Here is a 121,896-nt window from a genome sequence, read left to right as displayed (position 1 = left end):
GGTTTGACAGAAGGCGGAGCTTGGGGGGTGGGCGGGACAGGAGGCGGAGCTCAGGCCAGCTCCCCTTGCAGCCGGGTACCAAACAGGCCGCGGACCTGTGTTGGGGAACCAAACTCTGCTCTAAGGGCAACAAAGGTGTTTGAGACTTGGGCTCACAGGGTGATTTACAATGGTGCTATGTGCCTGGATTTATTTACCTTCTTCATTTTCAAAATATTTCAAACCCAAATATTTGTATTACATTTTATCTTTCTACATATCTTATATTTTAAGAAATGCACTCTGTTAAATTTATTTAGAATTGGGAGTAACAGAAAGGCCTGGCTGGCTAAGGATATCACCCTGATTCTTAAGGAGATCCATTTTACAACTAGTATTAATTTTTCTTAAACCTGTATGCTCCCAGCTGAGAAGATGTTTAAGCACTTTCTATACTTTGTAGTTCAAAAACAATAGTTTAAAAAAGTAAATACGAAATACATTATTTAATATATTCTCCAACTACCCTCTCATTTGGGGCCTTCCTCCCATGGAGAGCCAGTGACGTTGTTCTAATTTTGAACTAGTGTAAGTGCAGTATAAAACCCCAGCTTTACAACAAACACCTCAACACCTCCTGAAATGCAAACCATCTGTGTTTTACATTTATCTTCAATAACCTGAGAAATAAACACCATGCTCTGGGGGAAGGGGCTGGGGGGATGGAGACGTTTCCTGTTGGATTGTTTCAGTGCATACCAGGCCTGAGTGCCGCAGGAAAAAACAAAATTCCAAGAAAGTGTTGTGGGGGCTGTTCTTCATGTGACTAGCTCCTGATAGGGCTGTCCCTCCCTGAACCTAATTATAAGTGGGTGAAAGGATATTAGGAACTCACAGGACAAGGGGGAGTGTGTTGCCTGCCTTCTCTGTCACAGCACTGCTTGGCGGAATGACAAGTGTGCAGCTGAGCGCTAACAAAGTTTGAACATCTCAAGGATAACAGACAACCAGAAACAATTATTTATTGAATATACATGCATCTTCCTCAGTGTGGGAGTATTTATTCCACTTATTAATGCAGCCACTTTGTGACATAGTTACATCTCTGTTACAGATAAGCAGACAGACCCTCATTTGTAGGGGAAAGGAGTTGAGAAAGTACATTTGATACTGTATCCTGGGGACCAGGGTGAGGAGGTCATCCCCTGGAAAATAGCTTTTCGGAATCTAGTTTGAAATTGCTGCTTAAGGCCAGCTCTGCATTGGAAATGGAAGCTTTAGAAATGGAAGTGGGATTTTGGAGACTTCCCTTAGAGGGAAATCTTTAGAAGTAAAAAGGCCCAGTGACTTGGGGTGAGAGCCTCTAGGACTAGCATCATGCTTTGGGACGTCCACATCTCGTCTCCGGGACCGGGAGTTGGTAGGCGCGTGCAGGAGCTCAGTGCTTTGTCTTCTTTCTTACTGCTGGAGGCCACGAGGCAGCGATGCATCTCAGCCTGGTTAAATGATGCCAAGGACAGGCGCTGGCAAAGAGCCTTATTAAGGAGGGTGGGGGTAGGGGTGTCTTAGAGTCCTCTTAGGCTAGGCTTGGGCTCCGTTGCTCTCGCACCGAAAATCTGCCTACCGTGCTTAGCGTCCGCCAAGTCTTGGAGCTCTTCGGAAGGCTGGGCGACGCCTATGGTCGCCGGATGCTTTGCCCACGGGAGCCCGCGTCCTTCTTGTAACTCGAGCAGGTCCCGGTGGGCCCGTTGCTATGGTAACGTTGCTCGCCCGGCTCCTATAGGCCGGGAGGAGGGAGGCGGGCCTTGGCGGACGTCACCCACACTCGGTTTAGGGGTGCTGTCCCCACCTGTAAATAACTGTTTGCCTGGAAGAAAGCCGTGAGGTAGATGCTTTGTAAGTGAGGGGTTCAGGGGGGCGCATTAGTACAGAGTGAAGCATCAGAATCACGCCTCACCAACCTCCCCCCAAGTCCTCTCGTACCAAAGATTTTAAGGTCCTTCAAAGCAGGGGGGAGAAGGAGTAGTAACTTGGAATTTGGTCTGACCGGCCACTTCCCGTAGCCCATCCAGGCCACGCCCACGCAGGAGGGGCTAATTCTAGACCACGCCCCTTCCCCGGCGCCGGGGAGAGAACCAAAATGGAGGAATAGGGGTCAAGATTAAATTGAGTCAGCGCGACTAATCTCGCGAAGGCCTAGGGCGGGCCGTGTTCCGCATGCGTCCTTTGAGGCCACCCCGCCATTTGTGCGGCGCCCTCTTAGATGTGCGCCTGCGCGTTAGCTCCCGCGAGCTCACCGGTTGGGCGAACCCGCACGGAATCGCTGGGGCGCGCAGAAGGGGAGGAGCAGGCATGATCAGGCGCGCGCGCGTCGGGAGTGACGTAGAAGCAGGCGAGTTGGGAGGATCGGCTGGGTAGAGTGGTGCAGCCGTGTTGTTTGGTGAGCGGTGCGTAAGGCCGCTCTGGGCACGAGGGCGCCCGTCTCACTGGCCCGCTCGATCCTAGGAGCAGATCCGGGGCAGAGGGAAGAGAGCGCAGGGTCAGGGGCCGAAGCTCCTGCTCCGCGGAGTCCGCCAGCCAGCCCGCCCGCTCTCGCGGGCCCCGCCTGTCAGGGTAAGCGGGCTCGCGCTTACCAGAGAGGACGTGAGACGAGAGAGTGTGGGAGGCCATCTGGGCCTGTGGGAGGAAGGGGAGTGGGGCGTGTTGGGAGCCACGGTGTGTGAGACGAGAAAGACCGATGGAATAGTGGTAACATAACAACCAACTACCACAGGGTAATAGTATCCTAGTGCTGTGTGCCAAGATTTTACATAATACTTAAATATTCTTTATTCTGTTTAACTTCTACTGCAGTCTTCCGGGGTGTATACTGTTATTAAACCCATTTTATACGGTAGGAAAACTGAGGCATGAGAGAGGTTAAGTAATTTATACAAAGCCCCACAGCTAGTCGCTGGTTTGGCTTCGAACTTAGGTCCCTCTGGCCTCAGGGCCTGTAATTTTCATTGTTTTGCACGAAAGGTGGGTGGGTGGGCGGTTGAGGAGGGATGAGTGAGAAGGGAGTGGGTAATCCAGAACGCGAAGAGAATGGTGACGTGAGTTTGGAACCTTGCAGGCTTCCCCCTTCTTAGTTCTGGTGGCCCCCGCAACTTTTCCCTGCTGTTCTGCGGCTTTATGAACTTGAGCTGTTGCTCTGGAGCAGCCGACTCACAGGCCTGGGCCCGAGGGGTGGTTTTACTGCGGGTCAATCCGTGAGGTTCAGTGCGGAGTAGTAAGTAGTGTCTTCCAACAATGTGTGTTTTGGGGTACCCGGGAAGACGGCGGCGGCGACTGCGGTCCGTGGTTGTTTGTAGAGCGGCCCCTCTACCAATTTGCTGCCATTTCTTCTGATGTGCTTCTACTTCCTTTTCCATCTTGTGCATGCGCTGCAAAGCCTTTGTTCAGCGCTCTAGAAGGGGGACGTGATGTTTTCTGTTTTCTTGCACACTTAGGTTTAAAACAGGATCGGAAAAACCAAACATTTCATTTCCCAAGCTTGCTCAGGATTGCTTGCGGAGAAAGCTTTCACGTGGCTGTATCATTAGTTGCTCTTTTAGAGATTTGTTGGGTAAGCAAGGAGCTTTGTTTTGAAGTTGTTTTACAGTAGATGTAATCGGGAACGATCGTAACAGACTGTACTGGAGTTCAGCACAAGGCAGGGACTTCAATAATTCCTAGGGTGTGTGTGTGTGAGAGAGAGAGGGACCTTTCCTTCTGGCATAGTTTAGTACTGGGAAACAACAGGTATCAATTAGTACTTGTCTTTTGCTTTCATATGGAGCGAAGTAGCTCATGTGGAGTCGTTTTAAAGTCAGCCTGTGAGGCAAACATTGCATGTGATCAAATTCACCCTTAAAAATTCCTTAGGATATGACAGATCTGTTTGTCGGTGGATCCAGCAGGCTCAGTTTTTCCTTCATCTTGGAAACTCCTTACTGTCTCTTTGTTTATAACCCAGATAAAGCACTTAGGTTACCTTTAGGGACTGGGTTGCACAAACACACATATTCGAAGGGCGTAGTCGTTCTGCACGGTGAGGTGCTCTGAGATGCAGACACTGAGAGACTTGAAAAGAGGAAGACTAACCAAGGGGAACAGTGTGTGTGTGAGTCCCACCTCAGGCTTATTCTGGAGCATGTGCTCACTGAATGGAGAGTGGCAGGCAGAATTGCTGGTATTATTATTGTTATTTCACTTTTTGGCTAGCATATTCAGTAATTTATGCTAAGGTAAATGTGTATCCTATGACTCCTCTTCAGTTTTTGAGTGGCACTACATTACGGGCTTGCAAGCTATTGTCTGTTTCCTAACAGTTTTCCTAGATAAGAGTTTGGTGCAGGAATGTCATACATATTTTTGCCAATAGTTTGCTTTTGTGTTCCCCATTTGTCAGATATGTATAAGTATGGTTAGCTTTTTAAAAAAGAGACATTCTTTTTGAAATGGAAGTCATGATGCTACCTTTTTAAATGTCTCTGAATTTCAGTTTTTTTGCCTGTAAAACGTAGAGGAAGACAGCATTGTACCGTTTTACAAAGTTGTGAGTTTTCTCCACTGTTAATTTGAAGCAAAACCCCACATTGCATACCAGTCACATAATTTGCATTACCTCTAAATGATAAAGACTTTTAAAAACCATAACCACAATATAAAATAATACTCAAAACGGGGGGAGTGAGGAAAACCCTCACAAAAACCCAAAACAAAAAAGTAAAACCAGTAGTCATTGTTCATACTTCTAGTGGACTCAAAAATTAATCGCTTTTTTGCCCCCGCTAACCGTTTGTATAAAGCAGAACCCAAGTAAAGTCTATACATTTTGATTGGTTGATATGTCTCCTAAGAGTCTTTTAGTTTCATTTCTCACAATTTGTTGAAAAAGCTGGGTGGTTCTGTAGTTTCTGGGTTTTGCTAATTGTATCACTGTGCTATCATTTAACATGTCCCTCGGTCCTCTACATTTCCTGTAAGTTGATAGTTAAATTTGGAGGTGTGGTCAGATTCAAATTACATTTTTGGTGGTGAGGGGGGCAAAACTCCAGTCAAAATGTGCAGGGAAACATCTTGGCCAGCAGTGGAGCACACGTGCCGCAGTGGTCCCATGGGTGGTGAGGGAGCTGAGAATGCCTTCCGCCAGTGCTGTCATGGCTGTCCTTACGTCGTGTTTGAGGTGGTGCTGGTGTAAAACCTCCTGCACTGCCTGTCGTGTAAAGTGTAACATACACATTTACATACAGTACATAGTACTTGATAATGACAATAATTGATTAGGCTACTTGTTTGTGTACTTATGTACTATATAGACTATATTTCTATTGTTACTTAGAGGGAACTCTTTCAACTTATAAAAAAGTCTTGCTCTAAAACAGTACCCCGTGTTATACCTGCAGCAGCCTCGTACGTCTGGTGTTTACAGACTCTCTTGATTGTCAGTTTTTCTTGTGCTTGACTCAATCTTGTGGTGTTTTGTAGTTTCACATATGCACAGGTTTGTAGCCTGGGAACGGTAGGCTCTACTATATATAGCCAGGTGTGAAGTGGGCTGTGCCTTTTAGGTTTGTTTAAGTGTGTTCCATGATGTTTGCACAACTGTGAAATTGCCTAATGATGCATTTGTATTTCTCAGAATGTATTCTCTTAAGTGGTGCACAGTACCTGGTTGTCTCTTTTTTGTGATGATAACAGCTGTTGTGATTATTTTAACAGCTTTATTGAAGTATAATTTGAATATTATAAAACTTGCCTATTTTAATGTAGAGTTCAGTGATTTCTGGTAAATTTAATGCGTTTTGCAGTTACTATAATTGAGTTTGGGAACATTTCCATCACTTCAGGAAGATGACTCGTGCCCATTTTCTGCTAATCCCCATCCTGTCCCCATCCCACCTCTGTAGTCTACTTTCTGTCTTTATAGATTTGCCTTTTTTGCTTATTCCATATAAATGCCATTATGATTATTCATTAGGAATCACAAAATGGTGATATTCTATCATTGCATATTCATTTTCATTTATTAGCTGTATAACTTCTGAAGAAAAAACCTCAGCTCTTTGATTACTTCAAGGTAATCAAATAGGAAAGACAAGATACGATTTTAAAAAATACTAAGTTGATTCACTGGCATTCTCTCCAGTGGTGACCAATTAAGTTTATTTTCTTAGTTCACTATGAACTCATGGACTTAAACCTATCTGAGAAGTTAAAAAAATTTTTTAATCCTCACCCAACATTTTTTTCATTGCTTTTATTAGAGAGAGGAAGGGAGAGAGAGAAAGAGAGAGAAAGAAGTAATTAGTCGGTTGTCTTCCATAAGCACTTGACTGGGAATCGAATCTAAAACCTAGCTAAGTGCTGTGACCAGGAATCAAACCCGCAACCTTTCAGTTATGGGACAATGCTCCAACTGGCTGAGCCACACTGTCCAAGGCCTATCTGAGAAGTTCTTTTTTCTTCTTTTTTTAAGATTTTATTTATTTATTTTAAACAGAGGGGAAGGAAGGGGAGAGAGGGAGAGAAATATCAATGTGTGGTTGCCTGTCACGAGCCTTGCATTGGGGACCTGGCCTACAACCCAGACATGTGCCCTAATTGGGAATCAAACCAGCGACCATCTGGTTTGCAGGCAGGTGCTCAGTCCACTGAGCCACACCAGCCAGGGCATGAGAAGTTTTAATGCACTGTAGTAATTATCCATTATGGTTGTTCATGTTGTCTTTGACCAGACTGTAAGATTGTCTTAGCTGGGGAATCTGTTTGTAAAGGTTTAGTGTAAATACCTAATTGTCCCCTGTTTAAGCTGTTCTTTGCTGCTTGGAGGCCAAAGGCAATTTTTTGCCTGGGTCACTGTTGTTGCTTTTGCTTTTATGGAAACATCTCCAGGAGTGGTACTCACTTCCCCTGAAGTAATTTATGGTTGTGTTTTAAATGACCCTAAAAAAGAAGTACATTGTTTCGGTTAGGGAAATAAGGAAGCTAAGTGCTACCAATTTAACATTAATGGGCACAGGAATGGTTTAAAGCCCTTTTGCTGATTTAGGTTTAGAACCTAACAATTCTGAGTCCCAACCTTTTCTTAATTATGGTCAGATAGTAGAGTCCACACGCAGTCTGAAGTTCTGCCCCTTTTCTGATGTTCTTTATTTGTTCATTTGTAAGCCTTTCATTCATGCCTGTTGTGTACGGAGGATTGAGCAAACGGACTCTGCCTTTAAGGAGTGCCCACCTACACGTTAGGAAGAGACCACAGTCTACTTAAATTTCAGAGTAATCGTAGAAAGTCTGTGATTTCAGAGAAACATATGTTGAAGTGTAGAGTGCCTTAAATAAATGGAATCTTCAAAGGTTGCTTACAAACTGACAGATTGGTTTCTTAGAAGTTTTTCAGCGAAGCTGCTCTCTGGGAAGTGCGCTTTCGCCTTTCCCCCACGCCCTCCCCCGACGCGTTTTCCTGCCTCTCTCTTTCTGGAAAGTTCCAAAGGCCCTTCTTTTGCCTCAGTAGTTTCCTGAACCCATTTCTTTCACAGCTCACTTCTACTCCTGTGACTTTCTAAATAAACTTTTCCTTGTAGTTGAGTCTTGGCTCTGAATTCTTTCTTAGCCAGAACTCAAGTGCAGAGGCTGCTGGACCAAGGTCTGGTCTGACTCCACCTGTCTAACACAGTGGTGACTTTTTGCCCTCAACAGTTGTATCTTCGCGCTTAAAATGGTAGTCATTGCCCACTTTTGTCTGTTTAGCTGCTCAGTGATCTCTGAACAAAGAGGTCAATAGGGATGGTGTCAAAGCATCAACAGGGAGATCTTATCAGAGCTTAATTAGGGCTCCCAGTTAGGGAACCAAACTAAGGATCTTTTTAGCATTCAACTATACTCCCCTTGATTTAGAAGAACCAAACTGCACCCACATCTCATCTACCTAACAAAAATAATTTTTTTACCTTAATACTGACCTCTTGGTGGACTGAGGTCAACAAAGACAAGTGACATGAGAAATCGTGAATCTCAGAACCACACCAAGAGAGCCACTGGGAGCTCAGGCACACTTTTTGCACGTCTCCACGTTACCATCACAGTAATTTTTTAACACTCGGACAGTTTGAACAGTGCATGGCTTGTTTGTTGCTCTTGATAAATAGAAATTATTAAATAAGTCCATGGCCACACTTAAAAAATTATTTATTTATTTATTTATATTTAGAGATGGGAAGGGAAGGAGAAAGAGAGGGAGGGAAACATCATTGAGTGGTTGCCTGTCATGTGCCTCCTACTGATGACCTGGCCTGCAACCCAGGCATGTGCCCTGACTGGGAATTGAACTGGCGACCCTTTGGTTTTCAGGCCAGCATTCAATACACTGAGCCACACTAGCCAGGGCTCATGACGACTTTTTTTTTTTTAAGATTTTATTTATTTGTTTTTTAGAGAGGGAAGGGAGGGAGATAGAGAGAGAGAGAAACATCAATGTGTGGTTGCTGGGGGTTATGGCCTGGAACCCAGGCATGTACCCTGGCTGGGAATTGAACCTGCGACACTTTGGTTCGCAGCCTGCGCTCAATCCACTGAGCTACGCCAGTCAGGGCTATGACCGCTTTTAAGGGTAAAACAAACAGCGAGTCACAGGAGGAAATTTTCTATCTAATAATGGGAATTACTCAATTTTTATGAAGTTTTATAAAATACCATATTGACTTGTATATTTCATCTGTAGCATAAATGCAGCACCTTGCTTGTCTCTGTTTTGAAGGGGAAATAGTCCTTTCCTCCTCTTCAAATTATTTCATGGTCAGACTGCTTTAAAAACTGCAAATGGTCCTCCTAGTCAGTAAGAAAAAGTACACAGTGCTGAAATAGTATTTGCTGTTCTCTACAAACTTAAAGACTCTAGCAATGATTAAACAAAATTTTCAAAGCAAAGTAACATCCACAAGAACATAATTCTGACTAGAAAACTTATAAAAGAGGAGCAAAACTTAAATTAGTCCCAACAATAAAAAGATCAAAAGTTCCTGAGAGAAATGATGACACTTGGAAATGCCAATTTTGTTTTCTTGATTGTTACTGAAAAGTGGAAAGCAAAGATTTTCCTTGTTCTGTCCTTTGGAAGGGCATTTTAAACATTCATTTTACTGTTTCTAGGAATTTCCCTGAGTATGTACATTGGTACCCGCTCTCATACTTTATTGAGGATGCGTGTGGTGGGGTTGCCTTTTAGGTAAATGCCCTTATGGTGACTTCCTTTTAGTGTTTTTATGACTAAGCATTTCATGTTGAGTTTGCTAAAATAACAGCATTACTCCGAGGCTAAACCAGGTTGAGTTTTTATCCTGCAGAATACTGTCTTCTCCTGCTTCCTCCCAGAATATATACCATCAGTTAATTTTGTTTAAAAAAATTTTTTTTCAAAGATTTTGTTTATTTATTTTTAGGCAGGGGGAGGGAGAAAGAGATGGAGAGAAACATCAATGTTTGGCTGCCTCCTGGGGGTGCACCCCATGCTGGGGACCTGGCCCGCAACCCAGGCATGTGGTTGCATATGTACAACTCCCAACCCACTGAGCCACACCAGTCAGGGCAGTCATTCTGCTTTTGATTGATTTATTTATACCTGCTATCTTCTGTATCTTGATTGTTGAATTGCTGCTTGGTTTCTTTACAATATTATGTGTTTAAAAGTAGATATTAATAACTTAAATTCACATATTTCTTTTTTTTTAAGATTTTATTTATTTATTATTAGAGAGGGAAGGGGGGGAGAGAGAGAGAGAGAGAGAGAGAGAGAGAGAGAAAGAGAGAGAGAGAGAGAGAGAAAAACATCAACCTGCAGTTGCTGGGGGCCGTGGCCTGCAACCCAGGCATGTGCCCTGACTGGGAATCGAACCTGCAATACTTTGGTTCGCCGCAGCCCGTGGGCAATCCACTGAGCTACGCCAGCCAGGGCAAATTCACATATTTCTTGTGGCTGTTAAAGTTGAAATTAGTGTTTACCACTTAAATCCCTATTTGCACTAATCTAAGGAGATACTATATTAACTTTGCTAATTGCCTCTACTTCAATTTGACTTTTGAATTGTAGGGAAAAAGAATTTCTCTTATTTGTAGAATGGAGAGGGGCGTCCCATACCCATATCCATGGTATAGGTGCAAAGACTTAAGTGTAAGAGTTTAGATCCACATTCTTTCAGGCTTTCAGAGAACCTGGTAAATTTAAACTGGCTACAATGATTCCTTTAGAAACATTTCCATGTTGTAGTCTCTGAGCAAAGTTCTGTGAAGCTGTGAAAGTGACAGATAAGGGCATATTTGTGGTCACAGGGGACTCTTAGTCTTCAGGTGTTCTGGAGAGGGCAGGAAACTGGCTTAGGGTGGTGATTTTACTCCGGTGCTAAAGGGAAGCTTGGGCAAAAGTTTCTCCAGTTTTCTTAATAATTTTAGTTTCTTTAGGTTAAAGAACTGTGAGTGTGTGTGTGGAGAATAAATACTGTAATAGTCTTAATATTTTAGTTTAAATTGGTGACATGATAAAATATTGTTTTGATGCCTTTGTTTTGTTAATATAATAATATGTAAATTTATGTGATTACAAAATGTGTTTTTGAATCTAGATCAGATCAACCATTGGCTTGCCCTCTGTCATAGTCAGCTGAAGGTGCCTTCCGAAGCTTCTTCAGGATGCCTGCAGCACTTGTGGAGAATAGCCAGGTTATCTGTGAAGTCTGGGCCAGCAACCTAGAAGAGGAGATGAGGAAGATCCGAGAGATTGTGCTCAGTTACAGTTATATTGCGATGGTAAAGAGCTCTACTCTATTTGACCCACCTTCTGGTATGGACTTAGGGAATATTGAATGTGAGATTTTGAAATAAATGATTACATTAAAGTGATGGTAAATTAAACACGATGGAAGGTTATATTGCTTTCATGAAACATGGTGGTAGCCAGTATATATGAGAAGGATGTAATCTCTAGATATTTTTATAATGTTACTGTGTGTTTGAAAGTCTTCAAGGCAGAAGTATGTCAGCAGCAGAGCACATCTGTCCCTTAGATATGGCAAATTTGTATAGTATTTAAAATAATTTAAAAAAATTATTTGCCAACATTTAAAAATCAAGAGACCTTACTTAAATTCCAGATTTTTGCCATCTCTGGGAAAATTGGGAAGATGCAGCAATGTAGGGGCCACATTCCTGCCTGACATTGTGTGGCTGTGTATTATGTGGTGTCAAGGGCCAGCCCTTTTAGAGGAGACATGTAGTCTAGTTTGCTCCAGCACCCATTACATGCAACCATTTTTGTACCTAGTTTGCTTTATTCCTTTACACGAGCTGCTTGGAGTTTGTGACTTCTGCTGTAGAGCTTATAGAATGAAGTCTTAGGTTGGTATTTAGTATTCTCCATGATCTTGTTCTTTTTACTCAAGCTAAGTAAGGCTGTTGTTTTTTTCTGAATGGCATTTTCACCTCCCTATTTTTGTATTTTTATTCATATACTGTTCTCAACCTAGAATATTAATTTTTTTTTTATTGATTCTAGAGAGGGGCAGGGAAGGAGAAAGAGGGAGAGAATCATCAGTGTGAGAGAGATAGATTGGTTGCTTCTTGCATATGCCCCAACTGGGGACCATACCCACAACCCAGACATGTGCCCCGATTGGGAATCCAACTAGTGACCTTTGGGTTTGTAGGACGACACCCAACCAACTGAGCCAACCAGCGAGGGCTAGAGTATTCTTAATTGCCTATATATCTACCTGTTGTTAGTCACCTACTTCCATTCCTGTCCTGCGCAGGATCTGCAAGTTGTTGTGCAAAGCTTCATGATTTTAGTGCTTCTATAGGTGTCAACAGGATCAGTATTTAAAAAAAAATATTTTATTTATTTTTAGAGAGAGGGGAGGAGAGGGAGAAAGGGAGAGAAACATTGATGGGTTGCGTCTCACATGTCCCCAGCTGGGGACCTGGCCCACAACCCAAGCATGTGCCTTGACTGGGAACTGAACCAGCAACCTTTCAGCTCGCAGGCCGATGCTCAGTCCACTGAGCGACATCAGCCAGGGCCAGATCAATATTTGTATTTTAAGATATATTTTTCTGCCCAACCTTGGGACTTGTCACCTAACTTTTATAAATTGAGGTAAAAATTTTGTTTATGAATGACCAATTCAGCATCCAGTATTTTGTGAAACCTGATGATGAGAGACTTTTTCCTTTTCCAGGACACAGAATTTCCAGGTGTTGTGGTACGACCAATTGGTGAATTTCGTAGTTCCATAGATTACCAGTATCAGCTTTTACGGTGCAATGTTGACCTTTTAAAAATTATCCAGCTGGGCCTTACATTCACAAATGAGAAGGGAGAATATCCTTCTGGAATCAACACTTGGCAGTTCAACTTCAAATTCAACCTTACGTAAGTGTCTGAGACACTTTTGGGTGTTGTTCCTAGAACTGCTACATTTGTGTAGACTGATTTCTAACTGAATTTAATTTTAAGTTTTGTTTCCACCGAACTCAGGTAAGGGTTCAATGAAGCAGTGAAGCAGAGAATGGAATAGAGAATCTGAGAAAGTAAAGTTCCTCTTAAAGAACTGTTACAAGCTAACAATAAAAAGACAATCCAATTAAAAATGGGTAAAAGATCTGAATAGACTTATCTCCAAAGAAAATATGCAGATGGCCAGTAAGCCCATGAAAAGATGCTCAATCATGTCATTAGAGAAATGCAAATCAAAACCACAGTGAGATACCACTTCACACCCCTATGTGGCTATAATAAAAAAGTAACAAATGCTGATGAGGATGTGGAGAAATTAGAATACTCATACATTGTTACTGGAAATGTAAAATGGTACAGCCTCTTTGGAAAACAGTTTGGCTGTTCCTCAACAGGTTAAATGTAGAGTTACCATATGACCCAGCAATTTCACTCATGTCCAAGAGAAATGAAAACATGTCTGTGTAAAAACTTGGGTGCGAATATTCATAGCAGCATTATCCATAAGGACCCAAAAGTTGAAGCAACCCAAAGATGTGTGAACTGACAAATGAATAAATTAAACAGCGTATGCATGGAATTGAATGTTACGGGGCAGTAAAAAGGGAATGAAGTACTGATGTATGCTGTACATGGATGAACTTCAAAAACATGCTGAAGGAAAGAAGCCAGATGCAAAGGGACCCCATATATGATTCTGTTCATTTAAACTGTCCAAAGTAGGCACATCTACAGAGACAGGAAACAGATTAGTGGTTTCTAGAGCAGGGGTTGGGAAGGTTATGGGATAATGGGGAGTGATTGCTTAATGGCAACAGTGTTTCTTTTCGAGGTGATGAAATAATTTATAATTGGTGGTGGTGGTGGTGGTGGTGGTTGCATATCTGTGCTTTACTAAAAACTATTGAATTGTATACTTTAAATGAGTGAATTGTTTAGTATGTGAATTATATCTCAAAAAGACTTTAAAATTAAGTCAATTTTCTAGTTGAGAGATTAGTGTTTGAATTGAAGTTCTGCCATTTCTTTTTTTCTCTTTTTAAGATTTCATTTATTTAGTTTTTAGAGAGCGGAAGGGAGGGAGAAAGAGAGGGAGAGAAACATCAATGTGTGGTTGCCTCTCGCACGCCCCCTACTGGGGACCTGACCTGGCCTGCAACCCAGGCATGTAGCCTGCCTAGGAATTGAACCAAGGACCCTTTGGGTAGCAGGCTGGCACTCAGTCCACTGAGCCACACGAGCCAGGGCCAGCTGTTTCTTCACTGGTTGACTTTGGGTCAGTTTTTTCCCCTTTTGTGATTTAGTTTCCTTATCTGTAAAAGAGGGTTGTTAGTATCTTTCATAGTAAAAATAAGGTATAGAGTGGGTGCTAATCAAAGGTAGTTGAAACTGAAGACTGATAGTGGGAAAAATTGATGCAATTTTTTAAAAAGTTGTGATAAAAAAATAAAATCTACTGTCTTTGCACTGTTGTGAAACAGACCTTCAGAATTTTTTTATCTTGCAAATCTTAAACTTTATACCCATTGAATAACAAGTCCCTTTTTCTTCTCCCCCAAGCTCTTGGTAACTACCATTCTACTTTGTTTAGGTGGAATCTTACAGCATCTGTTGTTTTATGAATGACTTATTTCACTCAGTATGAAGTCATCAGGGTTCATCCATGTCGTAACACACGACAAAATTTCCTTCCTAAAATCGAATTGTGTGTTTAAGCTACATTCTGTGTCCTTCATCTGTTGATGGACATTTGGGTTGTTTCTACCTCTTACCTGTCAGAAATAGTGCTGCCATGTACATGGATGTGCCTGTACCTCTCTGAGACCCTGTTTGCAGTTCTTTTGGTTGTGTGCCCAGAAATGAGATTGCTGGATCATATGGTAATTCTGTTTTTAAGTTTTTGAGGGTGATATAATTTTTAAGGGAAAAATTGAGGGGAGACTATTATTTTGCTGATTGTTTGAGGTACTATTAGTGTATTTGTTATTGGGCTCCAGTTCTTTAATACTGCTTTGTTTAACTAGGCACCAGGGGCATTTGATAGCTCAGGGATAATTTTTTGATTATTGTCCATGTGTTTTAGAGAATTCTGAGTTTCAAAGAATAATTCTGGTAGATAATCTGGATCTTTAACTACATTATTTCAGTCCATTGCCAAAGCCTGATATTTGTAACAAAGCCTGATGATAACATAATATGCAAAATAATGTAATATTTTTATTGCAGAGTTTTTATTTAAAATAATGTTAAAAAAGGTTTTATTTATTTTTAGAGAGGGGGAACGGGAATGAGAAAGAGGGGAAGAGAAAGGTCAGTGTGTGGTTGCCTCTCACACGCCCCCTACTGGGGACCTGGCCTGCAGCCCAGGCATGTTCCCTGACTGGGAATCAGTCTAGTGACCCTTTGGTTCGCAGGCCTGCACTCAATCCACTGAGTTACACCAGCCAGGACAAAATAATGTTTATTTGAGGTGGAATAGAAGACTGTTCTTAATTAGTGGAAAAATTAAAATTGTGGTGGTTTTCTTTCTAGTTGTCTCACCCAAGTTTACATGAAAAAATGGAAACAGTGAATCCTAGTGGAAAAGGAGTTACTTCCCTACTTTTGTGTTATTTTAAATATTCCCTGTTTAAATTAAGTGACACATCTTTACAGTGAACTATTATGCCCGAGTTAGAAATGCCCACTACTTCTGTTACATTTCCCATCCGCTAAGAAGCGAATACCTTCTTTTTCAGGGAGGACATGTACTCCCAGGATTCCATCGATCTCCTTGCTAACTCAGGACTGCAGTTCCAGAAGCACGAAGAGGAAGGGATTGACACGTTGCACTTTGCAGAGCTGCTTATGACATCAGGGGTGGTTCTCTGTGACAACGTCAAATGGCTTTCATTTCACAGGTCAGCCCCAGAGAGTGTGTATCTCTTGATCTGGGAGCAGGAAATTGAATTATGATATTTTGGAAGTCTTACTGGCTCTGTCCTGTTGGTCACTAGCAGTTATGAAGTTGGAATGGTAACTGTTAACCCATGTTTGTTTTTCCAGAAACACTTTGGAGCTCATACTGGTTCATGTCACACAGTATTGGGCTCTATCACGTGGCTGTCAGCGGGTGTATTCCAAGTGGGAAGATGGAGGATGGGGAGGGTTGAAGCACTTGGTTGTCTTTTTCTTATCTTTTAAGTGGCTGGCCTGGAGTTGCCTATGTACTTGAAAGCCAGACTCTCCTTAGATGTTATTTATCCTTTGCAGTATTTTTTAAAAAGTTTTGTTGAATAAAAACTCACATTTATAAACCCTTACGTATTCTTATATATCTTCCATCTTAGTGTATATTTTATTTTTTAATGGAAAGTTCTGATTATAGTAGGACAAAGATCTTTGAAAGACTGAAAGGTCATGTCATAATCTGTGAGAAATAAAGTAGTTGAACACTGGGGCCTAATAACTGCTGCTTTTTCACCTTCGTGCCTCCTCCTTTCCTTGCAGTGGCTATGATTTCGGCTACATGGTAAAGTTACTTACAGATTCTCGCTTGCCAGAAGAGGAACATGAATTTTTTCATATTCTGAACCTTTTCTTCCCATCTATTTATGATGTGAAATACCTGATGAAGAGTTGCAAAAATCTTAAGGTACAATATTTTTCTTAATACTAGTAACAATAACAAAAAAACCCAAAAAAAGCAAACTTACATTTTGCTTTGTTATTTGTTCAGCATATATTCTTGTGCTCCTGCTAGGTGCCAGCATGGTGCTAGACAGGTTGTGTATAGAGCTGATTGGCACAGGAATTTGTGTGGTTACTGGCTTTAACCTGGGCATGAAGGGAGCCCCTCTGCTTCTCTCATCTTAAAGCTTTCTTTACTTAAGGTCCACGAAGCACATGAAACTTCGTAACGTGTGGAGTATGTGCTTTTTGTCAGGAATGGGGTCTGTCGTATACTAGACTCTCAGATCAGAGGAGTTCTCCAGCCTAGACCAACAATTTTCAACCACTGTGCCATAAGAATTTTTAGAGCGTGAAATACCTGATTAATTAGTCGGGCACTGACCTCTTTCCCCTTAGATTGTCAAATAAAAAAAAATTATGCCCTGGCTGGGTAGCTCATTTGAATAGAGCATTGTCCTGATACAGTAAGGTTGTAGATTCTGTCCCTAGTCAGGGCACATACAAGAAGCAACCAATGAAGGTATAAATAAGTGGGACACAAATCAATGTTTCTCTTTCTCTCTCCTCCCTCCCCCCCTTCTAAAATCAGTAAATTAAAAAAAAAATTGCATTAGCCAACACAGCAATAGCCAACACAGTAGTAGCTATGCAGTGTGAATTCCTTGTTCTTGAACCATAAATATATGTCATATAATAAGAGTTATATCTTATTGGTCATATTGCATAGTTAGGCTTTGTCTGATTGGTTTATTCTTAGTACCAGGTATCCTTATATAGAAGTATAGTGCCTGATTTTTTTTAAAAGTCACTTTGGAGCAAAAAGGTAGGTCATTTTATTATTAATATTTTTTGGTGTGTCACAGAATTTTATTTAGTAATTGTGTGTGTCATGAGATGAAAAAGGTTGAAAGTTGCTCCCCTAAACAGCGAAATAACTCACTACCCTAATAAATTATTGACATAAAAGGTTTGCTGTCTTGAATTAGATTGGCATTTACTGTTTCTTAAGCCTTGTTTTACAGCAGTTAGGACTTTATGGGGTAGAAATCTGGCAAAATTAATAATGAAGAAAGGAATGAAAAGTGGAATATAATACAGTGTATTATTTGGAGGGCTGGGGAAAGGCCTGATAGGCAAAAGGCCTGTTCCCACTTCTCATCAGCAAAAGAAACTCCAGAATGGACTTAGTTGATTCCAGTAGAGGAGTGCTAGGTCTGTAACATTGTCTTTGCTTTCCTTACATCTGTCTCCAGGGAGGTCTTCAGGAAGTTGCTGATCAGCTGGATTTGCAGAGAATCGGAAGGCAGCATCAGGCAGGATCAGACTCACTGCTGACGGGAATGGCGTTCTTCAGAATGAAGGAGGTAAGGCTAGGAGCTGGATGACCTTTGTGGGCTGAGGTTTGTTGAAGCCTTACAGTTTCTGTTGGAAGTTGATCACCTTGGAAGCAGTTGTTTTTCTGTTCGTTTTTTGGTTTGTAAGGATATTTAATATATTAAATGTAGTTTGGGAAGCAAAGAAGAATACTGAAATGGAGACCACTCAGCATGTCCAATCTAGAAGTGTATTTGGTGTCCTAGCCACTCTGAATGTTGCAATTATGTGTTTCTCTTCTAATTTCTATAATGCGAACACATTTGCTAGACCACCCACTTATCCCACGGCTAAGATCATATTCAACAGCTTTTCCTCTAAGGTTAGGAATAAGACAAGGATGTCCACTCTCACCAGTTTTATTCAACTTGGTATTGGAAGTTCTAGCCAGAACTTGTAGGCAAGAAAAAGAAACTAAAAGGCATCCAGAGCAAAAAAAGAGGAAGTAAAACTGTTGCTATTTTCAGATGACATATTGTTATATATGGAAACCTTAAAGACTCCGACAAAAAACCATTAGAACTAATAAATTCAGTAAAGTTTCAAGATACAAAATCAATATACAGAATTCTGTTGTGTTTCTTTATACTAATAATGAACTTTGAGAAAGAAATTAAGAAAACCCATTTATAATTGCATCAAAATGAATAAAATACCTTGGAATACATTTAACCAAAGACCTGTACGTTGAGCACTATAAGACATGGATGAAAGAAGTGAAGACGACACAAATGAGTGGAAAAATACTCTGCGATCGTGGATTAGAAGAACTGCTACTGTTAAAATGTCCATATTGCCCAAAGCAATCTTCAGATTCAGTGCAATCCCTATAGAATTCCAGTGGCATTTTTCACAGAAATAGAGCAATCCTAAAATTTGTGTGGAACCACAAAAGACTCCAAATAGAGCAATCTTGAGAAAGAACAAAGCTGGAGGCACCATTCTTCCTGAGTTTGCCGCCTGGAGTACAGTACTTTTGGCAGTGTCTGGAGGCACTTTTGGTTGTCACATCCTGTGGGGGCTTTGGGGGACAGTATGCTACTACTGTCCAAGGATCCTGCGAAACACCCTGCAGTACTACAATACACTGGACAAGCTATGCCCCACCCCTTCCAAGACTTATCCTGCCCAGTAGTCCCAGGGCTGAGATAACACCCTGTTATACGTGCTTAATGTCCACAATCTCACTCATGACAGACTGGCAGACGTGTTATAGTACTCTGTTCTAAAGACAGGGAACAGTGGCTTAGGGAGAGTTGAAGTGATTTTTGTAAGGTTACATGATGAGTCAGTCTGTAGAGCCCAAGCTCTTAACCATTGCACTGAGTTAAAAAGAGAAGGGGCATGCCCAGGCTGGTATAGCAAAGGGTTGCCAGTTCAATTCCTGGTCAAGGCACATGCTTAGGTTGCCGGCCAGGTCTCTGGCTGGGGGCGTGTGAGAGGCAACCAGTTAATGTGTCTCTGCCACATTGATGTTTCTCTCCCTCTCTTTCCGTCTCTCTAAAAATACAACCTTTACATTCCCCCCGCCCCCCAACCAATATGAAGGGACAAAATGGGACATTTATACTAAACAGCTGCAGCTGCAGCATGGGGATCCTGACAGTAAAAGAACTCACGGAGAAATAGACGTCTGTTCGGAAAGGAGCATGAAGAGGTTTGGCACCTTTCTTTATGGAATAGTTTCTGGTTGGCTAGATTTTTCAGGACTCCAAGAGAGCTGGGAGGTGTTGATGTCATAGTGTTGAGATTTGACATGATTCTTGGCATGACTCTTGGCGTGATTCTTACCATGGGTTCTCTGTCCCGTTCTGCAGTTGTTTTTTGAGGACAGTATTGATGATGCCAAGTACTGTGGGCGGCTCTATGGCCTGGGCACGGGAGTGGCCCAGAAGCAGAGTGAGGATGTGGACTCTGCCCAGGAGAAGATGAGCATTCTGGCGATCATCAACAACATGCAGCAGTGATGGCCCGAGGCCCTGCGGCGTGGGCCCGACCCCAGAGTGGTGCTTACTGAGTACTTACCTCCCTCCCCGAGAGAAACGCTTCTTTTGAGCAAACTGCCATCTGCATTGAGCAGAAAGACAATTTTGTTTTACCGAAGACAGAAGAGGTCTTTTAGATCCAGAAGAGGGGAGTTTGCTCTGCACTTGTAAACAGGTCTGACTTACTCCTCATCCCCAGGCCTCTTCTCCAGGTGCCTCCTGCCACCAGCATCCATGGCTCATGTGACACCTTTTAAAATATCCAGGATAAGTGAGAACCAAACTAGTAAAATGTATATAACTCTAACCTGTTGTCATTCTTTTTCTTTTAAATTTGTTGCTAATCTCTGAGGATAAAGACTTCTTGCTGTGATTCTCAGCTGAGCTGAGGGTTTCCAGGAAAAGTGGAACAAAATGGTATTCTTGCTAAGTGTGGGTGATAGGTATTGTCTTTTTTTTTCCTGAGACTTCTTGAGGACACTTGCTTTCCTCATACTGTTAGTCTTTTTTTTTTTTTTTTACATACTATTATATGGAAATAAATTACACACTCAGTGCTGAAATTTGAAGACTAGATAATGAAAACTTTCCTTAAAATTCTACTGAATCTGTCTACTCTTTATTCACGAGAGTGGGTATTAAATTAACCACTTAAGTGTCTGTGTGCTGTTGTGCCACTGAGATTTGCTGTCACATGTGCATCACTTGAAATCATTTTATGTTTTCATATAATAAAATCATGGGTTTGATCCTGAAGGAAATCAGTTAAGATCCGATTTTTGGATTATCAATCTGTTGTGATTTCAGACGGCTGTTTGTATTCCCCCACCTCTCCTCTCTGTTTTCCCTGCTTTTCCTGCCAGCAAACCTGATGAGACGCTAGGGAGATGGACTAATGTGGGTTCCAGGGACCGGAGTCTTTACAAAGTTTTAGTGGTTCATATAAACAGGGCAGTAAGGAATTTGGGTTATAGAGTTCTCTTGGAGTAATATCACACAACTGGGGTAGAAAGCTCAGGACTGTAATTTTTCCGGCCTAGTCATTTAAAAAGTACACTGTTTTCTTTTGAATGACTACAGTATGGACAATTTCGAAAAACCAAAAAAAAAAACCCATTTGCAATGGTGATGGAAATGAAAACTGGTAACTCATTGAAGTGGATGTCTTGCATTTTAAAAGCTTATAGAAAACTCAATTTGAAATGATTCAAAAATGTCAAGTATTATAAGCTGATATTTAAGATGCTTGTAAATATATTTATGTTTTTAATTTTGTATAATAAAGATTTCTTTTTAACCATTGGCATGAAGGTTTGGTTTTTCATAGCTGTGAGTTTCTGGCTTTAGAAATAGACGTTTGCTGTCAGTAACAGAAGCGTTTTGTCTGTCCCCAAACTCTTGCTTCCAGTTATCAAAGGGAAGCTTTTAATGAGCAGCTGTGTAAATGGAATCATCACGTCACACTTGTCGCTCATTATTGGGCCTTCTTAGAAACCAGTTTCAACTATTTTGGGGGACCAGCCCATTATATATGGTGATTTATCTTGTTAATTAGTGGAATTCTTGTATACAAATTGAACTTCTGATATCCTCAGAACTTAGTTTCTAGCCCTTTCTGTTGTCACCAAAAAATGTGGGGCTGTAAAGTGAGGTACAGGATATCTAGAGTTTTGACTGGCATGTTCACATACAGGATGTGAGATATTTATTACCAAGATTTGCAGTAAAAGCAGCATAGGTCAGTGGCTTCCAGCCAGGGTGCTTTGGTATGTGGGTGACTATGAGTTCTGCGCAGATGTCTTTCCAGATGGGAATTAAAATAGGAATCATCTTTGCCACAATTGAGGGCAGACTTGCTGACTTGTCAGGAGAAATGTTCAGATGAAGTGCTGAGTAATCCAGTGTTGAGTGGGGGTCTGGTCCTTTATTGCACGGGAGAGAGAAGAGCTTATTCAAGTGCTAAGGAAAGGGCACAAGTACAGTGGAATGGCAGGAACTCCGCCTTGTGTACGTACGAGTGTGTGCAGGGCTGTGTAGTGGTTATACGCAGGGAAGGATGCCCCTGAAGATGAGCCAGGAGAACGCTAACTGGGGGTGTAACTACTCCTCCACATGCACTGCCACATGTTCTCGAATTCAAGTTCTGCTAACCCAATCAAGGTGAATACCAAGCCTAGTTGTCAGCTAGTGCTGGTATGAATGAGCTCAGTTTAGAGACCTCTAAGTACAGGCTATTAATGAGTATTCTTTCAATTTCATAATTTACTCATTCAATAAGTTTCCACTAGGCATTGTAAGTAGGTGCTAGGGATAAAACAGCACAGAGAAAACAGTCTCTATCCTCACTGGAGTTTGCAGTCTGTGCTCCCAGACAGTAAATAGTTACCAAAACTACAGTTTGTGAACTGTGAAATATAGGACACTGATGTCCTTGAGTTTGAAGTTCAGGGACAGTCTTTTTGGAGAAAGGCCATTGAAGCTGAGACCGAAGAGATCAGCAAGGGTGGGTCAGGGGCAAAACCCTAGATGACAAGAGAACTTACTTGGTGGGTCCCAGCAATCAGGAGGCCAGTGTGGCTATAACTTACAGCAAGGATGAGAAATATCTTGAGAGATGACCAAAAGGTAAAGGCTGGTATCCAGCAGGACCTTGTAAGCCACATTCAAGGTGACCTTTTTTCCCCAGGAGCAGTGGGAAACTACTCCCCCCCCAAAATGGTATTGGCAAGATTTGGTGTGCACTTTAGAAGAGTCATTGATATATAAAAAAATGGAGAATTATTAGGCAAGTGCAGATATAGCATATTGGGAGGTGAATGTAGTCATCTGGGTAAGATGATGGTGGTTTGTATTAGACACCTTTAAAACTACTTTAGATGGCCTTGGCTGGTGTGGCTCAGTGGATTGGATGCCGGCCTGTGAACAGAGGGGTCGCCAGTTCAATTCCCTGTCTGGGCACATGCCTGGGTTGTGGGCTGGGGCAACTGGTCGGTGTTTCTCTCCCTCCCTTCTCCTCTCTCTGAAAATTAACATCTTTAAAAGAAAATTTACTTTGGATGGGGTGAAGGACCAAAACTTATTCTTTAGTTGTTTAACAATACATTTTATCCACTCAGAAAGTTTGAGTGAACTCAGTACTTTGGCTTTTTGGGGTTCTGATAATTAGAGATAGAAATAAAAACCATTTATTTAAACTAGAGTAGCCTGAGTACATTATATAGTGTTGGAAAGAGAGGAGTTTGAAAGGAAATAGAATTGCGAGATTTGTTATTTTTTGCTATTGGGTAGTTTTATTGCTTAGTTGTCCAATATTAATTCTTGTTCTCACCGAGGCAATAATAGCCAAGGATAAAACTGACAGGTGGTGGTTTTGGTAAACCACAAAGGTTTGAATTTCTGCTTGAATACATACATACTGCTCTTTACTCAAGTGGAAGGGAATATTTTTCCATCTCTGCAAGGGAAGCATTTGTCCATTTTAGCAAAGACTGGAGAACTGGAAGCTAGCTGTCTGCTTAGTCATGTCTATATCTTTGCAACCAAGAAGGTTCTCCAACCCCTACTAATAACCATCTTCTTCCTAAAGTGGATTTAACTGCGTAAAGACCTATGAGGATCAGTATTTCCACTTTTGAGTTTAGCATTTTTAAGTTCTAAAGCTAGGTCTAAACCAAACAAACAACCAACCAGTAAGTCACATTCTTTAAAACCGCCCCTTAAACCTTTTCCTTCGTAGAGAGTTCCTGTTAGTGAATTTCGTTAGTGCTGTCCACAAATAATCCCAGCCCTAGGAAAAAACTGAAAAATACACTGGACACTGAAGCAGAAAAGCCTTCACAATGAATTCCAAAAGAAAATAGTTCCAATCATTGGGAAAGTGTGCTCCCTCTCAACCCCATCAAACTAACTGGTAAGTCTTAGCAACTGGGTTATTATGGGAACATCTGTTTCTGACTTTGTTCCACTATTTACATAACCAAAGAGAAGAACGGACCTCAAAAGAGTGCTTATTAGCCAAAAAACAAAACAAAACCCCACCAAAACAAGGACTTGTAATTAAATAGTATGTAGGGTCCCACTGCACAATGATCCAAAAGTCCGAGTCCAATGATCCAAAACTTACATGTACAAAATTAGGAAGCAATATACATTTTTCTTCAAAGATCATCTGTGGCTTCAATCCGATCCCAAAAAGATTAAGAATGACTGCAACAGTCATTTCTTCCTGAGCTATTGTGATCACCAGTAAAACCGAAGGGATAAGACACATTTGAGTTATCTGTTCTTCTAACACTTTAGAGTAAGTGATACATGAAACAAGAAAACCAAACTTTTGACCTCAAGTTCAGACAGAGGGTGAAGCGTCCACATGATGGATAGGGCCCGTTTCACAATCAGCAGAAGTAGTAGCGAGCAGGAGGGGAGAGCCCACATTAACAAACACAATTTGAAAGATACCAACAGTCATAAACTGCAGCAATTCTGTCTCGAAGAATGACATGTTTACGATCAGAGGAAGCATTTATAAAGGTAGCTTGTGTATAAGAACATAACACTTTGGGTGATTACAAGTTTCTCCTCTTTGGGTGAAACCTACATAAGGCTTTAGAGATGATCAACAATCACTCTTGCAGGTATTAGTCCAAATAACTGCTGCTGGCTTTTAATGTCCTTCAGTAGGAAACCGTAAGTGAGTCCAAAGTCAGATTCTACTGTGTCTTAAGTGTACAGCTGATTCAAACTTGACCCTCATCTTGTATTATTTGGGTCATTACAAAAACATCTAGGGATCAGAGCAAATGTCTGGCAGAGGGGGAAGGTATCAGACATTTTGAATTTGGCACAGTTTATCTTAAAGGTCCTCGAAAGTTCACGTGCAGAAGGCCTGGCAGTGTCTTTGGTAAACTTGAGTGTTGCCGTATTTCTGAAGGAGCTCTCGGGCCTGTTGTTGCATTTCCTGGGTCACGTGGCCGGGACACTGGGACCCGATGTGCAGCAGGACGAGGCAGCACTCCAGCACATCTGGGAAGGGCCAGGTCTGAAAGATGACACGAAGTGAAACAAGGAAGCATTTGCAGAAGAGCCACAGACACCTGCCCAGCAGGCACTTGTAACTCAACATCTCATCTGCTGCCACTTTTCAGGCATAGCTGGACGATTTCTCGCACATTTCTCGCAATGTCTTATTCTCTATGGGGAGAGGGCACTCAAACCTGGGACGGCTGCGGGTACGCCCTTCTCCAACAGATACGACCTAACCTCCTAGAGCTCTACGCCAATTCATTTAAAATGTCCTGCTTCTATTGCTACTAGGGCTGCATCCAAGTACACCCACCCATCTGAAAACTATCAAATACATGGCAGCAACTTTATTTTTATTTATCTCCCAATTACAGAATTTGTTACATTTCTCAAAATTGCTTGTGTTGTCAATAATTCTACTCACAAGACATTTTAGCTGACCAACGACAACAGGGCCCTAACATTTCGAGCACACACAAACGCGTAAAGATTTCAGAAAATGAACAGAAGAGTAGATGACCTTCAAGAATTTGGTCTAGTCGCTGATAACACACAAAGTAATGTTTCACCAAATGAATCTTATCATCTTGCTGTAGATCTTACCTTGACACTCTCAGGAAACTTAGCTATTCTCTCATTCGCCTCCGTAAGCCTTTTGGTTAATTCAGGCAGAGAAACTGGCTCATTCTTCGCTTCTTTACTAGTAAATAATAATAAAAAGTGTAATAAGTGACTGTTATCTTGCCTTGGGTAACTTTTAACTATTATCTATAAATAAAACTCCTTTGTCACCTGGGTCTTTATCTCCCCATCTTTAAGTACAAAGTTCAACAGAAGGAACTTCAATGTGAAATGACATGAAGCTTTCAAAATGCAGTATTATTACCTATCATCTTCAAAATCCCCACTTCTTAGAAACAGAGTTCCAGTGAAAATATAGGACCCTGGGGATTCACCCCGAAGCCAAGAGCAGAGGGCCTGGGCGGCCCGGATTTATGTGGGGAATGGTCCGACAGAGCCGGGGCTCTTCCCCGGGGAGTGGACAGATGCGTGCTTTTCTGGGAAGAGTGTGTTAACCTTCTCAGGTTCTGTGATCCAAAGGTTAAGAGCTGCTGGGTGAGAGAACTTTCCAGTGTTTTTCTTGTTAAAACCAAACTTAAAGCTGCTTAGGGTGTGGACGCTTATTGGAGAAGTAACTCAAAACTCTGACTCAAAATTCCAGTGGGAGTATTTTTAGAACAAGAAATGTATGGGCTTCAAAACTTAAAATTTTGATTCTTTGAAGTTAGTAATAACAGCTGTAAGTTTATTGACTGTTTTGGTGACTATATTTTAGGCCCTGTGATGGGGGACATAAGGTAAAAGGCTCTCATCATAATAGCCAATCAATAGCCGCCAGTCACTGCAAACACCACGGCAGAGTGCCTTGTGATAATGAAAGCTCTAGAGCGCCCGGGCATGGGCTCCTGTCATCCATTGGTCCCTGTTTCCGGGGGAAGTGGTTAGGGTTCTACAACATTCCAGCCACTTGGAATTCTCACCTGAGCGAGGTGTACTGTACACCACTCTTTGTGTATTTTTTGTGATAGTACAGAACAACGGAAAACCGGTGGTTTTCATTAATGATGCAATAATACAACTCATTTTACATGGCTTTTTGGGAATCTACTAACTGCACAAAGGTAGGATTTTACTGTATTATCATTATTAATAACATTTGTGATTTTGTTTAACTCTCAAAACAAGCAAGGCAGAAGCGGGTTCTCCACTTGCAGGCGAGGGAACTGCAGCGCAGAGACACTGAGTTTTGCCTGAGGTGACTGAGAGGCAAGGACTAGAACCCCCATTTGGCTCCAAAGCCCGTGCGTTTGTCACTGTATGAGTTGCTTCCACGTGTCCTGGCCAAACTCTTCACGCACGGACTTCCACCTCGTTGGTTCTATGAGAACCCAGCAGGGTACTGTCATCCCATCTCGTATGGACTCAGTACTCACCCTTGGCTCTGAGGACTAGAGAGGGACCGTTCTGCTTCCTGTTCAGGGTCATTTTTATCGGGACCGTTCACTGTGGATTTACAGAGTTGACTCTTCTGGTGTTGTCGGATCATTTCTGCCAGGGTCTCCTGAACTTCAGCAACAGTTCTCCGTGAGTTCTGGAGGCTGGCATGCGTTTCTGAAAAGAGCTCCTTGCAAGCGCCCAGCACCCGCTCGCTCTCTTCCGTGAGTCCCATGTCTAGTTCTGGAGGCCTGCTGGGCTCTGGCGGAGAAGCCGGGGGGCCACCTGCCTCAGGGCCAGCGTCGCCCAGCGGCTGGTGGTGTTCAGTAGAGCTCGTCCTTCTGTGAGCCGCCCTCACCCAGACACTGGACTCGGGGCGAGGCCGGGAGAGAGACCACCAGAGCTCATACAGACGTCCATAAATAAAAAAGGCCTCCAGACTCTTCAACGCTGGCATGGCAGGAGACTGACAGTCACCCAGCTTGTCTCTTAGGTGGTCACAGCCTGGGAGAAGAAGAAAAGGACTTAGGGCTGTGCATTTCTGTCCCTGCTGGAATCTGCCTTCCTACCTGCATGCTGGTTCCTTCCCCCCACAAGAGGCAGACTCCAAGGGAAGGGACTGCCATGACCCATGGGACCACGTGCCATCCGCCGGAAGCCGGCCAAAGCATGACAGGAGAAGTATTCGATCTGTCCTCCCGAAGGCTCTGGGATCCTAATGTGTTTGTGAAAAAACCCGCAGTGATTTAGTTCCGTGACTGATCTGTGGCGCTCCTCCAGTCGTAGTGACTTGTGAGCACAGTGCTACTCTCTTGCTCTTACACTGTGCGTGGGAAAGTAAGTAGGAGGCAGTAAGGCAGGGAGGGCCAGGTAAAGGCCAACAGTGCAGCCATTCTGGCTACCTCTTAGGTGCCTAGGGAAAGGAATTCAAACTTTCTGCTAAATGACACAACTGGCCAGTAAATGGGTGCCTTCCCTTCACTGGTGTGGGGTCCTTTACCTTCAGGAAGAAAGGCAGAGTGCACGTCCTGCATGACAGTGAAGTTCCCCGAGTCGTAGCTCCGCACCACGGCCCGGAGCAGTGCTTCCACAGCCTTGTCCCAGGAGGCCATCTGCTGGCTCAGCACCGCCAAGGTCAGGTCGTGGCAGATGTGAAACAGGAGCTGGAGGGAGAAGCGAGAGTCTCAGTTAGGCCGCCTCCCACAGGAAGCACCAGGACACCACCAGAAACGTTTCTGTTGGCTGCACTTAGACGTGCACACAGTCCACAGTTCAGAAAGGGCTCCTCCCACCATCCATTTTTGCTTCCCCGTCTGCCACTTTCATGTCTGAGTGCACAGCGGCACACTGAGTTCAAGTCCGCTCGTGTAAGAAACACCTTGACATCTGCACTTAACTAAAAAAATGAGCTTCTCGAACTAAAAGCCGTAATTTAAAACCACAAGAAGCAAACCTGGAGTATAACTTAAAAATTTTATCGATTTTAGTGAGGAACTTGACAAGTTTTCACAATTACACACTAGATCAATATATATGCTGTACTACAACCAAAATCAAGACACAGGACATCTTCACCATTCCCATCTGCTGTAAAACATTCCCATCTGCTCCCTGTAGTCACGGCACCCTCTTCTCCCCAGGCCCTGATCTGATTTTTGCCATGGTAACTTTGTCTTTTCTAGAATGCACAGAAATGTAGAGAGTAGGTAGTCTTTTTGCATTGGTTCTTTCCCTTACAATGCTTTCAAGATTCACCAATACCTGTGCACCTGGAATTTGTTCCTTGTCATTGCTGCACAGTACAGTGGCCCACTGCACGGCTAGGCCGCAGCCTGCGTGCCCACTCACCAGCTGGTGGACACCTGGGTTGTTCCTAGTTTTTGGCTGTTGTGAACTAAGCTGTAATAATGAACATTTGTGCACAAGTCTGTGTGGACCCTGATTTTGTTTCTTTTGGGATTGCCGGGTCATTGGGTACATGAATGTTTAACTTGATAAGAAACTGCCGAACTGTTTTCCTAAGTGGTATACTGTTTGATGAAGTCTCATTCATCAATATAACGTTCCTTCATTTTCAGAGAGAAAGTAGATAAATTGAGGTATATTCATAGGATGGGTAGAGTAGTTATTATGAATCAATTCGATCTGTTTGCATCAACACGCATAGATTTTACAGAGAACGGTCACCACAACCAGCCAGGCGCAAACTCACACGTACTGTCTGACTCGGGCTGCTTCTGGTGCGGGACGGCATGGGGCAGTCCACTGGGCTGTACTTCTTTTACCAGAAAACAAAAGAAAATACAAAACCAACCCCGAAATACTACGAAGCAAAAGCGACAAAATGTGAACATTTGTTAAGTCTAGTTGATGCGTACTGACGTTGTTCTCTGCTTTTCTCTGTTTTTAGACTTCTTTTTCACTTTTAAGAGGGAATGCTGATTTAAATCTAACTCAAAGCTAAAGGGCTTTGGTTAGTCTAAAAGGGATTTTTTCCAGGTTGCCTGGGCCTGCCTTAGTCTTTTCTGAAACGCACGCTGGCATTGATCTTCTTTCCTTGTTATACTAGACATGGATTAAGGAATTCTTACAAGTGGTGGCTGGTGTCAAAAGCTCATGCCGATGGGTACCTGTTTGGAGGGAGTGTTATTTGTAGCAGACGGGTACTGGATACTCTGCAGCTGCTGCAGTGCGGCCTGATGCTGCTCTGGGGTGTCCAGGCCGAAGGCGCTCCTCCACACGGCAGTCACCCGCTCTGTGAGGGGCCCCTCGGTGTCTGTGGACCAGGCGTTGTAGGAAGAAGAGCTTTTGCCCTCTGATGGCTGCCTTTCCTCCTGGAGCTTAGAGAGTAGCTCAAGAAGGCAAAACACCAGTCTCTGACCCTGGAATCCAACAACAAAGGAGAGGAACCATTATGCAGAGAAAGTGCTCGATCATCTAGACGGTTTCCCTAAGTTTCTCACAGTGTGCCCCTTCACATCTGTAGCAGCCAAACGCCCTCAGGGGAGTCAAGCGTAAGGAGGAAAAGAGGTGCTCTAGCAGACGGTTTTTCCAGATATCTTTTAGAAGAATTCCTCTCCATACCCTTGGAGCCCAAACAACTGTTTTTATAACATGCACCCTCAATGATACCTCTACCCACTGCAACAGAAGCCACATGCAGATCAACCAAGATTTGTGCTGGGATTTGTCCTCCCCTTGCCTGAACTTGAGATCAAGGAATACAGAGAAGAGCCCCATGGGCAGAAGGCACTGGAGCAGACAGACTATGTATCTCTGAGCTGGGGCAGTAGTTAGGGGCCATGTCCAAACAGGTTTAACAGAGGGAGCTGGCCGGAAGAGAAGAGAAACACAGTGCAAGGCCTGGAAAAATCTTTATTTTTGCTGGGTTTTCATTGGCCATGAGATTCCTTGTGTACCCCTATAAATACTATTTTCTCAGTTAAGCTTGGGAAAGTCTCCATTCCATACCACCAAAATAGCCCTTATCAGAACATTTAGCATAAACTTACATGTTCAGTTGGTTTGTTAAGGATGCCGTTTAGGAGAAAAATAAGAAGTGGCCATTCTGGAAACTTTTTGTTGTGGATAAATTAAAATTTCTCCAGAAAACTGGTCATTTTGTAAGTAATATACCAAGTGACACTATCTTTGAGGGTGTGTTACTTCTGCTTCCTTTTTAATTTTGCAGTTCCCAGGAGGCTACTTCCTCACCTAGCATTTTTCTTGGGCTTGGGATATTCAGCTAGGAACTATTTTTAGGCTCCGTTACTCCATGAGGGAGAGAGGAACTGAAAAAAGTCTGTGTTAGTATCTGACGAAGCAAAGCCATCTAACACGGACCAGATGTTTGTGTGTGTGCTGGAGACGAGGTGAGTGTGCTGCAGCTTCGAAAGCAACCTCAATCCTGATGTGTCAGACAGGCGGTGGAAGTTACTCATTTTCCACCAAGTGGGAACAACACATTGAACGCAATGTTTTGATTTCACCACGCTTCAGGGCATACAGCTGAAGAGGGGCGCGGCAGGCAGAGCGCCGTGACTGCTGTCAGAGGCCCGTCCCTCCCCCTCCAGCGACGTGGCGGTGGCACCAGGGAATGAACACACACTAGACTGCCGGCCCAGGGAGGGGCCGAGCTGGCTAGTCTGTTCATGGACGTTGTACACAAGCTGATAAGCAATGGGAATTCATGGGAGTGACCACATCATCTCCTACTCTGCATCCAGCAACGGGCAAGCCACGATACCTCAGTGGGACAGTACGTCCAGGACACCTGCCAAATTGGTACCGCTTGTGCAACTGGGTTATTCATGGGGAGTTCAGGGAGAAAAGGATCTGGGGCCCTTCCTAAATATCAGGAGATGCAATAACAGACTGACCTTCAGACTTTCATGGAGCTGCAGGGCTTCCTGGGCTCGCACCCAGTTCCTGGCCAGAAGCAGCTCCTGGGCGCATCTGAGAGCCAGGGAAGCAGACAACTCATCCTCTCCCACGATTGAAGCCAACTCTGCGGCCGTTCTGAGTGATGCTGCATCCCCCTTTTTGGCCAACACTTTGGCTGCATCGTAAGCAGAAGCGGCTCCTAAATAGCTACAATACAAAAGAAAATTCAAACAAAGTGTCATGAACAGATCTCCTGCTCCTCCCCCGAGGGTCAAATTATTTCTTTCTGTCGGCTTTTCCTCAACTCGTATGCCTTCCCATGGTCCCAGGTGTGTCTGCCTTCGACCAGAGAGCGGCGCAACAGAGAATGAAAGACGGCGTGATGTGGGTTAGGCACATAAGGGGATCTCAATGCTTGCTGAACTGGACCCAAGCAAATGAGTCACTCTCCCCCATTTTTCTTGATTGTACAAGACATCCCTAAAGAAAGGTTTAATTTCTTACCGCTACTGGGGTTTCTTGAAGAGTAATGGTGGTCTATCTCAATGAGTCTTACAAAATTGGGTTTAGTACACATATGCTTTTTAATTTTCTAGTCACTCTACGTCCACCTCTAAGCTGATCCCTTTTATTCTCATCCTGCTCTTCTGTGCCATAGCTCTTCGGGGTCTGGGGGCACTCCCGTCTCTCTGAGGCTTACCATTTAGCTGCCACGGCATAATGGCCGTCTTTTTCAAGGACAGCTCCCCAGCAGAGGTACAGGTCCTTCAGGACTGGGTCCTCCGGGCGCAGGCGGGCCTTGGCAACTGCAATGGCCTCTCTAGAGGCAAGAACACATAATCAGCTGAACTGAAAAGGCTCTTCTGTAAGGGGCTCCTAGGAGGGGCTGCAGGATAGGACAAGCTGTCCCTTTTGTGTTGTTCCAACTTCTTATAAAAAACTCTGTTCCTGCATACACGGGAAGCTAAAACCACATGCTGTGCTCAATTCTTCTCCCAGGTCAGCAGTTCTGTGGACCCCAAGACCCCTTCAGAGAGTTAAGATCAAAACTATCTTAGCCCTGACTGGTGTGCCTCAGTGGATTGGGTGTCATCTCGAAAAACCAAAAGGTCGCTAGTTTGATTCCTGGTCAGGGCACACGCCTGGGTTGCGGGCCAGATCCCCAGTTGGGGATGTGTGGGAGGCAACTGATGGATGTTTCTCTTGCACATTGATCTTTCTCTCCCTCTTTCTCATTCCCTTCCCCTCTCTCTAAAAATAAACAAAATATTTTAAAACTTTAATAACAATGCTAAGGGATTATTTGCCTTTTCTCGCTGTGCTGACATTTGTACCGACTGTGCAAGTGCAGTGGTGGGTACCCATTGGCATCTGCACAAGAATCAAGGCAGCAGCCCTTTGTAGCTTTAAAAAAGAAAGGTCAAGGTCCTTGATGAAGCAGTAAAAATGATTCATTTTACTAAACCCATCAAGCCCATGCCTTCTTTTTAAACATTTAAAAAAAATCCTCACTGAGGATATTTATTGATTTTAGAGAGAGGGGAAGAAGGGTAGAGAGAAGAAAGAAAACCATCCAAGTAAGAGAGAAACATTGATCAGCTGCCTCCTGTATGTGTCCTGACCAGGGATCGAACCCCCAACATTTTTGGTGCACGGACGATGCTCCAACCAGCTGAGCTGCACGGCCAGGGCAAGCCCGTGCCTTTTTGATATTCTGTGTGACAAAGCGGGAAGGGCATTTTGTATTCTTCCCTGCGTTCCAAAGTATGATGGCCGACTGTGGGAAAAACTCGTCTGAATGAACTGGAAGCTGAACTACCTGCTTTTTTTTTCATGGAACTTCACTTCTTGAAAGAATCACTACTCAACAAAGGATAGTTATTCAGTGTTGGACATTTAGCAGCGTTTTTCTCAAAAATGAACGGAATAAGCCTGTCCCTTCACAGAGAACAACCAAAAGTATTGCTGCCAATGATAAAATTTGAGCTTTCAAGTGAAAATTAGAATTTTAAAAACTCGCACCTGCCACCGTGGGCTTGACAGCTTCTTAAAATTTAAAGACGTTTCTGACGAGATTGAGGGTGATATTAAGGAATGTGATCTTTTTTTGATATTTTATAATGAAACATGTTAACATTTGGAGGACTGTGTAACTTGTGAACTAATATTTTCCAAATGATTCATAAAACTTCTGCGTTGCAGGTATTTTAGATTAAGGTGATATAGTCAGAGTGACATTTAAGAAGTCTGTTGAGGCCTCAACTTCTAGCCCCGATGGAGTAACAGGGACCAGGCTAACCCTCCTGCTATGAAACAAAAAATTGGACAAAATATGTAAGAAATGACTGTTTTCAGATGTTGGGCACCCGGCAGTGCGGGACCGTCATCTGGCGAGAAGGGAGCCAACGGCACGAGCACTGTCGTGGCTTCTCAAAGCCCCTGACCTACGGGCCGCCCCTGCAGAGCCTCAGGGGTCTCACTGCTCAGAGAAGAGAAGCAGCAACGGGAATCTGGGGGGAAGGATGAAGCTGTCCAGAGAAAGAGCTCCAGAACCCCTCTGTTTAGGGATGCCGTCTCTGCACATGTAGGAGACTCCTTAAGGCTGGATAAGGAACAGTCAGGGAATAATTCCCAGAGCTCACTCAGGACTTGGGGACTTCTGAGTTTTCGCCAGCCAGCCCAGCACACAAGACACACAGGAAAGACACCAGAAGGCAGAAGGGCGAATTCACCCGAGTATGGACTCCTCTGAACCTGTCCCGAGAAAGCTTCTGAACGAGCCAGGAAAAGATCAACAACACTCTAAAGGAAGTCAGACGACAAGAGGATAAACAAGAGTCTCACCATGCTGTCATACCAAGTGGCTAAAATGGCTAAACATCAGCGAGGGAGAAAGTACTAAAAACAGAGAAAAAAGACATAGTTCCTATGTCGCAAAGATGAGGGAGGGTGAAGAGGGCAAAGTGGGTCAAATATGCGGTAATGCACGAAACCAGACCACACAGTGTTGTGTGACTGACTATACAGACTGTACAGACGTTGTACTAGAAAGCTGTACAACTGAAATTTATGTCACAGTATTAACCAACAAATCCAACTGAAAAAAGAATAAGCGCAGTCAAGTAAAAACTGGTGCACACCAAGAGGAAACGACAGCTGTGAAGTGCTGAAAGACAAAAACTGCTGGTGGCATCTGTCACCGCAGAACTAGACTGCAGAAGAACCGCTGACGTTCTTCAGGTGAAGGAGGAGTCGAGAGCAGCCGGAAACTTGGATGTACACAAGGGAATGAGAGGTGCTGGAAACAGGTGTGCGGGCAAATAGAAGAACGTTTTAGAATGCCTAAAAAGCTTCTCCACAGCAGAAAGCACAGCAGGAAGGGAGAAAACGGTGTGCACGAGAAGTGGCACGCCCCTCTCTGAAGGGAGGCTGTGCTACCTTTACAGTTAAGAGGAGGAGGAGACTCTACGACCGGGTGAAAAACAAGATCCAACTGTATGCGGTGTACAGGGGACATTTTACCCCTCTTAATTGCTGGTACTTACATATAGAAAATCTTGTGCCATATAACGATGTTTCAGTCAAGGACAGACCACATACATGATGGTGGTCTCATAAGATTGTAAAGGAGCTGAAAAAATTCTTATTGCCTAGTGACACTGTAGCCATTACAAAGTCCGAGTGCAATGCATTCCTCACATGTTTGAGGTGCTGCTGGGGTAAAGAAACCCGCGGCACTGCCAGCTGCATAGAAGTACAGCACATGCAGTTATGTACGGGACACACGAGTTGACAGTGATAGTAAATGACTATGTTACTGGCTTAGGTATTTACTATGTGATACTTATTATCACTTTAAAATGTGCTCTTTCTACTTAAAACAGTATGCCATGTTACACCTGCAGTCCCCGACATCTGGTGCTTACCTTGCACCATTTTTTCTTGTGCTTGATCTAATCTTGTGTTTTGTACAGTGATGTGCGACACAGGTTTGTAGCCTAGGAGCAACAGGTTGAACCCCACAGCCTAGTCGATGTGTAGTAGGCCACACCATCTAGGTTTGTGTACATGCACTTGTGACGTTCCCACAACGATGAGCTTGCCTAATGACACATTTCTTAGAATATTCCCCCTGTTGTTAAGCAGTACATGACTGCACTGTCGTGGAAGAATAGTAACTTGGACAGGAAGGATTATATCAATCTTAGGAGAGTGGTTACCTCTAGAAAAGGGAAGAGGACAGAACCGGGTAAAGCAATTTAACTAAATCGGGAGTGTTATATTTAAAAAACCAACAGTTGGGGCATATGGAGAACTTTCAGGGTACCTGGGAAATTCTGTCTCTTCATATGTGCAGCTTAAAACAGGAGTTCCTCTTTTAATAATTCATTAAGCTTTCCATTTGTTTCACACTGTCTTCTCTGTTTGTGTTGAAGTAACACACACAGTAAAGATATTTACTGCTGGGACCCGCCCTGCCTGGTTTCAGAAACTGGAACCCCTCGTGGCTAAGGCTGAGTAAAAAGACCTTGTGACCATATGCTATTAAGGAGACAAAGCTTATCTTCCTTGTAGGGGCACTGCCTCTGCCCCCTTTCACTTCACTTCACCCTGCTTGGCCCCAGGCAGATGCCTGGTTAGTGAATGACGGGTAAGATTCCTCAGGAGGGACAACCTAAGACAGGCATGGTCACAAAGGGATCCTCAGGGAAGGACTTGGGGGGGCAATAGAAAAAGGGGGTGATGGACCCTTGCCCCTCAGCTTCGACATGGCCCAAGTCCTCCTTCTGTCTGCAAGAAGTCTCCTAATCTCTTGGCTGCCTTACTTCCCCTACCCAATTTAAGCCTGAAACAATGCTGGAGGTGGGTGCAGCCCTGTGCTGGAAAGGGCGGGTTCCTTGGGGCAATCAAGCCTAAGAAAGAATGCATAAAATCTGGTGAAACATACTTTGTTAATACCCTCAATTTAAATGATAAGGGTTCAAGCATGCAATAAGTTTGTTCCCCAAAGTTTTATGGCCCTTTAGCCATCTGACTCTGACTCAGAATAAGCCCTCAGAGTTCTTTGAATGTTATCTATCATTTGATCATTACTGCCTGATAGTGACTGATGAGCTTTACACATACGCCCTGTATTCCTATGCAAATTAAATCCAGTGAAAGCCCATTGAGGAACAGGCTGTTGGCCCTTCTCCTTTGAGAGACTGGCCACCTTTCCTCCCCAAGCAGAACATATCTTGGTAGACTTATTCTCACCTGTGGCTGACGGGGGTGGGATGGGGTGGGGGCTGCACCTAAAGCCCCCCCTCCCGTTTACAAAAGTAAACTTTAAATTAAAAAAAAAAAAAAAGATGTGGCACATATTGATTACAGTTAACATTTGGTAAGCAGAGGTGGTGGGTGCACTGTTTGTTAAGCTAGCACACCTGTGCTTCTGTATGTTTCGCATGTTTACTGACCACAAGGTTTTACGTTAGACCTGTTAAGGAGATTCATCTCACATTATGTTCACATTATATTGGCTCAGCTTGTGCAGGGGTTCACAGACCTGTAGAAATGGTTTGACTTGAGTAGCTCCACGGCTTCGTACACTTTGTGGATAGACAGCAGGTGAGAGGCAGCCTTGACATGCTGATCCTGGAAACACAACTGTTTGGCAAAAGCTTCCACAGCCCACAGCCACACGTGGTAGCCAGCTTTAAATAAAAAAGGAAAGGAAAATGGTGGTAAAATAAGAGCAGGTTTAAGGGGAAAAAAAACCCCATGCATATGTGCATTTGGGTTGAAAACACCTTTTTAGTCACTGTATTAAGCGGAAAATTTAGATACCTCAACTGCCATTACAGATCATTTGCTTCACCTACCCTTCCCCACACCAACATTTTGAAACATAAATTCTTTTATTATGCAACACACACAAAACTCAAAAGGGATAAAAAGTGTGGACGTCAGGAGAGGTGGGGTGTGTGGACGCTGGCTGAAGTGGTGCAGGAGGGAAGCCACCCGGGTGCTGGCGATGCTGTTTCTCGGGAAGGCTCCTGGTTAGACGGGTGTGTTCAGCTCGCGAGTTTCTACTGTGTAGATGTAACCGGCATCTCACTGATGGACACAGAAGATGTTGTGATCTTTGCTGTCACAAATAATGCTGCAACAGTAGTCTATAAGTATGTCACTTTCCATGTGTGAATGCAGTTAAATCCCTACAATTGGAATGGCTGAGTCAAGGCGGATGTGCATTTTAATATATTAGATGTGGCCAAATCACCCTTCGAGACATCGTCCACCACTGGTGGGCATATGCTGGAGATGACAGGGCTTTTGTTGAAAAGAACATACCGACTGGGGCCATGGCCACGAGGCTGTCTGTCAGCTCCCCTCTTTCTGCCGCAGTCTGGAGAACACCTTTCAGGTCTCCTTTCCAAAGCATGAGCTGGTGAAATAACTCAGGGTGGCCGTTTTCCAGGTGACCCTTTCCTGTTTGGAGGAGAGATAATGTTTGGAAGGTGCTTCAGAAACATCTGTCTATACTAACTTCTGCAAAAAGGCAGGATGAAAGAGAGGACCAGACTCCTATAATATGTAGCCACTCACTGCTGGGCAAGTTGCTTCCCAGAGTGTTCATAATGGGGCCTGAAGCCCACGCAGTCACTTTCACTCGGTCACTCAGCGTGGACGCTGTATGGTTAGGGTCCTGTGACAGACACAAGGGATCTGGGAGTATCAGACAGGGGAGCTCAAAACCTAGTTAGTGGACGTGCACAACTAACCATTACAAGGCCACTGGATGGCAGCCATAAAGGACGTACGTACAAAGCTTCAGGGAGTGGGGACAGCTGAAATAATGACAACTAAAATAAAGGAACACATCAGGGAAGCGTAAAGATGGAGGGGCTGGGTAGCCGGGACTTGCCTCACCTTCAGCCTCCATCATCCTGTACAGGGCAGCCCTGTCTGTGAACAGCCCCAGGTGGACTCTTTCCTCCAGATCGGCAGACACACCCTCATTTAGTTCTGCTAGTTTGAAAACACAGAGTAATTAGATGAATGATTACACAGGTTACTGTCTTCTAATTACTTCCCAAGGTTCCACCCAGAACCGCAACTTCAGACCTTGAGAAGGAGTCCTGCGCCTTTGCTTGCTCTAACAGAGACCCCTGCTGGCTGTGAAGGCAGCGGAATGGGAAAATATTCCGTTTGTCAAGCTTAGCTTGGGCCAGCCCACTGAGACAATTTAGTTTATAGTTTGCTCAAGGCAAGATATTTTTAGGGAATAAAAAAAGGAATGTAAAAAGTTAACCCCAAATTTAACATGCATTTACATGCAGTAAAATCCCAAACAAACAAAAAACAAAAACCTAGCAAGTAAAGAAGTGTCCTTAACGTTCACTAGGATCCACCACAAAGGGATTCAAACTCATTCTCTGTTTAAAAATGAATGTCTACTACGTAATTTTCCAATAAGGGACACAATGTAAAACTGTGTGGTTAACTGTGTAAGTTATAAAAACTCATCACAAAGTTCCGAAACGAGGGCTGTGTATGTGAGGGCGTGGAATGTCCCTGGGGGAGGACAGGAAGCCGCCGGTGGTGCGGCCTCGGGGGAGAAATGGGAGAGCGGGCGTTAGGGGCAGGAGGGGGTTTTACTTCCTCTTCATACTGTTTGCGTTTCATTTCATCATGCATATGCCTTTCAATATCCATTAAAAATTAAAAAAATATAATTGCTCCAATATCAAAATAACAGGCATTAGATGAGAGCTTTGAAAAATTAAAATAAAAAAACCTTCTGTATATTAAAACTTCATTAATTTTTCTTAAAGAAACTGCCATATTATGGTATATTTCTGGTAAGCAAGTAAGTTTGTTTCTCCATGAAGATCCTGTTGAGTCTCGTTGAGACAGTGAGCCCTTATGCCAACCCCAGGGCGCACATGGCTGCTAGAGCTCGGCCTGCAACAGCAGCGGCGCAGTGTTAGATACCCAAGGCTCGAGGTGGGGGTGGGGGGTGGGGGGGGGGTGCTGCTGCAGGCCAGGAGGGGGAGTCTGGCTTGGGACGTGGGGAAGGGAAGGCTGGAAAAGAACGGAGGAATACACGCAAGTCTGGATATTTGTTTGCACATTCCTTCAACAAATAAACAAGCACCTCTTGTGTGCTGGTTCCCAGAAGACTACGGATGGGCCAAGGAAGTGCCTTTTTGTACCTTGGGAGTATTTTGCAGTTGCTAACACCAAACAGTCCTGATGGAGCTCCTCCTTGGACCTGTGGTCCAGGCTCGTACTCAGTGGCAGTATGAGACGGGCTTTCCGCTTCTTGACCAAGGCTTCTGAAAAGAAACAGAAGTACAGACCATCTGAAGACAGCGGATCAGAAACATGCACCGGAACACCCAGTGTGTGACGGTAGCCTGCTGGAGGGGCGCTGCTACGCACAGAAGTCTTTAGTGCTGTAAAGACGCTTCCGAATTCAATCAGCTCGAGGCGGTGTTCACGACACACACATACACGACCCTGCGAACACTCGTGAAGCAACACCAACAGCCTCAGACACCACTTCATCAAATACTAAAAAATGTTTATAAAACATGACCCACAATGGAGATATAATCAAAACACAGATATTTAACTTAAAAAAATCCCCACACACTTTTGAGTTTGAGTTGCACGTAACATTTGAAGATGCTTTAGTAAAGTACTTTCATCATTAGATACCAACCTGGCCTGTCTTTAGGTGGCTCCTTTTTCAGTAAAGTGACTTTATTATTCACGATGACTCTTGGCTTTTCTAAGCCTAAGGAAACTGGAGGGCAGATAACTGGTTCTCTAGAAACTACATCACAGAGGAAAAAAAAGAGAAAGTTTGGGTAAGAACAATGTAGAATCTAATTCCTTTTAAAAATTAAAAACCATACCAGGCTTAATGGTACAATTTTATCTATTATCCAAAATATGAGATAAAGTGCTTTGGAAGAAAGCATGGGTGGCCTCTCCTTCCCACCTCACAAACTGTCTTCCAGGATTCTGTAAAAGTTTATGGCGTATAACTTTGACTAACTGACCTAAGGAAAAGTGATAAGCTTCTGGCCTCCACAACTTTACACCAGAGGCCCAGGAGCTCCCAAACGTTGCTCAGGAGACAAAGGACTTTTAACATACTTAGATGACAAAGTACTGACTGCATGTTTAATTACACAAACAAGGGACACACACACACAAAGATTGAGGGTGTGTGATACAGAGTCACAATCCTGACCACACCACAACCATGAACTTCAAAACAAAACAAAACAAGCTGTGATCTACAAGGTAAAGGATGTTTTTTTATGGAGCTATTTTGTGATAAAAAGGTATTTTGATGAACCTAAAAAATGAATCCATCAAGCTTTTAGCTTTTTATTTATCCAAACCATAGGCCCAACAGCCCGGCCTTGGGGTGGAGGGGTCTGGGATGGCTCTGTGCCACACACTTTGGCCACTTTAATTCTGTCTCATCAACATACGGTTTGAGAATTAAACATGAGTCACTGCTTCTATTTATATTGTTTGCTATTTAGTCATTCATTTCAAAGGTAACAGGCACTAGAGCTTTAAGGTAAATATATAAAAGAACTAAAGTGCTAAAATTTTATCCATTGACATTTTTTCCCTTCAAATTAGTAGACTGCTTTATTAGAAGTTAGTGATGGAGTACTGCAAAAGAGTTTTTAAAATTTTTTAAATTATTTTTTTAAATTTTATTAATTTTTAGAGAGAGAGGGGAAAGGGGCCGGGGGGGAGACACACACACACACACACACCCCAATTCATTGTTCCACTCTCTCCTGTATGAGCCTTAACTGGGGATCAGACCGCAGCCTTGGCTGACCAGGACCAACTGAGCTACCGGCCAGTGAAAAACAGTTTTGTGAGAAATCTGAGAACTATCACTATAGCTTAACAACTGTAGCTTAACAGACTGAAAGAACTGAATCGTAATTAGTAAATCTTTCCAGGAGAAAAGAACAGGCATAAAGCTAAGTGGGCAGGTGAAAACCTGCCAGCTCCCGGAGCGGCAGTAGCTTCCAGGCCGGACGATCGTCGGGGACAGCGGTTTCGTCCTGTAAACGTGGGTGATGATGTCAAAGTGTTCGCGTTTTCCCACGGAAGTTTCTGTGCAAACAGTCCCCAGCTCTGCTCTGTCCCACAGGCTTACCCTGCCCAAACCGATCAGAAGTTCCCCTACAGAACTCCACTATTTCTATCCCAATCGTCCACTAAATCCCTTTTAATACCTTAAAGGTATTTAGAGGCTTAAAGGAGCCCTTGGAAAAAACCTGATGTAGTTTCCAAGGGCACTAAAAATGCCCCTTAAGTTAAGGAACTGGGGAACCAGGTAGGTCAGAGGCAGAAGTTTCGCACTGTTAAATAAGGACCTCTGTTTACTGGTCACGACTGTCCAGCCCCGGAGAGCTAGTGACACGCACGTACCCACGGCGGCGGCGGCGGCGGCGGCGGCGGCGGCGGGGACACCGCAGGGTAGCTCCGGCTCCGGGGCATCCTCCTCGCCCTCCTGGTCGGACACACTGCCGTTCTCCACGGGCCCCCCGCTCCCCCGCAGGCCCTCCTCTTCATTCCCGTCATACAGGTCCGGCTTCACGGGCACTCTCGCCGTGGGCCTCTTCTTCTTCTTGGGCTTTGGTTTGGGCTGAGAGAGCCTCTTCTTCTCCAGTTCAATATTCTTCTTGCCTGTGGGAATCGCAAGGAAAGAGAAAAAAAAAAGGACAGACTAACATACATATTCTTGGTTCAAGCCATAATCTGGGAGACAACCTCCAAACCCCCATTTCTCTCTTTGGAGGGCAGTCTTACCCTTTCCCTTCCTTCACAGTTTTTACTTATGTTATCAGAATTGTTAACCGAACAAAGCCAAACCCTTTGGGGATTTTATTAAATCATAAATACCATACCCAATTACCCCTGAATACTTGAGTGTGGGCCCTACAAATGGATATTCTCCGCCATCATCACAGCACAACCATTCACATCAGGAAATCAACACTGACGCATGACTACTGTCTACTCCACACGCTTCTTTCAAGTCTCATCCCTTTTAACCAAGAAAGTCTCCGAGCGACAGGAATCACAGGCAGCACCCGCTCGTGATGTCTCCCCAGCTTCCTTCCGCTCAGGACAAGCCCAGTTTTCCTTTAATTTCTTTTCTTTTTTTTTTATTGGTGTAATGTATTTTTGTTTTAGTTGTTGTTCAAGCACAGTTTTCTGTCTTCTACTCCTGCCCCAGCCCAGCCCCCCAACCCTCTCCACCTCCCTCCAATTTCCACTCCCCCCTAGTTTTTGTCCATGTGCCTGTTATGCTTGTTTCTGTAAATCCTTCTCCTTTTCTCCTGAAAGTCCCTACCCTCCCCCTACTCCCCACTGGTCACTTAAACAACAAAACAAACAAACAAGCAAAATATAACCAAAGACACTGGAATAGAGAACAGGCTGACAGTGTCCTTTAATTTCTTGCCTTGAAACTTTTGAGGCCTGCCCTGTGTTTTCATGAGCAGATTAAGGACTTGCATGACCGTCTTCCTTGCTCGACCCTGGTCAGCGCAGTTACTGAGGAAGGGAAGTTGGGAAGTGGGCAAGTACTTATGGGCTCCGAGTTCTGACTGACCTTGAGGAGGCCGGGAGTGTTCTTGCATGGAAGCGAGCCATTTGTGCACACAGAAGTCATCTGCCCCCGAGTAGATGCAGTCTGGATCCACGGGGGACCACGCCACGCAGAGCAGGCGCCCCCGATGTCCTCGGAAGTTGCACAGAGGCTCTCCCCGGAGAGTGTCCCACACCTGAAACCAAAGCCACAGACGGTTTACGGTTATTCTGTTGTCCTGTGGGATAAGTGAAAAAAAATCTAAAAGAGAAAAAATCTGTGCACACTTCTTTCCTCTTGCGATTTGTAATTTTCTCTCAGGAGTTCAATTCCAGAGAGTGCTATTTCCGTGGGGGTGGCTTTGAGTGAGCTTCTAACGGTGGCCTGTGGATTTCGGTGTCCTGAAGTAGTGCTTCGTTATTTATGAAGAGGATTCTGACTCAGCCCGCCCCTGCACGTGTGGTGTGTGCTGAGGGCTCTATCTTCTCGTTGGTGATTCTTCTGTCCCCCGGTAAAGCCTGGGCAGCTGACCGGTGCCCCTGCTGTTCCCTGGACCACACCAGTCCTCATTTGGCAGAGGGCAGCGCTCCCTGGCTCTCAGCTCTGTGCAGACGGCTCAGCTACAACTCAATGCTGGGAGAGACAACTCCCACCCCAGGTGTCTGCCCTCCAGGTCCTGAGGTCTCTTCTGGTCAGATCCTCGACACTCCCACCTCAGTTCTGGTGCAGCAGCTTGTCTTTATTTTTTAGGGCTTGGAGATTCCTGACTTACCAACTTCTGATTAAAAACCGTTTTATGATTTATTAGCCACCACTTCTGTGTTTGAACAGCAACAAGTACTTTTCATGTCAATTTATAAGTCCCTCAGGTTGACAGCAAGTCAGAATGAAATCTTAACAAAATGTATTAGAACGTAGCTAGTTTTTGTTAATACTTTCTTTTTCATCTAAGTAAATAAAAACAAAAAACACCCAATCTTTGCCTGTCAAGGGCCCAGGTATGTGGAACAAAAGTGAAATGCCTCTTGCCACTCAGAAAATCCCTTTCTGCAGGAGGTGGCAGCAAGGGAAGGAACACGGACACATGGGGGGAGGAGGGCGAGCTCCGGGCAGCGCACTCTGCAGACGGAGGGAGGGCCCCTCACTGCAGCCGTACCTGAGCGGTTCCGTCGTAGGAGGCGGACACCAGCCTCCCGTCGTGATGCGGACTCCAGGCCAGACTGGTGATCTTGGCTGTGTGCCCGGAGAGGGTCCGGAAGGGCTCTGTGATGGTCACTGGAGATTCCGGGTTACTCTCTGAAAGACAAGGGGGAGCGAGGATAACCAAACCCACCACACAGACGGTGAGAGCTGGCTGCAGTCAGACGTGTGGACGGGATGTGGGGCGTGTGTGGAAATACTCCAACACTAAGGGAAGAGGGTCTAAGCTGGAACAGTGTTTTTGGAGGGCCACTAGGCAATAACCATTCTTTAAAAAACCTAGAGAAAACATGCAGCAAACTGATAACACTGGTTATTACTGAGGGATGAGATTATGGGAGGAACTTGACTTTCTTTTTTTTTAAAACCATTCTTGGAATTCTTATTCATATATTTATTTAATTTTATTTATTTTTAGAGAGGGGGAAGGGAGGGAGAAAGAGGGGGAAAGAAACATCGATGTGCAAGAGATACATCAATCTGTTGCTCTTGTACTCCCCCACCCCCTGCACTGGGGACTTGGCCTGCAACCCAGGCATGTGCCCTGACTGGGAATTGAACCGGAGACCTTTCCGTTCGCAGGCCAGCACTCAATCCATTGAGCCACACCAGCCAAGGTGGAACTTTACTTTCTCAGTTACCATTTCTGTCATAGTTGAAATTTTTCTTATTTTAAATAAGATGAATATATTACTTTTGAAAACAAAAAAATAAGAGTAAGAATAACATTTATTTTAGTGGCCAAAAGAAAGTCATAGGGTACAGAGGTCAGAATGGAAAGTAGCTAAAGGCATGAGAGCACACCAGGCAGAGAAGAAACTGAAGTTACCTATGACCGCCTTCAGGTCGTGCACATAAATGACGGCGTTGTTGGACCCAGAGGCCACCAGACAGCTCAGCTCGGGCTGGCTGCCGTGCTCGTGATGCCAGCGGATCGCGTTCACGAGCTTGTGGTGCTGCTGGATGGTGCAGATCAGCTTCAGGTTGGGAACCTGGAATATTTCTATTGATCTACGACAGGAAAGACACCAAGACAAGAAAGACAGATAATCAATTTACACCCACTGCCAACAGGTATCTTCTTCATCCCATCAGTCAAGGAAAGGTGAAAGGTGAAAAGGCATAGGATAACCCTATCTATCATTGCAAAGGTCAGTCTCTTTCAAAGAACCAGGTACAAAAGGTTGTCTCTCAAACAAACATTTTCAGCTTTAAAAAATCCCCCACCTCTCTGGGAAGTTGTGTTTATCAGGCTCTTGTAATAAGCAGTACTAGGGAGAAGCTAAAAGAAGAATGAATGAACCAATGACTGGATGAGGACTATGTCACCATGAATGACGTGGGGAGGGCACAGGGAGGCCTTGAGTGAGAACTTGTGCCTGGACTCAAGGAAATGAAGGGAGATGTAGGCAGTTCACGGTAGGAGACGCTGGTGAGCATAAAACAGCCACACACAGAGTAGGCAAAGGCTCTCTTTGGAATGAAAACATCCAACTTATTTTGTAATTCTCAAAGACGCAGAGAGCTCTTGGATCATTCACAGATATCAAGGATAAATCAGAATATCAACTACAACTGGGCTTCCCCAACTAAAATCATACATGGCATTAACTGGCTTGTGACCGAATATATGTACAGTTACGAAGTCGTTTTTTTAAAGAAACAAACACATACCCATCTTCATTGCCAAGAGCCATGATTTTGCCATCTGCTTTCCAACTGATCTCTGTGTGGACAGGCAACTTGTACTAGAAAGCAAAATAAACCGATCTTGACTGAAAACATTGTTCTTTCCATGTATCTTACAAATCAATAATGGCAGCATGAAAATAAATCCCTAGAGTTTAAAAATGTTCAAATTATACAACAGCCATTCTTGTAAATAATCTGCATAATTAACCAAAGAATAATGTTCTAATTATAATTTCCTAACTGGAACAAAAAGAGGCCAGTAAATACTAAATGTCTACAGTGTCTGACTTCGTGAAATGAACTATGTTAGTATGATTTTTGTCTCACGACGAAGAATGAAACATTTTGCTGGCTTTGACAACATTGGGGTCATGGTTTCCTTAGCAAAAACCATACACAATGCCCTTTTTTCTTCCCATCCTGTTTGTTTCTTTTCCTTTTCCTGAACTCTCTGTGTTGGTGTTCCCCAAGGCTGCCTGGGCCCTCCTCTTGTCTCTTTAGATCACCTTGAACATGCCCACAGCTGCTTCAACTACCGTTCATGTAAAGGGATTCTAAACTTCTGTTTCTAGCCCAAACTCCCTGCATGAGCTTCTGATCACATACTTAACTGCCACAAAGCTCAAAGCTCATTAGGAACAGGAATTTGGTCTCTTTTATTCATTGCTGAATGTTAGTGTTCAGATAATATTTAACACAATGGAGGACCCCGGCTGGTGTGGATTGAGCACAGGCCTGTGAACCATAAAGTCACTGGTTCAATTCCCGGTCAGGGAACATGCCTGGGTTGCAGGCCAGGTCTCCATTTGGGGGTGTCGAGAGGTAACTGATGGAGACTTCTCTCCCTTTCTTAACTGATTGATGTTTCCTTCCCTCTCTTTCTCCCTCTCTAAAAATAAATAAATAAAATCTTAAAAATAAAAGACAACAGAGGAATGTAGTCAATAAAAACTCAGTTTATGACTAAATGTTATTTATATGCTAGCAAAACAAAAATAATGAGCAACAGTAAAAAACACTCTTTTGAAAGACTAAGGAAATAGCAGCATTTATGATTTCACTTCAAAAGATAGTTCTGGCGTACAGATATATTGATAGGCTGGTAAAGCAAATGTGATTAAACGCAGGAATTTGGGCCAAGGATAACAGGGAATTACTTGTGTTATTTTTGTAGCTTTTGTGTAAATCTGTAATTACTTCACTAAAAAATGAAAAACAAATGACAGTTCTTTCTTGAGCCACACCCGGACACCACGTTATCAGGTTATTGTTGCCAAGGCCTCACTGTGGAGGAAGTGGCTGGCCTGAAAAAGATGCTTTTATATCCAAGATCTGAAAGTTTATATTAAATCACCATTGCAATTGAAACATTTTTTAAATTAAGTCCCTTCCTTTACTCAAGGATAAAGAATTCTAAGATATGTGTTATAACTTATACATTCACTGAGCTTTTAAAGAACATCTAAGAAATCTGACTAAGCATAATGGATAGCTCTAATGATGGCATTTATTATGTAAGATGGGTAAACAAGACACAGAGATCAAGAGAAGACTTCAGACCACAAGAACGTACTTTGATTGAGTTGGTGTCCCGGATGAGTTTGTTGATGTCGAAGGCCTCTCCGTTCAGCTTCCAAGGGTTGTGCTGCAGGACAAGCCCTTCCCCTCCACAGCTGTACAGGGTGAGGGAAGGCCTGTCTCCTTCTCCTGTGCGAGATAAGAGAGCTAGTCTGTTCTGCACTCTACCAGCTATATAGTACAACCATATCATACTATCGATTGTTTTCATAGAATTATATTAATACGTTGTGATAAAGCCACAGTTCTTTACATCTGAACCTAGTTGTTGGGAGTAGGAGTACAATCGGTATACTAATAATTCTATATTAATATTTATAAAGCAGCATGTTTGTTTTAAACATTCTTCTGCCATTCATAGCAGGGCTGCTAAAGCTGGAACCAGAAGAGTTCTCAGCAGTTTTAAGAATTTACCTTTTCTTTCAGGAATAAGTACTCTGCTGTTGGGCAATTAAATAGACGAAGCTGCAGGACTTCCTATGACTAGCTAGGAGGAGCTGTCCTTAAAGCAGTAATTTCTTTGGTGTTACAGCAACCCTGTTGTTGAGTTTTAGGAAGCAAATGGCGGTTCTGCTGGTTTTCTGTTTGGGCAAATTTTATTTTCACCGCTGTTAGAATTCTGCCCGGCACAGATCAGGGATCCGGTCCACACTTGTTGAGTGAACGAATGAACTACAACCGCAGTGCTGCTTGAGTTCTGAGGGTTCACACTATCATCCCCATGTGACACAATTACTATGGAAATTTACAGGAGGGGAAGAAAAGTTTACCAAAGATTTTTGCTGAACACACTCATTCTAAAAGATACTTTGAAAAACCCATCACTTTAGGAATAAGAAAGATAAGGCTGAGGGGCTACAAGAGGGAAAGGGTCAGAATACAACGAAAGGCAACAAAGTCATTTGAGAAGTTCTCAGTTTGCTTTAGAGCTTAGGGAAGTTTATTATGGTTTATGAATGGTTATGAACCATTATGTATGGTTTCTGACTTATCACCAGCATGACTGCCCGCGTGGTTCCCTGGGGACGGGGCAGACAGCATAAGCAGTCACCACACTAGAATATGTATGACTCCTGAAGACCTTAGGGTTAAGTGAAAGAAGAGAATACTAAGAGAATGGCGCAGACACTTACCAAGCAACATGGAGGGTATTGGTGGCCCCCAGGCTAAACTGTACACAGTCTTCTTATGATATGTGCTGGAAATCTGTGGCGGCCTGGGGAGAAGGGGGGTTACAAACAGAAAGATTTAAAACAAAAAGGCATACTGGGAAAAACACCTTTTTTTCCCCTGCATAAAAGGTCCCCATTACTTGCTGATATTGGAGAAAAACAATTTAATAGTATCTTTCTCCAAACAGCTGAATGTAAAGAAGCAAACACTTAAATCACATGCCCTGTAATGATATCGACTAACAAAATGAGTAAGTCTCAAACACATTTTACCCAGAAAAAAGTGTTATCTTCCTTCCTCTTTCCAACCCACTCATCTGGCCAATTTGTAATCCTTTTCCCTGTCTCGCCCTCTGAGTTGCCCACTTTATTTAAATGTCATATATTCTACTATCACTGTTACTATCACTAGTTACTACATAGCAGTGCAAAGGCTATTGCAATGAGAGAAAAATAGACAGAAAATGCAAACTGCTCAGCCCAGAGGTAAGGTTACTGCTAAGCATCACCATGCAAATGTGCCCACCGCATGTTCCAGTAGAAGACTCTGAAGTTATTTTTAGTTTACCCTGTCATTAACATCACATTCTTAAACCAAGACAGGATTTTTAAATAGACTTTGAAGTTTCTGATTGTTTTTTTTTAAAAGAAATCTTCCTCTGAAGGGTATTTTTTTAAGATTGCTGATGTGATGTGTCAGCAGAACTGACTAGTGTGGTTATTACCGTTAGTGTATACTGTCTTTGTATGATTTCAGAACTTCAGGATTCCAGAACCTACGACAGAACTAGCTGTTGATTCACTGACTTCCGTGTGTCTATGTACTGTTACAATTCCAGACAATACACCGGAATTTCTCTGGCTAAAAGAAACACGACAGCTGTTCTAGCTGAATGCCCGAGAGTATGTCTGCGGCAACATCCTTCCTCCACCTCAGACCTTCTCTGGTGTTAGTCTGAATATACAGCTTTTAATAGCCGGAAGATAGGAATTCAATGGAATTTGTAGGCAATTTTGTGATGACACAGAGCTATTTAAATTAATATAGTTTTAACATTATGCTAAGTGAAATAAGACAGTCAGAGAAAGACAAATACCATATGATCTCACTCATATATGGAATCTAATGAACTAACTGAACTAACAGGAAAAATGGGGACAGACTCAGAGGGAGAGCAGGATGACAGCATGGGGTGGGGGTAGTTTAGGGGGTGGAGGGACTGAGCAGAAAGGAAAAAGGACTCATGGGCATGGACAATAGTGTGGTGGTTGCTTGGGGGGAAGGGTATAAGGGGATTAAAAAGTAATATAAAAAATTACAATAAAGATTAAATTTAAAAATAAGTAATATAGTTTTATTTTTTAAATGCTTCTTTGAAATAGTTTTTTTTGAGAATTAAAAATGGAGAAAAATAGTTAGCTACATGTAGACTATACATAAGTACTTCAATAACTGCAGAAAGGTTAGCTCTGCAGTATGATTTTCACGTGAGGAGCGCGATCTACAGCAGGGGTAGGCAAGCTCATCTCGCAAAGGCCCAGACGGCCAACACTTCTGGCCTCTGCGCCACGTGGCTGGCGCCACGTGTAGCCCACTCTGCTGTGGAACTCTGAACGCAGCCCCAGACAAGTCATAAAACAGGCGAGTGTGGCAGGGTCCCAACAAAACTCTATTTGATTTGTTTATGGCTGGAATATGAAATCCTATTATGGAATTACTGTTAATTTTATTAAGTTACATAGAAGTGTAACTTAAAAAGCAAGTATAGCAAAACTGTGAACTGGTGAATCTCCCTCGAAGGAAAAGAGGTGTTCTTTGTGCTAGAAGTTTTTGTGGATGCCCAAAAACTTCTGTAAAGAAAAGCTGAGGGAAAAGAAACGCAAGTAGCTTATATTCCTGCAGGTCAGATGGGCTGAACCACCATCACCTGAAAAATATTTTTTAAAATTAAATTCCGAGTTTTAAGCCTTAGCCTCAGAGCCAAAATCTTAAAGGTACTTCCCAGGCCAGTTCTGATGAGGTCCAGGTCTCTGAACTCAGACCCCATCACGGACACTGCGGTCCGCGGCCTAACCGCCTAACCCAAGAGCCGCCTTTCTCTTACTTGCTGGAGTAGGTGTCGTACAGCCCCACTTTCCCGTCATCCGTCCCGAAAGCCAGGCAGCCTTCCTTGGTCGGGTGCCAGCACAGCTGCAGAGGGCGGGAGGGGGGGCAGACTGTTAAGGGGGCTCTCGAGTTATCCTGCAGGTGTTCAAATGGACAACTTCCTTGCTCTTAGTGCCTTCTAATTTCACAAATTCTCAGCATTATTGAAGAGAGGAACAAAGACATATTAAATGCAAAGAAAGGGTTACCTGTAAATCACCATCCAAAGCTCCCCACTGCCAGTATTATATTTTTCCAGAATATTTTTTTGTGGATAAACTTAAGATACATACAATTGAAAAAAATAGGTTCCAACATGTGAATGATGGATACGATACACTGTTGAGTGGGGATAAAAGATGCCAGAACAATTCAGAGAACATGATTCTATTAGCAATTAACAGCATTTGGAAGGACACATCACAAACTGTCCACAGTAATTCTCTGGATTATGGAAGTAGGGAATGGACTGGAGGGCAGAGCAGGAAAAAGTTTTTGTTTTCTAAACTCCTATACTATTTGGTTTTCTTTTTAAACCAAAGAGATTGCTTTTAGACTAAATGGCTACAACAGATGTCTCACTTTGGAGAAAAACAAAAAAAATTATACATACAGTTTTATAATGTGCTTTTTCTTTTGTAATTTGCATTCTTCATGTGTCATTAACAGCTTTTAACAGATCAAAAACAGATCTGCATTATCATTTCTAAAAGTTTGATACCATTCCAACGTGTGGCTATATTTTAACTTAATGCATCTTCCATGAATGCAAATCCGGGTTATTTCTCATTTCTTCCTATTAGAAAACATGGTGACTTGAACAAAGCTTTAATTTTAAATCTTAAGTTTGGAGATAATGGGTTTGGTTAGAGAGGGTCCTCCTCTTTTCCTAGCTTCAAACTTTATTGGAATTGCCACTGAACCACCTGCGATTCTCAGTAGAGTTCACTTAAGTGAAAAGGTATTTTCTAAAAGAGAATAACTTACTTGAAAAAAAAGTTCACAGCAAGCTTAAAGAAAGCATCCTTACCGCTGTAACCTTGGACTTGACACCCTGCCAGAAACTTTTCACGTCATAGTTGTTCTTTATGGAGAGTGTGTTCCACACGCGGATCATGCCGTCCCCAACGCCGATGGCCAGGCAGCCCGTGTCCACGGGAGAGAAGGCCAGACTGTAGGCGAAGCCGCCGAGGGAGGGCAGGGTCCAGCAGCACTCGAGGGTCGCCATGTCCCAACACTTTACCTGAAAGGATCAAGGAATAGGGCCTAAATATAAAAAGGATCAGAGAAATGGGGAAAAAAAATCAACATTTCAAACAAGATGGGTTCAGAGAGTATATAAGTATAACGCAATTTAACTATTCTAATAGGAATTGGAAAAGCATCTCTTAGGAAAAAAAAAACAGCTAGTAAATTGTAGAGCTCGAAGATATCTTAACATGCATTTATTCCCAGAGATGCCAAGTGAATTCAGGGCCGTACAATTAATAAACCAGAACCCAGGCCTGCGATTCACAAGTGCAGTGGCCTTTCCACTCTCCTGTATTAGAGCAGTGGTAACTTCCTCTTTCTGCAGACTCTAAGCAATAAAGATGGCCTCTGGGTAGTGGAAAAATCAGAGCTGTTATCTCAAAAACCAAAATATCTTTTCATGCCAAGGGGAAGAGCAGTGCTAAGTTTTTAATCGTCACTTGTTTAACAGAGGGACTTGGGACAAAAAGCCTACCAAATGAGCCTAACTTAACTGCAAGAGTAAGGCCAGAGACTCTTAAAGCCAGGTCGCCCTTAAAGAGATTCCACCACGAGCAGACGGTAACCCTAACCCTAACCCTACAGACAAGGATACATTATAGCCAAAGCACGACGACCTCACACATCCTCCCAGGCACATCTACTCTTCTTTATTGTATCTGCTTCCACAAAAAGGCATTTCGGTGGCTCCCTGCTTCCCCCTGCCTCTCTGCCGTTATTGTGTTTAGCGCCCATCAGTAACACTAACTCTGAAATTGGGACTGGGGGCAAGGTGCGGCACGAGAACTGGCAGTTGGTTGGAAAAAAACCCTCTAATCCCACCTAAGTCACAAATCACTGCTTTTCAGTGCCGAGCGTGGAGTAAGCTGTTCTTACATCTCTGTCCATTGATGTGGAGAGCAGCAGCTGCTTGTCATCCTCAGTTTGCAGCGGACACAGATTGAACACGATTCTCGAATGATTCTGCCCTTCCGACGAAGCACTGAAAAGTGTGTATTTCCGCCGCCAAGACTGAGTGAGGTCCCACAGCAGCAGTTCGCCTCTGCGAAGGAACAACACGCGTCGGCTCTCTTTCACAAGCAGTCTGGAAAGAAGATGCTCTGGGCCAAGGAGTGTGGGCCCTCAGTCACAAAATAATTTCTGTGCATTGTTCCTTTAAGGACAGAAAAACTGTGTATTTTGAAACACACACAGAGTATCTCCGGAAGCACACACAAAAACAAAGAGTCACTCCCGTGGGGAGGGAAACCAGGTGGCTCAGGGAGTCGGAGGTCAAAGGGCACTGTACTGTATCTTTCCTTCTTCTGGGACCGTGTGACTGTGCCAGACTACCCCTTGAACAAATTTTCCTAACAGCTTTAATGAGAAAATGTCACATAGTCCCAGAAGCTTTAAGACATAGCATCTCTTTTATGAGTCATGCTGGGGGTGGTGAAGGGCCATGGCCATTGTTTTGGTGGGGTTTTATATGCTTTACCTGTATGACTTCATTTAAAAGCAGGGGCCTTCTCTGTTAAATTCACTTTTTTAAAGAGATTTTATTTATTTTCAGAGAGCGGGGACAGGAGGGAGAGAGGGAAAGAAACATCAATGTGTCATTGCCTTTCATGCACCCTCCACTGGGGACCCCCAACCCAGGCATGTGCCCTAACCAGGAATCGAACTGGCAACCGTCTGGTATGCAGGCCAGCACTCAGTCCACTGAGCCACACCAGCCAGGGCTAAATTCACTTATTATCTCAAGCAACTGGAAGCTGGTGCTGAAATTTATTTAGTGAATGGCTATAAACATCCTAAGAGACAGGAAATACTGTCACCTCCCCTTTTTATATGTGAAGTAACTGAAGCTCAGAAAAGTGAAGGGTCTTGCTCATCCACACAGCCGGTAAGTCACAGACTGATTCTGAAAATCAGTTCCGCCTGACTTCAGAGGTTTCCCTCTTAACCACCAGGCTGTGCTTATTTGATCATCATACAATTCTGTTATTAGATAACACAGATACTGGTCCCATGATTTTCCCGTTACGAAAGGCCTATCGTACCATCAGCCTCAGCCATTGCTTTCTCCATCTTTCTCCGTGCCTAGGAAAAGAAGTCTAGGAATTCCTGAGCCTATAGAAGAAAAAAATATATCAAAGAGCATGAACCAAAAAAAGACTTACCCAAAACAGCTAGATACCAGCTGTGTCGGCTGATCCTTGGGCCAATGGAGTGTCAACCAAAGGCGCTCTTTAACAGTTGGGTCTACACCTCCTCGTCGCTTTAGGAAGGGCAATTTCAAAGTCATCACACCTGCAGTTTAAAGAAGGTCCATGGGTGCTCAAGATAATGAAACTACTATATTTTGCTGTGTATAATGCACGCTTTTGCCCAAAGTTTTGAGTGAAAAATAAGGATGTGCATTATACGTGGGTATAATGACTACATGCCGTGGGCACAGTAATGCTGTGTATAACGTGCACAGAAACGTGGTGCGCATCGCACACGGCAAGATAACAGACACGTGCATGAGTCGTTAGCAGTTCACAATAGAGTAGCCCCCCGTTGTCTGTGGTTTCAGTTACCGGTGGTCAGTCAGGGTCCAAAAATATTAAATGGAAAATCCCAGAAATAACAATTCATGAGTTGTGAATTGCACACTGTACTGAGTAGCGTGGTGAAACCTGGTGCTATCCTGCTCCTCTGTCCTGCTCTGGACATGGTCATCCCTCCGTCTAATGTGTCCACGTTGTACACGCTCCCCACCCGTTTGTTGCTTAGTAGCCGTCTAGGTCATCAGCTAGACTATTGTGGTCTCCAGTGCTTGTATTCAAGTGTAATAACCCCCAAGTCACTCACATAACTTGTTACAGTATATCATTATCACGGCTCTATTTTATTATTAACATTGTTATTAATCTCTCACCGCACCTAATTTATAAACTAAACTTTATCATAGGTAGGTACACATAGGAAAGACATAATATATATACAGGGTTCGGTGCTATCTGTAGTTTCAGGCATCCACTGGGGCTCTTGGAACGTATTACTGTCAGATAAGAGGGGACTACTGTACAGTTTGTGGTTTCCAAGTTTGTTACTTTGGTTACTGAGAATTCAGGCCTCATTTTCTCATGGTGACATTATTATGCACAGTGGTTAATACAGGCCTAGCTACGTTAAGTCAAGTAAGCTTTTACAGGCTGTCTTGGCAACTTAAACACATCAGGAATACTGTTTGGGAAAATAAGTTACCCAGGTGGTTACACAATCCGATTCCCCAAAGCTGGAAGGACAGAAGGCGGGGTTCCTTCTAGCTGACGAGAAGTGTAACCAAGGGCAGAAATGTGGCAGCCGACATGCAGTAACAGGGACGCCCCTCCTGTCCTGACGAGCTGCTTAACCAGTTTCTTAGTTCCTATGGTGTATCAGAACCCTGGTGGAGCTTCTAAAAATATACGTGCCAGGGCCCAGCTCCTGGAGATTCTGATTTAGTAAACTTGAAGACTGCTGTCTGTAAGTTTAGAGGTTATCCTTCTAGACGGATTCTTAACCCCATTGTTGTACCCACTCGGGAGAGTCAGCCAAAGTACATCTAAAAGCTTTCTACAAACCTTAAAATATTCTGTATCCCCAAATTATGCTACTAGTTACTACTGGCTAAGCCCTAAATGTGCTACTTGCTTTACATGTACTAACTCATTTGGACAAAGATGACAGGATTTCTATAGTTTTAAATAAAGGGGAGAAAGAAGACTGCTATAAAGAGAAGGGCTAGATTTTTGACTATATAGGTAACATCCACTGCATGGAGTTTCTCTCAATCTTAAGGCATAAGTTCTGTTCCAAGAAATGCCTGGGAAGGCTAAATGCCTGAGGATCTCGTGATTTGCATAACTGAACTTTCACATTTAAACACGCACTTTTCTATTGGGTGTGTATTATTTATTCTGCATTTGTGCATTCAAAGCTCCAGCTCTAGTGATCTCTGCCATTCCTCTGATCCGGGCCCTGCCAAATTCCAGTATGTCCAGTCTCATGGTAAACATCTTATCCTCTATGCCAAATAGAGATCCTTCTATGAATGCATCAGAAACCTTCATCTCCAACACCAAAGCCAGATATTAAGCACAGACAGACAGTTCTAGTCGAGGCTAGGCTGGGAAACAACTCTGTGGATAGTAAAGTGAATGAATTGCTTTTGATAGGCAGTATACTCTTAGTACAACAAGGCAGAATAAAAAACCTTCTGCTTCTACCAGATCAATATAGGCTGTATTGCAAAAGAAGTATCGAACATCCGTCTTACCTCGGCCTCTAGAACAGCTCCAGATTCTAATGGTCTGATCTTTGCTTCCAGTGGCTAAGTAGCAGTCTTTTGTCACTGGAGTTTGTGCCCTAACTTTCCCATTAGGAACTTCAGGTTCTTCTAGGAGAGAAATAGAAATTTTGTTTTTAATTTGCATGGAACTGGCACTTATCTCCGAGGAAAAATAGTTTGCAAGGGTTCCCGAAACTTAGCTCTCCTTTCATAGACCTCATCTGTAAAACCTAATGTTTTGAATATAATTCATGGGATACAGTTCCACCCACTGTGTTCTTTAGCTCTACAGATCCCTCCCTTAAACGACTTCTACCTGAATTTTCCTCTTGGTTTATGGATAAACAGTCTTCACCAGGCAGGGGACACCAAGCTATGGAGTGGATCTCGTCGTCATGGCCCCGAAGCCTGTGAATAACTTCTCCTTTCTTGCTGATGTCAATGATAACCACTATGCCATCCTTGTAGCTGAAAAACAGGAGTTAAAAAACATTTTGTTTTCTAGTAAAAATTTTGGCTCAGGAGTTACTGTGCATTTCTAAAAGTTAAGTGCACTAGGGGTTGGGGAGAAGGGAAGAAGAAAGCATGAATTAATTTTGTCCTTTTCCCAAAGTGTTCATTTCATGCTCCCTGATTTTTTAAACCCTCTTCCATGACCCACTCTTGTAACAGTAACAGTGTGCATGCTCAAACTGGAGCACGCTGAAGTTCTAAGTTCTTATAGGGGCCCGGCAACTCCTCTAATTAGAGATGAACTTTCCTAGTACACTCAAAAAACACCTCCTTTCTTACCAATGATCCTGCCTTTCTAATGATAAAGTTAACAAAAGGGGCAGAACTCTACATTCTACATCTGGATGCTCCAAGGCTCTCCTTTATTGCATTCCGAAGAAACTAAGAAATTCTAATGGCTTTTTTTTTTTAAGTGATAAAGTATTTTAGACACGAAGTATCTACCACCCAGCCTAAGAAAAATAACTGCCAGTACAGTTGATGTGCTCTGTACATCTCACCCTAACCAGACTCTGAGCCTCTCTTCCCCAGAGGGAAAATGGTAATTGAGAACTTTGTGTCACGCCATTCCTAGCCTTTCTTTGTTTATACTCCTAAATAAGATACGGAATTATTTTGTGTCCTTTTAAACTTCATACAAATGGTATCACACGGTCTGTTTTTCTGCAGCTTGCTTTCTTCACTCATGCTGTTGGCCAGTCAGCCATGCTGACAATGTAACTGACCCCAGTTCCTGGCCCGCCCTTCACACTGCTGTGCAGTGCTCCACTGTGTGAATGAATGCACTCCGTCTCTTTCTTTGTTCATTTCCCTTCCGAAGGGCTTACATTTTTAGCTATCATAAACAAAAAGTGCTGCTATTAATGTTCTTGCACACACATAAGACAATTTCAGGTTTGATGCCTAGTAATGGAGCCACCAGGATGGAGGGCACACACCTCTTCGCTTTCCTGAAAAATGCAAAACTGCTCTCCATTTTTTTGTATTTGTATTTCCTACACACTACATTGTTCTGCAGGGGACAATGCCATCAGCAGCTTTACTTACTTAGTTTTCTCCTTTTGTAAGTATTTTTTTCCATTATAGTTTTATTAAAAAAATAAAATAATAGAATATATCAATCTTTGAAGACATGGACTTTGAAAATCACCAAGTTACGTAGCGTAAGAGTCAGGCCTTTGAGCTTTCAGGGAATAATCACCATTTTGAAGATTCTTGGAATAGCAATCATCCTCATTTAACCCTGTGTCTGAGTGTACCTGAAAGACTCTTCTCTTCTTGTGAACTACAGCTCATCTTTCAAGGTCAACTGGATTTAACGTTCTCTGACCCCTACTCGGCACCCTTCCTGCTCCCTCTCTCCAGACCCCTGACTGCAGCAGTGCTCCCGCTGCACAGAGATGCCCGGCCACAGGCCCCTTGCGTTTTCACCATTGCTCATCCACATCTGTCTTCCGACCCTTCCCCTAGTACAGCTCAGATTTCATGACCCATCAGCATAATTGCTCCTTTAAAAATAACTTTATCTCCTTGTCCCCTCTCCCTCAGGGCTGTGTATACCACAAAATCTCAAACCTGGTTGAATTCAACAATCTCCTCTCTCAACCAGTTTGGATAAAGTCATGACCATCGTCCTTAGCTTGGCCCTCAACAGGGGCCACTGGACATACGATTTTCCTCAGTATGTTCACTTTCCTATGCTCTAAGGTGACTGTCGTCATACCTTATTCCTGCATCCAGGCCCTTCCCCACCCTGAACTTGACTCCGTCTCCTGACTTATGCCTCGGAGAAAATCTGAAGCCATCATAACGAAGCACCCTCCTCCCAACCAGATCTACACGCCTACCCGCACCCATTTCCACAGTCTCAGCTGTTCTTTCTACTTGTGATCTGGGTCCAGTCCCCTCCTGACTGCTCCACGTCACTCCTGTACTCACCATGGGTTCCCCCACAAGGAGCTCTCCCTCTTCCGCCTCATTTCCTTCAGCATAAAAACACGCCCTATTATCTTCTGTTTAATACTCTTTTATCCTCCCAGATACCGCCTGGCTTCATGTCTATGCATATTTTTTTGGTAACACACTTTGTGAGAAAGTTGTCTCCATATATACTTTATTACCTTATCCCCCACATCCCATCTCCTAAATCCTCTCCAGTCAGACTTCTCTTATCCAGTGTTCAAACTGGATGGAGTAGACATCTTTGGGAGAGAAGTAAATAGAGTGGTGAGAGAAGGGGGAGGCCCACTCAAGCAGCTTGTGTGAAACGACCTTGGTGATCCATAAGGAAACAGATCCCAACATCAGGTTCCGTTCCCAATCTAGAGCTGAGAACCAGAGAGACAGAGCTGGGTCATTTGACTCTCCAGTTACATCCAGGGGCAAGTGAAGGGGGAGAAAAGGGTGAAAGAGGAAGGTTCCTACGTTTGGAGGCTGACTGAGAAATCAGATGTGAAAAATGAGGAAACTACAATATAACGGAAACCTAGGAATTAAAAACAGAGTGGGAGAGACAGTAGGGCCTGGAGGTCACAGGAATAAGTAAATGATCGATCCCAAGGGCTCAGGGGGAGTGGTTAACACCTGCAAATGGTTTCCTTTGAGGAATAAAGGCACAGGAGAAGGTAAAGCAAATGCAAAATACGATCCTAAGCAAAAATAAATGGTCAACACAGATAGTATGGTACTTACCCAATGGCTACTAAATCTTCATGATGAGGTGAGCAAGTAAGACAGAAAATCGTCCTGGGTTCTATAAAGAGGTGCTGGCTGTCACTTCTGTTCAGCCAGTAACAGAAAACTACTCCTTTTTCGTCTCCAGATACTATTAAATCCTTTACTCGAGGAGACCAATGCAATGCCGATATTGTGTGCTTTAAAACAAAACAAAAATGTATTTGCTTCTCATTTGTCAATGCTGAATTTTTACTTAAGTTTTTAACCAGTATAATACTAGGAACATTATAGATACCTACTAAATACTGTTAGTACCGTTGTATAGAAAATGGTAGGAGAATTTAGGCTACTGAGCATCAAAGAACCATTTACAATATTTTTTCCTTTAATAGTTTAATGGAAAAGTTCCTACTAAGTAAATAAATCTTTTCCTTTACTACATTCTCTCAAAAGGCAGGTTTATCAAGTAATCTGGTTTAGAAGCAAGTTGCTTTTACTGATTTATAGTTTATATCAGGAGTCTATTTCATGTAAGGAACCAGACAATAAATATTTTAGATTTTGTGGGCCACATTGTCTCAGTTGCAACTATTCAGCTCTGTGGACGTAGCATGCAAGCAACCAGTACTTAAATTATGGACAATACTTAAATGAATTACTGGCTATACTACATTAAAACAGTTTGCAAAAAAAAGAGGCAACAGTGTAGTTTGCTGAACTTTGGTTTATAAGTGTTGCCTTCCAAAAATGTTTCCTAAAATATAGAGCTTCTTAACTAATTAATGAACCCAATTACAAAAGTTACCTTGCACACTTGAGCTAGCAAAACTATATTCGAAGCAAAAAAAACCTCGGCACAGATCTATAACAAGAGTCCAGGAAACCAGTAAACCATGGATGGTACCTGATGAAGTGCGTGTTCTGTCACAACTGTTTTTGTCTCTACGTCCCAGATTTTCACAGTTCCATCGTCGGAGCTGGTGGCACAAAGGTTGTACTGATCCGGGTGATGAGAAAACGTGAAGCCAGAGACTCTTTCGGTGTGTCCCACCAACTCCCCTATGACTGCAAGCAAAACCAGACTCCAGGTTAAAGGGCTACCTAAGGTTTCTGGCCAAATCATACTAATGTTAAATGATGAATGGGATCTCTCTTATCCCGTGGTATAACAAAAATGTCCAGGGACTCCCAGTCAGCAACCCCAAATGCTCCTACTGGTTCTCCCAGCTAAGTCATTTTATGTCCTTGAGCCTCAGTCGTCTCAAGTGTAAAAAATGCTGTTGATATTCCCTGATGTGCCTAGTTCACACGGAGGAGCAGCCCAAATGAAGACTGTGATTCTTATTTAGATCTGGCCAGAGATGGCTTGGAATAGAACATCTGCCATGCCGCATCCCAAGGTATAATCAAAACTTTGTTTGGAGCCTAAAAGCACTTGGCTCAATTCATTCATCTTATAGAAGTAAGTGTCACATAGGATCTTGCTTAGGGCCTGGTGCTGTAGGCAGCTCCCAGACGCAAGAAAGGGTCTGCGCGCAATGGGTGGGGAAGGAAGGCCATAGATGTTGAAAATATTTGGGTTTAGACAGGGATACTTTCTAATAAGCGAGGAGTCCCCACGTGGGAGCGCCAGGAGGCGGGACAGCTCATCCACAGCGTTGTGTAGTTCAGTACTGGAGATCGGAATGCGACACATCTTAGGGGTTGTGAGCAGACTCTTCCCCCTGCCTGGGCCTCAGTTTCTCCATCTGTAGAGGGATCTTACTTAGGGTATACCAAAAATATCCAGGGACTACAATCAGAAACCTCCAATGCTGGTACTAGCTTTGCCATGTGCTTTCAGATAAGTCATTTTATCTCCTGGAGCCTCAGCACGTCTGAAGACGTACACTCGGTACCTCCAGGGAAAGCAAGAAGTGCAGGAAAAGTGGGGGCAGGGAGAGGGAGTTACCTCGAAATGGGGGCGTCCCAGGGATCGCACCCGCGCCTGGGCCCACGCGGACTAGGAAGACGGAGGTACGCGCCGCGAACCCGAAGAAGCCCCCAGGCACGGCATCGCTGCATCGGGTGCAGTACCAGTTAGGAGAGGGCGGCAGCGTGCGCGGTTCCAGGCTCATGATCACGGTTCAGTAGAGAAGTGGAAAGGACCACTGGGGCAGACCGTTCGCAGCCCCACGCTGTAGCGGGGAAGGGGGCGGGGCTTAACGTGGAGCCCCGCCTCCCCGGGCCCGCTGCTACGGCGCGCGCCGAGGCCCAGGCCGCACCGCGCGCTTTGCTCCAGCCCCCCCCAGAGCTTCGAAGAACCGGACCGCCTTGGGAGCAGGCTACTCCCGACCTCGCCCGGGGGCAGCAGGGTCCGTTGCTGCCTGAGCCCAGCCCCGGGTTCAGGCGTTCTCGCTTCCTACAGTCAAGGTACAAAATGACTGGTGGAGTCATCTTCCCGCACTGCCGGTATATTCTTTGGCCCTGTTTAACGCTGTCCCATCAAGTATGTTTTGAACGCTGTGTGCCGGGACACTTCGCTAGCTCTGGAGATTCTTTAAAGCAGCAATTTTCAACCGGTGTGCTGGGGCACACTGAGGTGCAGCGAGAATTTTTAAAATGTACAAAACCCGACTGTATCATCAGGGGCACTGACCTCTTTTCCCTAAGGTTGTCAGATAAAATAAATGACAACAGCCAACACGATAATATTCGTCCAATGTGAATGAATTAAAATTATACCCAATTTTCGTCAGAGTGGCAAAAATATATATTCTTTTGGCGTGTCACAGCATTTTAGTAGTTTGTGTGCCACAAGATGGAAAAAGTTGAAAGTCTCTGCTTTTAAGATATCTACAAGAAGCGAGTTAACAAAAACGATAAAAGTTCAAATCAGAACTCCGAAAAGAAAGAGTTTGTGCAATTGGGTGGAAATCCTGGCTGTGGTTCTTGGTAACTGCAGGAGAAGAGGAGAGGGACTCATTCGATTGAGTGCCAGCTCTGTGAAACTATGTGGTAAGCGCTGTGGAGGAAAAAGAACGGAAGTTTCCTTTCAATTCACGCTAAGATGCTCAGATTTCTGCTCTTACACTCTCCTACGCCTGTAACGCTTGTTTGCGTGGGCATCCGGCACTCCTGCAATGTAGCAGATGACACCTGAGCTATCTATCCATCCTGATCCAGAGATGTCAAACGTATAGTTGGCAGTACATTTGGTGGTGTCTAGCCTTAGATTGACTACTGGTTTTAACCTATTTTAAGTCTTCGTTTGAAGAAGGAAGATGATGATCCATGCCTTGTTGGATTGCTGCGAGGAATACTGAGATTTAGTGAAACACCGGCTGGACGGACATGGTAGCCAGTGCCAGATGATTAACTTTTTATCTCTTTTAGGTCAACTTGGAGCTTAGTAGGGATTAGGACCCCATACTTTATATTTGAACTCTTTGTTTTATAAAAGAGCTTTCCACATGATCTCTAGTGATATTAAAACAAAACTGGTCTAGGGATAATGATTGTATTTTACTGGCTAGAAAACTGAGGCCCCCCCCAGCCAGGTTCGGTGGCTTGTTCACGGTCGCTCTCGTCCTAATTCTTTCAGACCATTTGTGAGGTAAGGCTTAGCAATTTTTCTGGATCCCGATGAATTTCCAGAAAGCCACAGTTTTCAGCCTTTGTTAAGTCATTCATTCCCAAACTAGGCCAGGCTGACCACAACTGAAGCGCCGGCCGCGTGTTCGTGGTCTCCATGACAACACCGCGGGTGTTTCTGCCGGGGAGAAAAGCAGAAAATTGCGCATGCGTCTTGTCCCGATGGTAATTGAGCTCGGAGGCTTCCGTAGAGGGTGGGAGAAAGATGGCGGCAGCGACTCTAGAACGCTTGGGTGAGCATTTCTTAGTGGTTCAGGGGCACTGGGAAGGAGTGCAGGTGGGAGTTTGAGTTGATGCCTGTGTTGCTCTTGCAGGTGCGTTATGGATGCAGAATCTGCAGGGGAAGCTGGCCTTGGGGTAAGTTGCCTCAGAGTTGCGGAAGGGCTCAAGGTTTCCTTACAGTCTGTCCATTACTAAGAGCCTCCTTGCCGGGCTCTGGTTTAGGCTCTGGGGCTGTGGAGGTGACAGCAACTCCACTGTCACCTCATCATCCTGCTGCCTAATTGCATAGCCCTCAGGGCGTCAGGATTACCTGTTCCCCAAGGGATGTCGTAAATATGTGTTCTAAACAGTCTCTTCTGATTTTTCTGGACGCGGATAGAGTCTCCCAGCCCTGTCGCTGCGTTCAGCTTCCCTAGTTACCGCTGCAGTACCGTTTCCACACGAGCAGGGACTGTGTTGTAGACAGCCGCAGCTTCCAGCGTGCCTGGTATTGTGTCAATCGCTTTCGAAGCGTTATCATTCTCATAACACCCTGTGTAGTGTTCGAACCGCTGTACCCCCTTTTCAGATACGGAGCTTGGAGCTCTCAAAAGTAAAATAAGTTGCCTAAGGTTCCCCAGTTAGGAAGTTTTGAAGCTTTATACTGTACTCTCTAGACTGTTCTTTGACCTCAGGACAAAAGCATTGTTTAAGGTTATGGGGTGCAGTTGGGTGAGGACTGGAGAGAAGCCTTTCCCGCTCCCTTATTCTCCTCCTTTTGCAGCACAGTGACTGATATTTGGAAGTTGATAATCGATTGTAAATTTTCTGATTGGTGCATTTCTTAGCCTTATTTTGGTTTATATAGGCTTTGGAGACAGGTAAGTTGTGTGCAAGTCTACTTTTTAACTTTTGGGGGAAAAGTTACCCTTTTTAAGTTTTAGTTGTAATAGGCGATGAAAGAAGTATTAGAACCTACCTAATAGGTTTTTTTAAAGTGAGGATTAATGTGATGACGCATGTGAAATGTTTAGTACAGTGCATGGCATATAATAATCCCACACTAGGTCCTAGTTGCTATTACTGTTTTTTTCATTATAAGTTATTATTGAGCCCTTGCCAGTGTGGCTCAGTTGGTTGGAGCGTCACCCTGCACACCAAAAATTGGGAGTTTGATTCCCAGTCAGGCACATACCTAGGTAACAGTTTCTGTCCCTAGTTGGGGCACTTGTGGGAGGCAACCAATCAATGTGGCTTTCTCACATTGATGTCTCTTTCTCCTTCCATTTCCTCTCTCTCTCGAAAATCAATAAACATTTATTCAGTTCCCATTTTTTAGCTTTGTCCTAGGTCGTTTGTTAAAAGGGATGAAGAGGTATGCTAATGAAGAAGATAGGAAGTACAGCCCTAAGGATCTGTCTGCACTTTGCCATCTTAGGCTGCCTTCCATCACTTCACCCCAGCATGCTGCTGAGCTTACTTTCTTCTGCTTGTGTTGTGCAGTTATTTGCCTTTTGGCTTTTCATGCTGTGCCCCCACTTCCTGTCTGTAACAGCAGTCCTGCCCCTTATTTAAATCCCTATTCAAATGTTTCACCTTCAGGAGTTTTTCTCAGGTCTCACTAAAAATGAATGAGATTGATTTCTCCTTCCTTTTGCCATGTGTGCTTTGAAGAGTCACTTCCTGTGTGTGTGTCAGTGCCCTTGACTAGCTGTGAACCCTGGACAGGTAGGGTCAGTTCTTGGTTCTCTTTGTAGCTCCAGCATAGGGTCCTGAATAAAGATTTTGTTAATGTTTGTTGATTTAAATTGTCGTGACTGATTTAAACTGGGGAGCTCTGAGCTAAGTTTTCATCTGTGTCCTAAAGGATGGTTGGGTTTCTCTAGATAATCTCTTAAGTCCCTTTCTAGTTCCAAAATTATGTAACTTTATGAATCCTTGTTCTGGGCCTTCTAACAGGGAGATGATCACATGAAACTAAGTAGAAAGGTATGCTCATGATAACTGTAAAATCTTAGAGATCGTCTGATTCAGTAACTGGAAACTAATTGCATGCAGGTGCTAGAAGTGAATGAACTAGGAGAAGTGGGCTATGTAAAATGAGAGTGTGGTAGGGCCTGTAGCAATTGAAATTTAGAGTGCGTTCCTCATGTAAAGGGTTTGAACTGGGTTAAGAAAATGCTGCTGACCAGATAAAACTTTTCTGTAGGCTATATTTGGTAGCAGACTGATAGTTTCTAACCTTTGGATTTCAACTCTCCCATTTTACTGATGGATGCATTGAGAAATGTGCCTTACTAAAGGTTCCATAGTTAATACGTAGCAAGTCTAGGATCTAAACAAAAAAGTTCTCTGGCTTTAAACAGTGTTCTCTCACACCATGGGAGGACAGAGTGAATGGCCCAGTAGAGGTTTCTCTGGGGAGTTCTTTGGGAAGAGGGGACTTGAGTTCAAATAGAGTAAAAAGTACGTTTCTGTGGTTTGTAAATGAAGGGCTAGTGTAAAAGCTTGAAGGCACTAGTGACTGTGATGTCCATAGCTTAAAAATCTCCACAAGAAAAATCAAGTTGGAAATGTCATGAATTAGCAGTTTGGTGGGAAAAGTATGACGGCCATATGATCTCCATATTCAAATAAACACTGGGCTGGAGAAGTCAGAGGTGGTCTCTGCCAAGGACAGATGTCCCTAAACATTTTGCTTAATGTCTCCGAGACTCAGTGTCCTCATCTCACAAAGTGAGGGTGATGTCTACGCTAGAGGGTGGTTGTGAGAAGAGAACTAGTAGTGAGATGTCTAGTACAGTGCCTGGCACGGTGGAGGTGCAGTGGGGATGATGGTGCCACGAAGCTCTTCCCGAGGAATCACATTTTTATGTTGGAACCAATCTCATTAACCACCTGAAACTCTTAGATGAGGTTATATATTTTACCTATTGCCCCACTTTCTTTTTCAAAAGACTTTATTTTTTTGGAAGGGGAAGGGAGGGAGAGAGGGAGAGAAGCATGAATGTGTGATTGCCTCTCATTCAGTCCCCTAGTAGGAACTCAGCCCACAACCCAGACATGTGTCCTGACTAGGAATTGAACCGGCGACCTTTTAGTTTGCAGGCCGGTGCTAAATCCACTGAGCCACGCCAGCCAGGGCTCTATTGCCCCACTTTTATGTAACAGTTGGCAAGAAGGTAAGAAACAGAAACATAAATTAGCCTACTTTTCTATTTAGTTAAATCACTCTTAAGAGACTTTTCCAAAGTAAAGGGTAAAAATTATCTCCAGTCTTTATTCATCTTTGCTTTCAGTGCTCTGATTGCCATGACCAACAAGATTTGACAACCACTTTGATTTTGTGCTCTCTTAATTAAATCTTACTCTGTGATAGGAGGGGTTGTGATTTCTTGCTTTTTAAGACAGTGGTTCTTACATCTGAATCACAGACCCCTTTGAGAATATAAGAAAAGCCACAGGGCATCTTCCCAGAAAAATGCACATTACAGTCATAATGGTGTGTGTGATCCTCAGTCCAGGAGTTGCTGCACTGGGACATGCCAGCAAAATGTAAGCATCCGTTTGTGATGAGTGAGGTACTGCAATGCCTGCCGTGCAGTGAGTGCACACTAATGGTTAGTACAGCACACAGTAGAGTTTCATGGCAGTAGCTAGAGGACCTGGTTAGGGGAGGGTTGGTATTAAGTTGGGAGACGTTGGAGTATATTTGTTTGCCAGTGGGCGTGAGCCAGTAGAGAGGAAACATTGCTGATGGTGAGAGGGAAGGAAGAATTGCCAGAGCAATATACTTGAGTAGGTGGGTGGGGACGGGATCTAGAGAACAAGGGGTGAGAGTGGTCCTAGCCGGGGCATAAACTGTTCACGCACTGTAACAGACGGTAGTAAGGAAGTACGGGCATGGATGCAGGTAGGTGTACAGATTAGGTGGTGGGAGCTTAGCTAAATAAACTTGGTTCTCCATTGAGACTGAGGGTGAGGGAGGTGGTACGGAGGTTTGACTAGCAAGAAGAGGTATGATATTTGTTTGTAGGGGCAAGTAGAGGAAATGGATACAGGAAGTGTAATAGGAATGCCAGGCAGGGTTTATGAATGAAAGTGTAAAATTTAGCCATTGAGTTAACCTTGGTTTACACAGTGAGAAAATCTGGCTTCCTACCCACCCACACATGTATGGCCCAGTACGGGAACCTTTTGGAGCAGAGAGCTCAGGCTTCCTGCTCTGTTAACACTAGTGCTGATTTTTGTTCTTTTTTTTTTTTTTAACTGTCACTTTGGCTAAGAACTGGTGGCAATTTTGCCACCCAGGCAACATTTGGCAGTGTCTGGAGATAGTTTTATTTTTTACAACTGATGTGGCGTGTGTTACTAGCATCTGGTTGGTAGAGGTGAGGGATGCTACTAAACACCCTAGAAAGCACAGGGCAGCCTTCCACCACAAAGAGGGATCTGGCCCCAAATGTCAGCAGTGCAGAGGTTGAGACACGGAGCATATCATTGTCCAAACTTGCTGGAACTGAACTTTTTTTTGTTTGCAAAACTGTTTCTTGTTTGATTGTCCTTGACTTTCACAAAATAACTCCCATATTGAGTTATCAGAATATGCATATCACATCAGCCCGCTGTTTTCAATTTTAAATGAGGCAAGAGAGAGGCTGTTCTTTTATTCAGTCTCAAGTGTAGGATTAACTTAATGTTATCAGAAGTAAATTTGGAACAAAGAGTTTTTTACCTTGATGAATATAATAGCACGATATTCTCAAGACTGAGCCTGAGGCCAGTATTATCTTCACTTGGGACTTGAGTATACTTTGTTCTGAATTTCAAACTGAACTTTGAGTAGTAAATAGGAAGTATTAGTTCTTTCAATTGTGACTTTATGAAGTTTCAGAGTCTCTATCTTACCTGAATTAACTCTTGGCTTATATCTACTCTTCAATGCCTGTAGACTATGGGTACAATGCAAAAAGTGATACTTGACACTTAATTCTCAAGTATTGGGAGGTAGGGAACACAGGAATAATGAGAGCAAGGAAACGCTGCATACGTTAGTTTCAGTCTACCACCTGCTTTGTGCTTGAGCTCTGGGGCGTCTCCTTACTGCAGGCTACCTGCGTGTACGTTGGTGCACAAGTGCTCTGGAAAGTACACAGCTCCTCACCCTCACCCACTTTACCAAGATGCAGTCAAATTCAAAGGATTTGAGATTCCTAGCAAATGAAAGGCTATTATTAGGGATGAGACTTGAATTTCAAAATGATAAAAATTGATCGTAGGTGTCTTTCAGTGCCTTTTTTTAAAAAAAAAAGATTTAACTTGTTTTGGTTCTTTAGAATGCTAACAGTAAACTGGAGCTCTAAGCAGACTTAAAACCTGGTTTTTGTTGGGGAACAATGGCAATAACCCATGCCACATTTTTTTAATTCCACCAACTTCCCTTTCTTGAGTTTTTCTCAAGTGACCCCTTCATAAGCTTTCTCACATAAAAAGATGTGAGAAAAGATAAAAGCCTCAAGTTTTGAATTACTTTTATTTTCCATTTTACCTTAGGATTGCTGCATTTTGTATTTTTAAATTTAGTGCTATTCTAAGAGCTGGCCAGGAGAGGGCACATAAGAACTTTGAATTTAATATACTTTTTAAAATTGTTTATTCTATTACAGTTGTCCCAATTTTTTTTTCCTTTTTGCCCCCCTCCACCCACCCCACCCCTCTTTCCCACAGCCAGTCCTCTGAATTAAGTACCCAGTTTGGAATAATAATTTAATTTGATTATAGTAGTTTTGTGTTTACTTGATAATTCATTTTGTGAACAATTTGAGTCCTGAAAGTGTTGTAGGTAATCATAAAGCGTTGTCATTATTAATACAAAGTGTGTTTAATTTATTAAGCATTATAATCAATTCATCCAATGTATTGAGGATTGAGTGCAAGACACTGCGCTAGATGTGGGGGATTATGATACAGGGATTTATAAGAAATACATACTTGGTCATTCAGGTGACCAAAATACCTTTCTCATGTCCACTGGAGTGGAGACAGAGGTGGGTCGGGAGAGACCCTGGAGACGATGTCGTCCAGTTCCTCTTTTCAGAGATGAAGAAACTGAGTCCTAGAGAGGTAACGGACTTAGTGTACCCGAAGTTAATTACTGCTTTGTAGAACGTAAGTGATCATGACTGTGAACATGAGAAGATTTGAAATTGTGTAATACAATTTCAGTTCACAGGATTTTTTCTTTTTTTGAGAACAGGAGAGATTAACTATTCAGAGGGCCTAATTTAAAATTAATATTAGTGCCCTGGCCAGTGTGGCTCAGTTGCTTGGAGCACCATCCCATACACTGAAAGGTTGGGGGTTTGGCTCCGGTCAGGGCACACACCTAGGTTGCGGGTTTGGTCCCCGGCTGGGGAGTGTGTGGGAGGCTACCAGTCGTCGATGTCTCTCTCTCACATCGAGGTTTCTCTCTCTTTCTCTCTCACTGCCTTGTTCTCTCTCTCAAATCAGTAAACATATTTTTAAAAAATAAATAAAATTAATACTACCCATCAGTGTTTATCATCTTTCAGACACTGTAGGATATGGCACATTAATTATTCATCTACCAACAACAAAATAAAGTATTATTCTCCACATTCTAAATATGTAAAATTTATTGAACCCTAGTAAGTGTCAGATTAAGTATTTAACTTCCAGCATCTCATTTGAGCTTCTGAAGAAATCTGTCATGTGATTACTATTATTACTCCTTTTACAGTTGAGAAAACGGAGATCTGGAAAGTCATGTGACTTCCCCAAGATCATTCACTTGGTAAATTAGAGTTAGAATTCGGATCCAGGTCTGCTCAACTCCATGGTCTCTGCCGTCATCACCTGGCTTATAGTTTCTTTAGGAAACCCTGCCCTTTGACGTCATGTGTTCTAGTTTTGTGCTTTTCATTTAAACACCGGAATTTAAATGCAGATGGGAAAGGTACAGATTTTGTCAGGTACTTAGATGGCACCGATCTTACTATTACGATGTAAAATGGTTACTTGAGGTCGAGAAGGAGAAGTGAGCCAGTAGGAGAAGATTCGATTTAAAAAATCCTGTAGTCTGCACGGTGTGAGGGTGGCAAACAAAGGCCTTGCCAAGCATGTCGTCCAGTCGCGGATGTCGTGTGAGAACCTGCCCACACACAGCAACTTCGAACTCTGACGTCTGGGTTAGGCATTCACTCATTGTCCACTGCCAGATGTTGACCCTGGTGCTGGAACACGAAGGGTGTCAGACTTGCCCTTAGGTGCTCGGATCTGTACCCTTACTGTAGCACTCACCGGACTGCAGCCAGTTCATTACAGCACGCGGTCCAACTCGCTGCTGGGGGGCTGGCAAGAACATGGGGCCGAGACAGTTGAGGGAATGGTGGTCTGGGAGGAGGACTAGGTGAGGTTTCCCAGTGAGGTGACATCTGAGGTGGAGCTTTAAACAGGATAAGCATTTCATTCAGGAGACAATGAGGGAGGAGAAAACAGTGTTAGCAGAAGTGTAAAGGTACGGAAGTATTGCCTTATTCAGGGAACAAATGGTGTCTGTGTGTCTAGGTCGTAAAGTGAATAGGCAGAAAGGCCTGGTTGGGGCTGGATTGGGAAAGGCCCTCTGTGTCTCGTTCAGGAGTTCGGGTTCTGTATTGTGGGCAGTTGGGAAACTCGGAAGGTTGTTGCGTTACTTGGGTATATCCAGACGTGTACAAAGCAAACAATATGGTGAACCCCCACTAACCCAACGCTCAACTTCAACAATTATTAACACATGGCTAATCTTGTTGTATCCATAGCCTCTACTCTCCCCCCATCTTATTTTGAAACAAATTCCAGCCCCTGTGTTATTTCATCCATAAATATGTCACTGCGTATCTCATGAAGAGGAATCAGATGTCCATTTAACATTCAAATTTCCAATAGTTAAGTGGTTACTTAACCAATGATAATAGTTTACACATTGAAATGAATGATTTCTCTTAAGTCCCTTAATCTGTAGGTTCTTTGTTCAGCTCTCTCCCCCTACCCCTCTGCTCTCCTTTTGATTCCAATATTTATCTGCTTATAGTTTGTTGAAGAAAATGGATTTTTGTCTTGTAGAGTTTGTAAATCTTGTATTTTGCTGAGTGCATTCTCTTGGTGTTGTTTGATATGTTCCCCTGCCTCTGTATTTCCTGTATTGAATGTAGAGGCTTGATCGGTTCAGGTTCATTTTTTGTGGAAGGACTGTTTCATGGATGGTGGGTGGTATGTTCTTCCATTGGGAGACACATCATGGTGGCTATCCATTAATTTCTTAGGGATTACGAAATGATGCTTTGTCTTCTTACCCAACAAAGTTGAGGAAATCTACACGTCAGGTCAGGGATCCATTATGTTCTCTTTAAATCTGCTTTCGAGCTGGGCTGACTTATAATATAGTCAATATTTATTGGCTAGTGAGAGCAAGAGATCTCAGGTGAGTATTTATTATTTGACTTATACAAGTTGTTAACGTTTTACTTTTCTTAGCCTTCAATAAACTAGCTCTTTGTGCTATTTTATGTAAAAGCAGCCTCTATTAGTGAATATTATCTAGAATGTTTCCACTTGAGATCCTTAAGTAGTTTCTGTCAAAATGAAGCTGAGATGGTTCAGAAGATACTAAGCTCTGCAAAAAGATTCAAAGTGTCTGTTGTTTTACAGGCTTTTTTCATCTCAGAGTGTTTTACCCCAGTCACACATCCACACAAGTGCTTCTCTGGATGTTTCTCGAAGATGGGAGAAGAAGAATAAAATTGTTTATCCTCCACAACTGCCTGGAGAACCTCGGAGACCAGCAGTGAGTTTGGGGTAGAACTAATTTCTAAAGTAAAACATATTTTTTTCTTGATTCCAGAGATGGGGGAAGGGAGGGAGAAAAAGAGGGTTGCCTTCTGCATATGCCCTGACTGGGGATTGAACCTGCAACCCAGGCAAGTGTCCTGATTGGGAATCAAACCTGTGACCTTTTGCTTTGCAGGATGACACCCAACCAACTGAGCCACGTTGGCCAGGGCCAATTTATAAATTCTGATGAAGAATTCTCACTCTTATGTGGCTAGCAATGGTTTATTATTCCATGTTAAAGAAAGAAAAAAATGTACAGCAATTGTCATGATTCTTCAATGGATAAAGAAAATATACTCGATTTATCTCTTTGGAAGTTTAAAAAGATTGTATTTGTCTGCCTTCCTTGACTTCCTGAATTCAGGCCTTGACTCGAAAACTGAGCTAATAGTTTGAGACTTGCTGGTTTTTGATTCTAAGAGGCTTCCTAATGAAATTTTTTTAAAGATTCTATTTATTTATTTATTTATTTATTTATTGGGAAGGATAGGAAGAAAGAGAGGGAAAGAAGCATCATTGCATGAGAGAAACATCAGTTGGTCGCCATGCGCACGCCTCTGGCTGGGGGCCTGGCCTGCAACCCAGGCATGTGTTCTGACTGGAACCCAGCCAGCGACCTTTTGGTTTGCCGGGCGATGCCCAAATCACTGAGCCACACCAGCCAGGGCTTCCTAATGAATTCTGGAGAATGAAGCATGAGGAGTTGGCAAGAATGACTTAAACCATTGGCCAATATTGAAATCATATATGGTTTTCCAATGTTTTATATTTGAATATAGACACACTTGGTCGTTTTATAGTTCACAAACCTTTGAACCTAAGGTTTGAATTTAATCAAGCTTTATCTTATTTTTAGTTGCTCAGAATACTTTTACCCTCTTCAATTGCTTGTGATTGCTCTTGTTTGAGATATGCCTAATTTCCAGCTTAATGTGAATTTTCTGTTGAATATATTTACATCTGCTAAAAAGTTTAAGCAAGTGGTAATAGCATAAACAAGATGGGAATGTTTGAATCCTTAAGAAAATAAACTGCTAAGTACTTTAGAAATATAATTACTGTGTTGATTATAAATCATACAGTTCAGAACACATCTTTTAAAGGCCTTTGGGATTGAAGTCTCTGCTAATCAGTATCATCCAAGTATTTTCATTTGCTTTGTTTTTATATGAGCTTGACAGAATAAATTTTATTAAGATTCAATTGCTGTCTAGGTATTGGTCTGAATTAGTACAGTTTTATGTTTTATTTTTCTTTTCTCATTTAATTAATTATTTTTTGGGCAGCGATTGTGTTCTTTTTAAAAAATATATTTTATTGATTATGCTATTACAGTTGTCCCATTTCCCCCCCTTCACTCCCCTCCATCCTGCACACCCCCTCTTTAGTTCATGTCCATGTGTCATATATATAAAAAGCTTCTACTTTTCCCATACTATTCTTACCCTCCCCCCTGTCTATTTTCTACCTACCATCTGTGCTACTTATTTTCTGTACCTTCCCCCCTCCCCCTCCCATTCCCCTCTTGCTAACCCTCCATGTGATCTCCATTTCTGTGGGTCTGTTCCTGTTCTAGTTGTTTGTTTAGGTTGTTTTTGTTTTTATTTTAGGTGTGGTTATTAATAATTGTGAGTTTGCTGTCATTTTACTGTACATGTTTTTTATCTTCTTTTTCTTAGATAAGTCTCTTTAACATTTCATAAAATAAGGGCTTGGTAATGACGAACTCCTTTAACTTGACCTTATCTGGGAAGCACTGTATCTGCCCTTCCATTCTAAATGAAAGCTTTGCTGGATAGAACAATCTTGGATGTAGGTCCTTGCCTTTCATGACTTGGAATACTTCTTTCCAGCCCTTTCTTGCCTGTAAGGTGTCTTTTGAGAAATCAGCTGACAGTCTGATGGGAACTCCTTTGTAGGGAACTCTCTCCTTTTGTCTTGCTGCTTTTAAGATTCTCTACTTATCTTTAATCTTGGCTAAGCTAATTATGATGTGCCTTGGTATGTTCCTCCTTGGGTCCAACTTCTTTGGGACTCTGTGAGCTTCCTGGACTTCCTGGAAGTCTATTTCCTTTTCCAGATTGGGGAAGTTCTCCTTCATTATTTGTTCAAATAACGTTTCCATTTGTTGCTCTTCCTCTTCCCCTTCTGGTACCCCTATAATTCAGATGTTGGAACGTTTAAAGATGTCCTGGAGGTTCCTAAGCCTCTCCTCATTGTTTTGAATTCTTGTTTCTTCATTCTTTTCTGGTTGGATGTTTCTTTCTTCCTTCTGGTCCACACCATTGATTTGAGTCCCAGTTTTCTTCCTATCACTAATTGTTCCCTGTCCATTTTCCTTCATTTCACTTAGCATAGACTTCATTTTTTCATCTAATTTGAAACCAAATTCAACCAATTCTGTAAGCATCCTGGTTATCAGTGTTTTGAACTGTGCATCTGATAGGTTGGCTATCTCTTCATCACTTAGTTATATTTTTTCTGGAGTTTTGATTTGTTCTTTCAGTTGGGCCATTTATTTTTTTTTGTCTTGGCACACCTATTTGTAGTGAGGGGCAGAGCCTTAGGTGTTCACCAGGGCGGGGCAACCCACCTTGCTGTGTTGTGATGCTGTATGTAGGGGAGGGGTCTCAGAGAGACCAATAGTGCTTGCTTCACTATCTGCTGGATTTCAGTCACTTCCCCCGCTTCCCACGAGCAAATCGGGCCCTTCTGGTGCTGATTCCCTAGTAGGTGGGATTGTGTATGTTCCAGGGCCCCATGGGTCTCTCCAACTAACTCTCCTGTGAGGCTGGGAGTCTCTCCTGGCACCTCAACACCCACAGGTGTTTTCAATCGGTGTTTTGAGGCTTTATTTCCCCTCGTTGGGACCCTGGGTTGCATGGTCTGTCTTGCTTCCTAGTTTCACTTGGTTTATCTGCCCACGAATGTGGGACCACCCGGTCAACCACCTTGCCGAGAGTCCTCTCCACCCGACTGCCCAACTCTGCCCTTCCTGCTGGTCTGGATGAATGTGTCTTCTTTAACTCCTTGGTTGTCGGACTTCCATACAGTTCAGTTTTCTGTCAATACTGGTTTTTTGTTTTTAAATTGTTGTTGCCCTTATTTTGGTTGTGCGAGGAGGCACAGTGTGTCTACCTACGCCTCCATCTTGGCCGGAAGTCCCTGGGTAACTTTTTTTGTATCGTTTCTCCTCATTATTATGCAAGTGCCTGTATGAAGACTTTTGGCTTGATTTTATATAGGCACTTTTATTTTATATAGGTAATTTGATTTTCTATTTTGCACAGATTTTGTTTTAGTGGGTAATCCTTTCGGGGACTTTTGGAAAATACCTTAACATTTTCTGACTTTATACTTATAGTATTTGGTAAATTGACACTGGTGTATCACTAATACCTATTATGACTAAAATATTAGTGCCCTTCACAAATACCCACATTATCAACAGAAAATAATTTACTCATCTAGCCACACAGTTCATACACTGGGCCATCATGTGCATTGCCCTTGGATTTGCCAATCTGCTCGCTGCAGACATCTTAAAAATGGGCTTTATTTCTATCTTAGCAGAGGGCCAGATAGTGTTTCCCGTTCTGCCTCCTCCTGACCTGCAGCATCAGTATACGTAGTTGAACAAATGATAGTGGATGGGCACCGAGTACGCCGTAGGAGCATAAGTTAAAGCAAACGTCAGTTTAGGCATGTTTTAGGCCACTCTCCTTATTTTTAAGACCACCTGTCTAATTTAGCTAGCACAAATTACCAAATAATATAGTTTCCTGTGTAGACTTAACTTACATGCGGTTTCATCATGGTAAAGAAAATAAGACAGAAATTAATACAGTTTCTTTATAGATAGTCATACTTTTTAATTTGGGCTTGAGTTTGCTTTTGCAGTGTCTGAGGGCAAGGCTATGTTAAGTCAGTTAAAAGTGTGGTGAGACTGCAGCGTGAGGCAAAAATAGGTTTACAGCTGAGTATGTGGAACAGTTTATTTTTGTATTGTTATTTATTATTGTTTTATTTTCCATACGAACTGTAAACCTACTTTTGCCCCACACTGCACATTAAAACTGTTTGAATAACTATTTCTATAACAGCCATATTTCAATTCATGGATTCATTAAAATATTGATAAGAAGTCTTGCTTATCCATTATTAATGTGGATTCCCATGAAGCTCTTGCAGGGACTTTTATTAGGTAACACTTTTTTTGTGATTTGAGTTATTATATGCATTTAAGAATAAATTAACTTCTTTAGAAGTTCCTAGCTTTGATGTTTTGTGACTTAGACTTACTTTTACTTCGTTGGATAGCCATTTTCTGCGTTATACCCTGACCGTACCTCCTGTGCCATACAGTGAGCTCCTGTCGGTGGTATTTAACCAGGCCTTCTGACCTCCAGCTTTGCCACTTAACTTGCCGTGCTAGGCTTATTGACTGAGACTTTGGTTTTTCTTTGGAAAGTGTCCTCAGACATTGTACCTGCATGGAGTAAATGTTGAGCTTTTTAGTTTTAGAAGAGGATGATTGAATAACTTTCCCCTTTTTTGTAAACTCTTGAGTTCCTTTTTTCCCATGCTTTTGCCAGGATTATAGTATCCTTTTTACACAATTTGAAGATAATCATATGCAATTCAGGTTTAAAGATAGGCTGCCATGGGATACCAAGAATTGAAAGGTTTTATATAAAAGGTTTTTTTGAGTGTATCAATTTTTGCAGATTAATATTATCAGTCACGACAGTTCTTCTTTCCTCGCGCGTGCTCCCCAGGACACTTGACTGCTGAAAATGTAATTAGGGTACTGCTACAGTTTTCGGCCTGTCAGCTTCTCTTGCAACTCAGATGAAATCTGCTACAGATTAAAAGGTGGCCACTGGAGACAACTGCTGTTTCTAAGGCATTTGAAAATTTCCTGCGGGAGTCAGAATGCTAGAAAATTCTGAGGTGTCCTTGCTATTGCGTGCCTTAACAAATGTTTCCTGATTCTTTTAAAGTGGCAGTGTGTAGTTGCTGGTTCATATGTTTCATAATTTAGACCTAATTTTACTTCGTTCGGATAACTATTTTGCACATTATATCTTAGTTTAACTTTCCCTCACTTACCGTGTAGGTTATTTAATAGCACGCGGTAGTGGAGAGGGCGTGGGTTTCGCAGTTAGAGGGGGGCACGGGCTGTGGGCCCCCAGTGTTGCGTCGGGACCGCTCATGGACCTCCCACAGGGCACGGTTGCCTCCATCACGGCCCTGTCTCTCACAGGCTTTGCGGTCTTGTCAAGTCTCTTGATTTCTCCGATTTTCGCTTCCTGAAAGGATTGTAAAATGTTTCCCCTCCCAGCTCAATGTGTCAGATCAAATGCAGTAATGGGCCTGATAATTGCTTTGTAAACTATACATTGTTTAATGGATGATTGCTTTGAAAAATTAAATAGGATATACCTACCATGGTAAATAGAAGGTTACAAAAGTTAACATTTACTAAGGCTTTACCATGTGCTAGGCAGTGTAATGTGCTTCTTTAATGTAGGCTGTTTTATTTAGTCCTTACTCATAGTTTTGTGAGGTAGGCACTGTTACCTTTATTTTAAAGAAGAAATTTAGGCAGAGAGAGGTTAAGTAGCTGGGGCCCTGTAGTAGGAAGTGGTAGAGCTAGTATTCCAACCCAGGCAGTCTGATTCTGGTACCCGTGCTCTTGACCAGATGCTCAGAGTACTGGCTTTCCTATGGAAACAGTCGTTTTCTCCATTTCACAATTGTTCTCTTCACTGACAGAGAACTCTTTTTATCTTGTACCTTTACTTTTGTTCTTTTCACCAACTAAATGTTTTTTAAAATGCTTTTCACTTAAACCTTTTACTATTTCACTAGATAAAAAAATATAGCAAATATTGGCACAAACTAGCCATCGTATAGTTTCTGTTTTTCCCTTTGTAATTTTTTTTTTATCATAGCGAGACTTTGGAAAGTATATAACTTTGTTTAGGGAAAAGAAATCTGCAGAATCTTAATAATGTTCTTATTTCTTATGGTAGCATCTTTATTGGGCATAGAAAGTCAAAACTTTGAGAGTAACAAACTTTAACAGTATGTTACTGTTTTGTTGATATAAACTTGCTGAAGTTTTTTTCTACCTGGCAGGAAATCTACCATTGTCGAAGACAAATAAAGTACAGCAAAGACAAGATGTGGTATTTGGCGAAATTGGTAAGCTAAAGTGACTATTACTGTGCAATACTTAGGAAAAGAAGTTAAGCTATAACTTTCCACCCAGGATTTGAAGAATCAAAAAAATTTGCCACAATTTCTCTAAAAAGTGAGGAGTATAACTGCATGTTCAGACAATTGGTAGGTAATCCAAAGATGATTGCCCAGAGGTGAATAATTATGCCTAATTTTTACCTTTCTTCTGAGAAACTATGTCACATTGGATACGTAGATATTTAGAACACAGGCATCAGGAATTTGGCTGTAGCCAGAGAATCCAGAAAGCAGGTTACTCACCTGTAACTTGATTCGACCTGTTTCAAAACTTTTGTTAAGTTGTTTTTTTTTTTTTAAATGAAATACAGGGATGAGTGGAGACGAGCACAGCAAATACGCATGTGATGCGTTTACCCCGCGGGAGAAAGAAAGGGCTGCCCTCGGTGCTCAGCGTGCTCCCTGCCAGCCGTGACCTCTCTCTGCCATGGCTGCTCTCTCTTGTAATTCTGTTGGACTGCTAACAGTCCAGGGTTTATTGTGGACATGTTTAAGCTTGATTATAACTTAACAAGGGTGGCATTCCTTCTCAAACTTTTCTTCTACCTGCATTTAGTTAACTGTTTTAATTAAATTTTTTTTCCCAGTTTCATTGGGATATAATTGACTTATAACTACTTAGCTATTTTTAGAAGTTAGATTATGTAAGGCCTTTGCTTTTCATTGAAAGGAGAACATTGACTTTGTAAACTAATTTATTTTTTCTTGTCTGCCACCCTTTAACTCTAGATTCAAGGAATGTCCATTGACCAGGCTTTGGCTCAACTGGAATTCAGTGACAAGAAAGGCGCCCAGATAATCAAAGAGGTAAAGTCAGACTTGGGGCAAGGGCTGCACAGTTGGCTTGCAGGTGTTCAGCTCAGCCTAAGTTCCGAATTTCCGGGTGTCAATGCATAGGCTGTAGGATACAGATGTAGGTGCTCGGTGTTATTAATGTCCTCATACCTCTGGGATGTGGTGTGCTTTACGCATTTTTTTCCTGAGCTACTTTTATTTGCACCAGACATTTATACTTGAACTGATAGAGATAATTTTTATTTTTAATGGTTTGGGGTTTGACATATCATTTATTTTTAAAAGATTTTATTTATTATTAGATAGAGGGGAAGGGAAGGAGAAAGAGAGGGAGAGAAAAATCAATGTGAGAGAGAGAAATATTGATTGGTTGACTCTTGTACTCCCCCACCTGGGGACCTGGCCCACAACCCAAGCATGTGCCCTGATGGGGAATCAAACCTGCAATGTTTCACTTTGCAGGGTGACACTCGACCAACTGAGCCACGCTGCTCAGGACATCATATTTTTTTTTAGAACACTTTTCTTTGGTCAATTCCACAACTGAGAGTTTATGATTTTCTAACTAGTCGAGTGGAAAGAGCATGAGACTGGGAGTCTGGAGGCCTGGAGTCTGGTCGTTTCTCTGATGTTTCTGTTGTGACTGTTGGCAAGACACTTCCTGTGTCTGGTCCTGTTTTTTTTAAATTTATGAACTAGGTGAGATTGGATTGGATGATCTTCAAAGACCCAGCTCTGAACGTAGCTGATTCTGTGTGTAAGTGTGCTGATGGTGATTGTGCTAGCTCTTGTTTCTAAAAGCTGGCTTGAAGACACCTAGGGATGTCAGCGTTATTCACTATCCCTCCGTTACATCTCTCACCTAAAGTCAGATCTCATCCTTTAGTTTGGTAGGCGAATGGTTACAACTGATGGATTCAGGCTTCTAAGAAGTCCCATTGTAGCGACTCTGTTTAATTCGATTCAGAATGCAATCACTAAGCCTCTGTTACACACCCAGCCTTGTTCTGTGCTCTTTTACCTTGAAAGGAGTGAAAGGTCTGGTTTCTCTTATTTCTGACAACAGTTGTCCTGTTTTTGAAAATGTGCTTTGAAGGAAGTTGACTGAATTCAAAATATGTTGTATGGAGTTTAAATTTAATAATTCTTAAAGGAAATTTTTAAGTATTGTTTTCTCTTCTTGTCTGATGTTGTTAATGGTCATGGTGGATCTGAAGTTTAAGTATTTTCAGTAAGATTTACCTCTTGAGCTTCTTGAACTTTTTGGCCAGTCTTAGACTCAAAGACATGACATTCATTACCAAGGGTGCTGCCATGAGGACTGCTGTCCCTTCCCTTGCAGCGCTAATGCCATTGAAAACTTAGCTGGGTGGGCTGTGTTCCTCGCATTTGCAGTTCTGGTCTGAGGAAGGCAGGCTTATGTGTCCATTTTCCTTAGCGCCATTATCATTTGATACTCTCTTTTTAAAATTGACTATAAAATGGAGGCATGTGATTAGCAGTCATATAGAGATAACAAGAAATAAGAATTTTAATTCCATTTTAGTTCAGGGTCAACCGTATGAATGCTTTTCTTTTCTTGTTTAAGATTCTGTTAGAAGCACAAGAGATGGCAGTGAGAGACCACAATGTGGAATTCAGATCCAATTTATACATAGGTAAGATCTTTAAGTTTTTTAGTGTTGGACAATTTCTTTTAGCAGCAATGACAAGTTCTTTATCTAGCTACAGCCTTTGATATCTAATTACTTAACACTGGGTTTGCCAGTGAAAACTGCTGGTGATAGCTTGTTCTTCAACCTCCAGCATGCTAACGTTAATCTTTTGTAAGTGGTGATAACCTTACCGCCTTATTGCTACCTGTTCTGTGAGGAAACTGAGGCTATGAAACCCACTGCCAATGATTATTGCATAATAGATACCAAGATGTTACACAGAGCAGTCCTTTAATAATAATAAAATAAGAAAGAACATAACTGATTTTGTTTTAAGTGAATTATTTCTCAACCCGAAGGAGGTAAATAAAAGGATCATAGATGGACTTAAAAAATCTTTATTTATAATATGCTGAGCCTGGTGCCTAGTCTACAAAGGTGCCCTGTAAGTTAACCCTCTAATTACCAGAGTGGAACATCCGTTGAATTGTAAACGTCAAGGGGCCTTGGGAGATGCAGGTGACCCAGATGCATTTGCTGCCCTTTGGCGTTACATCCGGACGCATTGTCTCTGGTTCTGTGCACCTGTTCCACGTCAGATTAGACTCATGTAAGTGAAGTGCTTTGGGAAGCGTTTGCACAGAATAGAAGAGATTTTTTTGTAGCATACCTCCACACGGCTCTTTTTCCAGAAAGAGATCAACATCCATCACAGACCTCTCTTGCTCCCTCCCAGCTCCCCAGTAACGTGGAGCAGTGGTTGGAGTTAATGCTTTTCTCTCTCTTCAGCAGCAATTACTCCTAACCTCAGCAGTTTTGTAATCAAACAAAGATGTTGATGTCGAAGCAAAGTTTTTCCATCTGCCAAGCCTTCATAAAGAAGGATTATTTTACCTAAAGATACTTTAAATTCGAGATATAGGGAGCTGCTAATCGAATAGAGGACAAAAGGCTGAATCGCTATGGGTGAAATTAGTTGTACCTTACAAGTTTTCAATAATTAGAGTAAAAAAATATCTGAATGCCACTTTGTCACATAACTGCTGTGCTAGTGGAGGTACTTATTCTCATTCAGTTGAAATCTTAACCTCAGCTCACCTGGAATCGATGCTGCAACCACAGCAACTTCTGAAATTCAAATGAGATTTTCAATTGAAATATCTTATTTTAAAGCTGAAACTTGTATAACTAAATATTTTCTGATATATGCATGCATGCAGAACGAAATCCACATGGCAGCTCAGAAGACACAGGGCTGTAGTAGTTAACCATAGGTATTTTCTTCTGGGGGCAGCATGAATAAATAATGCTAGGGGAGCCCAGGATGAGTGGAAGAGACAAGGTGGATGAAGAGCAAGAGCATTTACTCCAGACCTCTTTGTAACCTTTCCTGTGCTGTGGTTGAAAAACAAATCAAATTTGATTAATTTTATTCCATTTCTTAGGAATGTTTGGGCTTCTTAGCTGATAGACAACACTTTGTAATGGAATTCAGACACAAATGAAATAGAATTTGTCTTGAAGTCCACTTTGATCATTGTAGTAGAGAGAGATAAGGTGAGGAGCTTAATCCTGTCCCCCTAAATGAATGAGCGACGTCCATTGTTGCCATTAAGCAAAAATAAACTTAACCAATCCTGGGTGAATGGGCTTTTAATTCATTGGTTTCCTTATGAACATTTCTGCTGAAAAATCTCTGCCCCACCTGTACCCTCTTTTCATGTAGTTATGTGTGAAAATCTCTCTTTAAAAAAATATTAGATTTATTATTTATTTTTAGAGAGCAGGGAAGGGAGGGAGAAAGAGAGGGAGAGAAATACTGATATGTGAGCGAAACATCGACTGGTTGCTTCTTGCACGCTGCAGTTGGGGGGCCTGGCCCGCAACCCAGGCATGTGCCCTGAGTGGGAATCCAATCGGCGACCTTTCGGTTTGCAGGCTGATGCTCTGTCCATGGAGCCACACCAACCCAGGGCAAAAAATTTTTTTCTTAAGTCACGCAGGTTGGATTTGTCGTACGATTTAAAAACTCATTTGCTATGTATTTTATTACCTAATTTCATTATGGATGAAAAAGAGATGAGTATGCTCAGGAAGATGAAGTATCTTACTGTGACGTATCAGACATTTTATCCTTGTTTTGCCAAACTTTCCTGATGAGAATCATTTGAGGTTCTTGTTAAAAATACAGATTCTAGCCCTGGCTGGTGTGGCTCAGTGGATTGAGTTTCAGCCTGCGAACCAAAGGGTTGTCAGTTTAATTCCCAGTCAGGGCACACGCCTGGGTTGTGGTCCAGGTCCCAATGGGGGGTGTGCATGAGAGGCAACCACACACTGATGTTTCTCTCTCTCTCTTTCCTTCCCCTCTTTCTAAAAATAAATAAATAAACTATTAAAAATAAAAATACAGATTCCAGGGCCTTACCACAGACTCACTGGATCTGAAACCCTGGGGAGAGGCCTGGGTGTATACCCTAGTGATTCTAACCTGTAAAATGTAGGTAACTATAAAATGGTGTTGTGTTCTTGGAAAACGGCTAGATAATTTATTCCATAGACTTCTCTCAAGATTTTGAAAGACTGGCTACTTGTTGGCTACCATCTCATCTCAGCAATGGCTCTCTCCGTCACCTGGAATAAGCAGGCACAGGTACTTTAAAGGAAGTGCTCTTCGGTAGCATATGTTCTCATTATACAGTAATTCCTTCAAGTGCCTGTCATCAGTCTGAAGCTAATACCTGCTGTTGCATGACCACAGACTCTGAAAGTTCATTTCCTTTTCAAACTTATAATGATGACAAATGACACTGTGAATAGCCTTAACAAGTGGACATGGACTAATAAAATGTCACTGCTTGGTGATTCACAGCATCTAGAGTGACTCACTAGAGAAACTGATGGACTGACTTTGTAAATTAGTCGTCTGGGCTGAGAGTGATGAGGTGGGGTGGGAGGGTTCTCATTTCCCTAAATACTAGTAATGGAAATATTGACATTACTTTAAATCCATGGTTTCCGTTGGGCATTGCCTTTAGAAAGTTGTTCCCATTTTTGAGATGTCTTAATGTTTCTTTCGTTCAAAAGGTTTTTGAGTGCCTTCCGTGGGCACACTGCGCACCCGGTTAGGTGACGTTCAAATGTTCAGCACGTGTTGTTTTGTTCTTTTGCAGCAGTGACCCTTCGGAGGGACGCGTGCATTGTTCTTCTGACTTGGAGTAAAACTCTGTACACTCTTAGTATTATTTGTTCTTGGAAAACTTTGACACTTATTTTAGAATTTGAGCAAACTTACCAGAGATGTCTGTATTGAAAACAAAGTCATTTCTATTTCCTGTGGAGCCTGAACTTCTGGGGCCATACAAAAGGAGGAGTAGAAGTTTTGCTGAAGAAGGGGAAACATGAACACTTACATGGTTTGGGACCAAAGAGAGTAATAGAGATAAATGGAATTGGTGTAGAGAAGAGGAGGTCAGTGTGGATCAGAAAATTAGACTTTTGAAGAGAGGCTTTGGGGGACCTGAAAGTGTTCTGTAGAAAAGATGACTGTCGAAGTGAGGTGACCGCATGGGCAAAGGTACATGGTTTGGAAGGAGCCGTAGTTGGGTGGAACGATGAGTAGAATAGTGTGAAGGAAGTAGAATATTCTGTCGACACTAGGTAGAATCAAAAGGGTGGCTTGGGCCTAGGTGCCAGAGAGGTGAACGTGGCAGCCTGTGGCATTTGGTTAAAATCATATCGAAGGAGAAGCACAGAAAGGTTTTGGTTAAGAGCTTTATGTTAGTAAGGCAGTGCTTTAAGACTATTAACTGTAAGCAATGGTTTTGAAGTTGTGCTGTGTAGCCTCCAGGGGCGGGGCCGGTTCAAACAGAAAAGCTTCTCGAGATCTTGTTCATTATTGTATCTTTGGAGCCCAGGACAGAGCCTGGCACCCAGTAGGAGCTCTGGTACGGCTTCAAGTCTGTCCCCACCCATGTTTCAGCTGGAACAGACCCACCCGACAGTGGGCTTCTAGGTATCGTTTCACTTTAACTGAAATGGTTCCATGCAAATGCACTTTGAATTTTGAAACCCCTAATGTGCAGAATTAGCGGAGGGAAGACTTGAGGAGGGGAGACCAAAAACCATTTGGAATCTGCATTCCAAGTCCTGATTTCACTCAGACTGCAGAGCGACTCTGTTGTGTTTGCACGCTAGAGTGGACTACGGCATCCCGGTGTTCCAGAAGAATTTATGTTTTTGTTTTGACATAAAAAAAGGATGGCATTATGTGCCATAAAGATAGGCAGATGATATTTCATGGCCTGAGGATGCACTCACGACTGGCATTTAGCAGGTAATGAGCATCTACTCCTTGGTGTTTGGGGGAAGGTGGAAGGAAAACAGTGTCAACATAGACCCGGCAGTGCTGATGACTGTGTTTTGGTATGCTGTGGAGTGTCACACTGTTAGCTCGTGTGGAAACTGCTCTCACCGGAGTGGTGTTCCTTATCCGAGAGCATTCGGAGACTGGTGACCACACAGGGTGGAGCAGTGGTTGTGGGTAGAAGCAGCCGCCATTTTTGTGAAATGCTCTGTAGAAGCTTCCCACACTCTTCCCAGCGTCACCATTCTCACTTGCAGGTTTCGTCCTGACAGGTGGGTCCAGGGACCCTCTGGCACTTCATCATAAAGTGATGTGTGCAGTGCTGCCTTCTCTTTGGAAATGCTTAAAAAAATTTTTATTGAGGTATAATTGGCATACAGCATTATATTAGTTTCAGTAGTACAACATAATTCACCATCTGTGTATATTGGGAAATGATCACCACACTAAGTCTGGTTGACATCCATCACCGTGCAGAGATACAGACTTTTTTTCATATTTTGAGAACTTCTAAGATCTATTCACTGGGTAACTTTGAAATACAGTATTATTAACTGTAGTTGCCATGTGATGCATTACATCCCCTTGACTTACCTTGTTTATAACTGGAAGCTTGTATCTTTTGACCACCTTGGAAATTCTTAAACTCGTTTCCCTAGTGCCCTGTAGATGAAGTTGATGTAAGGGCAGTGGCTTTCCTTATCTTCCCGAGGCCCTCAGCAGTTTTTGCAATCCCCTGATCCTTAGCTTTCCCTTTGGCAGAGTGAGGGCGCTCCTGCCAGGCTGTCCTGTGTGTGGTTGCAGGAGAGGGCTGCCTGGTACGTGCTCTGGGGCCAGCCCTGTGTGTGCGTGCGCAGTGATGGCCCAGTAAGACCCTGCACGTGGAGAGTGTTGCAGTGCACTCAATTGATAGGTAGTCTATAGATTTTGCCTTTTAAAAGACATTAAATTAACCAAAGAAATAAATACCAATAAACTCAGAAAATAGCAGAAGGTGGTTAGTACTCTGATTTACTGTGGGTGAACAGATATCTTCTTCTGTACTAGATTTCTTCACATTTTACCAGGTCAAGCTTCGACATGCAGAATGGGGAGTGGGTGGTGAGGGGGTGGCCGTGAGGCTGGAGTTCCTAACACTGTCTGGGAACCTGAGTGGGGGTGGGTGGGAGTGGTGGCGTTTACTCGGAATGCACTTTCCACAGCCTGCCTTGAGCGTACTAAATTAGAGTGTCCGGGGATGGGGTCTTAGCGTCAGCATTTAAAATGCATTCCCTGGGTTCATTTGATGGAGCCAGCTCAGGGACCCACGTTTGCGAGCCGTCGATTCCAGGGGCTCCTCATCACAACTGGAATAAAATCAAAACTCCTTACCTCACTCCACAGGGCTCCAATCCTGCCTGCATTTCTGCTCTCTTTCCCCTGTTCGAACCACTCTTTGCCTTGCTCCCTGTGCGTCAACAGGCCTCTTTCTGTTCCTGAAACGGCCAAGCACATTCCCACCATTGGGCCTTTGTGCTTGCTGTTCCCTCTGCCCTGACACCTTGCCCCTAGATCTTTGCATGGATGATTCAATCTGGTCTTAGCTCCAATGTGTCCTCCTCGAGGATGCCCTTGTCACCCCCTCCTATTCTAAAATTGCCCCCCTGCACCCCATCAATATGCCACATCACTTGTATTTTAGTCATAGTCCCTGTCACTAACTGAAATGACATGTTTGTTGTCTCTCCTCTGCAATGTGCCCGGCTTGGAGGCAGGGTCCGTGCTAATCCGGTTCACTCTTGTTTCTCCAACACCTGGAACAGAGCCTGGTCCACAGTAGGTCCTCAGGGGACCCGTGTTTTGAGACAGGCCTGCTCTCGCCAGCCAGAGAGCTCATGAGGTCTTCGAGTCCAGTCGGGGAAGGACAGAGTACTGAGTGGATCAAGCTATGTAACCTTGTGAGTACGGCCATTTCCTGTAACTCTTTTTCTTCCCTGTCTAGCTGAGTCCACCTCAGGGCGAGGCCAGTACCTGAAACGCATTCGATACCACGGCAGAGGTTACTTTGGGATCATGGAGAAGGTGTACTGCCATTACTTTGTGAAGTTGGTGGAAGGCCCCCCTCCTCCCCGAGAGGCGCCAAAGACAGCGGTCGCCCACGCCCAAGAGTACGTTCAGGAGCTCCGGAACCGGACCATCATTCACACTCTGTGATGGGGACTCCGCCTCCTCGGTGTATAGAGCTTTCCCTTTATTTCCTGAAATCAAACAATAAAGACAAATGCTTTTTATGACTTGTCATTGAGTTATTGAAATATGAAGTACGACTGCTAGTTTTTTTAAGGCTGCCCATCTCTCTGAGCCTCTGGGAATGTTTTATGCATTTGCGATCTGGAAGGGCAGATCAGCTTTGAACTTAGTAACAGACTGTAATTCACTAGGCTTTTTCGAGTACCTTTAGAAGGGATGTTAACTTCTTAACCAGTGTCCTGCAGGTGGAAGTGTTGCTTCCGGACCTGAGTAGAGAATAGGACAAGAAAGCTTCTCCTTATTTCACTTGGTTTTCCCTTGGGAGTCCAGGAGGACGTGTCAGAGGTGAGTGCAGCTGCACGTTGTCTCGTTGCAGGTTTCAGGGCGTCCTGTGGTTCTGGTTTTCCTTTCACTGTCGGTGCAGGCCAATTTTTACTTTCCTTGACTGTTTTAGCAGTAACCTAAAATTACAGGAGTTTATTAGATATATTTAATCTAAAACTCCAAAAACCCTTTAACTCAGAAAGTTTTATTCTAGTTATTAATAAAGACTGTTTTCATGTCTCATTCTAACAATATTTTCTCATGTGTGGATGCCTTGTTTAGGATCGAATCATTTTTCAGAGTGAATTCAATTACTGAGGAATTGAACACACCTCAGCGTTGCATTCTAAAACAAGGCAGCAGGTGGCGCCCATTTACCTCTTGTTAGCAGAAAATTGTTAGTATTGGAAGTGTTCAGTACTGCGCGGCTCTCCTTGATAAACCTGTTTTCATTGATAAGAAGCTACTCTGTCCACAGCCTGGTTCATTGTTTCTCAGACTTTTGTGTGCAGAGGAGTAGTGTGGGTGCAGACTTCCAGGTTTTGCCCCAGTGATTCTGATTCTCGAGGTCTTGTTCCAGAAATCTGTGTTTTAAACGAGCACGTCCATGTGATTCTGTTGTAGGGGATCACACTTTGAGAACACTCTTCTAATCGAATGAAGACTTTTTTAGTGCCCTGTTTTAAGTTGACATTAATCATGGCTACACTGGAAACTCATTATTTGCCAAGCTTTGTGCTAGTATTATTTTACAATATCTTCACGACATCTTGCAAACATAGTATTGTTTTGCCCCTTTATAAAGGAAGAAATCAAAGCACATAAAATTCAAATAACTATCTCAGGTTCACAGAGCTTGTAAATATTGGAGCTATGAGTTCAACTAGGTTTCTAAAGTACTGCGTAGCTAATGAACACACAGATGGGTTTTCATGGGTCCTCACTGAGCCGCATGTGTGGGTAGAAAGGCAGAGGGCTCAGTGGAATAAGCCACTGAGGTTTAGGACAGATTCATTTTGGGGCCCTAAGCTATTGTTGCATTGAAGCATGGGAAAATACAAGTAGTAAAGGTGACCCAGTCCTGGCACACCCAGTAACGAGAGAAGACTGGCAGGTCCCTTCCTTCCCTGGCCTCCATTTCATTCATCTGTAAACAAGAGGCTCGGTGTTCTCTGTAGACTGCCTCCTCCAGAATCACTTGAATACTTGTTAAAAGTTCAGATTCCTGGGCCCTACATCGGACTAAGTGAATCCGCACCTGGTGTGGGAACCCAGGGAACTTGGACTTTTAACAAGTGCCCCAGCGGTGTGCATGCTGGAGAATCCTGGGCTAGAGGGTCTCTTGGCTGTCTTTCGTGCAGGTGCTCCACGATCCTTGGCCTGGCTTGGAGCTCTGACTCGCTTGGGTGTGACTAAAACAAGCCAGGCGGTGATGTGGCCTCCATTGCTGTGCATTATGTAAATGAAGGTACTGCTTCAGCCAGGCTGTTAAACTGTTCTGAAAAAGTTAAGGACAAAACAGGTCTTGAATTTTAATGATGACAGTCTGCTCGTGACCTAAGCTGAAGCCTTCACTTGGAACCACTTCTGGCGTGTTAAAAAGTGTAATGGCAGCTGACATGTAGCAGTGTATGCACAGCACTGCTTTAAGCGTGCCAGTGTACCTCAGTCCACGGGTCCCATTGTGCCCGGTGCAGGGTACACACATCTGGCTAGTCTCCGTGGCCGAGTTCCAACACGTCAGAACAGCTTTGGTCCCCCCCTTTGAAGTTTAACTTGACATGGCTAGAAACCAATGTTTATTAATTATTCTTAAACTAATGTTTTAAAATTATAATGGCCATCTCTGAGCACTTGTAATTTCCTTTTTTCTTTGTCAGAGGATTGTGATAGACTTAAACCTTTTTGTTGGAGCGAAGCACCTTGAGAAAGTGCACTGGTCGAAAGTGTGTGGCTCAGTGGGTGGCCGCCTGGTGAACATGCCGCATAGCCGGCTGAGGAAATAGAGCACGGTAGCCACCCCGAAGCCCCTTCGTGCCCCTCCCCAGTACTGCCCACCTCTCCCCCCAAAGGTAACCCCTGTCCTGACTTTCAACATATGATGGGCTTAAAAAGAGGTTAGCTTTTGTTTTTGTTTTTCTATCCAGCATAATTTATTTGGTAAGCCTTATATGCCTGGCGGTGAGGATGCAGGCAGTGGAAGGAGAACAGAACAGCCCCGGCTCCGTGGAGCTCATGCTAGGATGGGAGAGACAGACTGTGAGTCAGTGATTGCACGTGTTTCCTGTGCCTAGTGCTATGGAAGTAGAGGGACAGGGCTCTGGGGGCAGATATCAGGACGCCCTGAAACATAGTTACTGTTTTTATTTGGGCGGGGCCCTTAGGTCCTTAAAGAGATAGAAGGAGGGGAAAGGATAAAAAGGACAAATGTCATATGGGGTAGTAGAGAGTTGTGTTAATAGAATGCCAGCCTGGGTTTTGTTTTTAACAGTATAAACATTAGGGCCACTTCACCCTTCCAAGAGTTAAGATGTATGTGGGGTGCGTGATATGGATGGGGAATGCACTTTTTTTGGAGCTGACTTAGACCTATCAAACTTGATCAGGTTCCCAGTAAGCCCAAGGGGAAAGACAGGTGAAGTATACTGCAAACATGACAAAATAAAATGGGTATATTTTTCTGTGAGTGATAAAAAAATGAGAGTTTTTCCATGCATTTCATTTTAATACAGAGGTTGGAATAACAATTTTAGTTACTGAAGAAAGGCTCATCAGGTGTGTGTGTTTAAAACAGGAAATGTTTTTGCAGTAGGTGAGCTTCCAGACAGATCCCAAAGCAGGAGAAAGTTGCAGAGGTGATATTATTAACACTTCTAGGAAGGGGCACCTCTTCTTAAGCCTCTGTCTGTGAAGTAACTCTCTAGGGTCAGATCTCTACATGAGAGTTGAGCCTTTATTGTTAAGTCCAACGAGCCTACTGTAAATTCTGTTCATTTATAATGTAGGATATATCATAGAATTACAAATATGTTGGATGGGAGAGAAGAAATATTGGTAAGTGAATCATACTTGTGCACTGAAGTAAAATATTTTGTTTGTCCAATGGAAACTTGAATGAATTATTTCTTATTATATTCTATTGATTATGCTATTACAGTTGTCCTGATTTTCTTCCTTTGCCCCCCTCCATCAAGTGTCCCCCACTCCCTCAGGCAATCCCCTATCATTGTGCATGTCCATGGGTCATGTGTGTAAGTTCTTCAGCTACTCGATTTCCTGTACTGTACTTTACATCCCCATGGCCATTCTGTGACTACCTATTTGTACTTCTTAAGGCCCTCACCTCTTCACCCATTCTCCCACAGCCCCTCCCATCTGGCACCCATCAAAACGTTCTCTCCGTATCCATGATTCTGCCTTTGTTCTTATTGGTTGCTTAGTTTGTTTTTTAGATTCAGTTGTTGATTTGTATTTTTTGCCATTTTATTGTTCATAGTTTCGATCTTCTTTTTCTTAGAGAAGTCCCTTTAACATTTCATATAATAATGGTTTGCTGATGATGAACTCCTTTCATTTTTTCTTATCTGGGAAGCTCTTTATCTGCCTTTCCAATCTAAATGATATCTTTGCTGGGTAGGGCAATCTTGGCTGTAGGTCCCTGCTTTTCATCACTTTGAATATTTCTTGCCAGTCCCTTATAGCCTGCAAAGTTTCTTTTGAGAAATCAGCTGATAGTCTTATGGGAACTCCCTTGTAGGTAATTAAATTCTTTTCTCTCGCTGTTTTTAAGATTCTGTCTTTATCTTTAACCTTTGGTATTTTAATTGTGAGGTGCCTTTTTGCATCCATCTTGTTTGGGACTCTGGGCTTCCTGCACTTGCATGTCTATTTCCTTCACCAAATTAGGGGAATTTTCTTTCATTATTTTTTCAGGTAGGCTTCCAATTTCTTGCTCTTTATTTTCTCCTTCTGGTACCCCTATGATGTGAATGTTGGACCTCTTGAAGTTGTACCAGAGGTTGCTTATACTATCCTCATTTTTTGGATTCTTTTTTCTTCTTGTTCTGATTGCTTGCTTTTTGCTTCCTTTTGTTCCATAGTATTGATTTGATTATTGGCTTTATCCACTCTACTATTGTTTCCCTGTAAATTGTTCTTTAGCTCACTTAGTGTATCCTTCATTTCTGACTGGATTTATTTTATGCTGTTGAGGTTCTCACTAAGTTCCTTGAGGATCGTTATAACCATTGTTTTGAGTTCTGCATCTGACAGATTGCTTATCTGCCTTTTTAGTTCTTTTTGTGGAGTTTTGATCTGTTCTTTCATTTGAGCCATGTTTCTTTGTTTCCTCATTTTGGCAGCCTCCCTGTGTTTGTTTCTATATATTAGGTAGAGTTGCTTTGACTCTGTGTCTTGGTAATGTGGTCTAATGTTGTAGGTGTCCTGTAGGGTCCAGTGGCACAGCCTCCCCTATCTCCCAAGCTGTGCCCTTCGTGTGGGCTGAGTACACACTCTTGTAGTTGAACTTTGCTGTTGGCAGATCAAGGGCAGGGATTTACCCAGGCCAGTCAGCTGTAAGGACTAGCTGGGACCACTGACCACCAACCTCCACCCTCTGTGGAGAATCAGCTGTGCAGGGGCAGGGTGGTGGTGCTCCAGTGTGGTCTGTAGCTGTCCCTTGGGTTTCTCATGTGGTGCAGGCCAAGGTCAGCCCCCACCTGTGTTCTGCCCCTGGACACCCAGCCTGAGCTGTAAAGCAATCTGAGATGGCTGCTGCTTATGTTGGCCTTGGAGATTCCCAGGGGAAGCCAAGCTGTGAATCTAGGCTGGCTGCTGCTAGTGCTGGGCCTGGGGCTCGCTGAGGCCAGCTGTTGCTTGTTTGATAGGATTTAGGAAGTTGTGAAGCAGGACCCAAGACCAGCCATTCATATGGAAAAGCAGGTTGGGTGGGCCCTTAAGTTGAATGGGACGGAGTCTCCACGCATCTCCAATGTGGGTCAAACAGTGTTAGCCAGGTTACGGGAGTCTCAGATATGGCACCAGCTTGCTGGCTCAGTCAGGATGGATGTAGTTTCTTTAAATCTGTAGTTGTCTGACTACCATGCAACTTGATTTGTGATAGTTCTGAGTGATGGTTGTTCTATATTTTAGTTGTAATTTTGATGTGGTTGTGCAAAGAGGTGAGCCATGTCTGCCTCCACTGCCATCTTTGAATTATTATTTTCATTTATGGCTCAAGGAGACTTACAAAAATTCCACTCTGGAAAGTAAGGGATGGTAATATTAGTGTCAAACAAAGTGGAAATTAAGGGAAAGACATTTAGGCGAACCTAAAAGAGTCCTTCATGCACATATTGGAGGAACACATTCTACAGTCAATTTGAGAAAATTTCTAAACCTCCTGAAGGTCATCTATAACTTCCAACTATCCATAGTACCCCAGGGTAAGAAATTCTGATTTAAATGTGTTTATCTATCTTCGCTCTTTGTATGCTTTTTCAATGCAGCTTTCTAGTTCTTCTAATTAAGAGGTGGGGTCTGTTTTGACATCTTGAATTTGGGTTGACTTTGTGACTTTTTAGCCTCTAGAATATGGCAGAAGTGACAGCTTGCAGGTTTTCAGCCTAGACCTTGCTTGCTTCCTCTTTCCTGGACCTCTGCTTCTACCATGTAAATAAGCCCCAGCTCACCTGCGGGAGGATGAGAGACCATGTGTGTGGAAGAGAGCTGTGTGCCCAAAGCTTACGGCCAGCCAACCACTAAAGACGTGAGAGCCCCGCCTTCAGCAGCACAGCTGCCCGCCCAGCCCAGACTACCCAGGCACGAATGAGCCCTGTGGAGACTGGAAGAATCACCACACACTGACCTGTAGACTCGCAAAGAAGAATGTGTCTATTGTTTAGGTCATTGAGACTTGAGGTGGTTTCTGACATGGTATAATAGCTGTGATAAATACTTCAAGTTACCTGACAGAGAATACCTATGCTTTTTAAATGGCTATAAGAATGTTTAAGATTGATTCTAGGCTTAACATGAAGAAGACCTCAGTAGATTCTCCCAAATAATTTTATAGACCAATTTAAAAAATTATGCTGCCCTAAAACCAGAAATTTATTCTGCAAGTGGCTTTAAACATCATCTGCTTGAAAACAGAACACTGCTAACTCTTGGTTCTTTGAAAAATAAACTGAAATGGACAGATCCTATGAGCCCAATTAAGAAATACCATATGATCTCACTCATATGTGGAATCTAATGAACAAACTGGACTAACAAGGAAAATGGGGACAGACTCATAGAGGGAGAGCAGGATGACAGCTGAGGCGGGGGAGTTCAGGGGGCGGAGGGACTGAGCAAAAAGGAAAAAGGACTCATGGGCATGGACAACAGTGTGGTGATGGCTGTGGGGAGGAGTTATAAAGGGACCAAATGGTAATGAAAAAAATTACAATAAAGATTAAACTAAAAAAAATATAAAAACATTAGTTATGGTCAAAGGGCATAAAAATACAGAAAATTTTAAGAATCCCGTGTAGGGCTGTGCTAGATCATTCTGTCGCCCACTTGGTTGACTCGGAACTACACTTCGCAGCAGCCCTTCTCTGTATGGTTCTGACTGAGACGTGGCCAGAGGATGAGCGTGAATAATATTTGAGAGTTGGAAGTGACGCTCTTACATCATTTCGGTACCTTATTACCTATTACCATGGTGCCTCGGTCTAAGACTCCACACTTAGGCAGCAAGATTATCATCACAGTAAGGCCATATTTTGGCCGTGTATAATGCATACTTCTTTGCCAAAGTTTTTGAGGAAAAAATAAGGATGCGCATTATACACGGGTATAATGATCACTTAATCCCATGTGTAATGCACACAAAAATGTGGGTGTGCATTCTACAGGACAAAATATGGTAATTTAAGCAGAAGGGAATTATTTAAAAATATTAGATAGCTCAAGGAAAGGACTTCCAAGTGGGCCCAAGAACTAGATTTTAGAGCTACATAGCTAGAACAATGCAGCCAGCATGACACAGCTAGAAAAAAAAATTTTTTGTTCGCTAATATAGGACTGTCTGATGGAAAGACCACCCGTGATGCTCTGGGCTTGATACTAGGATTCCACCTTAGCTGCTCCAAGGGGCCAGATCCCCATGTGCTGTGCTCTCCAGCACATACTTGTGTACTCTCCCAAACCGTGACTACCTCCTCACATTGTTCTCTTCCTTATCTGACCCTTGCATACGTAGAAATGATTGGCAGAACGGTCATGTGACTGAACCTGAGTTATAAGGGAATCTAGAAATGGACTTTTTAGTTTTCTAGACTCTTGAAGTGTGTCAGTTTCCCACAGCCACCATGGGAACCAGGGATTGTCTCAACAAGAGGGTGTTTGTGCCTGTTACAGGATCTGGGTTTTGCTGGGTCGATTTGTGGACAGTCCAAGGAGGCAAGGATTCGCTCTAAGCTGGATGCTGTCAGGAAGTGTGTGGGGGGGTGAGAATTCTGTGATTGAGTATCAATAAATGTATGTTGGGAAGGCCAACTAGGGTGAGAAGGAGTCACCACTGGTAAAGAAGTAACAGTCAGTCATTTTACCCAAGAGAGGGGGGTGTTCGGTGTTTTGTGAGTGGCACAGGGACCCTATTTTTATCTGCACCGAGACAAAACCGTGGTTTGGACTTGCTTGGCCTCGTTCAATCAGGGGCTCAGAGTGACCCTGTCTGAATGGGTGTTCTGTGAGCTGGTTTATGTCCAGCATGGGGGAGACACGGCCTAGCTGCAAGTGCCTGGCCAGCTTCTGAACGTCAGGGGCTGCTGTTTCATATCTCAAGTGCAAGCTCAAAGGGGATTGGAGTGCTTGTCGAGGACGCAGGTCTGTTGCATCGGCCTCAGGCATCGTCCTACTTGCTGGAACCGCTCCGGGGTTCCCACCGAAGTCAGCTATGCCTCCTGTCTGTGGCCGTTCCATACTTCCTCACAGTGTAGTGCACACAGCAAGACAAAATGAAATGAGAGAAAAGTCTTGGGCAAGAAGGAGACAAATTACTACTTGCATATAATTGTGTACCTAGGGACCCAAGAAAATCAACTGAAAAATTATTACAGGCAAGGAGAGCTCAATAAAGCAGTTGGTTACAAAATCAGCGTGCAAAACATGCTTAAGTTAACAATTATCAGAAAATACAGTTTTAAAAGGCATTAGAGTAGAGAGTGAAATACAAAATATCCAGGAATAAACTTGACATAAGAAATGTATGGAGGACCCATACAAATAAAGCTGTAAAACTTTACTGGGGAACTTGAAGATTCAAACCAGCGGCAAGGCACACCACATCCTTGGGTGGCACAACGCGATAATTCAGCCATTTCGATTCTAATAAAAATGTCAAAAGTGTTTTTTTTAACTAGACAATATAATTCTAAGGTCACCTGGGAAGCTTAATAAAAGGCTGAAGAATTTCTGGAAGATTGAGGGGTGACTTACACTGCTAGAAAGAAAGATTTATTATCAGAGCAGCATGATTCCTGTGGAAGAATAAAAGTAGCCCCGCACGGGTTCAAGTATACGTTTGGTATAGGATGAAGGCGGAGCCGAAACGCTCTTCGGCTTCTTCTCAGGATGTGGAAAGCTGCTAAGCACATGGTTCCTGCCCTAACAATGAGCAAATGGTAAACTACAAAATCATTGCTTTTGTTGAGCCATGAGAAAGATGAGTTTGTGAGGCCACCGAGTGATCTAACTGCACAGAGAGACAGGCGCCCCAGAGGGGAGACGGGCTACACGGACTGTCTGCCCTCCGGCGGGGCGCAGCAAGCAGAGGCCCCACCCTTCTCCACGTGGGCAGGAAGAAGTCAGCTAATCTGTAGCCCACCACCCAAAGCCGCATGTGGGATCCGGAGTCGCTGAGATAGGAAGGGAGTTCACAGTCAGCTGCACGGTCCCCACCCCCGACCCCCAGACTCCCTCTGGGTGCTCACAGAACTGTCGGGACAGGGCGGGAGGCAGGCCCTGACCAGCCCCCTTGTGAGTACAGGCAAGGGGGAGGCAGCCAGTGGCGGCGGGGCACCCAAGATGCCGTGGAATTCCCTGGATTCTTCCCTCTTAGAAATCAAAAGCCTTAAGCTCCTAGAGGTAGGGCAGCACACTCTGTGGCCCACAGGGCTGAAAGCGATCAGTGGGTGCCCCCTGCCCTGGACACCTGTCCCCTGGACGGCAGAGTAAAGCCTCAAGTGTTGGTGGCGGGGGGGCAAGGCTATTACTCCCAGGGCAGCCGATGGAGATGCGCTGCTCAGTAGATGCATGAAAACCATGTGATACAATTGAACATCCATTTATGATAAAAAAATACACACAACAAACTCTCAGCAAAATGGAACTTCCTGAATCTGACAAAGGACATCTATAAACACCTACAGCCAGCACCATACTTAGGGTGAAAGACTGAATCTCTACGTCGTGGTGCCTCCACACGGGGGAATGCTGCTTGCCAGTGGAAAAGGTGAGTGTCTGATACGACAACATGGGCGAATCTCGAAAGCACCACGCTGAGTGGGAGAAGCCAGACTCGAAAGGCTGTACACTGTGTGATCACGTCGGTCGATGTTCAGGAAAATGCACACTTATGTGTAGGTTGCCGGGGGTGGGGGTGGTGGGGTGGGACTGGAGAATCGACTACGAAAGGGCCCAAGGGGACGTTTGGGGATGATGGGAATTCCTCGTCTGGCTGTGGTGGTGACTACGTGACTGGGTGTGTCTGTCAGAGTTTATAGAACTCTACTCTTAAAAGGATGAATTACATCTCAAGATACTTGACCAAAAATGTAAAAAAAAAAAGGTTCAGAAAGACAGTTCGGTGCTATAAACAGTGCTGAAATGGTTGGTAAACCATTTAGGGAAAAATAACTTTCGACTCTTTACATCATATAGTAAGATAGATTCCAAATGGATAATAGGTATGAATGAAAAAATAAAACCATTAAAAACTTAGAAACACGCAGTAAATACCGGTGATGAATGCATGGGAGATAAAGGCATGGAGGAGACACAGAAGTCAGGGTGGTGGTTTCTGGGAGGCAGGAGGAGTGTGCCCCTGAGGAAGGGCCCGCTGCAGAAGTCCCTCCCTCCCCCACCCCTTCCTCACCTTCACCCTCGGCCTGTCTGTCTCTCTGTCTCAACGATATGGAGGACAATTACAGGGACATTTGTTATTATTCATCAACTGTGCAGCCCTCTATATAAAGACCAATAGAAAAAAGAGGTAAACTGGAGCGCAAATGCAACTTCCTACATTTTACACCCATACCCAGTCGAGGCACAGAAAGGCTACGTCCGCTGGTGAAGGTTAATCTCTGCCCTCTCCTCCTCCAATCCCCATTCCCTGTCCAAAGCACTCAGCCAGAGCAGCCACAGGATTCAGCACAATTAACAGACCCTGAGCCTTATAAACCAAGGCTGGTTTAAAAGAACCCAGGTCTCAGGTATAAGATGTTTAATAAAAAATGTAAACAAATATGGGTGAATTCCATCTGACATGCAATGGAGAAAGCCTTTTCACATATCAAAGTAAATGCAGGAACCATAAAGGGAAAAGATCGCCAGGTTTGACTACTCCTACGTTAAAAATGGTGTACAGGTTTTAAAACACCAAAGCAGAATTGAAATACAATATGCAATTGGGGAAAATATTGTTAAGATACGTGGCAGTTAAAGGGTCAACATTCTTTAAATACAAAGAGTCCTTGAAATCAATAAGACCAAGAATAGCCCAATACTAAAACAGACAAGGAATATGGGTAGGCCAGTTCTAAGGGAAGAAATACGTGTTACTAAGAAGCATTTAAAAAGAGTCATTCTCTCTAGTCATCAAATAGTTGTGTGTTAGAAGTGTGCACTTGTCCCACATCCACTTGTCCGGGACTGAAAGTGATGGAACCTCTGGTATCAGGAAGTTGTAGGGGAGCAAGTTCAGCAACATTAACAGAACCTCAAAAATGGTCTCTTCTTTGATTTAACAAGATGTGCACATAGATATTTACAATCGTGATCATTGGAAATGACTTAAAGCATTCTCGTGACAGGAAACTGGCCAGGTTATGCTGCTTTTGTATGCCTGGGCATTCACTAGCCCAAATGGTACCACCGTGTGACTTAGAGAGGGTGCCTTCTCCTTCCCCAGGCAGTCCCCACCCTGAGCCAGGCCCATGGCGTGTGCGGGGAACCACCCATACATTGGATACCATGATCCTGGTGCACACAATGGGATGCGGTACTGTGTAGCCATGGAAACAGGTTTTTATAATTTGAGTGACATAGGCATGTGTTGACAGTACACTGTTAATCAAAAGCATGTGGAGTGCTAAGAATATTTTCTGGTATGTAGGAATAGCTATTTTTTAAAAGGTAAGTTTTTAAGTGTGCACAACGTGAGCCCAACTTAAAAATGAGTAACTCAGATATGCATAGAAAGAAAACCGGGAAAACAAAACCCTCTAGGATATATAGTAATATTTTAAGATTATGGGCAACTTTTATTTTTAATTTTTGTGTTTTTCTATACTTTTGCTGTTTTCTAGGTGGAATGTGTATTACCTATGTAATCAGAAAAAAAAACCCTAGTAAAATAAAAAACAAATCTCACTTAGAGGACTGAGCAGAACCAGATCAAGAATGCAGCTTTCCCAGGAGAAATGTGTGCTTTTGGCCTCTTTTCCTCGCCTGGAGCTTTCACATGAAAGCTTAAGCTTTACAGATGCAGAGAAAAGTCAGTGGCGAGCAGCTATCGAGAACAGCATTCGCTTCGCTGATGGTGGTGCAAACAACCACGTTAGAAAGTCCAAACGAGAGGAGGTTAGTTGTGAGACACAGGCCAGCCTTGTTGTGCAGGTTGTACTGTGAGCAAAACTCTTCTGACCCAGCCCTGCTCATCGCAGATGTTCAGGGTCCAAAGAAAGCTTGGCACAAGGCAGGGGACAGATGGAGATGCAGTGGGAAGCTCTGGTTAAGTCACAGAAGCATGGGAAGCCCCTGTCCCCTCCACCCAGCGACTGGAGTGGGAGATGAGGGGAGAGTGTCTTTCTGGAGTTGGTGCTTGGATGTAACTTGACTTTAGTATGCAGCCAGTTACCTTGTATCCAGTTCCCTCTTCTGAGAGCTGGGTGCAAAGTAAGAGTGTTAAATGTGGCATTCCCTTTAATGATTTGTCTTCTCTTAAGCCAATGGTGCTAATTATCTGTGTTAATGGAGAGGAGAAAGCCCATTACTGAGTGAAATATACAGACTCTATGTCCCTAAAACCAGACCTTAGGTTTTCTTCCCTCCTCTCTCTGCTGCCTTCTCTAGCATTTCCCCGCACTGTTCGCAACTTCCAGTGGCCTTCCATGAGCTTCTGGACAAAGTTTAAACTCTTTATTTTGCCGATTTTCATTCTAGCATCACTGCTAATCACCACATATGCCAACCATACCAAACTAGCTATAGTTTTCTGAACACACATGGTATGTTATTTTATGTCTCTAAGCATTGATAGTCTTGCTAGTATTTTCAAATGCCTACAGTGTGCCAGGTACTGTGCTAAGTAAATTACCTTCCTCCTCAGCTTGAATAGGGTCTCTATTTTATAAATGAGAACATAGAGGTTCAAAGAAATTAAATAATTTGTCCAGGGTTACACAGCTAGTAAGTGGCAGAGTCAGAATAGGAACCAAGGTTTGTTTAAACTGCTATACTGAGATATGATTGACATACAAAAAGCTAAAGATATTTGATGTACAACTTGATGCGTTTGGAGAGAAGTACACACCTATAAAACTATCATCAGCATCAGTGCCATTACTTACCACCTCCAAAAATTACTTCCTTCTCCCTCTGCAGGTTTGACTTGAAAGCTTGAATTCCTTTCTTTACAGTGGTAAAATATATACAATGTAACACTTAGCCTTGTAGCCATTTTTAAGTGTGTACTTCTGTGGCATTAATTACATTCTCTTTGTACAATCGTTCCCACCAGCCGTCTCCAAAACTTTCCATTTCCCCAGTCGAAACTCTGTCCCCATAAAACAGTATCTCCCCATTTCTCCCTCACCCCTGCCCCTGGCAAGCAGCTTTCTACTTCCTGTTTCTATGAGTTTGACCACTGGGTACCTCATACAGGTAGAATCATACAGTATTTGTTCTTTTTTTGTGACTGGCTTATTTAATTTAGCATAGTATCTTCACGGTTCATCCATACTGTAGCCTGTGTCAGAATTTCTAAGGCTGAATAAGGTTCCATTGTGCATATATTCCACATTTTGTTTATCCTCCCAGCCATCATTGGACACTGGGTTGCCTCCACTTCTTGGCTGTTGTGAATAATGCAGCTATGAACATGAGCGTGCAAGTGCCTGAGTCCTTGCTGTAACTTCTCTGGAGTGTTTGCACGTAAGTGGAGCTGGTGAGTCGGTGTTCTGTGGCATGGGCACGGTGGACATGGACACGGTGGACAGTTGTAGGCCAGCCACTTTGTAGAATCTTCCTTATTTTGGTCTTGATCTCTTTCCTCACGGACAGACTCAGGTTACGCACATCGTGGCCGGGATGTCCCAGAAGCTGTGTTTTCATTTGTTCGTCACACCCCATGCAGTGGCACGTGATGTCTGTTTGGTTACGATGGTTTTACTCTGGGGCACGTATGTCAGGGTGTGCCAGGTGTCTTGTAGGCAAAGTGACTGTGGAGTCCTTTTATAATTAATAGTGTCTTGTGAGGAGATCGTTAAGGCTATGCAAACACCTTCCTTGCTAACCGTTCACCCACTAGAGTTTAACACCCACCGTTGTTTGTTGGCTGAATTACCGCTGTAATGTCAACGAAGGGTGACTTCTCATACTGTCGTCATTCCTTCCACGTTCATTAGTTTTCTTTCTACTATAAAGAAGAGCTTTTTCTTCTTTCTTGTTTATTTATTTCCATTAGTATAGGTACTGATACCGAGTACTTTACTCAATGGATTATAACCTGTTACGATCACTACTTATTTTAATGTGCAAAATCTCCCAGCTTTGGCCAGTGGGAGCCGCTTCCAGTTGGTCCCTGTGTCCGTTGGACATTCCGTCGTCATTGTTGGAGTGCTTATTTGTCCCCCTGGGTTCAGCGATTCGAAGAGAGCATATTTTATTTATTTATTTACTTATTTAATTATATTTTTTTAGAGAGAGAGGAGAAGGGAAGGAGAGGAACATCGGTGTATGGTTGCCTCTCATGCGCCCCCTACTGGGGACCTGGCCTGCAACCAGGCCTGTGCCCTGACTGGGAATCCAACCAGCCACCCTTTGCTTCGCAGGCGGGTGCTCAGTCCACTGAGCCACACCAGCCAGGGCTGCAGAGAGCATATTTATGCGCAGAAATCGGGCTATTCCTAAGTGTAGAAACAAGGCTACTCCTAAAATACTGAAGAACATGAAAGAGTGCTATCCAGGCTGCTTCACGTGCACCCACTGGCCACACAGGTTTGCGATTTCACCCTGGTTTGTCGCCAGATTCGTTCGGTGTCCTCCAACAGACGACGTGCGTACTGTAAGGCCGATGAGTGTCAGCAGCCACCTTGGGCCCCCCCCCCCCACCCCCTCCCCGTGGCGCACGGAAGGGAACTGGCCTACCGCGCTGTGGAGGAGTAGCTTCCTCCACTCAGGCACTCCACTCGAGGTCCGCAGGTGCGGGAGCTCTGTCAAGAGAGAAAACAGTTTTATGTATTTCTCTTCAGTGGCGATAGAAGTGAGACTGTTGTAAAAAGACACCAAGCTTAGAGGACACCGTATGGCAGGGGCGTCAAACTCATTTTCACCAAGGGTCACATCAGCTTCACAGTTACCTTCAAAGGGCCGAATGTAATGTCAGGGCTGTGTAAATGTAACTGCTCCTTAACCTGGGGCAAGGAGCTCGGTGCTGCCATTGGGTAGAAACAAGGTGCTGGGCCAGATAAAACAAGGTGGAGGGCCGGATTCGGCCCTCGGGCCTTGTGTTTGCCACCTGTGCCATACGGCATCGAGAGGCGTTCGCCATTACAGCTTCTAACCACCTAACTCAGAATTGCCCGTATTTCTGCACGAATGGGGAAATAGCCCTTGACTGCCGGGAAACACCCATTGTAGCAGCTCTTTAGCCGTGTAATTTAAAATAATTACTGATTAAATGATAGTAAAATAGAGTCCGTAATAACAATAATAATCACTGTAGCGCTGGTCATTCCCCGAGTTACCGTTTGTTGGAGCGAGACCCCGGGGACAACGGTGTGCCGGGGGGAGAAGAGCTGCGAGGGGGCCCCACTTCGTCATGCCTGCTGAGGTGAGGGATCGGCCGCTCCGGGGAGCCTGGCAGCGGCAGACCTGATTCTGCATTCCAGCTGTGTCGCCAGTCTCAGGTTGTCTCAAGGAATTTGCTCACTCACGCAGCAGGGTGCGCGGCATTGAAAACCAAGGAGCTTGAACAGCTGCGTGGCATTTGTCAGTGGATTTATATCATCGCAGGAAACAACTCAATCAATTACAGTGCCTTGTCTTTGACAAAGCGTCACTCGTATCCCCATCTCGGAAAAGCAAGGCCCCTTGCGAGGGGACCTTTGGGCGGGTAGGTCCAGCACCGAGCAGTTGTGAGCTGGTGTGTGGGTGGAGCAGGCGTCAGGTCCCTGCGAGCTGTCAGAGTCCCGGCCCCTGAGAACGGAAAAGGTGGAGGCCGTCTGGGTGCAGGGCAGGGTTTCTGCTTCTCGTTGTTGTGACCTGAAAGAACGTGCATCCCTTTACTTATTCATTCCTCGGACGAATGAGTACCTACCCTGGGCCAGGTATTGGACTCAGCGCTGGGAATATTGACCGAGGCGGACAACGGCACCGGCCTCAGGGATCTGACAGTCTCCTGGTTCAGGCTGGGAGGATCCACAAATACAGAAGTGTGACCAGTGCCCTGGAGGCCAAGAAGAGAGTGCTCCAGACGGAGCAGAGGGACGCTTCCCAATGTGGCACCCGAGAAGGACCCTCGAGGAAGTGCCACTTGTGCTGAGGCCTGATGGCCAAGGGGTCTTTGGCCAGGCCAGCGACGCGGGGAGAATGTTCCAGGGACAAGGGTGCTGCGTGGCAAGGCCCTGCATGGGGATGGAACCTAGTCCATCTGAGGAGCTAGGGGAAGGACAGAATGAGGGGGAACGTGGCACAGGGGGCGCTAGAGAGGCCCGCTGGCTTCAGCACAGGTAGGCATGGAGAGGAGTCCGGATCTGATTCCAAGGGCGAGGGGAAGCGTGGAAGCCAAGGAGTGGCAGGACCTGGTTCGCGTCTGTAAAAGCTGGGTCTGGGTGCTGGAGGAGAATGGCCTGGGGGTGGGGGTGTCCTGAGCTGACTGGGGAAACGAGGTAGGAGGTCATGTGAGAATCCAGGTAAGAGGAGATGGCGGGGCCTGACAGGAAGTGGACTGGGCATTCGTTTGGGAATGGGGGTCTCTCAAGTGGGCAGGTGTCAGGGCTGGTGCCAGGCATCTGGCTTGAGCTGCTGGGTGAACGGATGCGCTGTATGCTCAGATGGGAAATAACAGCGGATAACCACGCCTGGGGGTTGAAATGCTCAGATTTGTGTGTGTGTGTGTGTGTGTGTGTGTGTGTGTCAAAAATATATAACATAAAACTGACAGTTTAGGCCATTTTAAAATGTCCACTTTGGTGGCGGTAAGCACATTCAGATTGCCGTGCCACCGTCGCCACCATCCGCCTCCAGAACGTCTTCGTCTTCCCCGTCTGAAGCTCTGCGCCCATTAGACGCTCCCGCCGTGCTCCCCGCTGCCCCGCTCTGGGCAGCCGCCATTCGACTCCCTGCCTCCGCGGGTTTCGCTGCTCTGGGTGGGGGCCTCGGGTGACCTGACGGGCTCAGTTCACTCAGCCCCGTGTCTGCAGAGTCCGTTCATGCATGCGTCAGTTTCCCTTCTAAGGCCGAAGCGTATTTCATTGTGTGTATGCGCCCCTTTTTAAGGTTCATTCACCCATTGATGCACATTTGGGTTGCTGCCACATTCTGGCTATTGTGAATAATTGTTATGAACTTGGGGTACAAATATTTGTTCAAGTCCCTGCTTACACTTCTCTTGGGTATGATGTGCCCAGAAGTGGAATTGCTGGATCATATGGTAATTCTATGTTTAGTTTTTTGAAGGACCAGCAGACTGTTTTCTGCAGTGGCTGTATCATTTTACATGCCCCCCCCGCCCCCCCGCCACAGGGCACATGGCCCCAATTTTTCCACATACTCGCCAACACTTGTCATTGATGTATTTGATAATCGCCAACCTAATGGATGTGAAGTGGTGTCTCATTGGGGCAAAATGGTCTGATTTTTGGATGAGAGATGTTCCCATGATGCTGTCAACTAAATGCTCCGCTATGCCAGGCAGGATTTCCAGAGAGAGGTCACCCAGCTGGGTGGGGTTGTGAGCGTCTGGACATTGGGGTTCACTTGTGGTGAACAAGTTTCGTCTTGTGCCTGGTTCTCTCTGATCCACATTGCAGCTCCAGTGGAAGTTAACCAAGATTAACTACGTATGAGCTGCAAATAGAATTGGTGGAGAACCTCCAAAAGAGGGAATTTATTGGTAGGGTCTTGGAAGGTATATCTGGCTGAAATCAGATAGGTTTGATGATCTTTTAAAGTGAATGGAAGGCATTTTTGTTTTGTTTTGTTTGAACAAAGAAAATGCAGCTTTAAAGTGTTGTTCAATTTCGCTCTCGGCTCCCTTTCATTCTCTGATTTCTTCACTCTTAATGGGATAATATAAACCAGCTTTCTGTTGTCTCTTATTCATCAAAGCTGTCGATTTACCCTGAACAGAAAGAAGGCAAGGATGTTATTAAAATAAAACAACTTCCAATTGAGCTGCTAATAAATGCTGAAATGCATCCACATTTCTCCTATTGATTATCTCCTGCCGACAAAGGCAGACACAGGCTTGCATCGCACGCTGCCTGGTGGAAATGAAAGATTTAATTAGATGAAACCCAAGGAGCTGGAAGATCAACTGCAGTCGGCCATCCCACAATTGTTATTCATAATTGGCTGTTTGCAGTGTCCCTGCTTCTTGAGCCTTTTTCACTTAAAAAATTCCCTACAGTGCATTAAGATGAGCACAGTCATTAGTAAATTCTCCCTCCACTCCCCCATGCATTTTACAAGGTCAAGGTCGTGGGCTAGACTGAGCCCTGTTAGGCCATAAATCAGATGGAATAGAGCATCTTGCAACTGAGAATTAGCAAGCAAGAACAGGGAGGCAGCAGTATCTTCTGGGCTTCAGGCCATCTCCAAGTGCCGGAGGTGGGACAGAGGTGCCGGTGGGGAGAATGTGAGAAGAGGTCCGTGGACTTGGAGTGGGCGTCTTCAGAACTCGCTAGCTCTGTGAGTGTGTGTGTGTGGAGTTTACTGTCTGGTAAATGCACTGGTGCCTAGTGATGGGAGTGTATTCAAAAGTCGGTATTCACTTTGCCAGGAGTGTTTCCAGCACCTGGCAGGTGACTTGCTTTTTAAGACACAGTGGAGAAAGGAGAGAGGGACAGAAATCATTCCCGTGGTAGTGCGTGGCACTTGGCCTGTACAGGTATTTCTTTTTGGAAGCCTGAGCAAGGTATTACCATTTGAAGACTTTGTTTTCTCACTTGCACAATGGGGTATTAATGGTACCCATCTCATCGATTTGTTCTGAGGATTAAATGAGATAAAGTAGACAAAGCTTTCAGCACAGTGGCGGGCGCCTGGTACGCACTAAACCCATGTGAGCCGCTAGCGATGCTGATTCACCTTCCACAGCTACGAGACCCTGAAGGGAGACACCACTTCCATTGCACTTTCCAGCGTCTAGCCCAGTGCCTAGCACCCTGCTCTCGGTAAAAATTTCAGTCTGAATTAAAAGACATTTCAATTTCCCAATCTTGAGGTTCTTACAGATTCAGATGGGAGTTGACAGTCACTCAACAAGCGTGTAGTCAGCATCTTAAATTGTTTTAAGTAACAGCTACTCCTTGGCGGTGGCAGCAAGATGAGAGTGGCCAACTGGGCAGGTGCTGGAGCCACCCTGTTTGGGTGCATGTTCCTGCCCCTCCCACTGTGGCATGATTGGACTCCATGAGGATTAGGTGAGTTAAGACACAGAAAAGATGTGCAACAGGGTCTTGCACATGGTATGTGCTCGATAAATGCTTCCTACTATTAATAAAATACAGTGAAAAACAACTAAACGCTCACTCATCCTATCACCCAGGGGTAACCACTAAGTGGAAGTGTACTGCGTGATTAACACAGGGGCAGGCATGGTGGGTGTCTAGTAATGGCCCATTTATTGAGTAATTGTTGCAGGCACTGCACAAGCCAGTGCTCGGCACATATTATCTCATTTAATTCACACAACAGTCTTATGAGGTGGGAGATATTATTATCCCCCCACCTTTTTTTTTTCTTTTTGAGATAAGAAAAAAAGACCAGTGATGGTGGGCAACTTCCCAAGATCATACAAGTGGTAAACGATGGAGCTGAGATTCTGACGCAGGTCTCTGTTCCAAAGTTAACCTTTATGCAGCCCAACCCTGAGAAGCCTGATAGTGAAGTGACCCTGGGCAGCCCACAGGATCGAGATAAGCACAGGCTCAAGGACGTGGGGAAGCTGGTGGAGGACAAGGAAATGAAATGACAATTTGCTCCATGCTATGACTGGAACTCTTCTGATCAGGCCTCTGACTCTTTCTCCGAACAGTGCTTTGACATTAGCACAAAGCTGGCGCATGAGACGAAACCCTTCTGTACCCCCAGCACAGAGTTACTATTAAACAGGGACTCGGGAACCCCAGATGTGTTTTTCCCAGAGGGCTTTCCTGAGCTCTGACCGGCTGGGCCAGAGTCTTCCTGTCACATGGTACCGAGTTGTTGCTGTACTAGAGGCTCAAGTCAGAACGTTTTTCTCTAATATCTGGCCCCCTGTGGTCACCACTTCTGCACAAAAATATTGTGGTGTGTTCTTGTTTCTCAAGTGTAATTTGGAGGCAAGTCGAATAGATAAACACTGTCCATAAGAATATCTTGTAGACACGGATAGGACTTATCTGTCGAGAAACGAAGAGATAAAGGACACACGAATGTTTAATTTTTCTTTGTGTGTTAATCTAACCACCGAACACCCTTGATCCCCAAGCAAATTAATTGTCACAAAAGTGAGTGTACATGACACATGGTCAGTACTGAGCTGTGGTCTGGCTGGAGTAGCCACCCCTTGGCACAGCGCCAAGGAAGGGGCAGGTCTCTGCAGCCGGGGTGCTGGAGCAGCTGTGCTGGATGAAGCTATCTGGGGACTCCTTAGGAAACTCAGGGCACTGGCTTTGTGGCTGGACGTGGCTGTTGGCAGGCTTGTGGGGTGAAGGTGCCCTCTCTCTGTGGAGCAGGCCCAGAGCCCGTCTCAGAGGTCTCGACGTGGAGGCCAGCTTCTCCGTGATTGACAGCCTCTCTGAGCTTTATTTGGTTCCTGTGCAAAGTAGAGTCGTGGCTGTTAAATATGAAAATATTTGCCACAGATTTTATATATATGAAATTTTTATTTTTGTGATAAAATACACATAAAAGTTACCATCTTAACCATTTTTTAAAAAGATTTTTATTTTTGGAGAGAGAAGAAGGGAGAGAGAAAGAAAGGGAGAGAAGCATTAATGTGCCAAAGAATCATCAGCCAGTTGCCTCTCGTGCGCCCCCACCTGGTTACCTGGCCCACAACCCAGGCCTGTGCCCTGACTGGGAATCGAACCAGAGACCTTTTGGTTTGCAGGTCAGTGTTCAATCCACTGAGCCACACCATCCAGAGCTTAACCACTTTTAAGTGCATAGTTCAGGAGGCTAATAGATTGCATTTCAATATAATTATTATGCTAGCAATATTACCACCACTTGTCCAGTGGAATTGTGAGGATAAAATGAGAAAAAAATGATGTGAATAAAAGGTGCTTCCTACACTAAAAAGTGCTTTGCAGATCGCAGTTGCTGCCCTAGCGTGACCCCCATCACCTCCCTGGGCTCTGCTTTCTCGGTAGGGGCTTGGACTGCAGATCCCTTTAGTCCTGACATTCTGTAGAAACATTATACCCACCTGGCGCAGGTTTCCATGTCACGTGGGAGTCAAGTCTCATGCTAAAAGGCTTTTTCTCTAGCAAAACATCAGCCTCATAATGCACACAGAGGTTCTGTCACTTGTCACTGTGGAAGGAGGTCATTGGTAAAGCCTGTCTGACTTGTTGGTGACACCAGTGTATCCATCTGTGTATTCATATCTACATCTACAGCCATGCCTGTATCTATCTTTTATTCACTTATTCAGAAATATTTATCCAGAACCTATTCATTGCTGGGCACCGTTTGAGATGCTGGTGGGACAGCAGTGAACAAGAGACACAGATTCCCTGTCCTCCTGGAGCTGACCTTTCATGTGGGAAGGCCGAACATAAACCAGGAGACACATAATAACAAGTAGGATGTGATAGTTGCCACAAAGAAGAACAACGCCAGGCCAGGGGATGGAGGGTGACGGGGCCTTCTCTTTTAGATGGAGTGGTCACGGAAGACCCCTCTGAAGAGATGACGTTGGAGCAGAGACCCCAGGGAGGGAGAGAGAGGGCCGGCCGTGTGAAGGCGCGGGCAGGCGGGCTCCAGGCGGCAGCCCCGGCAGGTGTGGAAGAAGAACGTTCCACCGAGACCATCGAGGCTGCTCCCTGCCCTGGGGCCGACCAACGGTAGCCCCCGTGCCCAGGGACTCTGGGTTCCTTCTCTTCTCCCCAAATTTCCAGACGTGAGATTATTTCAAGAGCCCGAAGCTGTGAGTTCTGGAACTCCAGCGTGTCTCCAGGGAGCTGGGAACCAGTGTTGGGAGAACCAAAAATCTTACTGGTTTCTTTGTTTAATTTTACACTGTGACTATGTTTCACTTTGAGCATGTAAAAAAAACCAACGATTTTTTTTCCGAATGAGGCATACTTATACTAAAACAATGGCTGGAATTTTAATTTGGGGTATACTATACTAAAAAATTGGTTGTTTATCGGACATTCTGTAAACTTGGCGTTCTGTGTCTCGTCTGGCGACCTTAGTTGGCCCAAACCTGGTCCAATTGGCACATGTAGCTGTAAGAGTCTTGAAAACTTAGCCTTGAGGTGGGTAGTAATGTGTCCAACTACAACCCAGGGTTTTAATTACTAAAAGGAAGGAGGGGCAGATGGATATGGAGAACACTTAGCAGTCTTGGCCAAAACTTACATGGTCTCACTCATTCGTCCATTCATGCTACTCGTATTTATTAAGCACCATCTATACGACATACGAGGACTGTTCAGAAGGTGTCCAGCCTTGTAATATGAAAAATAGAGACACTTATTGAAGAAGACACAAGAAACATCGTACACAAGACAATGACACCTCAGTCCCCTTCAAGGTAGGCACCTTGGGACCTCACACACTTCTCCCAATCGCCATCAGCTGCCCCTTCATATTTTCCTGAATCTCATCATGAAATCTCTTCTCTTTCAAAGGTGATTTTTGTTTTGGGAAAAACTAAATTTATTCTCTTTGAAAGGCGCTTTTAGTTTGGAGAAAAGCCAGAAGTTGCAGGGCGCCAAATCTGGGCTGTAGGGGAGCTGAGTCACCTGGGTGATTTGATGTTTCGCCAAAAACCTCTCCAGGAGATGTGACGCGTGAGCAGGCGTGTTGTCGTGATGAAGCTGCCGATCACCATTTGCCCATGGCTGTGGCCTTCTGAATCATCCGAATAGTTTCCACGGAGGAATGTTCAAACTTAGTGCAAAATTTGATACAGATTTGTTGCTCTACTCACTCATTCATTTTCAATGTGATGACCACACAGTACACATGCTCATTCAGTGGTCTACCATCCTCACCGTGAAATGTTTCAGGAAGTAGAAGGCCCACATGGTTGGTGTGGAGGGATCGAGGGGGAGAGTGTAAGGGAAGCAGGCAAGGGGGGGGCATGGAAGACCACAACAAAGAGATTTTTAAACTGCAGTGAAGATGAGAGGCTACTGAAGCATTCTGAGCAAGACAGTTACGAGACTTACAAGTATTTTGCATTTTATATGGTTGCTGTACCTAGTGGGTAGTGGATGTGGCTGGCGGGGGCATGAGTGGAGGAGGGGAGGTTGGGGGGTTATTGCAGGGATTTGGGCTTCAGTGGGGCCCCAGAGTGGTGGGAATGAGACATGTTGGGAGTCGGGGTGTTTATGAAGGCGGTAGGAATACCACCTCGCCTTACAGATGAGGGAGGCTTGTAGAGCCGGGACTGGAATCGAGGTCTGCCTGAGTCCAGTGCCGGTGTGCGGGGTGGTGGGGAGCAAGAGGGAGGGCTTACAGCTTTAGGAGGCCGCTGAGATCCTTCAGCCCCTGACCCTGACCTTGCGGCAGGAGCAAGAGGCAGGGGACCTGGGGCGAAGAGGGCCACCCTCCCCCCATGCCCCTGCATCCTTCTCCAGCACTGATTCTGCCCGAGACCCCGGATCTAAGGTAACCTACCTTCTTTGTTACTGCCTTTCTTGGAGTAAAGTCTCATCTCCTCCTCCATGAGCAAAATAAAAGAATAAAAAGAGTACATTCTCTTGGAAGCTGGCAGCTGTGACACCGAGAGCAACGTAAATTCTAGAACTCGGGAGGTGACCGTTTTATTCTCTGTGGTCCTTGGGCCCCTGGGCTGGGGAGCAAAGAGGCTTTGGAATCAGCCACACTTGGTCCTGAACCTCGTTGGCCAGCTGAGCCTTGTTTTTTCGCCCCTGCAAAGGGGACCATCACACAGCTCCTCCGCAGAACTGCCGAGAGCAGCACAAGTGAAGACGCCCAGAACCCATGGTGTCCAATCAAAGCGACTCACTGTAGGATGTGGGGATCGGTTTGGCTCCAGCTGCACTTAGCACTGTTCTTTGTCTTCTCCCCAGTCAGGGTCACCTCTGACCCCGTCATTCCCCACCCCCTTCCCTTGCTTGCTTCCCTCCTGCCGTGATGTCTACAGCCCTGCATGGTGGCAGGGATCAGGAAATATGGAAGGCCCTTCCATCAGCCTGCCCTCTAGAACTGGAATATGAACTATTCATTTAAGTCAAGTGAAAGACATTGCAAACTTGATGTTCTCGCTCAGGTCCAGAAGCACACTGCTGATAAGAAACAAATTAGAAATGCAAGGGTTTTTTCCCCCAAGTGCTGCAAAGATGCGTGCGCTGGTGGTGGAGCTGGAATTTCCCCGTGGGTCAGTGAGGCTCTCCTTGCAGCAGAAGTGCAGATGATAACGCTGATCCCTGCCTCTGATGAGGCTGCCGGAGCCCGATACCAGAAATCTGGGAAAGGTGTTCGATGTCCCGTTGATTTGAATCTTTCATAAACACACCCAGTAAGGTGTCTGGCTGCTCTTGGGGAGGGGTGGGGAGGAAGCAGGCGTTTCTGCAGCAGGTTCGCGGGTGACTCAGCTGGCCAGAGTGATCGGGCAGAGAGACTGGAAGCAGCGGCTTCACAGCAGGAACAGCCCTCGGAAACCTGGGGGTGGGGGGCTTCGGTTGTTGCAGGTAAGGGTACCGAAGCCCAGAGAGGGGTGCCTACTTGCCCAACGTCACACAGCTTAGCGTGAAAGTAAAGTACAGAAGAACTCTGGTGGGCTTTTGGGGTTAGAGAGAGTCCGGTTCAAATCCTGGATCGATCATTATATTCCTTGGGTAAATTACTTATTTTTCTAAAGCTTCAATTTCCTCACTTGTAACATGGAGCTAATAATAGTCCCTGCTTTATAGGGTGAACACGAGGATTAACAAGAAAATTCATATAAAATAGCACAGAGTTGGGCACTTAGTAAGTGCTCAGCATTTATTGATATTGAAGATAGTATGTATTTTTTGGGTCCCAGGGATGGACAATAGGAAAATCTTTGTATTGTTAACATGCCTCTAGTTCGCCCTTATTAGGACAGGCCTCTAGTTTGGTCCTTATGAGAGGGTGTGGTGGGCTGAATTGTGTTGCCCCCAAAGATATGTTCCAATATTAACTTCCAGGACCTGTGAACACGACCTTATCTGGAAGTAGGGTCTTTGCAGATGTAATGAAGTTAACGTGAGGCCATACCGGATAAGGGTGGGCTCTAACCCAATGACTGGTGTCCTAAGAGCAGGGAGTTGTGCACACAGATGCACGGCAGGGACACCATGGGAACACAGAGGCAGACACTGGAGTGGTCCTAGCACAGCTCAAACATCAGAGGTTGCAGGCAACCACCCGAAGCTAGAAGGGGCAGAGAAGGGCCCTTTCCCAGAGCCTTGGGGGCAGGGGTGGGGGGCACGGCACGGCCTTGCCAATACCTTGATTTTGGAATTTTAGCCTCTGGAACTGTGAGGCGATAATTACGTCATTTTAAGCCTCCCAGTTTTCGGTCACTTGTGGCAGCCCGAGGAAAGTGACGCAGGGGACATCCGTGGAGGGGGTTCGGGCTCCCAGCCGAGTCTCTAAGGCGAGCGAGGGCCGTGGGCCACAGAACATTCACGTCCTGACTTAGGAGTGCAACCGCGGCACAGTGAGCCCCTCGGGAGATCCTGAGTGTTCGCCTGCTGACGGGGATGCTGGAGGTGTGCGTTTTTGGGGGGCTGGGGGACACAAGAACCACGACCGAGGAGGGCCAGGATGCCTCACCATCAGGAGTGGACATTCCAGATGACACTCAGAAGAGGCAGGAGGGGACACAGCTGGACAGGGGCAGAGGCTGCTGCGTCTCCTTTGTCCGGGTTCTCCCGTGAGCGCGACCTCTTTGCCCGTCCCTGCCGTGGGAACAGGGGTGGCGTCCTGCTGGGCTGCAGGGCAGAGAGACTGGGACAGACCCCGGAGATGCTTGGGATGTGCCGCTTTCCTCAAGTCAGGTGAGCACCGGGGCGTACTGCGAGGGAGGCGCCTGTGTCCCTGTGGTTTCCCACGGGTACCAGGTGGTCTCGTCTGAACGCACGTTTCCGCGGGGTGGTCCTGAGAGGACTCCCAGTCCTTCTCCAGCACCGCAGCGCTGCCTCCCCTCAGCCATTCCTTCCCAGCCCCTCCCTCTCTGCGCCCCGACCCGTCTCACTGCTCACTGCCACAGTGACTGTGGGAAGCACCGGAATCCGGGTGGAAAGAAGAACTAACACACGACGATGATGAGGATGGAGGCTGTCTGCAGAGGTCCTGTGCCCCGCTGCCGGGGGTGGGAGAGGAGGCGGCCCTTCCACCGATCGCGCGGGTGACGGGCGAGCCCCCTGCCCAGGCTGAACGCTGCTGTGTGGCCGGCCAGGCCCTCACCAAAACCCGTGCCGTTGGGTCTTGGCCCTCTTGAGCCGAGACAGAAAGGGTTGAATCACGGGATTTCCTAGGTCACCTGCCCAGGAGGAGACAGCTCCTCGCTCACTGGCTGGGAAGGGTTTTGTTTTGTTGCGTTAGGGTGGGGTGAAGGGGAGACTCAGGGGAGAGCTGGCCAGGGAGGCCCAGAGGCCCCGCGAGGGCCCCGTGGGAAGTCAGGGGAGGACGGGAGAGCGGAGGGATTCTCTCTCCTCTGCTCCGTTTCTGCGCGATGAGCGCGGTGTGAGCTGCTCTGGCCCACGCGAGGTCTCCCGGGGGCGGCGGCAGGTGTAGGAAGCATCCAGCACAGGTGGATCCGTGGAGACAGACAGCAGGTCAGCGGTTGCCAGAGCCTGGGGTGGGGGGTGGGGAACGACTGCTGAACGGCATTCCCTTTGGGGGCGATTAAAAATGTTCTGGCACCAGATAAAGGCGTGCCTGTGCCAAATGCCGTTCAGTCGTACAATTTGAAATGCTGAATTTTGTGTTATGGGAATTGTACCTCAAAACAGAAGCCACTGCCCCCCAGGTCCCTCAAAACCACGCTGATGCGGTGACATCAGGCAGGGCCGTGGCTGGGCTCCGTGCCTGGTGGGAGGACCGGGGCTGGGGGAGTGTGCTGGGGGCACGGGCGCCTCACACCCTCCGGCCTGCCCCCCCCAACTCGCTCCCCACCCAGAGGAGCCGCAGGGCTGCCTGCCCCAGCGCCAGGGGGTTAAGAGGATGGGCTTCCTGGACCTTCATCTAAGTGTGAGTCTCTGAGCCTCAGTTTCCTCATTTGTAAAATACAGGTGACAACATCCACTTCATAGGGGTTTGTTAGCATGACCTCAATGTTAAAGCATCTAACACGTTATTACCCCTCAATAAGTGGTAGTGGCTATTGTCAGTAATAATTCTGTTGTCTGTGGTATTGGTCCAGATATAGTTCTGATTGCCTAGGTGCAGAGTGGCGAGCAGGGTCACCTTCAGCTGAGTCCGCTAAAGGGAATCCCAAACCCAACAGCCTACTCGTGGGATGGGGAAGGGGAGAGAGTCAGCCGGCAGTGGAAGATGTTAGTGGCTTAGCTGTGGTTTTGATGGGGCCGGATGAATAGCGTCCTTCCTCCCTGCCTGAGTCCCGAACCAGTGGGGAAATGAGGCAAAACTTAAGGAGACAGGTGACCAAAATGTCACCTTTACACCAATCCAGCTGATTCTGAAGGTTAATGGGACTTCTGGTCACCGAACCCTGAAGTGAGACTTCTCACCCTGTCGTGGACACAGACGGGCCGCTGCCAAGCTGCCCAGACTGGGGCCTGTTCCTGCTGGACTCACAGCGTGAAGGGTGCGCTGGCCCTCGGTGGGGGGCTCTTTCCTGAGCCCACCCATCAGGGCGGGCGGCCCCCCCGCCCCGACCCCGCTCTGCGGGGAGAGAAGCCGGCAGCGCCTCAGTGGAGCTCCATCCAAATGGAGGAAAAGTCATGAGAGGGACCGGGGTGGCTTAAACCGGAGAGCTCTGTGTCCCACAGGACTTGTCTGCGCCGCAAGGCAGGGCTTCCCCGTGTGCGGATGGCGCCCTCGCCCGCCCCGAGGTCCGCCGCCGTGACGGGCTCTCCAGGGCTGGCGGCTCCTCCTGTGCATTCAGTGAGGAGTCCTTGGTTACAAAAGAGATGGAACCGCAGAACAACTAAGCATGCAAATGAACACCCCTCTCCCTCACTCGGCCTCATTTGAGGGGCTGGCAAATTATTGAATATCCATTCAATGGAATGTTAAGTCGTTTTAGAAGGCTGTTTACAAAAGATTTGTACTGATGTGGGAATTAATTACATGGTAATGGCAGGTGAAAAAAAGCGTGATACAAAATTGCACATACAATATGAATTCAGCTGCATGAAAGCCTCCCTAAGATTATGCATAGAAAGAATGAAAAACTGAAGAGGAAATTCCCAAAATATTAACAGTGGTGGTCTTCCTGTTCAGTTTTTTCTTTTAGTTTACAAATTTTCTGTGATGAGTATGCATTTCTTTTTTTAAAACAATTTTATTTATTTTATTTTTAGACAGGGGAAAGGGGAAAAAGAGGCAGAGAAATATTTGTGTGTGGTTGCCTCTAGTGTGCCCCCTGCTGGGGGCCTAGACTACAACCCAGGCATGTGCTCTGATTGGGAATTGAACTGGTGACCCTTTGGTTCGTGTAGGTTGGCGCTCAATCCACTGAGCTACACCAGCCAGGGTGCATTTCTTTTGTAATGGAAAAACTCACCTTTATTAAAAAATAAAACTGTTCCACTATGGCAAAGGTTACAGTATGTCATCAGTCAAACCAGAAATTTAGAACTTATAGATTCATACAATTACAGAATGCTAATGCTGTAAGGTACCTTAGAGATTTTCCTAGTTTAAGGATTTTAAATCTTTTGTAGGTCACAGATTCCTTTGAAGCCCACCCAGAAACTATGGCTTCTCTCCTGAGGACATTTCACAAATAAACATACTATCATTTAAGTTGCTCCTTGTTTCGAGTTATAGAAAGCCCTATCCAGAGCAGCTTGAACAGTGGAGGAAATGTACCGGTTTATGTAACTAAAAACTTCAGGGAATCAGGTAAAGCTTGATCCAGCACTCAAACAATTTCACTAAGACTCTCATTTCTTGATGTCTCTCTGCTCTGCTTCCTACAATGTCAGCTTCATCCCAAGGCTGGCTCCCCTGTAGCTTCCAGGACAGCTGGTGGAAGTTCCTGGCATTTCATTCTTACTCATTTATGATTAGCATGAAAGAGCGTCTCTTATTCCCAGCAAAGTTCATAAGACTTGATCTGACTGTAAGGTTGAGGCACATGCTCCTCTCTGAACCAACACCTCGGCTGGGAAATAGAGAGGACTGATTGTCTTGGCTGGACCTCTTGCTCTGCCCTGGGGTTGACATGGAGTTAGTGTCTCTGGGACCACATCATGCTCTAAATAGAAATTGGGGACTTGAGGGTCCCTCACACCTAACTTATGATTTAGGCTAGTGCTGAAATTCCCCCAGGCTTGCCTGTGCGCCCCAAGTTAAGGATTCCTGGTTTAGTCCAATCCCCGTATTTCAGATCTGAGGGTTCTGAGACCCAGGAAAAGGCCACCGATGCTCAGAGCCACACAGTTCATTGTCTCCCCATCAGTCTCCTGCTCACCCCCTGCCAGACCCCCTGCACTTTCACACACACCAGTAAGTTCAGTGCAAGCTGAGTAAGGAATAAACAGGACCCTCAGGAAACCCCTAAGCTCCTCCTGGACCCAGGTCAGATGTGTTTTGATGAGGAGACAGGGGGACGGGGAAGGCCTTATAGTGAGGGGACGAAAGGGTCCAGAGTGGGACAGGTGGCTACACTGAGCTGCTCCTGGCTGGAGGCCTCCCCGCCGAGGCTGCACGAAAGGGAAACGGGGGGAGGAGGGATGATTGTATTATTCATGTCTGTATCTTGAAGATAATCATTGCAATTTCCCCTCTAAAAACCCTGCTTGCTCAGAGGAAACGACTGTATTCTAATGAGCACTTGTTTATGGAACTCGCAGTAATTGGATCAGAATGTGAATTATTAAACTGTATGCGGGGCTGCCTTTCTCACCAGGTGTGTAATGATCATGTTCAAATGTGCGGGGCTGGCCTGTCGACTGGGAAGGTAATGCTCCCAGGAAGGCAATTGTTTAGCTCTGAGTCAGGGCTGGAAGTGTCTTGCACAGGCTTTTAAAGTCTCTGGGCTGCAGAGACCCTCGCAAACCACAGAGTTCAGCTGACTCACTTCGGAGACGGGGAAACGGAGACGCAGCACCCAAAGGCACCTGTTGAAGGCTGTACAGGGATTATGCTGACAACTAATTCTTTCTTCATCATATTCATCATATTCATTCATCCCTCGTGACAGAATCTGCCACGTGCCTTTCTCAACTGCCATTTCCTCTTCCTCTTCTACCTGGAGAGATTGGCAAGCTAAGCCATCTTTCTAGCAGCTAGAATTTCAGATACAAGGTAAATTCCACCAGTTATTTGCCCTTGCGTGAGATCTGTCTGCAGCTGTGGCTGTTGGGAGACGAGGCGGTGGAGATGTGTTAAAAGGCGGCATTCCAATGGCTAGCCACAGCCTCCAGGGCTTTAAGGGACAGTGGTGGCAGCAGCTTGCTGACCTTGGGATTCTATCTATGGTAGCATGGCCTTGAGCTCCACAGTCCCTTGGAGATGCCCTGACTGCTGCCCTTTCTGGCCTTCAATGCTGTTTTTCAGGAGTAGTTGATTCCCTGTACTAAACCTCTTTCTGCTTCTAAACAGAAGTCTGTGGTGACTTCTGTTTCTGGCACTGAACTCTCACATCGCTCTGTGTTAGCACAAACCACACTTAGGACAGGTGATAATCATTCCTTCCCTGGATCCTATTCTTATGTTTCCTGCATCCTATAGAATATAGCTCCATTCATGTCATCCTAGAATCTTAAGCTCAAGAAACCCAAAATTAACCTCATTATTTTTCTTCCAAAATGTGCTTTCTTAGAAATTTCCCTCTGTTCGTTCTTATGCTTACTTTCTCCCAGTAACTCAGGTTGGGAGGTAGCTCTGGCTTTCCTCTTACTGCTTTCAGATACTTCCCAAGTCTTATTGATTCTATTTTCTTAGGCCTATTGGCTTTAAGTGATCCAATTGTGTTGGATTAATAAACAGAATGTAATAATCTGCATGACTGGAAAGTCCAGCATCAGACATGGTTGGATCCAGGGGCTCAGAGAATGCTATCAGTCCTTGCTCCATTTCTCCTTCTTCGGGCTCTGCTTTCTGCCAGTCCCTTTCTAATGGTGGGATGGGGGCCCTGATAGCTCTTGGTTTACATAATCTTTACATCAAGCCATGTGGGGATAAGGCTGGTCTTTCCCATTATTTCCAGAAAAAGTTCTAGATAGAGTCTCTTTGGATAAAATTAAATCAACTGTGTACTCTAAAATGATATGAAGCCTTAACCTCTAGCACCTCAGAATGTGATGTTATTTGGAAATAGTGTTATCGATGTAATTAGCTATGATGAGGACAAACTGGAATAGGGTGGGCCGTGAGCCCACTGTGGCTGGTGTCCTCGTAAGAAGAGGAAGCGATGAGACAGGGAGCGCCCCAGTGTGGAGACACAGAGACGCAGAGACACGGAGAGGAGGTGGCCAGGAGGCAGAGCCAGGAGTGACGCTGCCACAAGCCGAAGGGTGCTCGGGGCCACCAGGAGCTGGGGGGGGGGCCTGGGCGCATTCTCCCTAGAGGCTTCTGAGGGAGCGTGGCCCTGTCGACACCCGGGTTTCAGACTGCAAGCCTCCGGAACTGTGAGGAAATACATTTCCGTTGTCTGGAGTCACCCAGCCCTGAGAAACCAGGACAGCACTGTGGCCAGGAGAATGGAACCAGGAGACTGGCCGGGCCTGGGGACGCTTCCGTCACATGCGTCCTTTTCCCTCCGACAGCTCAGCTATGAGGGCGGGAAGGCTGATTCCCGAAGGAGAATCGGGGAAGCATTTACCAGAAAAGGGGACCGAAGGCTGCAAAGGCAAGGACGACAGGTGTCCATGCCAGCTTTTAATGCCCGGTGGCAGGCCCCCAGCTCTTTTTGGCTGAAGCACTGACAGAATCTCCCGACTGCCCTTCCAGTTTTCCTCCTCTTCCCCCCCATCCCATTTTACTCAGAGTGCCACAGGACTGCCCCTCGGTGTTGGCTTCGACCTGACCACCGCAACAGAATGCCGTCCCCGCCTTTAATCTGGCCCTGAAAGGCAGCATCAAGCTGGCTACCCCCCGCTCCCCTCCATCTGCATATATCAAAATTCGGCCTGCCACTCAAGAACCTAAATCAGCCCTGGCTGGTGTGGCCCAGTGGATTGAGCACCAGCCTGCGAACCAAAGGGTCATTAGTTTGGTTCCCAGTCAGGGCATGTGCCTGGGTTGTGGGCCAGGTTCCCAGGTGGGGCACACAAGAGGCAACCACACATTGATGTTTCTCTCCCTCACTTTCTCCCTCCCTTCCCTCTGTCTAAAAATAAACAAATAAAATCTTTATTTAAAAAAAACCCTAAATCAAACTCAATCTCCTTTAAGAAATTGCTGGGTGTCTTCTTCGCTGAAAGTTTTCACTGGCCTCTGAACTTCTTTCTCCATTTCAGTCAAGGCACGCATATTAGGTTGCTAGGGCTGCTGTGACAAACTACCACGGGCTGGGCAGCTTCAACACAGAAATGTATTTGCTCAGTGTTCCGGAGGCTAGAAGCCCAAGGTCAGGGTGTCAGCAGGCCTGGTTTCTCTGGAGGCCCCTCTCCTTGGCTCACGGACGGCCTCTCCCTTGCTGTGTCCTCACACGGCCTTTCTCTGTGCCCGCACACCCTGTGTCTCTCCCTCTTCCAATAAGGACACCAGTGCCGTGGGGCTAGGGACCCAGCATAGGGCCTGGTTTTTAACTTGATCACTTCTTCAAAGGTGGTATCTCCGAATACTGTCACATGGAGTGGGGCCCACTCATGTGACCCCCCCCCCCAACCTTAATGACCTCTTTGAAGGTGCTGACTCTGAATAAAGTTGCATTCTGAGGTGGCGGAGGGTTAGACTCCGACAGGTAAATCTGGTGGAGGAGGCACAGTTCCGTCCACAATGGCACTTAAAACCTTCTGTTTTGTATTGGTGTTTGCGTGCTTATTTTAACTCCCTTAGAAGACGGTTAGCTCCTTGCCGGTAGGAAGTATATCTTGTTTACATCCTTTTATCTACCTTAGTGTTTAATAGGCTATGTAGATGTAGTAAATGCTCAGGATTTTTGTTGAATGAATGAATGGCACATAAAGTAATTCCTGATTCATGAGAATTTCTCATTTCCCAAACTTTTGCTATTAAAAAAGCTACGTGGTGCAGGTAGCCTTGGACTTGATGTCAGACACCCAGGTTCTTTTCTCAAGTCTCTGTGTCTAGCTGTGTGACCTTGAGCAAGTCACGTAATCACTCCGGGTCTCGGTTTCATCATCTGTAAAGTAGGAATGATAATGCTTTCCTGTTTGTTTTACAAGGTTGTTTATGAGTGGTAGGGAAGTGGTTAAGTCATGCAGAAGATGTTCCAGGGCACCTGTTGTGGTAGGTGTGTGAGGCAGGAGAGTGAACAAGTGACTCCTGTCCGTGCCTCTCGTGGGGGAACAGGCCGTCAACAGGGTCCCTGACCTAGAAAGTGATCCCACAGTGTGCTATGTGGTCGATCTTCGTCTACGTACACAACGAAGCACGCAATGCCATAGTGTGGGCAGTCAGGGCAGACCTCTTTGAGGAGGTGGCCTTAGAGCCAAGACTTGAATCCTGAGAAAGAAGTGGCTGTTCCAGGTGGAAGGAGGAGCAAAGACCCTGAAGGGGGGACCCGAGTGTGAGTGCCCCCTGAGCTAGCAGAATCGTGACATTTTAGCACACGGCTCTTGCATCACAGAAACGTACACGTGAAACCTCTATGCTCTGATTAACCAATGTCACCTCAATAAATTTAATTAAAAAAATAAATTGTAAGACTCATCAATGTGTAAGGTTTCCTGGGCATCACAGAAAGACCCTGGAAGTTGAGGGTTTGTCCTGACTCAGCCACAGGGTGCAGTTGGCACATGGCTTCCCAGGTGCACAGGCTTGGGCTCAGCCCAGACTCCAGCACCAGCCCTGGGGGAGGGTCCCACGAGACCGTGCAGGTGGAGGCACTCGGAAAATACAGGGTGCGGTGCCATTTCCAGGTGGCATCATCCTTTGAAAACACGTTTCCCCTGATTAAGGGGTTTGGACTCTGACTCCAGCAACGAGCTTGCTGATCCAGTTTTCCGAGGGAGCTGCAGTCACCCTGGACTAGGGCTCGAAAATGCCTGTGTCAGGCTTTTCGAAGCAAATTGATGAAAATTAAGTAGATGCTGCAGCAGTGATCTGCAAGCCATTTTTGTGGGGGTTGAGTTCCAACTTTCTTTGCCACTGAGCCTCCCCGTACATAAGGCCTGGTGTGGCCAGTCACCTCGGCGCGGCTTTTGGGGGCCCGTGACACTGCCTTGGGGTCAGGTCGCTCGGTGTATGTGCGCACGCA

At 44.4% G+C, this 121,896-nt stretch overlaps 3 protein-coding genes and 1 long non-coding RNA gene across 6 annotated transcripts; 2 read left to right on the top strand and 2 right to left on the bottom strand.

The window, feature by feature from the left end:
- Positions 1 to 985: 985 nt before the first annotated feature.
- On the bottom strand, positions 986 to 2,325 carry LOC123811628. Its single transcript, XR_006784408.1, has 3 exons — positions 1,963 to 2,325; positions 1,604 to 1,846; positions 986 to 1,475 (listed from the first exon to the last, which is right to left on the bottom strand). It is a non-coding gene; the product is annotated as an uncharacterized LOC123811628 (long non-coding RNA).
- Positions 2,326 to 2,452: 127 nt separating this feature from the next.
- Positions 2,453 to 20,840, top strand: CNOT8 (CCR4-NOT transcription complex subunit 8). 2 transcript variants are annotated; one of them, XM_045827963.1, is made up of 7 exons: positions 2,453 to 2,592; positions 10,617 to 10,800; positions 12,228 to 12,421; positions 15,244 to 15,405; positions 15,995 to 16,139; positions 17,431 to 17,541; positions 19,369 to 20,840. In XM_045827963.1, the coding sequence occupies exons 2-7, from the start codon at positions 10,684 to 10,686 to the stop codon at positions 19,516 to 19,518; spliced, it is 879 nt and encodes a 292-aa protein (XP_045683919.1). In that variant the 5' UTR covers positions 2,453 to 2,592; positions 10,617 to 10,683; the 3' UTR covers positions 19,519 to 20,840. The 2 variants fall into 2 exon arrangements, with proteins under 2 accessions (XP_045683919.1, XP_045683928.1); XM_045827972.1 differs by lacking the exon at positions 2,453 to 2,592 and adding an exon at positions 2,619 to 2,753.
- A 2,730-nt stretch (positions 20,841 to 23,570) lies between these two features.
- On the bottom strand, positions 23,571 to 61,278 carry GEMIN5 (gem nuclear organelle associated protein 5). 2 transcript variants are annotated; one of them, XM_045828279.1, is made up of 28 exons: positions 61,045 to 61,278; positions 59,998 to 60,158; positions 59,109 to 59,290; positions 56,221 to 56,372; positions 55,893 to 56,012; positions 53,767 to 53,896; positions 52,481 to 52,646; positions 51,384 to 51,596; positions 50,313 to 50,398; positions 48,169 to 48,251; positions 47,031 to 47,164; positions 45,440 to 45,513; positions 44,595 to 44,776; positions 43,722 to 43,861; positions 42,590 to 42,761; positions 41,401 to 41,658; positions 39,650 to 39,763; positions 39,138 to 39,260; positions 37,852 to 37,950; positions 37,273 to 37,410; positions 36,485 to 36,632; positions 31,637 to 31,756; positions 30,933 to 31,143; positions 29,184 to 29,435; positions 27,554 to 27,716; positions 26,553 to 27,057; positions 25,162 to 25,258; positions 23,571 to 24,574 (listed from the first exon to the last, which is right to left on the bottom strand). In XM_045828279.1, the coding sequence occupies exons 1-28, from the start codon at positions 61,208 to 61,210 to the stop codon at positions 24,407 to 24,409; spliced, it is 4,557 nt and encodes a 1,518-aa protein (XP_045684235.1). In that variant the 5' UTR covers positions 61,211 to 61,278; the 3' UTR covers positions 23,571 to 24,406. The 2 variants fall into 2 exon arrangements, with proteins under 2 accessions (XP_045684235.1, XP_045684245.1); XM_045828289.1 differs by having other exon boundaries at positions 37,852 to 37,947.
- A 1,623-nt stretch (positions 61,279 to 62,901) lies between these two features.
- On the top strand, positions 62,902 to 87,169 carry MRPL22 (mitochondrial ribosomal protein L22). The gene is made up of 7 exons (XM_045825626.1): positions 62,902 to 62,959; positions 63,041 to 63,083; positions 71,637 to 71,772; positions 77,964 to 78,029; positions 78,813 to 78,890; positions 80,467 to 80,536; positions 86,878 to 87,169. Exons 1-7 carry the CDS (start codon positions 62,932 to 62,934, stop codon positions 87,087 to 87,089), a joined length of 633 nt encoding a protein of 210 aa, XP_045681582.1. The 5' UTR covers positions 62,902 to 62,931; the 3' UTR covers positions 87,090 to 87,169.
- Positions 87,170 to 121,896: the final 34,727 nt, after the last annotated feature.

This window comes from Phyllostomus hastatus, unplaced genomic scaffold (genome assembly GCF_019186645.2).
Source record: "Phyllostomus hastatus isolate PE091 unplaced genomic scaffold, TTU_PhHast_1.1 phas_contig_150, whole genome shotgun sequence".
NCBI lineage: Eukaryota > Metazoa > Chordata > Mammalia > Chiroptera > Phyllostomidae > Phyllostomus > Phyllostomus hastatus.
The sequence above is the reverse complement of the archived record's forward strand: the minus strand, read 5'-3'. Positions and strand labels throughout refer to the sequence as shown.

Bases quoted from the DNA above. Each gene is read 5' to 3' on its own strand.
- CNOT8 (XM_045827963.1), top strand. From the start codon at position 10,684: ATGCCTGCAGCACTTGTGGAGAATAGCCAGGTTATCTGTGAAGTCTGG. The intron at 12,422-15,243 runs GTAAGTGTCTGA...CTTCTTTTTCAG, and splicing joins AACTTCAAATTCAACCTTAC to GGAGGACATGTACTCCCAGG. The intron at 15,406-15,994 runs GTCAGCCCCAGA...CTTTCCTTGCAG, and splicing joins AAATGGCTTTCATTTCACAG to TGGCTATGATTTCGGCTACA.
- GEMIN5 (XM_045828279.1), bottom strand. From the start codon at position 61,210: ATGAGCCTGGAACCGCGCACGCTGCCGCCCTCTCCTAACTGGTACTGC. The intron at 51,597-52,480 runs GTAAGAACAGCT...TGATCCTTTCAG, and splicing joins CCACATCAATGGACAGAGAT to GTAAAGTGTTGGGACATGGC. The intron at 39,261-39,649 runs GTTGGTATCTAA...GTTTCTTTTCAG, and splicing joins GCCACCTAAAGACAGGCCAG to AAGCCTTGGTCAAGAAGCGG.
- MRPL22 (XM_045825626.1), top strand. From the start codon at position 62,932: ATGGCGGCAGCGACTCTAGAACGCTTGG. The intron at 78,030-78,812 runs GTAAGCTAAAGT...CTTTAACTCTAG, and splicing joins TGTGGTATTTGGCGAAATTG to ATTCAAGGAATGTCCATTGA. The intron at 80,537-86,877 runs GTAAGATCTTTA...TTCCCTGTCTAG, and splicing joins CAGATCCAATTTATACATAG to CTGAGTCCACCTCAGGGCGA.